The following is a 144,179-nucleotide window of genomic DNA, read 5'->3' on the forward strand; positions in this document are numbered from 1 at the left end:
ACCATCGACCAAGCCCATCAGTTTTAGATTTCAAAACATATTACAAAGTAATCAAGATGATGTGGTACTGGCATAAGCGCAGATACATAAGCCAATGGAACAGATTCGAAAACTCAAACAATCCCTGGAATATATGGAAAATGTATAGAAAAGGGTGCCAACACTAAACAAATGGGAAAGGACAGTCTCAATAACAAATGGTGCTGAGAAACTAGATATCTACAAGCAAAAAAATAAAGCTGGTCCTTAACCTGCATCAAAGGTAAATACTATGTGTCAAAAGATACAATCCACAGAGTAAAAAGACAACCTCTCAGGAATGGAGGTGATGAAAGTGATATAAAGAATTTCCAACGGTCAGAGGTTTAGGTTGACTTCATGGTTCAAATTCCAGGCTGGAATAAAACACCCTCTATCACTGATGTCTAGTTCTGAACTTTCCATTCCATTCCCAGTCATTAAGGTTCAGTCAGTGACTTGCCCACTTAGCTTCAATTGCCTTTGAATAAGTCAGAACAAATTACCCTTAGTTGGCCTGACTTCCAGATCTTACCAGGTGTTGTGCACATTAATACCCGACTTTCACGTGCACCATCTAGATCCTGGTTTACAGAGAGCAGACAGTGCATCCACATGGGGCCCCTAAGCAGTGGCTGCTGGCCAATGGCATTGACACCCCGACTAAACGCATGGGGGTGAAGCCCCGCCCAGGACTACACCCAGTGGAGCCTCTTCACAAGTTCCAGGTCACTGGGTCACGGGGAGATGGGATCTAAGTGGAGCTATCAGGCCCTGAGGGAAGGACCTGGGTGACGGTGCGTGTACAGGTGTCAGGCAGGATACTTCAGAGTCAGAGAAGTTTACCGAGTCCAAAGAAGGGCATTTGAGGAAGGACAGACAGAAAAACCAACCGAGAATATGACATTACCTGAGAAAGAGCCATTGCAGACTCCAGTTCTTTCCTCTTTCGCCTCTTAAGGGCTTCTTCCTTAGACAAGATGAATGTTTAGAGGTCTATCCTGAAAGTGGAAAAGATGCTGTTTAATGCTCAGAATCAACACACCCCCTTCCTGAGTCACCACCACACACACAGGGAAGCCCTCAGCATGTGGAACAGATGGTCCTCTGCTGCCCACTGTCCCAGGAGGGACTCAGGACAGTAACTCCCACACACAGACCAACACAGGAGTTTCCCACCCTTTCTTCAGACCTCGCTCCCCTCCTGGTGAGGCCCTCACGTACCCAGCAGCAGCGGGCACCTCAGCTGGACCCGACGATCCCCTTCAGGTCACAGACGAGCCCTGATCCATCCCCACGCAGAGCAGAGCCCTCACCCTCAGCCCAGATCTCAGCCCTCAGGAATGGGGGGATTCAGAGTCACGATGCTCAATGATGGACCCAGATTGGAATCGCCTGGGGCACCTTAAATATGATTGAGGGCTTCCCTGGTGGCGCAGTGGTTGAGAGTCCGCCTGCCGATGCAGGGGACACGGGTTCGAACCCTGGTCTGGGAAGATCCCACATGCAGCGGAGCAACTGGGCCCGTTTGCCACGGCTGCTGAGCCTGCGCATCTGGAGCCTGTGCTCCTCAACAGGAGAGGCCGCGATAGTGAGAGGCCCGCGCCCCGCGATGACGAGTGGCCCCCGCTTGCCACAACTAGAGAAAGCCCTCGCACAGAAACGAAGACCCAACACAGCAAAAACGAATAAATAAATTAATAAACTCCTACCCCCAACATCTTCTAAAAAATATATATATATATGATTGAGGTTGGGTCCTACACTGACTAGGGGGATCCCTGGTCAGAGGGTACAAAACATGTTTATGCAAAATGCCTCATCCATCTAATGTGAAGACTGGGTTGAGCACCATGGAAGGACGAATGAATAGTGAAAACGTGGTGTATATATATAGAATGGAACATTACTCAGCCAGAAAATAAATCTTGCCATTTGCAACCACATGGATGGATGAAGAAGGTACTATGCTAAGAGAAAAAAACTCAAAGACAAATACCACATGGTTTCACTTATATATGGAATCTAAAAAATTAAAAAACAAAAAACGCAAAATACAGTGAAAGGAGACTCATAGAACTAACATGTGATTTCCAGAAGGGGGTAGGGGGTCGTGAGAGAATTGAAAAAGATCAATGTTCATGACTTTTCTCTAAGAATGAACGTACACAATGGGAGTTTTTGATAGATACACTAGAAATTTCACCTATTAACTCTCCCAATTATTAACTCTGTTAGTTTCTACTTAGGCTTTCTCCATTGGAAAAGGATGGATCCCCACTCAAAGTTTAGATTCGATGGCAGGACTGATGACTCCATACATTAAAGTGTTAGGAGTGAATTCCCTGATGGTCCAGTGGTTAGGACTCCGAGCTCAGCTTCAACTGCAGGGAGCCTGGGTTCGATCCCTTGTTGGGGAACTAAGATCCTGAAGGCCACATGGCGATATGGCGCGGCAAAAAAATAAATAAATAACGTGTTAGGAAAATGTTTGTTACGTAATGAGGCCTTCTGGGGAGAGCAGGGTAGACTTCCCAAGTTTTTAAAAATGGCTAGAGAGAGCAGAGAACGCTGATGGGCTTGTGTTATTCTGGATACAGGACCGGGCTGAGGTGATGGTACTTGCTCGTTGCGTGAACCTACAACTACTGCCAAGGGAAGGCGCACTCAGCTTTATTATCAGCCTGCCCTGCTCACATGAGCAGAAGAGGAACAGTTTGTAGTGAGACTTAAAGGTGTCTATAGTCAGACCTCAAATATGGAATCAGACTCTTTCATACAAAACTGCATGTTTATTCAAGAGTAAACTCCTGATGTCTTGCTTAGGAAAGACGACAATTTTCCACCTGCTAATAATATACACACTACATTCCTCTTCCCGATTCACAGAGATCTCATTGCACGTTTGTTGGAATCCTAACCACTAGGCCAACAGGGGACTCCCCCACATCCATTCATCTGTTGATGGACATTTAGGTTGCATCCATATCTTGGCTACTGTAAATTGTGATACTATGAACGTTCAGGTGCCTGTATCTTTTCAAATTAGCGTTTTCTTTTTTCCTAGTCATGTGCCCAGGAGTGGAGTGGCTGAGTCATATGGCAGTTCGACTTTCAGGTTTTGAGGAATCTCATCTTGTCGATCATATACATTTTTCAAAGATACTGTTTTGTCCAAGTTATATATTTAATTTGTATTTCTCCCTTTACGTCAGTGAAATGCTTGGAGGTTGCATAAATCAAGGGGTTGTTTTCAAATTTGCGTCACATGAAAATGTACAAAGAGGAATGACACATGCAATTACACATATACATATTCTTTTTCACATTCTTTTCCATTATGGATTATTACAGGATATTGAATATAGTTTTCTGTGCTATATAGTAGGACCTTGTTGTTTATCCATTTTATATATTACTTTGCATCTGCTAATCCCAAACTCCTAATCCAACCCTCTGCTACCTGTCCCCCTCCACCTGGGCAAACCACAAGTCTGTTCTCTATACCTGTGACTCTGTTTTTTAGGTATGTTCATTTGTGTCGTATTTTAGATTCCACACATCATCAATGCTATACAAGATGTTTTCATGAAAAAAATCTTTTCAAATCTCTTGGGTATATTTTCAAAAGTAGAATTGCTGGGTGTGATATCCTGATGTTTAAGAAATAATGATTTCCTCATTCAAATGAGAAACACACAACTTCCATGCACAAACAACTGGGCAAAATTGGTCTCAAGACCTGGCCTTGATGCAAGAGGGCTGAGAAATTAGGGGAACACATGGCTATGTGTAAAAAGGTATTAAAAGAGTGCAGAAAGTCATTATACTGAAACGATCTCTATTATACATAAAAAAACAAAGTGTAAAATCTTATATATAGCATCTATTGATATTTTGTTGTAAAAAAAAAAATACACCTGAAAATCAGATGAAAGTTACCTTACTGAATATACTTCAGAATGAAGATTGTAATGGGTATACTTGCAGTGTATGTATTTGTAATATATATATTTCATGTGATTTTATGAATTAAAACAGGAGACCTATGATACATTTAGAATAGAACAATAGCAAAATGTAATGGCAGCATTTAAACGGCGAATCACATACACACACATACTATTTTGGTTAAATTTCCTCTCAACATAACTGTTCTCTCTTCAATTTCAAAGAATAAAACTAATTTCCTTTAAACATAGATGTACATGACTGCTATCACCATCCAATGGAGAAAGTGACCAACTTTTCCTGTGCATTATATCTACCTGATAATCAGTCCCTAGTAACCTGTCACTCTCCTGCCATGAAAAGCCCAGTCCCTTAATGTCCTGCCTGCTTTACTCATGGTCAATTGGTAGACGATTCTGTCCTATAACCCACACTGGCCTATCCACAGAAGGGCTCCCTGAACGTAATAAGCACGATGAGTCATGTCATAATTGTACATTATTCCCTGCCCCGCCCTGCCACTAATTCACACACTATTGAATTTGATCATTCAGGGTCTTCGTTTTTCCAGGGAACATGGATGTGAAGGAACCATGCCTAACAAAGTTGGCCCCTTTATGTTACTGCTTCCTTCCCAGAAACAATCATTGAAGGCCTGTAATGAAGGCATAAGATCAACAGACTTTAACCTTCAGATTGAAAGACATAAATAGTAATTAAGCCTTTTGAAGAAAACTCAAATAATTATTCATACACTGAAGATAATGGGCCATTTCCACATATCTCCTTCCTCTTCTCATACACAAGTTTTAACATGCTGTGATTTGTAATTATTCTGAAGTATGTCATAACTCAGGTTAATCTCAGACAACTAAAGGATTTAGTCCTAGTATGCATTCTCTGAGGTGTGGTCTATTGAAGAATTGCTCAAAATATTCACCAAATTCATTATATTTGTGAGGATTCTCACAAATATAAGTTCTTTGGGGACCCCTGAGGACGGACTGTTTCTTAAAAGGGTTTTCATGTTTAGTATACCTGTATACTTTGACCTGTAAGAATTCTCTTATTATACCAAACATGTGGATGTCTGATGAAACACTTTACAATATTCATTACACTTAAATGCTTCTTCTCCAACGTTAACGCTACGTTCCAGTTTTTTTTGTTTTAATAAATTTATTTACTTTTGGCTGCGTTGGGTTTTCGTTGCTGTGCGTGGGCTCTCTAGTTGTGGCGAGCAGGGGCTACTCTTTGCTGCGGTGTGCAGGCTTCTCACTGTGGTGGCTTCCCTTGTTGTGGAGCACGGGGCTCTAGGCGCGCAGGCTTCAGTAGTTGTGGCACGTGGGCTCTAGAGCACAGGTTCAGTAGTTGTGGCGCACGGGCTTAGTTGCTCCACAGCATGTGGGATCTCCCCGGACCAGGGCTCGAACCCGTATCTCCTGCATTGGCAGGCAGATTCTTAACCACTGCGCCACCAGGGAAGACCTGTTCCACAGTTTTGATCTTCAGGTTCAAGCATTAGCAAACATATTGCTCTGTGTGGATTCTCACAAAGATGTATATTCTGAAGTCTACTGCACGTTGAGTCTTGGATAAGATGCTTATGTGGATACGTGGTTTCAAACATCTTGGGTGCCTTTCTAAAAGCGGCATCTCTGGGTCTGATATTGTGATTTATAAGAAATATGGGGCTTCCGTGATGGCACAGTGGTTAAAAATCCCCCTGCCAATGCAGGGGACACGGGTTCGAGCCCTGGTCCGGGAAGATACCACATGCCGTGGAGCAACGAAGCTCATGCGCCACAACTACTGAGCCTGCGCTCTAGAGCCTGTGAACCACAACTACTGAGTCTGCGAGACACAACTACTGGGCCAGCATGCCACAACTACTGAAGCCTGCGCACCCAGAGCCCATGCTCTGCAACGAGAAGCCACAAGAAGCCGCGCACCGCAACAAAGAGTAGCCCCCAGTCGCCGCAACTAGAGATAGCCCACACGCAGCAACAAAGATCCACCAACTCAGCCAAAAAATAATAATAATATTTCTGAACTACAAGCCTTTGGTATATCTCTCACTTTCAGGTAGGATGACGAACTGAAAACATCTCAAAATGGATTCTTCTGGGGTAATTCCCTGTTGCTCCAGTGGTTAAGACTCGGCGCTTTCACTGCCATGGGCCCAGGGTTCGATCCCTGGTCTGGGAACTAAAATCCCACAAGCCACACAGCATGGCCAGAAAAAATAAAGGATTCTTCTATTTCTTATCATGATACCAGAATCAGAATTATATTAAAACTGAAGGATTATTTCACTGTGTTTAGAATCAGAGCAGCAAGGAAATATATCTGTGAGTCAGAAAACACTACGGGCCTAATACTTTTTGCCCAACACTTGGAACACTGGGCAGACCGGCCAGGTGTTACGCGGAATATTACACTATCAGGAAAATGAACAAAGTCCATAGATACAATCTGGCCCTAACACCTTTTCCCTTTACCTATCTCTGTTCTTGAGATAGAAATACGAAACTTGAAAATTCACATTTCATGTTAAAATCATGGTGGATATTGAACGCAAATTAAAATATTGGGAAAAGATGTCTCAAATTAATATTTCTATGAAAAGGAGACAAAATCTAAAATTGCAAAGGATTTTACGTCACAGTGGTCATTCTCCTTAGTCATCCAGCAGCCAAGTTGCTAGGAAAACACTGAAGACTACGTGGTCATGGAGGAAGAAGGGAGAGGACCCATCACATCCAACACAGCACCCTCTGGACTTCCTGTTAGGTGAGAATGATAAACCTGTTTCTTTCAGTTCCTGTTTTCCAGGCAATCTATCACAAATAGAAACTGTCCGACCTGAGAAATAGGATTGTTATTTAGTGATGGGGACAGAATGGAGCATTTGAGAAAGAATCTTGAATTTAAAATGTTGTGGCTTAAGAAAACTTCATGAAGACATCCCTTCACTCATGAGCTACAACTGTTTAGCACGTGTTGCGGAAAATTCATGTGTGAACAAATTATGGTGTGAGAATTTATGACAAATATTCAGAACATTATTAGGCTGTAAAGTACAGGACAATTAAATTTCAGTCCACAAATATAATCACATTTATTTGACCATCTGACCTACTGATCTATGATCCTATCCATCACACTAACCGTCTTTGCACTCATAAAGTACATTCACTCATTCTGTCAATGGGGAATGAGTCCAATCACTGAATATGTAGGAAGAAATACAATAACCTGCCTTCAGGAGCTTACACTGTATAAGGGAATATCAGCAATTATTAAATAAGATATGACTGTGTTAGGTAAGATGAAGAGGTATATATATTAATACAATGGTAGACTGAGATGGTGGCCTAATTTAAACGATGTGTTCAGGAAATGCTCAAATGAAAAGAAGATAACTAAAGCATTGATTAATTAAGAGTGTGTTGTGCAAACCCACATGAAGACCATGAGGATAAGGATGAAAGTGATATTTGGAACTCAGGAAAGGAAAGAAAACGAATTGTGACCTGAAGCCCCCGAAAGAGCCCAGTGCTCTGGGTCCATTTACAACTCTGGACAGAAAAAGAAGAGAATAAATCTGTTTACTTAAGGCACTCTGTGGTAATTTCGTACAGCATAAATAGGAAATTTAATTACATGGTGTATGTAGAAAAACAAAAGAACCTACAAACATTTCTGGAAAAAGAATAATTTACAAGGTATCAGGACACAAGTAGAACATGCAAAAATCGATCACAATTCTATATACTAGAAAATTACAAATGAAATTGAAATTTAAAATGTAATATCATATTGGTGAAAGCTCAAGAAAGTAAAAGAAAAATGTGTAAACTAAGAAAATAAGGGGTCAAGGAAAAGGAAGAGTCTCTGCTACACTGCAGTGATGTTCATTAGCAACTTGTAGTTGTTTGAGGGAATTGGCAACTGGAAACAAAGTTTTGCAGAAACGTTCTCACCACACAAAGTGTGCACTATCCTTGCACTTCCGCTGAAGTTATGTTGCAGTTCTAGAAAACGGTTACGTCCGAATCACAAACACATCACAGAGACTGGCTGTCACCTTCTCCCCCAAACACTGTTACAAAATGCTAAGCAGGTAGTCCTGGCACCAGGAAACAATAAGAGGGGTATTTTGCTGCTTGAGACTAAGAGGCAGAGTCTATGAGAAGTGCGGAAAGTGCTCCCACCTCAAACAGGGATTTCTCTGGGACAGACAATAGTACAGTGGCAAAGATGCAAACGTACGAGGAATAATTTCATAACAATCCAGCACAAATTATCTGATGCCTGGTGAGCTGTTAGCCCCAAGGAAAGGTTTTCCCATTCATAACATCTGTGAGGTAATCTCCAGAATGAATTACTTGGTGAATAAATTCCTTTTCTAAAGACCTGGCCACAATAATTACATTTATCTGGTTTCTTTCCAGAATAAGTATTCTAATAAAGCCGAAAATGTGGACACCTACTAAATGCCTTGACACTTCACTACACTGTTAAACTCTCTCAAGATCATGGATTACCTGATGTTCAGTTAGGCTTAAAAGCACACTGAAGAATTTGCCACACTCATTACATTTGCAAGGTTTCTCTCCAGTATGAATTCTTGGGCAGGTTATAAGGTATGAATTTTGATTAAACACATGTAGACAGTCATTATACTTGCAAGGTTTCTTTCCATTATAGATTATCTGGCGGTAAGAGAGGCTGCACACACAAAAACTTTACAACACTCATGATACTTGTAGTTTCTCCCCATTGTGATTTCGCCAAAGAATTGTAAGGTGTGAATTTTCACATTTTAATATTTTTTTCAAGTTTGAATTTTGAAGACCTTTCCACATACATTTATATGGTTTTTCTTAAGTATGGATTTTCTGATGTGTAGCAAAGGTTGAGACCTGAGTAAAGGCTTTTCCACACTCGATACATTTGCAAGGTTTCTATCCATTATGTAGTCTGTGATGAATTCGAAGACGTTGTTTGTAACGAAAGACTTTGCCACACTCATTACATTTGTAAGGTTTCTCCCCAGTATGAATTCTCTGATGACACACAAGGTTTGAATTTTTACTAAACACTTTGCCACACTCACTACATTTGTAAGGCTTCTCTCCAGTATGAATTCTCTGATGAACTGCAAGGTTTCCTTTTCGATTAAAGAGCTTGCCACACTGATTACATCTGTAAGGTTTCTCACCATTATGAATTCTCTGATGACGTGCAAGGTTTGAATTTTGACTAAAGACTCTGCCACACTCATTACATTTGTAAGGTTTTTCTCCAGTGTGAACTTGCTGATGCCTTGTAAGGGTTGGCTTCTCACGAAAGAACTTCCCACACTCATTACATCTGTAAGGTTTCACTGCAGTATGAATCTGTTGATGCCTTGTAAAGGTTCTCTTATCCCGAAAAAACTTGCCACACTCATTACATTTGTGAGGTTTCTCTCCAGTATGAGTTACCAGATGACTTGTAAGGTGTGTTTTTTGACTAAAGACACTGCCACATTCACCACATTTGTAAGGTTTCTCTCCAGTATGAATTCTGTGATGAACTGCAAGGACTGCATTCTGATTAAAGACTTTGCCACATACATCACATTTATATTGTTTAGCTTCTCTATGGATTATCATATGTCTCCTGAGGCCTGAGGCAGAATAAATGGTCTTCCCACACACATTACATTTATAAGGCATCTCTCCAGTATGAATTCTCTGATGACTTGTAAGATGTGAATTTTGACTAAACCTCTTGCCACACTCATTACATTTATAAGGTTTCTCTCCAGTATGAACCCTCTTATGACTTACAAGGTGTGAATTTCGACTAAAGACTTTGTCACACACATCACATTTACGCAATTTCTCTCCTGTGTGGATTCTCTGATATCTACTGAGGTTTGAGCCTTTAGGAGAGGTTTTCCCATACTTATTACATTTGTAAGGACTTGCCCTGTGTGCTTTCTGGTCTTCTGTCAGTATTGAAAGATGCATAAAATCACTCCCATGTATATTAGAAATTGTGGATTGGCCAGTAGGAGAAATTTCTTGAGATGGTGAAAATGAGGTACTATTGCTGATGCTCTTATCAGCTTGATGAAATTCATAGATTTTCTGTTTACTTTTAAACATACGCAGTTCCTCCGAAAAGCATAATGCCAGCCTATTTGCAATCGGCTTCTTTCCTGAATCCCTTCCACCATGTCGAACTCTTCTATAAGTGATATCTTCATTAGGGGATGTAGGGATATTTTTGTAATTTCTTTCATCATCTCTCCACTGACCCCCAAGGTCATGCATATTCTCCTGTATTTCCTGTAGGTAAAAATGCTTGATTTCACAGCTTCCATGGCTTCCCAACATCACTGTTGGGAATATTTCTCCTACATCAGTGTTTGATTTTAGTTGTAATTTCTTGATCACGTGTATATGAGAGAGATCTACAAGATAAAAAGGACCATAGGTATACTACTCATTACACTGCATGAATAAATGTTTCATGGTGAATATATGATGTTACACCAAAAGTAATACTTTTACCAAACACAGTTATGAAACTTCTCAACCATGATGTTAAAGATTTTTAGGAACACTAATGAATAGGATTCTTTACTAAAGAAACAGTGATTACACATAATTCAACTTAAGTTTAGGGCAGCCTACCTGCAAACACACTGTGACAAAACATTCAATTGGAAAAACTTGTATTAGCTCTCAAAGAAAAGTTTTTCCACCATAACCACAAAGCATATACAAATTAAGACTCAACATACAAATACCAGTAGTTTTGAAAGGAAAACTCAAAGGAGATGCAACAAGAAGTGAGCTGTGTAACTAATACTGTTATTCAGCAATCCCTCCTTCAAATGGTTTCTGAGTCATCACGGTTGCACATGTTAATTTAAGTCGTATCCTGAGAAAGTTGTTCAGTGGATGAAAGGGGATCATTTTTACAGTGTGAGTAATGAGAAAGGTGGAGTGATGGCTGAAGAAATGCTGTGGAAACTGGGGAGATCAGGAGAACAACTTAAATATGGGAGCAAATGACAGTGTTTCTGTCAGCATCAAGGGACCATGTAAAGAAAGACCAGGACTGATAAGGGCCTCAGTGAAGCACAGGGAATAATAAACATGGGGTATCACTCCTTGTGACTGCATATATGTGTGAATAAAACTGTATGAGACAACTAAAAATGAGGTTAAAAGAAAAGAAAAATTGGCTTAGCAAGTAACACAGTACTGTTCAATTTTTAACTGTGGAAGTTATCCTATGGGTATGCGGCCAAAATGAAAGAGATTTAAAAAGAGAGCGAATAGAATATTTTAGATATAAAGCAGTTGTACATCTATTACATTATTTGCTATGTAGGGTATCAAATTCAATATTCCCTGAGTCCCATTTCCATGCATATTTTCACAAAGAACAGATATAATATTCCATGAGATGTGCAAGACTGTCCTTAGCTGAAACCTGAAGGAAAAACTAGAATAAGGCCATCAAAAGGAAATGGGGGACTTCTCAGCTAGGGCACTGGTTAAGAATCCGCCTGCCAATACAGAGGACATGGGTTCAATCCCTGGTCTGGGAAGATCCCACACGCCGCGGAGCAACTAAGCCCATGCACCACAACTATTGAGCCTGTGCTCTAGAGCCTGTGAGCCACAACTACTTAGCCCACATGCCACAACTACTGAAGCCCACTCACCTAGAGCCTGTGCTCCATAACAAGAGAAGCCACCGCGATGAGAAGCCCGCACACCACAACAAAGAGTAGCCCCTGTTCACTACAACTAGAGAAAGCCCACGCGCAACAACGAAGACCCAACAGAGTCATAAATCAATTGATTAATTACTTAATTAAAAAAAGTAAACTAAAATTAACACCACACTAAAAGGATTATATAAAATAAGGTGATATATTCTTGAAAAGTAAGATGGTTCAAGATACGTAAACTTTTGCTGTAAAACAGTACATTAACAGAATGAAACAAAATGACCATCTCAACTGATGCAGTAAAAACCATATAACACAAGTCAACAGGCTTTCATGATAAAAACACTCAATAAACAAGGAATTTAAAAAGCTACCGCAGCACACTGAAGGACATATATTAACTGCCAACAGCTAACATCAGGCTCACTGGTCAAAGACTGAAAGCATTCTTTCTAAATCAGAAACTGGAAGAGGATACCTGCTCTATTTCTAAAAGCTTATTCCTGGAAATCCTAGCAGGAACAAATAGGCATAAAAAGACATAGAAGTATTAAAATAGAAAACGAAACAAAATCATGTGTTTAAAAGCAACATGATGTAATATGTAGAAAACCATGAAGATCCTGCTAAAAATCTGCTTAGAAATAATGAATGAACTCAGAAAAATTACAAGATATTAAATGAACACACAAAAATCAATTGTGTTTCTATATATTAACAATGAAAAATCAAGAAAGAAATTGAGAAAACAATTCCATTTACAATAACATCAAAAAATAAAACAAGGGGACTTCCCTGGTGGCGCAGTGGTTAAGACTCCACGCTCCCAATGCAGGTGGCCCAGGTTCAATTCCTCGTCAGGGAACTAGATCCCACATGCATGCCACAACTAAGGAGCCTGCCTGCCACAACTAAGGAGCCGGCGAGCAGCAACTAAGACCTGGTGCAACCAAATAAAAACAAATAAAATTTTAAAATAAGTAAATAAATAAAATAAAACTAAACACTTGGGCATAACCTTATAAAAGGACAGAAAGATGTGTACACCATAAACTAAAAACATGACTAAAAATATTAGAAAAGACACAAATTGATGCAAGGATATCCTAAATTCATGTATTTGAAGTCAATAGTGTCAAGATGTCAATATTACCCACAGTGATCAACAGATTCAACCCACTCCCTAGTAAAATCCCAATAGCATTTCTTGAAGAAATAGATAAATACACCCTACAGATTCATTTGGAATCTCAAAAGATGCTGAACAGCAAAATAAGCTTGAAAAGAACAAAGTCATAGGTCTCACATGTCTTTACTTCAAAACTTACTCCATACCTACACTAATCACAACAGTGTGGTACAGAGATAAAGACAGAGAGACTGGTGGAATAGTACAGAGACGTCAAAAAAAAATTCTCTTGTACATGGTCAAATGATGTTGTACAAGGCGGTCAAGACAACTCAAGAGGGGAAGGGCAGTCTATTAAAAAAAAGATGTGGAGAAAACCAGTTATCCAAATACAGAACAGTTAAGTTGGACCATTAACTTATATGATATACAAAACTAATGAAAGACCTAAACCAAAGACCAAAATGTATAAAACTGCTAGAAGTAAACATACAGGAAAAGCTTTCTGACATTGCATTCACCAATGATTTATCAGACATAACACAAAAATCACAGGTGACAAAGTAAAAGCAGCAATTTGAACTACCTCAAAGTTATAAACTACTGTGCATTAGAGCACACTCAGTAGAGTCAAAAGTAATCTACTGTATGGGAGAAAATATTTACAAATGATCTACGCCGTAGTAGAATATCAAGACTATATAAAGAACTAATCACCAATTCTACCATAAGGGGGCTGGCTCTTCCCCAATCAACCAACCACACATGGAAAACAGGAAACAAAACCACTAAGAGCAACATCAAATACACAGACCTGATGATTAAAGAAATAAAATCAAGACCATTTATTATGCATAGAAAAGTACCAAATGAAAGTAGCAGTGCCGTAAACAAAACAAATGATGGTTCATCACTGAAGGTATCACTCCACTTCATAAGCTGTCTCAATTTTTTTTTTTTTTTTTGACCACGGCGTGGCTTGTGGAATCTTAGTTCCCTCACCAGGGATTGAACCCGCGCCTTCGGCAGTGAAAGTCCTAACCACTGGACTGCCAGGGAATTCCCAAGCTCTCTCATTAAGATGCTGCAAAATTAAGGGTGGATGTGGAATGAACAGTGGGCACACAGGTGACAAAAAATATGGCATCAACAACAGTTTAGTCAATAGCCTAACTTGAGGATGTGAACTTGGACAACGTTATCTCTAGGAGAAATTCCTATACCATTTCTTGAGGATCAAAGGGGATGATCAGTAGTATATGTAAACAACATTGTCACAGTGCTATTGAGACATGCTTTGATAACATTCCTCATAACCAGAAAAAGAACTGGAAAGACTTATCAATCAGGGTCTTTATTTTGCATCCTAGAACATGCTCACCCCGCTACTAACTAGCTTATAGTGGTGATTCTCTACGTAGCAGGAAATATTGCAAAAATGAGGGAAAGTATTTGCCATCAAGAATTTAATGTTGGGACTTCCCTGGTGGTGCCATGCTTAAGAATCCGTCTGCCAGTGCAGGGGACACAAGTTCGAGCCCTGGTCCGGGAAGATCCCACATGCTGCAGAGCAACTAAGCCCGTGTGCCACAACTACTGAGGCTGCGCTCTAGAGCCTGTGAGCCACAGCTGCTGAAGCCTGCACACCTAGAGCCCATGCTCCACAACAAGAGAAGCCACCGCAATGAGAAGCCCGTGCACTGCAACAAAGAGTAGCCCCCGCTCGCCGCAACTAGAGAAAGCCCGTGCACAGCAACGAAGGCCCAACGCAGCCAAAATTAAATAAATAAAATAAATAAATTTAGTTTTAAAAAAGAATTTAATGTAACACAGTAAACCCATTCCACAGTGTCCAGCAGAAGTTGTCCATTAACTGCAGGTACATTATCACAGCAAAGAAATGGGATAAAATTTCAGACCCTGGGAGTATGTATTTCAAAATAAGTTTCACAGGCAAAATCATGCAAATGTGGGAGAATATGAAATCAGAAAGAATATATATTTCCCTACAAGGCAGAGCACTAACAGAGGAAAAAAACACGAGATATGGGGTTCAGATATTATGAGTCCTTGACATGGAACCATGAGCTTGACCCACAGATTCCAAGCTAGTCAGAAAGATTCATATGTTCTCCCCAGGAGGGACTAGGGATTAAAAAGAGGATCTCTCTGTCCACTGTCTTTACAGTTTTCCTAAGTAACAGTTAGAGAAGGCCTAACGCACCTCTCTATTACACACATCCGTGATATGTGTGGCCAAGTCAGAACAGAAAAAATGGCTGAGGGATCTAAACAAGCAGACAGGGCTTGAGACAGCTCCATGCAGGTTCTGAGGTGCCAGAACTGAGAACTGAGCATTGAAGGGAATCAAGTCCAAAAGGAGAGCTGAGGGAGCAATAGACCCTTCTTTAAAACAACCCTCTTTGTGACTCTCAAAATCAAAGAATAACAAGTCCACAGAAGCCAAATGGCCAAGTGATGTAGACCATGATAAAGACTTTGCCTTTGTTGCTGATGGAGCTCCTGCACCAGTGGAGGGTGACATGATACATTTTACATGTTGAGAGACAGTGATAACTCAGGGAGAAGAAAAATTTCCTCTCAGACTTGACAACAAATAAACTTCTGTTTTCCCAAAGTACTCTCCATCTGGGTAGACTTTCCCAAACACTACTAATGCTGTGGCTTCCTCTCTGCCCTTCTGAGATCTGATCTGTGCTCAAATTTCGATTCATTCCCACCCATTTGGTTTTTTGCTATTTTCATGTCACTCTTCACAGTCCAGAGCGCTTCCTCTTCCTCAAATACGCAAATAACACTCACATCAAAAATAGAAATTCCTGCCTATTGAAAGAAATGTCAACTGCTGTGGCTTTTCCAGAATTCCAGCTCTCCGTTCACATGAGAGTGAGGACATTACAGATGGGTCTGGAAAAACGTTTCACAAATTCAGCCACTGCCTGCCTCCTTCTCAGTGCAGAGGGGACAATGCAACATACAGATATCCAGCTCTCTGCCAAGAAGTACTGAATCAAAAGCACAGGGGTAGAGCACAGGGAATGAAATATTTTAAAAGTTTCCACTTGGGCATTAGACGTACTCAAGCACTGGAAAAACTCCTGGCATATCATGAAGTGGCCAGATCATCTGAAGAAAGGGCATGTTTAAACTCCTGATGCTAGGATTTCCCTGGGACTTCCCTGGTGGCGCAGTGGTTAAAAATCCGCTTGTCAATGCAGGGGACACGGGTTCGAGCCCTGGTCTTGGAAGATCCCACATGCTGCGGAGCAACTAAGCCCGTGCGCCCCAACTACTGAGCCTGCGCTCTAGAGCCTGTGAGCCACAACTACTGAAGCCCACGCACCTAGAGCCCAAGCTCTGCAACAAGAGAAGCCACCACAACAAGAAGCCCGCGCACCACAACGAAGAGAAGCCCCTGCTCACTGCAACTAGAGAAAGCCCGCGGACAGCAACCAAGACCCAACGAAACCATAAATAAATAAATAAATAAATAAAACTGAAAAAAAAAATTAAAAAAAACAACCCCAAAACTCCTGATGCTACCTCACAAAACTTTTCTTGCCCGGTCAACATGACTCTGAGTTCAGTTAAGGAAGGCAGGCGATCCCCAAAGGCAAACAATGGTAAATGCAAAACTACCTTCCCAACTTTTGGAGGGAAGTTATCCTCACCTACAGAGATCAGGTTCCTGTAGGTCTCCACCATCACGTCCCTATACAAGGCCCTCTGAGCAGGGTCCAGGCATTCCCACTCTTCTGGAGAGAATTCGATGACCACATCCTTGAAGGTCAACCGTGCCTTAAATAAAAAAAAACATTTCGCCAAGGGGCCATGAGCAGAGTTCTTATTTGCATATAAAATGAGTAGAGGTGAAAAGATCAATTAGGTTGAAGTATGTATTCTTCTTTTTAAAACATCTTTATTGGAGTATAATTGCTTTACAATGGTGTGTTAGTTTCTGCTTTATAACAAAGTGAACCAGCTATACATACACATATATCCCCATATCTCTTCCCTCTTGCATCTCCCACCCTCCCTATCCCACCCCTCTAGGTGGTCACAAAGCACCAAGCTGATCTCCCTGTGCTATGCAAAAGTATGTATTCTGAAAGTCATTTAAAGGTATTTGGAGCTACTCGTGTGTCTAATTTTAATTTCTTATGCTTTGTCATAGAGATTACGATATCCTTCAAATAGATATAGATTTATCATTTTTGTAGGAAATACATGAAATAGATACAAATAAAAATTCAATGCCGGGTTGTCTATATGGAAGTGTTAGATATTATGTTCTACACACTGAGGGTAATTAAACCTGGAGGAGCCTGAGTGGTGTCTTCAGAGATGACAGAGTCCACAGTGGGTTTAAGGAAAGCTCAAAACCTCCTATCATGATGATAACAGCAGCAAAGACGAACACTGTTTGAACACTTGCTACGTGGTATGCATTACTCTAAATGTTTTACTTGTATTAACTTATCAACAACACAGCTCATTAAAGACCTGTTCCGATACTGCAGAGGAGAAAACTGTGTCAGACACTGAGAAACTCGACTCAGGTCAAGAAACTAAGGAATCACACAGCAAGCAGCCGAAGTCCGAAGGTTGGACTTTGGAAATGAAGTTTAAAATCAAAGAGTTAAGTAACACATACAGCATTAAAAGTACATTGCCAGAATCTCAGGGCTTTCCCAACACCCCTCAAATGCCACCCCACCCTCCTCTGCCCTTGGGATCCTTTAGAAGGAAGAGGAAAAAGAGGAGATGGAAGGAGAGCCCGTTTTCCTGGAGGGAGCCTTGCCCTAAGCCTCCTCATCTGACTGTGGCTTCCCACAGGTCACTGCCCTTCCACGGAAGGGGTGTGTGAACGGGATGGAAAATGCCAGTCTGTCTGGCAAAGGGAGGGAGAAACGGGCGGGCAGACAGGAGCTACCTAAGAAACACGCAGTGGCTCACATGGGACCACAGCGTCCCCTGGTGGAGCTGCTGGTGGCCAACGGTCTGGAGGGCCCTATGTTGGACCAAAGGGGCTTGGGGACCCCGTCAGTGAGGCAGGGGCATGCTGGGAAAGGCAGTGCCAGCCCCACCAGGCTGTGTGAGGGGCAGTGAGGATGACTCCACACCAAGCACCAGGGCCCACTGCTGCCCAGTGCTCACATCGGCATGAATCTGTCTGTGGGAAGAGCTCAGGGTGGTGTGTTCAAGATTCTGGGCTAGGCTGCCTGGGTTCGAGTCTCAGCCACACCACATCCCAGCTGTGTGGCCCTGGGCAAGTCTCTTAACCTCTCTCTGAACCTCAGGCTCCTCCACTGTAAAATGAGGGTAATAACTAGGATCCACTTCGTGCATGGGAATTAAACACATTAATATTCTTAAAGCCCTCAGAACAATGCTGTGTTCATACTAAGTGCTACTGAGAGGAGAAGGAGGAAGTTAAATAAACAAAATGCTCTTGGAAGCTTAAAAAAAAAAAAAGTACATTGCCAGACAGTTCCCTGAGAAAACGTGAATGAAGTTCAAGGTGAACAACGTGGAACGGCCTAAAAGGCCATTACACATGTGTGCACGCACATATGCACACAAAATATTAGTAACTGTATTACTATTTAAACCATTAACATAATAGTATAGAAAATATTCAAGGCCATGGAATATATTAAAAATATAATTTCTACTGCAAACAGGTAAAATACATAGTTTCAGAATCATGATGACTTTTATCTAAAGCATGGAATTGTACATCCATGAATGTATGCACACACATGTCAACACTATATCAAGTGAAATGAAAGGAGTATTATCTGGACTAATTTTCAGACAATTTTTTCATCATCATTTTTATTCATGTGCATTTCAGGATCTTCCAGACAACGAAAATGTTATCGATCGTACTCAACTGCATTTGTCCACATAATTCCATAATGGGCTACTAAAAAATAACAGTAGAGACATGAAAAAATAGAAGAATACTTTAATTCCAACCTCAATATGATAACTATATTAAAAACTATGATTTTGTCCATTTAGCCTTAGATAGGTATTAACAAAGGCAAAAGAGTTTCTTTTTTTTCCACTAATAACTCTGACTCAAAATTGGAAAAGTTATTACTATTATACATTATTTGCACAGATTAATAATAAAATTATCATGATAGTAAAATTTAAAACTTACTGGACAACTAAAAATCATGACAGGGCTTCCCTGGTGGCGCAGTGGTTGAGAGTCCGTCTGCTGGTTCGTGTCCCGGTCTGAGAAGATCCCACATACTGTGGAGCGGCTGGGCCTGTGAGCCGCTGCCGCTGAACCTGCGTGTCCGGAGCCTGTGCTCTGCAACGGGAGAGGCCACAACAGTGAGAGGCCCGCATACCGCAAAAAAAAAAAAAAGGAAAAAAAATATTGTTATTAAGCAAGAATATTCCATCAAACATCATGATCAGAAGGAAACACTTGATTAATTCCTGCTGAAGTTACAGTGGAGTGAAGCGGGCTGGCCAGGGCTCCTGCCTTTCACCACTGTACAGTGTGCCTGAGCAGGGACGACTAGCAGAAGTAACAGGAGGAAAACAGAGAGCAAGAGACACACAGAGAGTGTGTCAGAGCTGCAACTGTGAACATTCACAAATCTAAGGACATGGAAAGGCGAAAAGTGAAAGGATGGAAAAAGATATTCAATCCTAAAGGGAGCAGGGGTGACTGCACAGTATCAGACAAAATAAACTAAGGAAAAAACTAACACAAGAGACAAAATACATTATGAAATGAGAAAAGGGTAAATCTACCAAGAAGCTATAACGATTACAAGTATGTATACACCTAACATCAGAGCTCCCCCCAAAATGAAGAAGCTCTTAACAGAAATAAAATTGGAAATAGATAACAGCACAATATTAGTATCAGATTTCAATACCTGAGTTTTACCAATGCATGGAAACCAAAAGATCAATGAGGAAACAGAGCACTTGAACAACACTGTAGAACAACTGTACCTAACAAACATGTTCAGAACACTCCACCCAACAGCAGCAAACACATCCTTCTCAAGCACATGTGAAACGTTCTCCATGACAGACCACATGCTAGACAATAAAACAAATCTTAACAAATTTATGAAGATTCAGATCATAAAAAGTATCTTCTTTAACCACAGTGAAATGATACCAGAAATAAAGATCAGAATGAAAACAGGAAAATGCTCCAAAAGTGGAAATTAAACAGCTCATTCTTAAAGAAGCAATGGGTCAAAGAAGAAATGACAAGGAAATTTTTTAAATATCTGAATGAAAATAAAAACAACATGCCAAAATCTATAACAGGTAGTCAAAGATGTATTAAACGGGAAGTCCACACTGCTAAATCAAACAACAGCAAAGGAGAAAGATGCATACTCTGCACTACTGTTCAAGAAACTATTGAACAAGTTAGCTAGAGTTATTGAAAAACGAAAAAAAATTCAAAGTTATCCAAACTGAAAAAGAAGTAAAATTATCTTTTTTTTGTAGGTGACAAGGTTTTCTATATCGAAAGCAAAAAGATTCCAAGAGAAAACTACTACCTCAAAAAACAACTTTAAAAAAGTTGCAGCATAAATAGTCAGCACATGAAAATCAGCTGCATATACAATGAACAATGTCAACAGAAAATCAGAGAACAATCCTACAGAATCCTTAGGAAAAGATCAGCCAACTAGGTGCAAGACTTGTACACTGAAAAGTACTAAACGTTCTAAAAAAAAGTGCATAGAGATACATGGAAACACCCTGTACTCATGGATTGAGAACTTCATATATATATATATATATATTTTTTTTTTTTGTGGCACGCGGGCCTCCCACCGCTGCGGCCTCTCCCGCCACGGAGCACAGGCTCCGGACGCACAGGCCCAGCGGCCATGGCCCACGGGCCCAGCCGCGCCGCGGCACGCGGGACCCTCCCGGACCGGGGCACGAACCCGCGCCCCCTGCACCAGCAGGCGGACCCTCAATCACTGCGCCACCAGGGAAGCCCTGGGAACTTCGTATTTTTAAAATGACCAAATTAGGGAATTCCCTGGCAGTCCAGTGGTTAGGACTCCGAGCTTCCACTGCAGGGGTCACAGGTTCAATCACTGGTTGGGGAACTAAGATCCTGCAAGCCCTGTGAAGCAGCCAAAAGAAAAAGAAAAAAAAAGAACAAAATGAACAAATTACCCAAAGTGTTCTACAGATTCAACGGAATCCCTATATAAAATTTCAAAGGCAATTTTTGCAGTAATAGAAAAAAATGCTAAAATTCATAGGGAATGTCAAGAGGCAGCGAACAGCCAAAATACTCTTGAAAAAGAAGAGGAAGGCAGTCATTTTTAGATTTTAAAACCTATTACAAAGTAATCAACATGATGTGGTACTGGCATAAACACAGATACATAAACCAATGGAACAGATTAGAAAACTCAAATAATCCTTGGAATATATGTAAAATGCATAGACAAGGGTGCCAAGACTACACAAAAGGTAGGATAGTCTCAATAAGAAATGGTGCTGAGAAAATACATACCTACTAGCAAAAGAATGAAGCTGGAACCTTACCTACATTAAAGGTAAAAACTTCTGTCTCAAAGGATACAATCCACAGGTAAAGTCAGCCTCTGAGGAATGGAGGTGATGAAGGTGATTTAAAGAATGTCCAACTGTCAGAGATTTAGGTTGATTTCATGGTTTAAATTCAAGGATGGAAGAAAACACCCTCTGTCACTGATGTAAGGTTCTGAACTTTCCATTCCATTCCCATTCATTAAGATTAAGTCAGTGACTTGCTCCTTTAGCTTCAACTGAGTCTCTGAGTAAGTCAGAACAAATTTCCCCTTAATGCGTCTTCGCTAGAATCCACCTTGGCTGAGAGACTCGTGCACACACAGGAGAGGACCCTGGGATAAACCAAATACAGACTCGGAGCCAGACAAAGCAAGATGACTGTCCAGAGGAAACCCAGAAGAAATGCCCTATGTAAGTGATTCAAACTACCACAAAGGTATGACTCTTTCTCTGAGCCTGCCCGTGTATGTCTATTCAGACGTACTCTTTTGCCTCCTAATAAACACTTTACTTGTTTCACTACTTTCCGTCTGTCGCAATTCGTTTCTATGAACGAATTCGGGCCAGGGGCCTTGTCAATGGCCACTGGCCCTCGTGGTCTAGGGGCTAGGATTCAGCACTCTCACTGCCACGACCTGACTTCAACCTCCACCTGGGAGCTGAGATTCTGCTTCAAGCCTCTGTAGGCCGAGGCCACCAGAGATCAGCTTTTCAACATATCCCTATCTAAATGATGTCTATTGTCTCTTTCAGGCAATTAGATAAGTGAAATCAGGTAACTCTGCTGCCAATATAATGTCCTAAAACGCAAATCTGATCAGACCACTGTTTTTTTTCTTTTTGGAGCAACAGGGTTTATTTTGTGCTCAGGTTAAATTTTGGCTGCAATATTCACATTTTCTTCATTCTGGAACCCAAAAGGGTAGAGCAGTCCTTATCTAGGACACCCTACTCATATCACAGAAGGATCCATGGTAGAACCACAGGATGGCTCCTAAAGCTTCGGCTTGAAAAGGGCGTGGGTCACTTTTGCTCACATTTTATTGGCTTAAGCAAGTCCTCTGACCGTGCCTGATGCCCATAGAGAATTAGAAGTATAATTCTCCCATAGGATGGGGAGACAAATAATTGAGACCCATGACATAGTGTGCTAATGCTATGTTTAAGATTTTTGCATTTATATTTAGGGGTGAGATCGGCCAGCCTATAATCTTCCTTCCTCAAAGTGTCCTTGTTGTGCTCGCTTCGGCAGCACGTATACTAAAACTGGAAAGTGTCCTTGTGATCAGACCACTCTTGACTTTGATCCCTTTATTGGTTTTTCATTGTTTGGTTAAATAAATTTCTTAGCCATGGAAAAAAAAATTCCCCCTTATCGTTCTGTTTTCCAGATTTTACCAGGTATTGTGCATATTAATACCTGACTTGCATGTGCAGCTTCTTTATCCTGGTTGACAGAGAGCAGACAGTGCATCCAGATGGGGTCTCTCAACAATCCCTGCTGCCCAGGAGCACTGACACCCCATCTCCAATCCATGGGTGTGAAATCTGAGTGGAGACGACAGGGACTGAGGGAAGCACCCAGGTGACTGTGATGTACAACTGTCAGGCAGGATACTTCAGAGTCAGGGAAGATTAACGAGTCCAAAGAAGGGCATTTTACGAGGACAGACTGTGAATCAATTGAAAATATGATTTTACCTGAGAAAGAGTCATTCCTGACTCCTCTGCTTTCCCCTTCCTCCTCTTCCTCTTAGCAGAACACAAGAAAAGGAGAAAACAAAATATTAGACTAACTGGTAAAACTAGGATTTGACTGTTAATATAAAAGATCATTGACAACTTTACCAAGTGTCCACCAAAACAGTCTAAAATTATTTGTAACCTACCAAAGAGCTTTTCCAGTACAAAAGATAAAGAGGAGAAAGCAGGCAGGCCTCCAAGAAATCTGAAACACATTTTAAAAAGAAACAATTTGTGAGTTTTTTCATCTAATAATTGTGGTGTCAAAGTTTTAAAAATTTGACAATATATCATGTTTAGAAAAGAATGACTTGACATGATTATAGAAGACCACCAAAGCTTGTTACAGAAATTAATGATTATTTATAGGGAAGTAGAAACTGAATGAAAATTTATTCCACGCTACAAAAAGAATTATATGTAAAGAGATGAAAAAGAAAAGAAAACCCATCACAAAAAATGAACACTTTTAATGTTCCTTTTAAAAGGTACCATGTAGGGGCTTCCCTGGTGGCGCAGGGCTTAAGAATCCGCCTGCCAATGCAGGGGACACAGGTTCAAGCCCTGTTCCTGGAAGATGCCACATGCTGTGGAGCAACTAAGCTCGTGCGCCACAACTACTGAGCCTGCGCTCTAGAACCTGCGAGCCACAACTACTGAAGCCCACGCGCCTAGAGCCTGTGCTCCACAACGAGAGAAGCCAACGCAATGAGAAGCCCACGCGCCGCAATGAAGCGTAGCCCCTGCTCCCTGCAACTAGAGAAAGCCTGCGCACAGCAACGAAGACCCAACACAGCCAAAAATAAATTAGATACAACATTAAAGAAATAAAAAATGTTTTAAAAATATACAAAAAAATAAAAGGTAGCATGTAGTGACAGATTCAATCATTTCTTGCCCCAGGTGTCCTCTCCCTACTCCTCTGCCCCATGTCAGGAAAAGGGAAGGGAGTAACTCACAACTTAGTAAGCAAATCACTGCCCCCTGGCTAAACAGGGTTTGCAAATGGAAGTTATCTTCTGATACAAATAATTACAAAATGCACATGACAGGAGTTCTGCAATTCTCATCCTCATCTGTATAATTAAAGAAAAATTAATTACATTTTAAAATAACAAATCATGTATCACAACTTAATCATCCATATCCAAACAACTCACCATCCATCTGCAGCCAGCTCCCACCACCTACCTGCACTACAATGTGTTTCCATTTCATGAGGTTTATGTCTCCCTATTTTTTTATTTGTCTCTGTCTCTCTTCTTGTTCCCCTCTGCTCTGCTGCTGTTCCTGCCCTACTATTTCCTCCCTCACACCTGTCCTGCCCAACTCTGCAACCTGTTCCCCCTCCTGATGCTCTTTCTCCCCAACCCTTCTGATTACCCTAAATCTCTATGTATTTCTGCCTCTTTCTTCCCCCACCTGCTCCCTCTCTGCCCTTCGGGTGACACCCCTTCTGTCCCTGTTACACGCCCTTCCTCCTCCCTATCTGGCATCTCAGATGGCTGCGCTTCCTTCCTGCTCTCTCTCTCTCTCTTCCTCTTCTCTTCTAGTCACACTTTGTCCTCTTTCTCTCCCAGCACCACGTTGCTCTGCAGCCCAAGTTTCCAACTCTTTCATCCTCTCGCCCACTCTGTGTGAAGTGCCTCTCCTTTGTTACCCCCATCCCGCCGCTGACCCAGGGCCCTGTGTTGCTCTCCCATCCCTGGAGATCCGACTTTTTAAAAATTTACTTCTTTATTTTTTTCACCTATTTCAGTGCTTAATCGCTTTCATTTCCCTGTCTTTTACAAGTCCTCAGCCACCCCCTGTATTCCCATCGAATCTCCCTCATTCTTTTCTCGTTCTGTTTTTTATTCCTGTCCGTCTGTCTCTGCTCCTCCTGATCCCCCTCGCCCACGTATTTACAGAGATGGTGACTGAATAAGATGCCCGCGTATCAAAAGAGGAAATTTTCCAGCGAGATGGGCTTGGGACGGAAGAACACTGGGTGTCACACGCCTGTCCCAGGTCACTCCCCGCCCCCCACGCCGGGGGAGAGGAAGGGCTGACTACGAAGGGGAAGCCGGGAGAGCAAAAGGACCGGCCTGAGGAGACGCGAGGACAGAGGGGCGGGGAAGAAGGGGGTTCCGGAGAGGGGCCGGTTCTGAAGAATCCCAGGACCGGGGAGAGGACGCGGCCTGTCCGGGAGCGGGGCGGCAGGCGCTGCCCTCCAGGGGCCGAGAGGGCGAGGCTGCGGGGCGCGAGTCCACCTCGCGGAAGGGGACGTTACATGGGTGTGTGTGGGGGGCTACTAAAGCGTTTTAAGCAGGAAAATGTAGTGAAAGGCGGTGTGTACGTGGACCGAAGGCAGAAAAGCCAAGGGCAGGGACCAGCCGCGTAGCGAATTCAAACCCAAATGAAAGATACCCGACCCGTAACGGCGACGTCTGGATTTACAGGGGTAGGAGGGCCGAGCGCTGGGATTTTAGGTCCACAGTCACTCGCAACACCCTGAGGTTTGAGTAAAGGGAGCCGGGCAGCACAAATTTACACTTCAAAGGAGACACTTACCCCCAACAGCTCGACCTTCACTCCGAGCTCCCCACTTCCGGTTCCGTAAGAAACTGAGCGGAGTTAGAGGCAGGGCTTCCGGGGGCGGGACCTGAGCGGAGCGCTAGGGGCGAGGGGCGGGGCGAGGAGGGAGCCAGTTCTGTGAATGGAGTACGAGGTGTCGGGGAAGAGTTGGTGCTTCTCCGTAACTTGGAGTAAAAGCTTACAGTTCTGTGGGCTACTTAGGTGGGAAGCTAATATGTTTCCTCCTAACAAGCTGAAACGGTTTCAATAAAAACCTTTTTTTGCCAGCAGGTTGCTCGCATGTCGTGGTCGTGAGGCTCAAGCAATTCAGTGGTTGAAAACGTGGGTCTCCAATGGGTTGCTGCGGGGCAGTGGTTGGATCCCGGAAAATTTCCTGCAATTAGAACTAATTTAAGCAGTTTAAGGAAACAAGAGTTAGACTGGCCTCTGTATTACACACTAGAATGAGAAATGAAAAAACACTCCCAGTGTAGAATGGGCCATTTCACAGTGACACCTTACAGAATAGATTTTCCTTTCTATTCTTCATTCAGCCAGGACTACAAACTTAACAGTCTCTTGGTTCCAGACACTCAGAGACGAAACCTAGCACCTGAGGATGGAGGATTAAGGCATATGATAATTTCTGTCACTAATCATTGCTTTTAAAAATGCAATACAGGGCTTCCCTGGTGGCGCAGTGGTTGGGAGTCCGCCTGCCGATGCAGGGGACACGGGTTCGTGCCCCGGTCCGGAAAGATCCCACATGCCGCGGAGCGGCTGGGCCCGTGAGCCATGGCCACTGAGCCTGCGCGTCTGGAGCCTGTGCTCCGCAACGGGAGAGGCCACAACAGTGAGAGGCCCGCGTACCGCGAAAAAACAAACAAACAAAAAACAAAAAAACAAAAAAAAATGCAATACATTTTTTAAAATTGTTATAAATTGCCTTGTTCTTTTTGCTAAAGTGTTTTGCCTTTATTTAAAATCACATTCCGCTCCCACCTCCCCCAGTTTTGATACGTATTTGACTTACATCACTGTGTGGGTTTAAGTTGTACAGCATGATGTTCTGACTTACATAGATTGAAATAATTACCGAAATAAGTTTAGTAAGCATCTATCATCTCATTCTCAGGATAAAGAACAAACTCCATTCACATACTCTGTCCCTAACATCTTTTCCCTTTACTTTTCTCTGTTCTTTAGGTGGAAATATGAAATTCAAAAATTCACATTTCTTACTAAAACTATGATGGCCACTTAAAAAGTAGGTAATATTTAGAAAAACATGTGAGACTAACGTTTCGCTGAAAACGAGACAAAATCTGAAAATGAAAAGGGTTTTGTTCTCAATCGTCACCCTTCTTGGTCATCCAGCAGCCATGTTGCTACAAGCAAAGTAAAGACTAAGTGCTCATGGAGATAGAAGGGGCAAAGGACCCATCACATCACAAACTTCGCCCCCTGGACTTCCTCTTATGTGAGAATGATAAACCTCCAACTTCTTTCAGTCACCATTCTCCAGGTGTTCCTGATAAACAGGATTATTATTTTCTGATGGGTACAGAATGAAGCCTTTCAGAAAGAATCTTGAATTCAAAATTTTGTGGTTTAGGACTTCTCTGGTGTTGCAGTGGTTAAGAATCCGCCTGCCAATGCATGGGACATGGGTTCGAGTCCAGGAAGATCCCACATGCGGCAGAGCAACTAAGCTCGTGGGCCACAACTACTGAGCCTGGGCTCTAGAGCCTGCGAACCACAACTACTAAGCCCCTGTGCTGCAACTACTGAGCCCGCGTGCCTAGAGCCCGTGCTCTGCAACAAGAGAAGCCACCGCAATGAGGAGCCCATGTACCACAACGAAGAGCAGCCCACGCTCACCGCAACTAGAGAAAGCCCGTGCACAGCAACGAAGACCCAACGCAGCCAAAAATTTAAAATAAATAAATTTAAAAAAACATTTCGTGGCTTAAAAAGACTTTATGAAAACATCACTTAAGTGATGAGTTAACAGCTGTTGAGCACATGTTGCCTAGAATTCACACCGCATTAACAAAATATAGCATGAGAATTTATGTCAAATGTTCAGAATGTTAGGTTGTAATGTCACAGGAGTAAGGAATCCAGTACCACAAATACTTCCATGACCATTAAAGCTACTGGTCAATGAGCCTGTGCATTCCAGCACCCTTGTTTACACTGGCAACATGGATTCACTCATCGTGTCAGCCGTGAATGATTCCCTCACTGATGATCCAGCAGATAAAATCAATACCCTGGTTTCAGATAGCTTCTGTTCTATAAGGGACGGTCAAAAATAATACATTAAATAATTCAATAATACATGAAATTTAATGGAATGATGTGTGTAGAAAGTCAAAGGAGTCTACAGAAACTGAGAGAAAAACTGCAACTTGCAAGGTGTCATGATATAAGAACGCCCAAAAATCTACTATAATTGTATATACTAGCAATTTACAAATGGAAACTGAAATTAAAAATATAATATCATGTTTGAATGTTCAAAAAAGAAAAAGAAGAAAAATGAGTAAATCTAACAAAACACTGACTTTCATGAAACAGTAATGAAAGAAGTCAATGATGAACTTTTACTTACATTTACTTATGACATTCCATATTGAATATGACATATCATATTCATTGATTGGAAAACAACATCTAAATGTTGTTAAATTACCCCATATTGTCATACAGGTATAATGCATTTCCAATCTAGATTTTTATAGAACAATCAATATTATTCTAAAATTAATATGGAAAGGCAAAAGAACGAGAAGAGCTACAGCATCACAAAAATACTGAAGTGGCTGGAATCATTCCACATGATCTCAAGATTTCTAATATAGTAACAGTAATCAAGATTGTGTGGGATTTGTTGAGGGACAGACACACAGACCAAAGGAACAGAATGAGGAAAACAGAACCCCACACAGCTACAAGTAACCTTTAACAACATGGGTGTGAGCTGTGCGGATTTATTTTTTTACACAGATGCCACAACAAATTTAATAATAATGAAAACATTTGAAACTTTCAGAGAATTGCCAAAATATGACACAGAGACACAAAGAGGCTGTTGGAAAAATGGCCCAAAGACTTTCTCCATGCAAAGTTGCCAGAAAACTGTAATTTGTAAAAAAAAAAAAAATGCAGTATCTTGAAGCACAATAAAGCAAATTGCAATGAAAGAGGTATAACTGGATTGACATAATAGGAAGTTACCATAACCACAATTATATATGACGATAGTCGATTTAAAAATGGCAAGTTATACTCGTAAAATTGACGATAGATGTTGTGTGGTTGAAGGATTTAAATAACTTGGCTTATTAGAGTAGCAAAATGGTTAAGATACCTCTCTTTGAAGCCAGTCAACATGGATTCAATTCCTGATTTACCCACTTGCTGGGATGGGACTAAATAAGTCTTTAAACCTGTAATTGTGCCAAGCTGCTTCATTCATGAAATATTAAACAACAGTACTTTTCTTCAGAGATGAAAATCCAATATCTTATTATGCATAAAGCAATAATAACAGTGACTCTCACTAATCAAAATCAAGAACTTATCAAAGAAAAATATATCATTTGGGGATGGGAAGAAACTCTAAGTGGAGGATATCAGGTGTCAGTTGTCATGCTAAACAGAACAAATCTTTTCTCTGTAAGATCCTCTGGCAATGAATGTGAATACATCACTGGGAAAGGACAGAATGATTTCCAGGAATTTGGCAATGGGGATTATCTCCTTGTCACAGACTATACTTGGATTCTTTCGATCTTTCTTTCTTACGTATCATGATATTTTCATTCTCTTCACTGCATGCTTCTTTAGCTCCACACACTTGCTTTTCAAGCACCTAACCACAGCCAACTCTTAGAAAAAAAGTTTTCATGGCACCATTTTGCCATTTCAGTTCTTTCATTGAACTAAAGCCCCGAAATAACTCTTTCATCATGTTTACAGTACACCTACTTTGTGTCATTGCTTATATGCATTATCACATCACAAAAGTCCCAAAACAACCCACTGATTTATACACCCCTTGTTGCAAATCAAGGGAAATATGCAAGGGAGGAAATAATAATGCAAAAACAAAAAGTGTATAAAAAACCTTTTACTATACTAGAAAATTAATGATGGAACATACTGCTTAATACTGTAATTTGAAATACAAATTTTAATAGTCTTTGGATAATTCTCTAGTAAATTGTTTAGTTACATCATCAACTAAGCATTTCTAGACATTAATTTTTAGTAAACTAGTATAAAGATATCTTAGACAACTTATCTAAATAAAATCTTTACAGCATTTCCAAAAACCAAGTTGATTTTTTTATTTTTTTTTTGGTGATGCTGCTTAGCTTGTTGGATCTCAGTTCCCTGACCAGGGATTGAACCTGGGCCACAGTAGTAAAAGCCCTGAATCCTAACCCCTAGATCACCAGGGAACTCCCTACATTCTTTTTTATATTCTTTTCCATTACAGTTTAACCCAGAACATTGAACATAGTTCCCTGTGATCTACAGTAGGACCTTGTTGTCCATCCATTCTATATATAATAGTTTGCATCTACTAACCCCAAACTTCCGGTCCATCCCTCCCCTACCTCTCCTCCCCCTTGGCAACCACAAGTCTATTCTCTATGCCTGTAAGTCTGTTTCTGCTTCATAGATAGGTTCGTTTCGGTCGCATTTTATTTTTTTATTTTTTATATTTTTTGCTCCACTGCTTGGCTTGCGGGATCTTAGTTCCCGGACGAGGGATCAAACCTGGGCCGCCGCAGTGAAAGCGCCAAGTCCAAACCAATGGACTGAGGAGGAATTCCCTGTGTCATATTTCAGATTCCATAGATAAGTGATATCATATGGTATCTGTCTTTCTCTTCCTGACTTTCTTCACTCAGTGTGATAATGTCTAGCTCCACCCATGTTCCCCAAAATGGCATTATTTCATTCTTTTATGGCTGAGTAGCATTCCAGTGTATACGTGTACCACATATATCCATTCATCTGTCCACATCCATTTTTTAGCAGCCGGACCAAAAATAAAATAAAATAATCCAACTTGAACAATGGAATGTACATGTGGTGCAGGAAAAGAAATGAAATAAATTAGTAGCATAAAGAAAAGTGTGGTCTTTCCTAACCAAGAAAACAGGATTTTCAAGAGTAAACGTGCAGTGTTTTATTTTTTATTTATTTATTTTTACATCTTTATTGGAGTATAATTGCTTTACAATGTTGTGTTAGTTTCTGCTTTATAACAAAGTGAATCAGTTATACATATACATATGTTCCCATATCTCTTCCCTCTTGCGTCTCCCTCCCTCCCACCCTCCCTATCCCACCCCTCCAGTGTTTTATTAAAGAGTCTCACATCATTTTTTGATGTTTGCCTACTTACAACTATATATTAAGATTCACCATAACCTCTCCTTATTTGGCCTATGTGGTGAAGAAGATCAAGTCTGAGGGCTTCCTTCTTTGATACCAACTGGAAGTTCAAACCATAACTAGTTAGCCTTCCCTAAGCCCGATCCAGGAATCACCTTAATACATCAAGTCATTAATCATTCCCTGTTATGTCAAACCATTTTTTGAACACCTTGGTATTCTTCCCTGTCCCCCTAGAAAGCGGAATTACATAACAAACATTCTCATAACACTTCAACATTAATATCAATCTAAATGACCAAACTAGCCTTTGCGTGGAGTTCCACCCTATCCCAGTAAATAGCCACAAGTGCAAACTAGCAACAACAAAAAACTGTTTTGGTGGTGATATGTGAAATTTCTAGTTTATCTATCAAGCAAAAATCTTCCCATTGTATATTGTTTAGTGTTAATACTCAGGAACATTGTTATTTTCAAATTATTTTACTGAGCGGTTCAAGGACAAAAGTGAAACTGGATGATTTTAAATTTTTCTAATATTTTTTATGTGCTTCTATGTTCCTATTTTTCCTTCATGTAAATCAAGGTGCACAATGTTAGATTTACTGGGCACAAAAAAGATCATGAAGAAATACATTCATACACCGCATATTCATGAATAGGGATGAGGTTGCACACACATTCACAAGGTGGACTCACTTGCCCCCAAGACAGAAAACCAAGAAGTAATTGCAGTTTCACCCCTCGCAGGAATGTCACCTTAAACCAATCACTCTGGAGTTTCCTGAACACTAGTGAGGTAATCTGCAGGATAAGACTAAGACTTTGGTGCTACTTTCCCCCAAAAAAGGTAACCTTGCCTGAAAGAACCTTTTCTTTTACTAATGACATTCTTATCCCACCAAGTTACTGCCTATAAAAGCCTTCCAATTTGTACAGCAACGTTTAGGACCTCTTTAATTTCTAGGTGGGATACAGCCCAATTCATGAATCATTCAATACAACCAATCAGATCTTTAAATTTACCCTGTTCAATTTTTGCACGTCAATAAAATACAGAGTCTGAAATAAACTGCTATGCTACTTGCATTATAGCCATCTGAATATTCTGGAATAGAGTGGAGGGAATAATCAAGTACAAATTATGAGTATATAATCCCCAAATTATATGTTGTTTGATTCCATATTCGAAAGAAATTGCTATAGATTCTTTCCACCCTGACAGCCTAATGGTGCATTCTTAGCGTTTATTGTAAAGCACCAAGACAGGATAAAACTGTGTTGGTAAAAGAAACAGGATTCAACCAGGGTGATGAGGAGTGATTAAATTTTATCTGTGTGGTTTCTCTTCAGGATAAATATTCTGATATCTAGCGACAAGTAAGTAATAATTTGAAACATTGCCATATTTATTGCATTTTATTTACTTTACTTTTTTTTTTTTTTTGCTGCATTGGGTCTTCATTGCTGTGCGCGGGCTTTCTCTAGCTGCTCTAGATGCAGCGAGCGGGGGCTATTCTTCACTGTGGTGTGCGGGCTTCTCATTGTGGTGACTTCTCTTGTTGCAGAGCACGGGACTCTAGGCACACGGGCTTCAGTAGTTGTGGTTCACAGGCTCAGTAGTTGTCGCTCGCGGGCTCTAGAGCACAGGCTCAGTAGTTGTGGCGCACTGGCTTAGTTGCTCCGTGGCATGTGTAATCTTCCTGGACCAGGGCTCAAACCTGTGTCCCCTGCACTGGCAGGTGTATTCTTAACCACTGCCCTACCAGGGAAGTCCCTATTGCATTTTAAAGTATGAAGTATTTGGCGAACCCTCAGTTTAAGGCACAAGCAAAAAGCTTTGCCATATTCAGTACATCTGTAATGTCCTGTTGCGTACAGATTATCTGATGATTGATGAAATGTGAGCCCCGAGTAAAGGTTTTTCCCATTCATTGCATTTGTGAGGTAATAATCTCCAGAATGAATTATTTGGTGAATGAATTTGTTGCCTAAAGTCCTGGTCAAAGTAAATACATTTACCTGATATTTCTCCAGTATGACTTTTCCAATGAAGCTAAGATGTGTACACTTGCTAAAACCCTGGCTTAAAGTCCCTCACCAATATGGATTACCTGATACTAAGTTAGACTTCAAAGGACAATAAATGATTTGCCATACTCATTATATTTGTAAGGTTTCTCTCCAGTATGAATTTTTTGGTGCACCTTTACAAATTTTGACTAAAAACTATGAGACATTTATGACATTTCTACGATTACTGTCCAGTATGGCTTATCTGATGGTAAGCGAGGTTTTGCCACAGTCATGAATGTGCATGTTTCCTCTCACTATGAATCTCCCATGAATTTAAACTGTCAGTTTTGAATGAGGACCTTCCCATATATATCACATTAATATGGTTTCCCCTCTGTATTTATTATCTGATGTGTAGTGAAGGTTCAGATGTGAGTAAGGTCTTTTCAACACTCATTATTTTTGAAAGGTTTCCCTCCATTATGAATTCTCTGATGCTTTGCAAGGGTGCCTTTTTGATGAAAGACCTTGCTGCACTCATTACAGTTGTAAGGTTTCTCTCCAGTATGAATTCTCTTATGAACTGCAAGGTTTGACTTCCGACTAAAGATCTTGCCACACTCATTACATTTGTGAAGTTTCTCTCCAGAATGAATTCTCTGATGAACTGCAAGGTCTGAATTTCTACTAAAGGCCTTGCAACATATATGACATTTATGTAACTTCTCTGCTGTATGGATTATCTGATGACGCCTGAGTTTTGAGCCCTGACTAAACGTTTTCCCACACTCATTGCATTTGTAAGGTTTCTCTCCAGTATGAATTCTCTGATGAGTTGCAAGGATTTGTTTTTGATTAAAGACCTTGCCACACTCGCTACATTTGTAAGGTTTCTCTCCAGTGTGAATTCTCTCATGAACTACAAGGTTTGATTTCTGACTAAACACCTTTACACATTCATTACATTTGTAAGGTTTCTCTCCAGTATGAATTCTCTGATGAACTATAAGGTTTGAATTTAGACTAAAGACTTTTCCACATATATCACATTCATGTAATTTCTCTCTGGTATGGATGATCTGATGTCTACTGAGGTGTGATCCCTGAAAAAAGGTTTTGCCACACAGATTACATTTGTAAGGTCTTTCCCTGGGTGCTTTCTGGTATTTTGTCAGTAATGATGGATGCATAAAATCACTCTCATGTATATTAGAAATGTTGGTTTGGACACCAGAAGAAATTCCTTGAAGTGGTGAACATAAGGCATTACTGCTAATAGTCTTGTCAGCTTGATTAAACTCATTAATTTTCTCCTCACTTTTAAAAATATGCAGGTCATCCAGAAAGCTTAAGGCAAGGCTGTTTTCAATAAGCTCAACTCCTGCAGTACTTCTACCATGTCCATCTCTCTTACCAGTGAGATTTTGGTTATGGGTTATAGTCATGCCTTTGTAATTTCTTACCTCAGCTCTCTGCTGAGACTCAAGGTCATAAATATTTTCCTGGACAACCTTGAGGTAAAAATGTTTGGTTTCATTCCTTTCATGTCTTCACAGCATTATGGTTTGGAATACTTCTTCTCTATCAGCGTTTGCTTTTAGATGTAATTTCTTGATCACGTGTATACAAGAAATATCTACAAGATACAAAGAATCATACGTATCCAACACATTGTAATTCATAAATAAATATTTCAAGTTACATACATGATACTACTCTAAAAATAGTACTTATTTCAAAGAGAGTTAAGAAACTACCTACAATGATCTTAAAAACTGTAGTAAAGCAAAAAAAACAGGATTCTTGGGGCTTCCCTGGTGGCTCAGTGGTAAGAATCCGCCTGCCAATGCAGGGGACACGGGTTCGAGCCCAGGTCCAGGAAGATCCCACATGCCACGGAGCAACTAAGCCCGTGTGCCACAACTACTGAGCCTGCACCCTAGAGCCTGAGAGCCACAACTACTGAGCCCACGTGCTGCAACTAGTGAGCCCGCATGCCTAGAGCCCACGCTCCGCAACAAGAGAAGCCACCACAATGAGGAGCCTGCACACCACAATGAAGAGCGGCCCCCACTCACCGCAACTAGAGAAAGCCCGTGCACAGCAACGAAGACCCAACGCAGCCAAAAATAAAAATAAATAAATTTTTAAAAAAAAGAATAGGATTATTTACTAAAGAAAAAGTGATCAGAGGTAATTCTAATTATTTTAGAGCACCCTATTTTCAAACAACCTATGACAAAAACTCTCACATTAAACAAACTGGTATTAGCTATCAAATAAAGTGTATTTTTCCACCATGACCCCAAAGCACATGTCAGTTTTGAATTGGAAAACTAATCTAGCACAAAGAAAGTGAAGAATTTGACAAAACAATTTAATCAACCAAATATTTTTCTAAATACCTCTTATAAAACTATGTACCTATGAAGAAGCATAAAACATTCTAAAAGTACAGAACAGTGGAAAACATAGGCAGAACACTTTAACATTAACCGGAGCAGTATCTTTTTGGATCCACCTACTAGAGTAATGGAAAGTAAAACAAAAATAACGAAATTGGATCTAATTAAACTCAAAAGCCTCTGCACAGAAAAGGAAGCATAAACAAGATGAAAAGACAACCCACAGAATGGGAGAAAATATTTGCAAATGATGCAACTGAAAAAGGGTTAATCTCCTAAATAAACAAACAGCTCATACAACTTAATATCAAAACAACAAGGACTTCCCTGGTGGTGAGTGGCTAGGAATCCACCTGCCAACGCAGGGGACACAGGTTCAAGCCCTGGTCTGGGAAGATCCCACATGCCGAGGAGCAACTAAGCCTGTGCACAACTACTGAGCCTGCACTCTAGAGCCCGTGAGCCACAACTACTGAGCCCACATGCCACAACTACTGAAGCCCATGTGCCTAGGGCCCAGGCTCCGCAATGAGAGAAGCCACTGCAGTGAAAATCCCGTGCACCACAACAAAGAGTAGCCCCCGCTCTCCGCAACTAGAGAAAGCCCATGGGCAGCAACAAAGACCCAATGCAGCCAAAATAAATAAATAAAATAAATTTATTAAAAAAAAAAAACCCACCCAAAAACACTAATTGAAAAAGATACATACACTGCAGTGTTAATAGCAGCACTATTTACAATAGGCAAGACATGGAAGCAACCTAACTGTCCATCAACAGGTGAATGTATAAAGAAGATGTTGTATATATATGCCATGGAATATTACTAAGCCATAAAAAAGAATGAAATAATGCTGTTTGAAGCAACATGGATGGACCTAGAGATTATCATACTAAGTGAAGTAAGCCAGACAGAGAAAGCCAAATATCATGTGATATGGCTTATATGTGGAATCTTTAAAAAAAAAAAAAAAAGGTACAAATGAACTTATTTACAAAATAAAAAGAGACTCACAGACATAGAAAACAAACTTATGATTACCAAAGGGGAAGACATGTATTTCTTTTTTTAAATGAATTTATTTATTTATTTATTTTTGTGCCACCAGGGAAGTCCAGGACTATGTATTTCAAAAGCAAGTTTCAGGGCTTCCCTGGTGGCACAGTGGTTGGGAGTCCGCCTGCCGATGCAGGGGACGCAGGTTCGTGCCCCGATCCGGGAGGATCCCGCATGCCGTGGGGCAGCTGGGCCCGTGGGCCATGGCCACTGGGCCTGCGCGTCCGGAGCCTGTGCTCCACGACGGGAGAGGCCACAGCAGTGGGAGGCCCGCGTATCACCAAAAAAAAATAAAAATAAAAATATAAAAATATTTTAAAAAAGCAAGTTTCAGAGGCAAAATCACGCAAACATAGGAGAATACAAAATCAGGAAGGTAGACTAGGTAGAGCAGTATACGAGTGAAAAAATACAAGATATGTTTGTCAGATATTATAGGACCTTCAGATGGAACCATGCACTCTACCCACAGATGCCAAACAAAAAGCCTGAAAGATGCACATATTCCCCCCATGAGGGACTGGGGATTAAAAAGAGGATCTCGGGACTTCCCTGGTGGCACAGTGGTTAAAACTCTGCGTTCCCAATGCAAGGAGCAAGAGCCCACATGCACGCCACAACTAAAAATTCGCATGCCACAACTAAGGAACCCTCCTGCTGCAACTAAGACCTGGCACAACCAAATTAATATAAAAAATAAAAACAAAATAAAAAAATTAAAAGAGGATCTCTCTGTACACTGTCCTTACAGTTTTCCTAAGTAACAATAACAGAAGATCCAACCAACAGGGCTAGGACACACATCCCTGAACTGTGTGGCAAGAGGAGAACAAAAGAAGTAGACAGGACTTGAGACAGCTCTATGCAGGTTGTCAGGTGCCAGATGGAATCAAAGAGCAGCCAGTGTTTTCCCATCTTCTGTCTGGGTCTTCTAAAAACATCCAATGGCAATGGAACCAAGAAAGGTTCAGGGATTTGTCTGGAGGCATCAGCTCTTATCCATGTGGACTGAGAACTAAGCATCCAGTGGAATAACGCCCTGAAGGAGAGATGAGGGGGCAGGAGACCCCTTTAAAAAAATCCCACCTCATGCTACTCCAGGTCAAGCAACAACTAGTTCACAGGTACAAGATGGCAGAGTGTGGTAGATCACGATAAAGACTTTGCCTTTGTCTCTGGTAGAGCTGCAGTACCACTGGAGGGTAAAAGAACACATTTTACATGCTGAAGGACAACGTGGTAAGTTGGGGAGAAGAAAAATTTCCTCTGAGGGTTCACAATAATAAATTATCTTCTGTATTCCCACAGAACTCTCCGATGAGGGGAGAGTTAACCAAACACTATTAATAACAAGGTTTCCTCTCGGCCTTTCTGAGATCTGACCTATGTTCACACTTTGATACGTGCTCAAAGGCATTCACATCACTCTCAACAGCCCAGCACTCTTTCTCTTGCTACAAAGTGAGTAAAATATTCAGCTGAGAAACAGAAATCCCTCTACACAAGAAGAAAGAAAGGTGATTTCCTGTGACTTTTCCAGAACTCTAATTCTTTGTTCAACTGGAGATTACAAATGAATCTGGAAAAATATTTCAAAAATTCACCCACTTTTCCCCTCCTTCTAAACGCACACGGAACAGTATAAAATGCAGAAATGTAGCTCACTTCCTAGAACTCCTAACTCAAAAGCACAGGAGTAGAAAAATAGGAACGTGGGTATATTAAAAGTTTACCATTCAGCTTTATGAATACACAAGCTCTGAAACAACCCCCGATAAATCATGAAGTGGGGAGATCATCTAAGGAAAGGTAGGATTAAACTCCTGATGCCACATCATGAAGCTTTTCAATGTCTGAGATAATAGGGATTTTGGATCAGTCAAGCAAACAGGGCCTCCCAAGAGGCCCAAAAGAGAAAATGGAAAGATACCCAAGGGCAGAGCCCAACTTCTAGAGGGAAGTTATTCTCACCTAGGGAGACCAGGTTCCTGTAGGTCTCCAACATCACGTCCCTGTACAAGACCCTCTGAGCAGGGTCCAGGCATTCCCATTCCTCCTGAGAGAATTCTATGGCCACATCCTTGAAGGTCAACTGTGTCTGAAATGACAACACATTTAACCAAAGAGCCCTGAGGAGATTCTTATTTTCCAACAAAATGAGAAGAGGACAGAGGAGTAAGGATCAATTCAGTTGAAGTAAATATTCTGACAGATCCATGTAAAGCTATTTGAAGGAAATTGTCATTCTCTAATCTAATTTCTTAGGCTTTTTCTTAACATTATGATATCCCCCATCAATCAATGGATTTTTCCTTTTGTAGTCAATACATAAAATACATACAAATAAAATTCAACAACGGATTGTCTATGCAGAAGTGTTACATATTATATTTTACACACTGAGTGATATTTAATATCTAGGTAAGCTACGCTATGAGTGATATCTTCAAGGATGACAGAGTCAACAGTGGCTTTTTTTTTTTTTGGCTGCATTGGGTCTTTGTTGCATCACTCGGGATCTTCATTGCAGCATGCGGGAGTTTTCGTTGCAGTGTGCAGGATCTTTTGTTGCAGCATGCGGGCAATCTGCTGTGGTGCGCAGGCTCCAGAGCACTTGGATTTCAGTAGTTGTGACTCACGGGCTCAGTAGTTGCGGCGCATGGCCTTAGTTGCCCTGCGGCACGTGGGATCTCACTTCCCCAACCAGGGATTGAACTCGAGTGCCCTGCATTGAAAGGCACATTCTTTTTCTTTTTAATAAATTTATTTACGTATTTATGCATTTATTTATTTATTTTATTTTTGGCTGCATTGGGTCTTCACTGCTGCGCGTGCGCTTTCTCTAGTTGTGGCGAGCAGGGGCTACTCTTCGTTGCGGTGCACAGGCTTCTCATTGAGGTGGCTTCTCTTATTGTAGAGCACAGGCTCTAGGAGCACGGGCTTCAGTAGTTGTGGCATGCAGGCTCAGTAGTCGTGGCTTGCGGGCTCTAGAGCACAGGCTCAGTAGTTGTGGTGCACGGGCCTAGTTGCTCTGCGGCATGTGGGACCCTCCTGGACGAGGGCTCAAACCCACGTCTCCTTCATTGGCAGGCGGATTCTCCGTCACTGCGCCACCAGGGAAGCCCGGAAGGCCCATTAACCACTGGACCACCAGGGAAGTCCCCAACAATGGCTTTAAAGAAAAGTCAAAATCTTAAATTATGATAAGCATAGCAACAGCAATGACTAAAGGTGTTTGCATATTTAACATATACTAAGCCTTACTGCAAATGTTTTACAGGTGTAAGCTTTTAGTCATCATCAGAGCTCATTAGAGAAAGATCTGTCCCCACATTACAGAGGAGAAAACTGTCAGAAACACACTGAGAAACTCAATTCAGGTCAAGAAACAAAGAAACAATACACAAGCACATAAACTAAGGAAGTTTGGCTCTTGATTTGAAGATCAAGAAGAAAAACTTAGGGCTTCCCTGGTGACGCAGTGGTTGAGAGTCCGCCTGCCAATGCAGGGGATGTGGGTTCGTGCCCCGGTCCGGGAAGATCCCACATGCCGCGGAGCGGCTAGGCCCGTGAGCCATGGCCGCTGAGCCTGTGCGTCCGGAGCCTGTGCTCCGCAATGGGAGAGGCCACAACAGTGAGAGGCCCGCGAACCACAAAAAAAAAAAAAAAAAAAAGAAGAAAAACTTAAGTAACAGAAAGAGAATTAAAGGTACACAGATAGAGGGTCACCTGAGAAAACTTAACTTCAAGGAGAACACCACGGAAGGGCATAAAATGTCATTATAGATGTGGACACACACACAAATGCACATAAAATGTTAGTAATCTTACTACTATTTGAACCATTAACATGATAGTGTAAAAAAATAAGGCCAAAGAATATATTTAAGATACAATTGGGGGAGTTCCCTGGTGGCACAGTGGTTAAGAATCCACCTACCAATGCAGGAGACATGGGTTCGAGCCCTGGTCTGGGAAGATCTCACACGCCTCGGATCAACTAAGCCCGTGAGCCACAAGTACTGCGCCTGCACTCTAGAGCCTGGGTGCCACAACTACTCAGCCCATGTGCCACAACTACTGAAGCCCACGCACCTAGGGCCCGTGCTCCACAACAAGAGAAGCCACTGCAATGAGAAGCCTGCACACTACAACGAAGAGTAGCCCCTGCTCGCCGCAACTAGAGAAAGCCCGTGCGCAGCAACGAAGACCCAACGCAGCTGAAAATAAATAAATTAAATAATTTTTTTAAAAAAGATACAATTGGAACTACAATTAGGTATAACACAGACTGACTGAACTACAATTAGGTATAACACAGACTTATGAAATCATGTTGTCTTTTATCAAAACCACAGACTTGGGACTTCCCTGGTGGCGCAGTGGTTAAGACTCCACACTCTCAATGCAAGGGGCCCGGGTTCGATTCCTAGTCAAGGAACTAGATCCCACATGCATGTGGCAACTAAGAGTTCGCATGCCAAAACTAAGGAGCCCATGTGCCACAACTAAAGAGCCTGTGAGCTGCAACTAAGGAGCCCACCTGTGGGAACTAAGACCCGGCACAACCAAGTAAATAAATAAATAAATATTAAAAACAAAACAAAACATAGACTTGCAAATCCATGAACTCATGGACACATATGTAAACACACAATCAACTGGAATGAGAGGAGTTCTCGTGAACATATTTTTCCATCATCAATGGTACTCATGTGAATTTTAGCACCTTTGGGACCATGAAAAAGTATCAACGTCACTAAATGGTACTAACGTGAACAGTGTAGGACACTTAAATTCCAATCTCTATAAAATACCTAGAGTCAAAAATATAAATAAAATTTTATTCACTAAAATGTACACAAGTAGGTATTAACAAATGCAAAACAGTTTGTGTACTCCACCCATAAAACACTGATTCAAAATTAGAAAAGTTATTACTGTTATATACTAATTAAATAGATTAAGAAAAAAATTATCACAATATTAAAGTTTACAATTATGTGTAGAATTAAAAATTTTCACAAAAAACAATATTGAAAAAACATATCATTATTAAGCAAGAAGATTTCAACAAACATCATGATCAGAAGGAAACACCCAATGCATACCCTCAAAAGTTACAGTAGAGTAAAGGGGGATGGCCAGGACGCCTGCCTTTTACCACTGTACAGTGTGCCTGAGCAAGGACCACTAGAGGAAGTAACAGGAGGAAAAACAGAGACCCAGAGTGAGAAACAGAGAGAAAGTAGGTCAAAGAGTAAAAACGGTGAACATTTACAAATCTAAGGACATCGAAAGGCGAAAAGTGAATGAATGAGAAAGATATTCCAGGACTTCCGGTGGCTCAGTGGTTAATAATCGCCTGCCAACGCAGGGGTCATGGGTTTGATCCCTGGTCCGGGAAGATCCCACATGCCGCAGAGCAACTAAGCCCGTGCACCACAACTACTGAGCCTGTGCTCTAGGGCCCGCATGCCGCAACTACTGAGCCTGCGTGCTGCAACTACTGAAGCCTGCGCACCTACAGCCCATACTCCACAACAAGAGAAGCCACCGCAATGAGAAGCCCGAGCACTGCAACGAAGAGTAGCCCCTGCTCGCCACAACTAGAGAAAGCCCACACACAGCAACAAAGACCCAACGCAGCCAAAACAAATAAATACATAAATAAATAACCTTAAAAAAAAAGATATTCCATGCTAAAAAGAGCAGAGGTGACAATCTTATATCAGACAAATTTAATTAAAGAGAAAAACTGACACAAGACACAAAGGGTATTATATAATAATAAAACATACAAATCACCAAGAAGATATAACAATTATAAATATATATATATATATATATGTACATACATCTAACATTAGACCTCCCCGCGAAATGGAGCAAACATTAACAGAAATAGAGAAAGAAATAGACTAGAGCAAAACGTTGAGTAAGAGACTTCAATACTCTAGTTTTACTTACGCATGAAAACAAAAAGAAGGTCAATAAAGAAACAGAAGACTTGGACAACACCATAGAACAACTGTACCTAACAGACATGTAAAGAACACTCCACCCAACAATAGCAGAAAACACATCCTTCGGGAGCACTTGTGAAACATTCTCCAAGACGGAACATACCTTATACCACAAAACAAATCTTAACAAATTTAAGATGATTGAGGTGATAAAAAAATATCTTCTCCAAACACAATGAAATTTGGAATTCCCTGTCGTCCAGTCATTGGGGCTCCGTGCTTTCACCACCAAGGGCCCGGGTTCAATCCCTGGTCAGAGAACTAAGAGCCCACCAGCCGAAGTGGCCAAATAAATAAATAAATAAGCACAATGAAATGATACTAGAAATAAAGAGCAGATGGAAAACAGGAAAATCCCCCCAATGTAGAAATTAAGCACCTCATTCTTAGAGAAGCAGTGGGTCAAAGAGGAAATTATAAGGAAACGGGAAAAATATCTGAATAAAAATTAAAACACAGCATACCAAATTTATCACAGGTAACCAAAGCTGTACTAAAATGGAAGTCTACACTGATAAATACTTACAACAAAAAAAGGGAAAGATGCACACTCTGCACTACTGTTCAAGAAAGTAATAAACTTCCTAGCTAGAGCCATTAGACAAGAAAGAGAATTCTAAGCTACTCAAATTGAAAAAGAAGTAAAATTATCTTTTCTTTTAGGTGACAAGGTTATAGATGTACAAACTAAAAAGGTTCCACAGTAAAACAACTATTTCAAAGAACAACTTTACAAAAGCTGGAGCATAAAACACCAGCACGCAAAAATCAGCTGCATTTCTGTATACAATGAACAATGTCCAAGAAAATTAGAAAACGATTCAATTTACTATAGCGTCAAAAGGAACAGAATATTTAGGAAAGCATTAGCGAAGGAGGTGCTAGACTTGTACACTGAAAACTACTAAATCCTGTAAAAAGAAGTCCAAGGAGATACAAATAAATAGAAACATACCCTGTACTCATGGATTGGAAGACATAATATTCTTAAAATGACCATATTACCCAAAGTGCTCTATAGATGCAATGGACTCCCTATCAAAATTTCAATGGCAATGTTTGCAGTAATAGAAAAAATCATACTAAAATTCATATGGAATCTCAAGGGATCCCAAAGAGCCAAAATACTTCTGAAAAAGAAGATGGAGGCCGTCGTATTTGGATGTCAAAACATATTACAGAGTAATCAAGATGATGCTGTACTGGCAGAAACACAGACACATAAACCAATGGAACAGACGAGAATATCAAAAATAAGCCTTTGAATATATATAAAATGTATAGACAAGGGTGCCAAGATTACGAAGGGGAAACTGCAGTCTCAATAACAAATGGTGCAGAGAAACTAGATCTATTAGCAAAAAGATGAAGCTGTAAATCTACCTACAGCAAAGGTAAAAACTTCTGTGTCATAGGATACAACCCAGAGTAAAAAGACAACCTCTGAGGGACTTCCCTGGTGGCACAGTGCTTAATAATCCACCTGCCAAAGCAGGGCACACGGGTTGAAGCCCTGGTCCAGGAAGGTCCCACATGCCGCGGAGCAAATAAGTAGCTACGCGTGCGCCACAACTACTCAGCCTGCGCTCTAGAGCCTGTGAGCCACAACTACTGAAGCCCACACACTGCGAGCCCGTGCTCTGCAACAAGAGAAGCCACCGCCATGAGAAGCCCACGCAGTGCAACGAAGAGGAGCCCCCGCTCGCCGCAACTAGAGAAAAGCCCACGCACAGCAACAAAGACCCAATGCAGCCAAAAATAAATAAATAAATAAATTTATTAAAAAAAAAAAAAAAAAAGAAAGACAACCTCTGAGGAATGGAGGTAATGAAAGTGATATGAAGAATTTCCAACTGTCAGAGATTTAGGTTGATTTCAAGACTAAATTTGCTAATGGACTAAAACACCCTCTATCACTGATGTCTGTTTCTGAACTTTCCATTCCATTCGCAATCATTAAGAGTTGAAGTCAGTGATTCACTCGTTTAGCTTAATTGCCTTAAAAAAGTCTGAACAAATTGCCCATAATTGGTATGATTTCCAGATTTTACCAGGTATTGTGCATATTAGTATCTGACTTCCAGGTGCAGCATCTTTATCCTTGTTTACAGAAAGCAGACAGTGCATCCAGATGGGGCCCTAAAAAATCCCGGCTGCCCAATAGCACTGACACCACGTCTCTAATCCATGGGTGTGAAGCCCTGCCCAGTGGGGACTCCTCACAAGTTCCAGGTCACTGAGTCATGGGGAGACAGGATCTAAGTGGAGATGACAGGCCCTGAGGGAAGGACCCGGGTGACAGTGAATGTACAGGTGGCAGGCGGGATACTTCAGAGTCAGAGATTAGTGAGTCCAAAGAAGGGCATCTCAGGAAGGACAGACAGAAGAATCAGCTGAGAATACGACTTTACCTGAGAAAGAGCCATTTCTGACTCCTTTTCTTTCCTCTTCCTCCTCTTCCGGGCTTCTTACCCAGGTAGCAATTCTCTTTAGATGTTGACCCTGAAAGTTGGAAACATGCCATTTAATGCTTGGAATCAACACACCTCCTTCCTGAGTCACCACCACACACACAGGGAAGCCCTCAGCATGTGGAACAGACGGTCCTCTGCTGCCCACTGTCCCAGGAGGGACTCCGGACAGTAACTCCCACACACAGACCAACAGGTGAGTTTTCCCACCCTTTCCTTCAGTTCAGGCTCCCCTCCTGGTGAGGCCCTCACGTACCCAGCAGCAGCGGGCACCTCAGCTGGACCCGACGATCCCCTGCAGGTCACAGACCAGCCCTGATCCATCCCCACGCAGAGCAGAGCCCTCACCCTCAGCCCAGATCTCAGCCCTCAGGAATGGGGGGACTCAGAGTCCTGATGTTCAATGATGCATCCGGATTGGAATCACCTGGGGCACCTCAAATATTATTGAGGTTGGGCCCCACACCGACAATATTAAGTGAAATCTCTGGTCAAAGGGTACAAAACATGTATATGAAAAATGCCTCAATGATCTAATGGGAAGCCTGTGTTGAACAACACCCCCAGGAGCCTAGTCCAGCACAGCCCCCACTTTTTTTTTTTCTAGCTTTACTGAGGTATAATTGATGAGTAAGAATGGTGTACGTGAGTCATCGAATGTCGTTATTTTACACATGTAAACACTGTGCAATAATAATCACAATAAAGTAACTTTCAATTCCATCAACTCACAGTAATCTTTGTATCTGTGTGCTGAGAACACTTAAGTATTACTCTCTGGAAATTCCAAGTATATAATAACACAGTGGATTCACTATAGTCAGCATGCTGTACATGAGATGTGTATGTTGTACACATTTACAACTGAATGTTGTATCCTTCGACCAACATCTCCCCAGTTACCACACTACCCAAACCCTCATAAGAACCTTTATACTCTACGGCTCTATAAGTCTGATATTTCTACTTTCCACAAAAAATGTCTGTCTTTTTCTGTCATAATAATGTCATAATTTATGGATGACATAAATTTTCTAAATCCATTCACTTGTCAACAAACATTTGGTTCTTTCAACATCTTGCCTGCTGTGAATAATGCAGTAATGGTCAATGGAGGGCAAGTATTTCCCTCACTATAATGATTTTGTTTCCTTTGGATAACTAGCCAGAGGAAGATGTCATACACTGTTTGCCTGTTCTATGTTTTTTTTTTTTGCGGTACGCGGGCCTCTCACTGTTGTGGCCTCTCCCGTTGCGGAGCACAAGCTCCGGACGCACAGGCTCAGCGGCTATGGCTCACGGGCCCAGCCGCTCTGCGGCATGTGGGATCTTCCCGGACCGGGGCACGAACCCGTGTCCCCTGCATCGGCAGGCGGACTCTCAACCACTGCGCCACCAGGGAAGCCCCTGGTGTTAAAGTTTTGAAAAATTGAGACTATAATTTTAGAAAAGAATGATATGAGTTGATTGTAGAAGACCAAAAATTATTCCAGAACGAAATACTTATTTATAGGAAAGGAGAAATAGAATGAACTAAGATTTATTCCAACTTACAAAACAAATGATACAGAATAGAGAAAGAAAAACTAAATGCATTACACACAAAAAAAATACTTTAAATAAATGTTCCTCTAAAAAGGCACCATGTAGTGACAGAGTCAGTCATTTCTTGCCCCAGGTGTCCTCTCCCCGACCTCTACTCCATGCCAGGAAAAGGGAAGGGCGTGACCCACAACTAAGTGAATCAAGTCACTGTCCCCCTGGCTGAACAGGGATTGCAAATGGAAGTTATCTTCTCATATAAATAATTACGAAATGCATAAGCCTGTAGTCAGCAGGTTTGCAATTCTCATCCTCATTTGTATAATTTAAACAAATTTTAAATGTACTATATTCTAAAACCACAAATCATATATCACGACTTAGTCATCCATATCCAAACAACTCACCATCCAACTGCATCCAGCTCCCACCACCTACCTGCACTACTATGTGTTACCATTTCATTCCGTTTATCTGTCTCCCTAGTTTTCTCCGTCTACGTCTCTCCTCCGCTCTCCTGCTGTTCCTGCACTCTTCTCTATTTCCTCCCTCACACCTGGCCTGCCCCACTCTGCAACCTGTTCCCCCTTGTTCCTCTTTCTCCCCCACCTCCGCTCCCTGTCTACCCTCTCTGGGTTACACCTCTTCTGGTCCCCTTACATTCCGTTCCTCCCCACTCGCCGGCACTTCAGTTGGCGACGCTTCCTTCCTGCTCTGTCTTCCTCTGCTCTTCGTGTCCCCCTTTGTCCTCTTTCTCTCCCAGCACCTGTTGCTCTGAAAGCCTTCGTTCCACCTTTTATCCTCTCCCGGACTCACTGTGTGCAGGGCCTCACCACTGCTGCCCTCGCTCCTACCGCTGATCCAGGCCTCTCGCCATGCTGCTCACCCGGAGATCCGGCTTTTTAAATTTACTTCTCTATTTTATTCGCCCGCTAGTTTCAAGGCTAAATCTATTTCATTTCACTATCTCTTTGCAAGTCCCTCAGCCACCGTCTAAGTTCCCATTGGTTCTCCCTCATTCTTTTCTGCTTCTCAGTTTTTCTATCCCTCTCTCGGTCGCTCTGTCTCTGCTTCTCCTGATCCCCCTTCGCCCCCATATTTAGAAAGATGGCGAGTGAATAAGATGCCCGCCTACCGCAAGAGGCCATTTTCCACCTGAGTTGAACTTGGGACGGAAGAACCATGGGTGTCCACAAGGCTGGCGCAGGTCACGTCCCCCTACGCGGGATGAGGGGAAGGGCTGACCAGGAAAGAAGCCTGTGGAGCACAAGGACCGGCCTGAGGAAACGCGAGGACTGAGGCGCTGGGAGGGAGGGAGGGGGTCTCAGGAGAGGGGCAGGCTCTGCAGAACCCCAGGACCGGGGAGAGGACGGCCTGTCCGGGAGCGGGGCGGCCGGCGCTGCCCTCCAGGGGCCGAGAGGGCGAGGCTGGGGGTGGGGTGAAGGGCGAATCCACCTCGCGGTCAAGAACTTTACAAGGGGAGGCCGAGACAGTTAACAGGTTTTAAGCAGCGAAGTGTTGCGAAAGGTGGTGTGTACCTGGACGGAAGGTATTAAAAACCAAGGGCAAGGGCCATCCTCAGAGAAATCTCTAACCCGAAGAGAAAAGATCCCCGAAAAGATTCAGACCGGCTAAATGTGAATTTACCTGGGGTAAATTCAGGGGCGGGTGTGGGGATTTTAGGTCCGTAGTCACTCACAAGACCCTGAGGAGGTAGTAGGAGAGGCCCGCAGCGAAACTTTTCAGCAGAAAGGAGAAGCTCACTCTGTCGAAAGACCTTCACGCCCCAGTCTCCACTTCCAGGTCCTATGGAAACTACTAGCGCCCGATTAGAAGCAGGGCTTCCGGGGGGCGGGGCCTGGGCAGAGCGCTTCCGGCGAGAGGCGGGGCGAGGAGAGTGCCCAGGTCGGCCGCAGGGAGAGGGAGAAGGAGGGGCAGGGGGCGGGCACTGTAAGGTGCTTCCCAGTCAGCTCGTGTGCTTCCCAGTCAGCTCATGTGCTTCCTTTAAGTTGCTGTCTGTAACAGTTTTTTTTGTTTTATTTTGCTTTGATAGGTAAGAAGTGGATTTATTTAGAGAGAAACATATTCCACAGACAGAAGGTGGGCCATCTCAAAATGGGAGAGGACTTGCAGTGGTTGAGAGTCCGCCTGCCGATGCAGGGGACGCGGGTTCGTGCCCCGGTCCGGGAAGATCCCACATGCCGCGGAGCGGCTGGGCCCGTGAGCCATGACCGCTGAGCCTGTGCGTCCGGAGCTTGTGCTCCGCAACGGGAGAGGCCACAACAGTGAGAGGCCCGTGTACCGCAAAAAAAAAAATTGGATTCGTGACTTAGCCTTATAATCAGATTCTCCTCTATTGTTCTGTGTTTAATGAAATGTTCCACCACTGACTCATTTCCCTGATTGGAATCATGGAAGTCCACACTGAAACGTCTTTTTTGCCAACATGGCTAGTTTGAAATTTTCCATAATACAGACTAATCTTTCTAAGAAACATCCCAAAATTTATTCCGGTCACTGAAACTTTAAAAAAATGTTATGTCTTCATATGTATGCTACACCAGGACATTCTGCTCATTTTGACTGAAAATATTTTAAATGCTAATATCCCTATGTAAACATCATGTTTCAATTGATTGCCATTTCTCTATGGATGAAATCTTCTACCTGTAGGGATGTAGGAAAACATACTTTGTAGTAAATGTTTAATGACAGATATTGCCATAAAACTATTGAGGTAGAAATGAAGTTATTGCATAGTTGATAATCTAGTTTTACTTTCTTTAGGGTACATATTAAAGAGAATATACCTCCCCACTAAATGCCCTTAGAAATATGGCAAAGTTAATTATTCCTCAGATGAAAATAAATCCCAATGTCATCTGAATACTATATATTTTACAGGCTCATAAGAGAACTTTCAGCAATAGAACACAAACAGCTAAAATACATTACAGTTTAAAAATCAAAGGTAAATTTCTAATTACTCTCATAATGAACATATAGTGAATTTGAAACTGCATTATATTTAGTTATTATTGACTTAAGTATATTCTGATGTAAACAAGTTTTTCTCCAAGCTATTTGAAGGTAATTCAGCACAAGTGTGGAATAGGATAAGCGTTTTGCAAAATAAGGCAGTTCTCATCAAAAGAGAAAAATTTTTTCTTATTGCCCTTCCTCCTTTTATTTTATCTATATGAAATGATGGATGCTAACTAAACATATTGTGGTAATCATTTCACAATACAGGGAAGTCAGACTATTTTGCTTTACACCTTAAACATATAGTGATGTATGTAGTTGTATAAAAAGTTGTTTATACAACTCACTGTGTAAAGACTTGGTTTTAAAACGGCAAATAGTTAAAACACGTTAGCAAAAAAAAACAATACAATTTATAACAATTTTAAAAATAATTTTATTTATTTATTATTTGGCTGTGTTGCTGTGCGTGGGCTTTCTCTAGTTGCGGCGAGCGGGGGCTACTCTTTGTTGCGGTGCGCAGGCTTCTCATTGCGGTGGCTTCTCTTATTGTGGAGCACGGGCTCTAGGCGTGTGGGCTTCAGTAGTTGTAGCACGTGGGCTCAGTAGTTGTGGCTCATAGGCTCTAGAGCGCAGGCTCAGTAGCTGGGGCACACGGGCTCAGTTGCTCCGCGGCATGTGGGATCTTCTCGGACCAGGGCTTGAACCTGTGTCCCCTGCATTAGCAGGTAGATTCCCAACCATTAGCGCCACCAGGGAAGTCCAATTTATAACAATTTTGGAAACGTTTTGCTCTTTTTGAAGCAACGGTTACTGACCTAAATTATCACTTGCCTTAGTCCTCCGGTCTCAGACCCTACGTCTGGTCCCTGAGTCTCTGGAACTGAGCAGTTTGTTGAATTTGGCCTTTGGAGTGAAAGGGGAATAGAAACGGAGAAGCTATTCTGCAGGGTGTCAGTATGAAATAGCCCATTCGACCCGGGGAGAGTTTTGTATTTCTCATTTTAGTGTGTAATACAGAGACAAGTTCAGTTCTTATTTCCTACTGCTAAAATTAATTCTAATTGCACAAAATGTTCCTGGAGCCAACCACTGCCCCATGCCCACCAGTCTAGGAGACCCACATTTCCAGAAACCTGAATAACTTTGGCCTTACTAGCAGGACATGAGAGCAACCTACTGTTAGAAACAGATTTTATTTAAACCGTGTTCAACTTCTTTATAGGAAACATCTTAGTTTCCGACATAACTGGCCCCCACAATCGTAAGCTTTAACTTAAAATTTTTACAGGCTGCAATTTGAAACAAGCCAGTCAAGTACAGGGAAACACCTTCCGGGCCCTCCCCCTTCCCAGCCTTCCCGCGTTCCCTTCCCGGACGGGGTTCCCCTCACCGACCCCCAAACACGGCCGTAGCGGTCCGTCCAGGCCCCGCCCCGGCCGGTCGGCCTCTTCACGAGGCGCATGCGCAGTTCTCTACGGCCCCGGAAATGGAATTCTTGGAACGAAGTAGCAACGCAGAGCGTTTCTCTTTGCTAGTTGAAATCTGTGCTTCGCGGTCCCTTTACTCCATCCTCAGGGTTTTGGAGTCATTGCGGTCTTTTAATTCCCACTTCCGCCCCTCCTCCGCATGTAAATCACTGTTACAGATCGCGGACCGTTTCCCTTTGGGTTTCAAATTTCTGTGACGCCAGTACCGAAGCCCTTGCCTTTTCTGCTTTCGGTCCACATAGAAACCGCCTTTCAGGACATTTTCCTGCTTGAAACCCTTTAGTACCTCCGCATTTGGCAAAACTGCTTCTATGACCTTGCCTTTATGTGAAGGGAGTGAGAAATTAGGGGAATACATGGCTATGCGTGAGAAGCTAGTAGAGTGAGTAACGTCAGTAGACTGGAATGGTCTCCATCATACATAACGAGCAAAGTATAAATATCATATATATATGTAGCACTTTTTGTTGTAAAAAATACACCTAAAAATAATATGAAAGGTATCTTATTTATTTTTGGCTGCATTGGGTCTTTGTTGCTGCTCGTGGGCTTTCTCTAGTTGCGGTGCGCGGGCTTCTCATTGCAGTGGCTTCTCTTGTTGTGGAGCACGGGCTCTAGGCACGCGGGCCCAGTAGTTGTGGCTCGCGGGCTCTAGAGCGCAGGCTCATCAGTTGTGGTGCATGGGCTTAGTTGCTCCGCAGCATGTGGGATCTTCTCAGACCAGGGCTCGAACCCATGTCCTCTGCATTGGCAGGCAGATTCTTAACCACTGCACCACCTGGGAAGTCCAAGGTATCTTTTAAAAAAAATATTTGGCTGCGTTGGTTCTAGATCTTTAGTTGTGGCATGCACATGGGATCTAGTTCCCTGACCAAGGATGCAACCCGGACCCACTGTATTGGGAGTGTGGCGTCTTAGCCACTGGACCGTTAGGGAAGTCCCAGGAATCTTTATTATTTTTTTTAAAATAAATTTATTTTTGGCTGCATTGGGTCTTTGTTGCTGCGCCCAGGCTTTCTCTGGTTGCTGCAAGCAGGGGCTACTCTTAGTTGCGGTGTGCGGGCTTCTCATTGCGGTGGCTTCTCTTGTTGCGGAGCATGGGCTCTAGGTGTGCAGGCTTCAGTTGTGGCACATGGGCTCAGTAGTTGTGGCTCGCGGCTCTAGAGCACAGGCCAGGCTCTAGTTGTGGCGCATGGGCTCAGTAGTTGTGGCTTGCGGGCTCTAGAGCGCAGGTTCAGTAGCTGTGGCACATGGGCTTAGTTGCTCTGCAGCATGTGGGATCTTCCCAGGCCAGGGCTCCAACCCGTGTCCCCTGCATTGGCAGGCAGATTCTTAACCACTGAGCCACCAGGGAAGAGGGAAGTCCCAGGTATCTTATTAAAAAAAGGAAATATGGGACTTCCCTGGCGGTCCAGTGGTTAAGACTCTGCGCTTCCACTGCAGGGCAGCGGGTTGGATCCCTGGTCGGCGAACTAAGATCCTAAATGCAGTGTGGCTCGGTCAACAACAACAACAAAAAATATATATGCTTGGGAATTCCCTGGCGGGCCCTGAGGTTTCACTGCAGAGGGCCAGGGTTCAATCCCTGGTTGGGGAAATATGATTCTGCAAGCTGCACGGTGTGGTCAAAAATATATATATAGATGCTTGAGAACGGATTGTAATGTGGATACTTGTAGTACATATATTTAATATAATTTTGATGTTTGGGAGTCAATATTTTGTATGTGGACAATGAAAAAGTAAAATTAAAAATGATAATATAAGAATCACTTCATGTCCAGAAACATATAGCTTTCTGGAATTCCTTGGCAGTCCAATGGTTAGGATTCCAAGACTTCACTGGCGAGGGCCCGGGTTCAACCCCTGGTCGGGGAATTAAGATCCTGCAAGCCCTGCTACCAGGCCAAAGAAAGAAACATAACTTTAAAATAACATTTTACGGGGGAGTTCCCTGGCGGTTCAGTGGCTGGGACTCCGCGCTTCCACTGCAGGAGGCACGGGTTTGATCCCTGGTCGGGGAACTGGGACCCCACAAGCTGTGCAGTGGGGCCAAGAGAATTGTTTTTAAATGAATGATTAAACAAATAAATAATAAAATAAAAATTAAAGTAGCATTTTAAGTGCCTACCCTCAATTGAATATACTCTGTAGTTTCAAGGAAATCTTATTTAATTCTCTATTCCTCTATAGGAAGTACTTAAGGTAGTTTCTCCAATTCTGATCATCCCTCAGATATAACAGGTATGTTAATATCACTTGGTAGTTTAATAGTAAATTAAATGTGGAGTTAATAAGAGCACTCATCGGAAAGGAACAGCAATTTACCAATACACTAAAAGTCTAAGGGCTCACTTGATTTCTTTGCTTGGCTTTTTAGCCCTCAGTGTGAACTTCCTGTTTGTGGTGGGACTGAAGTATTAACTGAGCTCATGTAGTTCTGAGGCTCCCTTCCTCAGGTGAAGGCAGCACCATGAAACTGGGCAATTTTAGTAAGGTTATTTTACAAATATTCAATGATAAAGCAGTTGGAAGTGTTAAAACTGAAAACCTGTAGTCAACCCAGTGTAGTTAGACAAAGAAGGTAATATATCTGTAGTTGAATCAAAATTAAACGGACGTTCTAATGGAAAGAGGCAATATATGAGAGAAGGAATGAGAGACAATGAGTTCTCACCTATAACCTTGACTTTGGGAGGTTAACGTGGGCAGGAAAAAAGAAAAGGTCATTGAAAATGTACCAGTCACCTTTTTACACGTTTTGTTATGTAACAAGTATTCCTGAATTTTCAATGTCTTACAACAACAAACATTTATTTCTTCCTCATATCATATGTACCATTATTCACCCCTTGCTTGTTTGTATAATTTGATTCTGTCATTCAGCATAAAATTTCAGTCTATCCAAGACCCTTCTTGCAGTAGAGAGAAGACAGGGTTATACGAAACAAACAGAAGATTTGAAAGCTTCCATTTAAACTTGAAACATGCCTTTCTACTCACACCAAATTGGCCCACACAAAATTGGCTTTTTTTATGCAAAAAGCCAAGCTTGCATAAAATGGGCAAGGAAGTGCAATCTTCTCAAGTGAAAGGAAGGGTTGCCTAAGTGGCCAAGACTGATACCAAAGGGCAGACATGTATGATCTCACAGAAAGGTGATAAATGATTGTAAATAATATTAGTATATATGATAACTGCAGCTTTTCTCAGAAACGATTTTTCCCTCCTTTGTTCACACTAAACAAAACTACTGATTATTAGATAAAATAGGGAATATCACTATAGAACATGCAGACAAGGATAGAAATGAACTATTAGAAAAACTCTACAAAATAATACTTAAAAACTAAGATGAAATGGACTGATTCCATGAAATGAGTAACCTAAATCACCAATGTGAAACAGATTACTTGAATAACTACCTTGAATTACAAAGAAAATTTTAAATTTCAAAATCCCCACTACCCAAGAAAGAAATCTGCAAGCTGAGATGGTGACTGTGAGATCCTAAATAAACTACTCCATAATATGGCTGTTTCAGTATCTATCTGGTATAGTCTAGTGGCCTGCTGGGGCCGTGAACTGACATTAGCCTTTCCTTTGACAGCACATCCTAGGTTAACAGCCCAGGGTCACAGGGATATGACTCCCTGGACTGCCCTCGTGACAACCACGCTTCCCCATCACCCCCGGCCTTCCCCTGGTTCTTCTTTAAATCTGGCTCCCCTTCCCCCACTGAAGCTTAGTAATTCCTTTTCTTTCTGGTTTGAATTCACCAATTCCATTTAAACAGCCTATCCATGGACCCTAAAGAAGGTTTACGCCCCAGGTCCGGCCCCATGCTCTCTGCCTAGACCCTACCTGGACTTCTTACATGTTCCCTCCAGCTATACCTTCCTTGTAGCTCCTCCAGAATCTGTTAGTAATAAACGTCTCCATTTCACTTTCTCTTGCAGTCTTGCGGAGTTGTTGCCTAACTTTCAACACTCAGGGGCTCAACTTTACAAAAGGTAATTTAACAAAGTCACAATGATGGCATTCAACAATTCTATCAAGTTTATAAAGAAGAATTACCAGTAATTCCATACGATTTCTTTTTTAATTTTTAAACTTTTATTGGAGTATAGTTGATTTGCAATGTTGTTTCAGGTGTACAGCAAAGTGAATCAGTTATACATATATCCACTTTTTTTGTCTTGTTTTTTTCAGATTCTTTTCCCATAGAGGCCATCAAAGTATGGAGTAGAGTTCCCTGTGCTATACAGCAGGCTATAACATTTCTTTTTAAGACAAGAAAAGGAGGGAGTACTTGTCAACTCAATTTATAAGGCCAGTATTACTAGGATAAAAAACTAGACAAAGTTAATAGAAAAAAAGAGAAAGTAAACAAAATGACCAATTAAATCCCACATGAAGATTCAAAAATTCATCATAGGGCTTCCCTGGTGGCGCAGTGGTGGCGCAGTCCGCCTGCCGATGCAGGGGACACGGGTCCAGGAAGATCCCACATGCCGCGGAGCCGCTAGGCCCGTGAGTCATGGCCGCTGAGCCTGCACATCCGGAACCTGTGCTCCGCAACAGGAGAGGCCACAACTGTGAGAGGCCCGCGTACCGCAAAAAAAAATAATAATAAAAAATCATCATAAAATATTACTAACAGAAATGAATCACAGACAGAAAGAATTCACATTAAAGATAATATAAATCAGGGAATTCCTTGGCAGTCCAGTGGTTAGGACTCATCACTTTTGCTGCCGGGGCCCGGGTTCAATCCCTGATTGGGGAACTAAGATCCCGCAAGCCACATGGTACAGCCTAAATAAATAAATAAATAAATAAATAATAATCAAGATCACTTATCAAAGAAAAATACATTATTCTTGGTTGGGAACAAATTCTATGTGGAGGATACTGGGTGTCAGTTGACATACTAAAAGTAGCACAAATGTTATTTTCTCTGCAAGATCTTCTGGTTCTGAATGTGAACATATCAACAGGAAAGGGCAGCACAGCTTCCAGACACTTGGGAATGGAGATTCTCTCCCTGTCACACACTATAATTGGAATTCTGCAGTCTATCTCATTCATCCTTATAATTTCTTTCACTTCACTGCATGTTTGTTCAATTCCACACACACTTGATTTTCAAGCACCTGACCATAGCCAAGTCCCACAAGAGAGATTTCATGTCACCATTTTGCCATTCCAGTTTTTTCACTGAACTAAAGCCCTAAAGTAACAGTTTTTCTTCATATTTATAATGCACCTACTTTGTACCTGTCATTGCCTTATGGGCATTATCATGTCACAGAAGTCCCAAAACAACCCACTGATTTACATATCCCATGCTATAAAACAGGAGAAATATATGTGACAGAAAAAATTATCACTAAGGAAACAATTCAAAACATTTTTTATTACAGTAGAAAACAATGTAACACATTGTGTACCAGCATAATTTGAAACTCAAATTTTAATAGCATTTAGAAAATTGCTCTGAGTAAACTGCTTAGTTATATTATCTAATAAACATTTCCAAACATTAATTTTATTAAACTAAGGTAAAAATATCTCTGACAAGTTATCCAAATAGGATTTTACAAGCATTTTCAAGAACCATATTGAACAATGGAATGTATGTGTGCTGCAGAAAAAGAAATGTAAGAAATTATTAGCATGAAGAAAAGTATGGTTTGCCAAGTCAAGAACTCAGGAATTTCAAGAGTAAGCATTCAGTGTTTGTTTTCTTTTCTTTTTGGGTGAAGTAGAGAAGAACAGCTTTATTGCTCTGCCAGGCAAAGGGGCCACAGCAGGCTAATGCCCTCAAAACTGTGTTTCCCAACCTGGAGTGGGTAGTGAGTTTTATAGTAATGGTTCAGAGAGGGCGTGATAAGCTCGTGGGCATTCTTTTGGTTGGCTGGTGATGAGGTAAGTGGGAGTCAACATCCTCAACCTTCTCCTTCCCACCAGTCTGGGGTGTCCATGCTTGTGGGTAGCACAGGGTTAATTTCTCCCACCTGGTGGGGGTTTCAGTATCTGGTCTCTGGACTCACTGAGCCTCAGGTTCTTTGTGTCTCAGCGCAGAAGGAATTCAGCAAGAGGTAAAGTGACAGGCAAGAAGTAGACTTATTAATATAGGACACCTGTGAGGGATACAAGTGGGTAGGCGAGGGGGCTCTGCCTCAGTGTTTTATTAAAGAGTCTGACTCCATTTTTTCTTTTCTTTTCTTTTGGCTGCACCATGCGGCTTGTGGGATCTTAGTTCTCCGACCACGGACTGAACCCAGGCCCACGGCAGTGAGAGCTCGGAGTTCTAACCAGCGGACTGCCAGGGAATTCCCCTGACTCCATTTTTTGATGTTTGACTGTTGACACCTCAGGAAAACCTCTTCTTATTCAGCCTATCTGGACAAACTGATAAAAAAGCCTAAGGGCTCCTTCCTTTGAGAGAAACTGGACATTGAAACCGTAAGCTTATCCTCCAACAAGCCTCACCCAGTAATTAAATTTTCCTCTAATGTTAACTGCTCTCCCTTCAATTCCCAAGAATGAGTCTAATTTCTCATTAAATATAGATGCAAACATCACCAATTCACATGCAGTGGAGGAAGTGACCAACCTTTCTGACACATTGTTCCTACCACATAATCAGCCCCTAGAAACCTGTCACTCTCCTCTCTTGGCAAGTCCAGTCCCTTAATGTCCTTACTGTTCTGCTCTGTTCATGGTCATCTGGTAGAGCATTCTGTCCTATAACGCACAGTGGCCTATCCATGGACCCTGAACATAACAAGCATGATGAGTCAAGGCAGTTTTATATTATTCTCTGCTCCTCCCTGTTGCTAATTCACAACAATTGAATTTGGTAATTCAGGGTCGTTTTTCCAGGGAACACGGATGTGAATGAACCACACCTAGTGAAGTTGGCCCCCTTGTGTTACTGATTCCTTCCCAGAGACAATCATCAAAGGCCTGTAATGAAGGCACAAGATCAACAGATTCAAACTTCAGGTTGAAAGGCATAAATAGTAATGTGGCTTTTTCAATAAAATTCAATTAATAGAATATTTACAGTGAAGATAATTGGCCATTCGCACGTTATTCTTCCTGTCACATACATACCATTTCATAATTTTTCTGTGACTTGTAATGATTCTAAGGTACATAACAATCTCACGTTAATCCTGGAGAAACACTTATTCCTAGTATAGACTCTCTGATATGCAGGCCGATTTAAGAATGGCGCAAAAAATTTACCTAACTCGTTACATTTGTAAGGATTATCCCTCATATGAGATCTGTGGTGAAACCCCAGGACGCATCGTTTCATCAAATTCTTTCCATGTTCAGTAAATCGCTATAGTTTCCGACCTGTATGAATTTTATCATTACACTGAAGGTGTAGATACCTGATGAAAACTTTTACAACATTCATTACATTTGAAACGTTGCTCTCCAAACTAAATCCTCTATGTTTCAGAAACTCCATCTTTAGGTACAAGCCTTAACACACATATTAGTGCGTGTGGTTCCTCTCAAAGATACGTGCTGAGAAGTCTGGTGAATTGTGCAGCCAGGATAAAGCCTCCGCTCATACATTTGTAGTGTTTCTCTTCAGTGGACTCTGCACTGTTGCCAAATACTTGAACTCAAGGTAAAGGTTTTGCCACACTAGTTGCATTAGTAAGGGATAGTTCCAGTACCTTCCCATCTTGTGATTTTTGCGTAAAATCCTTACCACACACATAATTATCTGAGTGGTTTCTCTCCAGGATGAATATTCCAATATCTAGTGACAAGTGAGCACTAACTTGCAACTTTGCCACATTCGGTACATCTGTAATGTTCCGTCCACTATGGATTATCTGATGATTGGCGGGATGTGAGCCCTGAGTAAAGGTTTTGCCCATTCATGGCATTTGTGAGGTAATCTCCAGAATGAATTCTTTGGTGAATGACTTCCTTGTCTAAGGACTGGTCATACTGAACACACCTACCCGATGAAGGCTAAGATGTGAACAGTGAAGCCTAAGACGTGGACAGCTGCTACAACCCCTGCTTAAAGTTCGTCATCAGTGTGGCTTACCTGACAGTTAGATAAGCTTCTAAGTACACTGACGGATTTTTCACTCTCATCACATTTGTCGGGCAGCTTTCCAATAGGAAACTTCGGTGCACCTTAAGGTATGAATTTTGACTGAAGACTTTGAGAAATTCAATACATTTCTAGAGTTTCTGTCCAGTATAGATTATGTGATGGTGAGGCTTTGCCACACTCATGACATGTGCATAGCTTCTCTCCACTATGAATCTCCCGTGAATTTAAAGTGTCAATTTTGTTTTGTTTTGTTTTTTAAGGATTTTTAAAATATTTATTTATTTATGGCTGCATTGGGTCTTCACTGCCACACGCAGGCTTTTCTCTAGTTGCAGCGAGCGCGGGCTACTGTTCGTTGTGGTGAGCAGGCTTCTCACTGCGGTGGCTTCTCTTGTTGCACAGCATGGGCTCTAGGTACACAGGCTTTAGTAGTTGTGGCATGCAGGCTCAGTAGTTGTGGCTCACGGGCTCTAGAGCACAGGCTCAGTAGTCGTGGCGCACGGGCTTAGTTGCTCTGCAGCATGTAGGATCTTCCCAGACCAGGGATCGAACCTGTGTCTCCTGCATTGGCAGGCGGATTCTTAACCACTGTGCCACCAGGGAAGCCCAAAGTGTCAATTTTGAGTGAAGACCTTCCCACATATATCACGTTAATATGATTCCCCCTTTGTATTTATTACCTGATATGTAGTGAGAGTTGAGATCTAAGTAAAGGTTTTTCAACAGTTTTTATCTTTGTAAGGTTTCGCTTTTGTATGAACACTCTGATGCTTTGCAAGGTATGCTTTTCGACTAAAGCACCTGCCACACTCGTTACATTTGTAAGGTTTCTCTCCAGTGTGAATTCTCTGATGAATTACGAGATTTGAATTCCGATTGAAGACCTTGCCACACTCACTACATTTGTAAGGTTTCTCTCCAGTATGAACTCTCCGGTGAATTGCAAGGTATGAATTATAACTAAAGACTCTGCCACATATATCACATTTACATAATTTCTGCCCTGTATGGATTATCTGATGTCTCCTGAGGTTTGAGCTGTGATTAAAGATTTTGCCACAGTCTTTACATTGGTAAGGTTTCTCCCCAGTATGAATTCTCCGATGAACTGCAAGGTATGAATTTTGACCGAAGACTTTGCCACATACATCACATTTATATGGCTTATCTCCTGAATGGATGATTTGATGTTGTATGAGGTGTGAGCCAAAATAAAAGGTTCTGCCACACTCATTACATTTGTAGTGTTTCTCTCCAGTATGAATTATCTGATGACTGACAAGGGTTGATCTAATACTAAATACCTTACCACACTCATCACATTTGTAAGGTTTCTCTCCAGTATGAATTCTCTGATGACTTGCAAGGTTTCCTTTTTGACTAAAAGCCTTGCCGCACTCATTACATTTGTAAGGTTTCTCTCCAGTATGAATTCTGCGATGTTTTGCAAGGTATGAATTCTGACTAAAGACCTTGCCACATTCATTACATTTGTATGGTTTCTCTCCAGTATGAATTCTCTGATGAACTGCAAGGTATGAACTTTGACTAAACACTTTTTCACATACATCACATTTATATAAGTTCTCTTTTGTATGGATTATCTGATGTCCAGTGAGGTGCAAGCCATGATTAAGGGTTTTGCCACACTCGTTATATTTGTATGATTTCTCTTCAGTATGAATTGTTCGATGAATTGCAAGGTCTGAATTTCGACTAAAGACTTTGCAACATACATCACAATTAAGCATTTTCTCTTTTGTATGGATCAACTGATGCTGAGTGAGATTTAAGCCCTGATGAAAGGTTTTGCCACACTGATTACATTTGTAAGGGCTTTCCATGCATGCACTCTGGTCTTGTGTCAGTATTGATGGATGTATAAAATCATTCTCATATGAATTAGAAATGGTGGTTTGGACAGTAGGAGAAGTTCCTTGAAGTGGTGAAAATGAGGCACTAATGCTGATACTCTTGTCAGCTTGATTAAATTCATCAATTTTCTCTTCACTTTTGAAAATATGCAGTTCATCCTGAAAGCTTAATGCCAGCCTGTTTTCAATAGGCTTGATTCCTGCAACACTTCTACCATGTCGATCTCTCTTATCAGCCAGCTTTTTGTTATGGTTTATAGGCATTCCTTTATAATTTCTTTCCTCATCTCTTGGCTGAGACTCAAAGTCATGTACATTTTCCTGGATTTCCCTGAGGTAAAAATGCTTGATTTTTTCATGTCTTCCCAATATCAGTGTTTGGAATACTTCTGCTCTATCAGTGTTTGCATTTAGTTGTAATTTCTTGATCACATGTACGTGAGAGATATCTACAAGATATAAAGGACCATAAGTATCCTATTCATCCCAATTCATAAGTAAATAGTTCATGTTAAACACATATTACACCAAAATTAGTACTTACACAAAACAGAGTTATGAAAATTCCCAACCATGATATTAAAACCTTTACAAACACAAAAGGAATGATTCTTTACTAAAGATAAAGTGATCGAGATAATTCCACTTAAATTTTGGGCACCCAGTTTTCAAATAACCTATGATAAAAACACTCAGATTGAGAAAACTTCTGTTAGCTATCAAAGAAAGTGTATTTTTCAACCATGACACCAAAGCATATACCAATTAGCAGTAAACATACTGGTGCCTCGTAACTGAGGAGAAAAGAATATTATACTATACATATATTGTGCATACTTGTTAAATAGAAATGAATGCTAAAAAAACAGACAGTAAATAATTGTAACAGTAAATAATGCAAAACTAACTTATTCAATGAATGATCTCAAGGAGTGGCGGTTTCCAATTGGGAAACAAATATAGCATACAGAAAATGGTGAATATGATAAAACAGTATTTTAAAAAACAAAATGTTCTTCTAAAAACGTGCTGTAAATCTATGTACCCAGGAAGAAGCATAAAACATTCTGAAAGACCACCTTCTGTATATCACAATTAAATATCAATAAATGAAATATTCTCCAGTTATATTAACAGCCATTAAATAGAACAACTCCCTATCTGTTCAGTGCCCTAAAATATCCAGTTCATTGGCTCCAAGATATATGTAATGAAGAGAGAGCAATTTTTGAATTTATTTAACTAGGTTCATCAACAAATTGCAAAAGAAAGGCATACAATATATAAGGCAAAAAAAGGGACATCATAATAAACATGCCAGAATATTAATATATCTTTTTTATACAAAAGCCACTTTTGATTCATTAATATAAAAACAATGCACTATTTCTGGGAATTCCCTGGCAGTACAGTGGTTAGAATTCAGCACTTTCACTGCCATGGGCCCGGTTCCATTCCTGGTTGAGAAAGTAAGGTCCCGCAAGCAGCGTGGTATGGCCAAAAGCACAAACAAACAAAAAATCCCCACTATTTCAAGCCATCTAACATTACTAGTTTCTTTCGAAAGGCTTGAGGAAAGTTATCAGAAGTTTTTAAGTAAGGAAAGTGGAATCAGGTTTCTGTGCATGACCCCAAATGATGCAGAAAGCAGTGAGAACCATGATGTGGACCTTGACCAACAGACTGAGACAACATACTCTTAAGCATGACCACCCGCCCAAAAGCAGCAGAGGACAGATTACAAAATACGACAACAAACATCAGGAGTTGAGAAAGAAAACTTCAAGGGAGATGCAAGAAGTGAGCTGGATAACTACGAAGGGTATTCAGCCACCCCTCCTGGAAATGGTTTCTGAGTCATCACAACTACACAGAAAATGATTTAGATTGTGTCATGAGACAGTTGTTCGATATATAAAGAGGCATTATTTTTACAGTGTGAGCGATGTGGAAGGTGGAGGGATGGGTGAAGGAGTGCTGTAGAAATTGGGAAGTTCAGGAGAATAACTTAAATGTGCTAGGAAATAACAATCTTTCCATCCACATCAAGGTACCATGTAAGGAAAGGCCAGGACTGAGAAAGGGCCTGAGTGGAGCACAGAGTTTTTTAACTATGGGAGTTATACTATGAGTATGGGAAGAACTGAAAGAGATTTAAACACTGTAGAAGTAAACTAACTTTAAATCTATTACACTATTTGCTATGCAAGGTATCAAATTCCAACAGCTGTATTTCTATGCACATATTCAATAAAAACATACACAATATTCAAGGAGATGGTGCAATAATGTTCTTAGCAGAAAGCAGAAGAAAAAACCAGGAGAAGACCAGCAGAAGGAGACGGATCAGTCTATTCTGTACACACACGTGCAGAACAAAGTAATCAGATCAACACTACTGTAAAGTAGGGAGATCCTGATTTCAGAATGAAGATCTCCTGGCTGGGTGAGCAGGGTTTGTATGGGGAAACAAAGATAGCAGAAAGCGTTTGAGAAAGCCTGAGCAATTTCAGGATAGGATCACAATTAAGTTAAGTTAAGTAAGCAAAGAAAGAGAAAAGTGTTACTAACTAAAATATAGATTACATAACATAATTTGGTATATAAAATGTTTATGTTAACACTCCTTGTTATTAAACATGACAGTGTTCTTTTAGCTGGCCTCTCTAAATACTGAAAATCATATCATTAAATTTCTTAACACAAACTCTGCAAAGAAAAACAAAACCATGAGGAGTGATGTCAACAGAACAGTAAACCACAGGCACTCATTACAGCCATGAGGAAGCCAAGTTAAAAACAATAGACAAAAAAGAATTTGGGAAAACTCTACAAACCAGTAAAAAAACAGTGGGAGCACCCAGGCAATTGCCTATCCTGAAAACACTAAACCAAAAAATGTAGGAAAGTTCATGACAATTCCCTGGCCTGTGACTCCCCACCTCCTTCTTACATTGCATTGAGATTGAACTGGAAGGAGCCTCCCAATTACCAGAGGTGTCCTCATGGGGAAATGCTAAAAACATGATAAAAACACTCAGTAAACCAGAAATAGAAAAAAATGACCTCAACATAGTAAAGGACATGTATTAAAAGTCCACAGCTAACATCATACTCAAGGGGGAATGACTTAAAGCTTTTCCTCTAAGATCAAGAAAAAGACAAGGATACTTGCACTCAGTATTTCTAAAAAAAAATTACTGGAATTCCTAGCAAGTACACGTAGGTAGCAGGAAAAGACATAAAAACAATTCCAAGAGCAAAAAGAAGCAAAACTATCTCTTTTGACAAATGAAATGATCTAATTAAAAAACCCTGGGGAATTCCCTGGTGGTCCGGTGGTTAGGACTCCATGCTTCCTCTGCTGGGGGCCTGGGTTTGATCCCTTGTGTGGGAACTAATATCCCACAAGCCATGCAGCATGGCAAAAAAATAAAAAAAATAAAAAAACCCCGTGAAGATACTTAAACAAAAATTTGATAGAAATAATGAACTCAGAAAGATGACAATATATAAAATTGACAAACAAAAATCAATACTGTTTCTATACAGCGACAATAAAAAATCAAGAAGGAAATTCAGAAAACAATTCCATTTTACAATACCATCAGAAAAATAAAGTACTTGGCAAAACTTTACAGAAGGGAAAGATATATGCACTATAAACTAAAAACACAGCTGAAAAATATTTGAAAAGACACAAATTAATGCAAAGATATCCCAAGTTCATGGATTAGAAGTAAATATTGTCAGTATGTAAATACTACCCTAAGTGATCAACAGATTCAACACAATCTCTAATAAAATCCCAATAGTGTGTCTCGAAGAAACAGATAAATCCATCCTAAGATTCAAATGCAATCTCAAAAGACACTCAATAGCAAAACCAAGGTTGAAAAGAATGAAGTTGGAGGTTTCACCATCATTTCAAAATTCTTAGAAACCTAAACTAACCAAAGCAGTATGGTCCTAGCATAAAGACAGAGAGAGACCAGTGGCATACGACAGAGACATGAGAGATAAACTCTTGTGTATGTGGTCAAGTGATGTTCCGCAGGAGTATCAGGACCACTCAGTGGGGGAAGGGCAGTCTACTAAACAAAACGAATTATGGTTCAGATGGAAGGTATCACTGCACTTCATAAATTCTCTAATTTAGATGTTTCAAAATTAGCTGTTGATGTAGAAAGAACAATAGCACACAGGTGACCCCAAAATGGTGTCAACAACAGTTTACACAACAGCCTCACAAATATGAGGATGTGAACTTGGGCAATGTTACCCTGAGGAGAAATTCCTATTCACCGTTTACTGAGGGTGAAAGGGGATGGGCATAGTACATGTGAACACCACTATCACAGTGCCCTTGAGACTGGCTTTTGTGACACTGCTCAAAACCAGAAAAAAACCTGGAAAGATTTATCAGCCAGGCTCTGGTGATACTTTCTATCTCATATCATAGAATATGCAGACCACTCCACTATAGCTTTAAGTGGTGATTTTCTATATAGCAGGAAAATATTACAATATATGAGGGATAGTATTCTCATTCAAAATTATCTGTCACCCAGTAAACCCACCCTATAGAGAGTCCACCAGAAGCTGTTGATTAACAAAGGGTGGATTATCACACCAAAGGTTCTGGATAAAATTTCAGAGCCTAGTTCTCTGTACTTCATAAACAAGTTTCAGAGGCAAAATCACACAAACTTAGGAGAGTATGAAATCAGGAAGAGAATACATTCCCAGACTAGGTAGAGCAGTACAGGAGTGAAAAAAATATGAGCTATGTGTGTCAGATATCACAGAACCTTCAGATGGAACAATGTGCTCTAGCCACAGATACCAAACTAAGAGCCTGAAAGATACATATATGCTCCTCAGTAGGACTGGGGATCAAAGAGATGATCTCCCTGTCCACTGTCCTTAGTTTTCCTAAGTAATAATTACAGAAGATAGAATGCACCTCCCTGTTACACACAAGCCTGGAGAATGTGGCCAAAGCAGAACAGAAGAAATGCAGGAGGGATCTAAACAGGGAGACAGGGCTTGAGACAGCTACATGCAGGTTCTGAGATGCCACATGGAATCAAAGAGCAGCCAGTGTCTCCCATCTTCTGATGAGGTCTCCTAAAAACATCAAATGGGGATGGAACCGGGAAAGGTTCAGGGATTGGAGTCTGCAGGCATCAGCTCTTATCTATGTAGACTGAGAACTGAGCATCCAATGGAATGAAGTCGAGAAGGAGAGATGAGGGGGCAAGAGGCCCCTCTGAAAAAGTCCACCTCATGCTCTGCTAATTCAAGCAACAAGAGCTCACAGAAACCAGATGGCAGAGTGTTGCAGACCATGATAAAGACCTTGCCTTTGTCTCTGGTGGAGCTGCAGCACCACTGGAGGGTGAAAGAATACATTTTACATGTGGAAGCACAAGAGGGATAAGTTATGGAGAAGAAAAATTTCCTCTGAGAGCTCAAATAATAAGTAAATTTTTGTATTCCCATAGAACTCTCTGATGAGGGGAAAGACTCCAAACACTATTAATAATGAGGCTTCCCATCGGCGCTTCTGAGATCTGACCTGTGTTCACACTTTGATACATCCCCAAAGGTATTCAGATCAGTCTTCACAGCCCAGGGCTCTTTCTCTTGTTACAAAGTGGGTAAAATATTCAGATAAGAAACAGAAATTCCTCCACATAAGAGGAAGGAAACATGATTTGCTGTGGCTTTTCCAGAATCCTGGTCTCTTGCTCAGCTGAGAACTGAGGTGACTACAGATGGAAACAGAAAAGTATTTCAAAAAACTGACCTGCTCTTTACCTCCTGAATACACAGGGAACAGTATAATGTGCAGAAACGTAGCTTTTTTCCTAAAACTCCTAAATCAAAAGCACAGGGGTAGGAAACAGGAAAATGGGTATATTAAAAGTTTCCCATTGAGCTTTATATACATGTAAGCTCTGGAACAACTCCTGATGTATCATGAACTGGGCAGGCCATCAGAGGAAAAGGTAGATTTAAACTCCTGAGGCTGCATCCTGAAGCTTTCCATGTCTGAATCAACAAGGATTTCAGATCAGTCAAGCAAAACAGGGGCTCCCAGGAGGCACACAATGGAAAATGCAAAGATACATAAGGGCAGATCCCAATTTCTGGAGGGAAGTTATCCTCACCCAGGGAGACCAGGTTCCTGTAGGTCTCCAACATCACGTCCCTGTACAAGGCCCTCTGAGCAGGGTCCAGGCATTCCCATTCCTCCTGAGAGAATTCTATGGCCACATCCTTGAAGGTCAACTGTGCCTGAAATGAAAACACATTTCACCAAGGGGCCATGAGGAGAAATCTTATTTTCACACAAAATGAGAAGAGGTGAAAAGATCAAGTTGAAGTATGTATTCTGACAGATCCATATAAAGATATCTGAGGAAATTATGGGTCTCTAATTTTAATTTCTTATGCTTTTTCATAGAGATTATGATAACCTGTAATCAATGTGTATTTTTCATTTTTGTGGACAATACATGAAATACATATAAATAAAATTCAACAATGAGTTCTCTATCCAGAAGTGTTAGATTATGTCTTACACACTGAGTGCTATTCAAAATCTAGATGAACTACACTATGAGTGGTGGCTTTAGAGATGACTAAGTCCACAGTGCTTTAAAAAAGAAAATCAAAATCTTAAATTACAATGACGATAATAACAGCAATGACTAAAGGTGCTTGAATACTTCACAGATGCTAAGCATTACTCTAAATGCTTTATAGATATGAACTTTTTTATCAACATTGTAGCTCAGTAGAGAAAGATCTGTTCCCATCGTGCAGAGGAGAAAACTGTCAGAGACATTTGGAGAAACTCAACTTAGTTCAAGCTAAGAAATGATACAGCAAGCACCTGAATTAAGGTGGATGCAGTCTTGAACTGAAGATAAAGAAGCAAAAACTGAAGTAACAGAAGAGCTTTGGAAGCACATGGCCAGAGGATTCTCCCAGAAAACTTGAAAGAAGTTGAACAACATGAAAGGCATTAAAAGGTCATTATAGATGTAGGCACGTGTGCGCGCGCATGCACGCGCACACACACACACACACACACACACATGTTAGTAATCTTACTAGTATCTGAACCATTAACAGGATAGTGTAGGAAAAATTCAAGGCCATGTAATATATTTATGATATAATTTCAACTGCAATAAAATACAGTACATAGTTATAAAATTCTGATGCCTTTTATCAAAACCATGGACTTGCACATCCATGAACTCATGGACACACAGGTAAATGCACAAATAACTGAAACGAGAGAAGTTGTCTCTGGATATATTACTGCATGATTTTTTTTATCATCATTTTTATTTATGTGAATTTCAGCATCTTTGGAACAATGAAAAAGTATCAACTGTATTAAATGGTACTACCATGAAAAAAATAGGATCCTTTAACTGCAATCTCTATTGAATACCCATATATAAATACAATTTAAACCACAATATTGACATAGGTAGGTATTAACAAATACAAAGCAGAGTTTATTTCTGTATTCCACACATAAAACACTGACTCAAAATCAGAAAAGTTATTACTATTATACATTAATTTAAGAGACTAAGAAAAAATTATCACAATAGTAAAGTTAAAAACTACTCGGAGAGGGCTTCCCTGCTGGCGCAGTGGTTGGGAGTCTGCCTGCCGATGCGGGGGACACGGGTTCATGCCCCGGCCCGGGAGGATCCCGCATGCTGCGGACCGGCTGGGCCCATGGGCCATGGCCGCTGGGCCTGCGCGTCCAGAGCCTGTGCTCCGCGATGGGAGAGGCCACAACAGTGAGAGGCCCACATACCAAAAAAAAAAAAAAAAAAAAAAACTACTCGGAGAATTAAATATCATGACTAAAAAGAATATGGAAAAAAGTATATTGTGGGCTTCCCTGGTGGCGCAGTGGTTGAGAATCCGCCTGCCAATGCAGGGGACACAGGTTCGTGCCCCAGTCCGGGAAGATCCCACGTGCCGCGGAGCGGCTGGGCCCGTGAGTCATGGCCGCTGAGCCTGTGTGTCCAGAGCCTGTGCTCCGCAGCGGGAGAGGCCACAACAGTGAGAGGCCCACATACTGCAAAAAAAAAAAAAAAAAGTATATTGTAATTAAGGAAGAATATTTCACCAAACAGCATGATTAGAAGGAAACTTGACGCATTCCCTCTGAAGTTACAGTGGAGTGAAGGGGGCTGGCCAGGGCACCTGCCTTTCACCAATGTACAGTGTGCCTGAGCAAGAGCCATTAGAGGCAGTAAGAGGAGGAAAACAGAGGGCAAGAGACAGAAAGAGAGTGTGTCAGAGAGTTGGAACTGTGAACATTCACAAATCTAAGGACATAGAAATCTAAGAACAGAGGAAGGATGTGAAAAGATAGTCCATCCTAAAGAGAACAGGGGTGACTATATTACATCAGAAAAAATAAAGACAAAAACTGACACAAGAGACAAAGGATATTATATAATAAAACAGTCCATTCACCAGGAGGATATAACAATTATAAATATATATACATCTAACATTAGAGCTTGCCCAAATATGAAGGAAACAACAGAAATAGACAACAGCAAAATGTCAGTATGAGACTTCAATACTCTAGTTTTATCTACACATGGGAACAACTTAAAAGGAAACAGAGAACTTGAACTACACTAAATAACAATTGTACCTAAAAGACATGTACAGAACACTCCACCCAACACCAAAAAACATCCTTCTCAAGCAAACATGAAACATTCTCCATAACAGACCACAAAACACATCTTAGGCCACAAAACAAATCTTAACAAATTTAAGGAGACTGAGATCTAAAAAGTATCTTCTCTAACCACAATGAAATGAAACTTGAAATAACAAACAGAGGGAAAACAGGAAAACCCCCAAAATGTACAAATTAAACAGCTGATTCTTAAAGAAGCAATGGGCCGGGCTTCCCTTGTGGCTCAGTGGTTAAGAATCCGCCTGCCAATACAGGGGACACAGGTTCGAGCCCTGGTCCGCGAAGATCCCACATGCTGTGGAGCAAATAAGCCTGTGCACCACAACTACAGAGCCCCAGCGCCACAACTACTGAAGCCCGCGTGCCTAGAGCCCATGCTCCACAACAAGAGAAGTCACCGCGATGAGAAGCCCGCGCACCGCAACAAAGAGTAGCCCCTGCTCACCACAACTAGAGAAAGCCCACACGCAGCAATGAAGACCCAACACAGCCAAAAGTAAAATAAATAAATTCATTTTTTAAAAAAAGAAGCAATGGGTTAAAGAAGAAATCACAAGGAAATTGTAAAAATATCTGAATGAAAATAAAAACACAACATACCAAAATTTATAACAGGCAGTCAAAACCATAGTAAAAGGGAAGTCTACAATGCTAAATGCTTACAACAAAAAAGGGGAAAGATGCAAACCCTGTACTGCTGTTCATGAATGTATGGAGAGCCATTAAACAAGAAAAAGAAATCAAAGTTATACAAATTGAAAAAGAAGTAAAATTACCTTTTTCTCTAGGTGACAAGGTTTTACATGTGCAAACCAAAAAGGCTCCATGAGAAAACTACCACTTCAAAACACAACTTCAAGGACTTCCCGGTTGGTCCAGTGGTAAAGAATCCACCTTCCAAGGCAAGGGACTTGGGTTCAATCCCTGGTCAGGGAACTAAGATCCCATATACCACAGAGCAACTAAGTCCACATGCCTCAACGAGAGAGCCCGCGTGCCGCAAACTACAGAGCCCACGCACTCTGGAACCCGTGTGCCACAACTAGAGAGAGAGAAAAAAAACCCCGCACGCCACAACTAGAGAGAGAAGCCCATGCGCCTCAACGAAAGACACTGCACGCCACAACAAAAGATGCCGCACGCCTCAATGAAGATCCCGAGTGCCACAACACCTGATGCAGCCAAAAAAAAAAAAAGAAAAAACAACTTTGGAAAAATTGCAGCAGGGAATTCCCCAGCAGTCCAGTGGTTAAGACTCTGTGCTTTCACTGCCATGGCCCTGGGTTCAAAACCTGGTGGGAGAACTAAGATCCCACAAACCGCAAGGCATGGCCAGAAAGGAAAAAAATATCAGCACACAAAAATCAGTTGCCTTGGTATACACAATATACACAATGAACAAATTCAAAAGAAAGTTAGAAAACAATACTGTTTACTATAGCATCAAGAGACAGACTAGGAAAAAATTACCCAAGGAGGTGAAAGACTTGCACACTGAAAACTACTAAATGTTGCTAAAAGAAATCCAAGGATATACAAATAAATAAAAAGACACCCTGTACTCATGAATTGGAAGAATTAATATTCTTAAAATGACTTTATTACTGAAAGTGTTCTACAGATTCAATGGAATCCCTGTCAAAATTTCAAAGGCAATTTTTGCAGTTAAAAAAAAAAATCATACTAAAATTCATAGGGAATCTCAAAGGACCTCCAACAGCCAAAATACTCTTGAAAAAGAAGATGGACATCATTTTCAGATTTCAAAACATATTACAAAGTAATCAGGATGATGTGGTACTGGTATAAGCACAGATACAAAACCCAGTGGATACCAGAAATAATCCAGTGAATATATATAAAATGTACAGCCAAGGGTGCAAAGACTACACAAAGGGGAAAGGACAGTCTCAATAACAAATGATGCTGAGCAACTACATACATACCAGCAAAAGAATGAAGATGGAACCTTACTTGCATCAAAGGTAAAAACTTCCATATCACAGGATACAATCCACAGAGTGAAAAGACAACCTCTGAGGAATGCAGGTGATGAAAGTGATTTAAAGAATTTCCCACTGTCAGAGATTTAGGTTGATTTCATAGTTCAAACTCAAGAATGGACTAAAACATTCCCTGGTGATCCAATGGTTAGCGCTTGGTGCATTCACTGCAGTAAGCCCGGGTTCAATCCCTGGTCGGGGAACTAAGTTCCCACAAGCCTTGATGGGGCATGGCCAAAAAAAAAAAAAAAGTTAAAAAGACAGAACAAATTACCTCTTACTGGTCTGTTTTCCAGATTTTACCAGATACTGTGCACATTAACGTCCAGCTTCTTTATCCTGCTTGACAGAGAGCAGACAGTGCATCCTGATGGGGCCCTAAGCAATCCCTGCTGTCCAGTAGCACTGACACCATGTCTCCAATCCATGGGTGTGAAGCCATGCCCAGGACTACACCCAGCGTGAGCCTCTTCACAAGTTCCAGGTCACTGGGTTATGGGGAAATGGGATCTAAGTGGAGATGACAGGCCCTGAGGGAAGGACCCGAGTCAGTGTGAATGTACAGGTGTCAGGCAGGATACTTCAGAGTCAGAGATTAGCGAGTCCAAAGAAGGGCATTTCAGGAAGGACAGACAGAGGAAACAACTGAGAATATGACTTTACCTGAGAAAGAGCCATTCCAGACTCCTTTTCTTTCCTCTCCCTCCTCTTCTGGGCTTCTTTCTCAGACAAGAGTCTTTAGAGGTCGATTCTGAAAGTGGAAAACAAGCTGTTTAATGCTTAGAATCAACACACCCCCTTCCTGAGTCACCACCACACGCACAGGGAAGCCCTCAGCATGGGGAACAGGCGGTCCTCTGTTGCCCACTGTCCCAGGAGGGACTCAGGACAGTAACTCCCACACACAGACCAACAGGTGAGTTTTCCCACCCTTTCCTTCAGTTCAGGCTCCCCTCCTGGTGAGGCCCTCACGTACCCAGCAGCAGCGGGCACCTCAGCTGGACCCGACGATCCCCTGCAGGTCACAGACCAGCCCTGATCCATCCCCACGCAGAGCAGAGCCCTCACCCTCAGCCCAGATCTCAGCCATCAGGAATGGGGGCGCTCAGAGTCACGATGCTCAGTGAGGGATCCGGATTGGAACATCCTGGGGCACCTCAAATATTGTTGAGGTTGGACCCCCCACACTGACAGTATGAAGAGGAATCCCTGGTCAGAGGGTACAAAACATGTCTGTACAAAATTCTTCATCGATCTAAGGAAACGCCTGGGTTGAGCAGCACTCACAGGAGGCAAGCCCAGCACAGCCCCCACTTGCTTTTCATTTTCCAGCTTTACTGAGGCCTAACAGACGTATAACAATGGTGTACATATGAGGCATCCAATGTGCTTATTAGACAGATGTATACACTGTGTAGTATTCACAACAGAGTGCTTTACACGTCCATCAACTCACAACGACCATTTTATTTCTGTGTGCTAAGAACACTCAAGTGTTACTCTCTCAGCAAATACCAGGTATATAGAAACACAGTATGATTAACGATAGCATGATGAACATTAGATGAACATGTTGCAAATATTTACCTAAATATAATGATTTCATTTCCTTTGGCTATCTAGACAGAGGAACCTCTAAATTGTTTTCCGTAATAGCCATACCATTTACATTCCCACCAATGAAGCACAAGCGTTCCTGTGTGTGTGTGTGTGTGTGTGTGTGTGTGTGTGTTTTGAGACAGGTAGGGAGAGGACCGTAGAGGAACCAGCACTGGCCTGGCAGCAAGAAAGTAGCGGCTACACCTTCCCAAGAACGTGCCTCTGTATTACTGATCACTGTGGTGTTGCTGGCCCTCTGATTCTTGGAACAATCTCTCCCTACATTAAAGAACTTAATGGCCCCTCTCAGGTTCTGTCCACAGAAACATACCTAGCAAAATCTCCCTAATGAAAACTTTCTGCCATTTGAAGCTTACTACTCATAACTTCCCTTCTGGACTCAAATGAACTTACAAACTTTCATGGGGTCCAACATAGTTTCGATAAAACCCATAATGATCAACTCATCGTGCTAGAAAATACCAGAAAACATGCCAAGCTCTAATAAATCATGCCAGAGGGAAAAATACATATAAGACACCCAAGGAACCAACAGATGCAAAATACCATATTTTCATTCACAGTAACCACAGCCCAAACACTGTCATCTTCAAAAACTACACATAAAAGAAAGATGTTTCCAACGATGCACATCCCCCAGTGAGACCCAAACATCCCCCAAGGCAACACTCCAATTCGCCTTTCGTTATGTTTCACAGTGCAACTGAAAATTTCTTTATCTGCGACACAACATACTAAAAAGTACCAAAGGTAAACAACAAAATGACCTCCATATTAGTCTAAAAACTGCAGAATGATTCCTCTCTTTCTCTCTCCCTTTTTTTCTTCTGGAGCAGGAAGGATTTGTTACTTGCAGCAAGTAAGGAGAACACGAGAGATCTTTCCCAAAGCAGTATCCCTGCACAATGATTCTTGACCTCCCAGAATACCCAAAACAAGTCATTTGCGGAGTGGATGCTGTAGGGCACCCTCTAGCTCCATTGCCTGAGGACAAGGCACCCATCCTCCTGCACCCAAAACTCCCTGTGGGCTCAGCTCAGGCCATACTTCTAACATCAGAGGAAAATGATTTTCTGTGCTTAAAACCACTGCCTTCATTCCTCCTCATGTATGGCCATGAAATACCAGATTAAACCAATGCATGGAAACCTCAGTCTCAGCAGCTAGGTCCCAGGGAACCTGAGCTAAGACACTATGGCACCTCAAACCATGCAATGCACCCACAACTACCCATAAACCCAATTCCAGGTGCTCCAGCCAGAACTGAGACATTACTTGCCAGGAGTTCCACACACCCCTTGAGCCCAAAAGGGACAAATGCATACACCATTCATTGGGCTCATCTTGAAGCCCACACTTGCTGCCATATCCCTCCTGCAGGCTCTCCTCCAATTTTCCCATTGTTCTCCCTCTCCTCCTTGCACTCATGGGCAAACAGGGCTAAAGGACAAAAGTACCTCTCAGGAAAGCCATCGCAACAGGAATACACACAAGCTGCCACCGAAAGGACACTGGGCATTCAATATGCAGGTCAACAAAGTTGGCCCTCCTGGAAAAACTTACGAGAAAGTAAGAATGTTACGGAGTCCAGTTACAAAGGACATTTGAATGCAGTGTGGGAGACTCAAAGACAGGCGGTCCCCAGATTTCTTGTCCCCAAGACAGATGGTCCCCAAGTTTCTTCTCTCCTGTTCTCCCAGCTCACAGGTAATTAAAAGATACCCTAACTCTTTGAGGGAAGTCTCCTTCATTCCTCCTTAGGTTCTGGACTTTGGCCCACAGTTACCACAGTGAAATCACTACCCCTGACTCGGAGCAGATGAACTGCTGGAAGGCAAAGCTCCTGTCCAAGGAGGCAACTGGTCCCTGGATGTGCACAGCCTGGAACACCTGGGGGCTATAGTGGAGCAGTGACACAGCACACTAAACATGGGGACACCTCAACATTCTACATGAGGACATCAGTTCTGTAGGGATTTTTAGCACTCCCTGCATCTTTTTGCTCTTATTTTGAGTAATTAAGCAGCCATATGGGGTAATAATCAATTAGAGTTGAAATGTCCAGAACAAATGTAGGAACCATCCTCATCACCTACCGTGTTCCCCTGGTCTCCCCTGAGGATTATTCAGCCCAACCCACAGTCCCAGCCACCTAACACATCCCCAGAGGGAGATGCCGCAGCTATCCAGGGAAGAAGAGGAACACTGTGCATCCTTCAATGAACGGAAAAGGAGGAAGACTCCAAATAATCAATGGAGAGCGGCATTTCTGTTGAAGGTGATTGATACAGAGGCAATAAAATGTGACACAGTCAGGAGGAGATGGCGAGCCCTCTCTGAGCCTAGACCTGAAGGGAGACAAAGGGCCTGTGCTATGGTGACTTCAAGGCAAAAGGTAAGAACAGGAACTATGATGTCAGACAGAAATAGTTTTGTTTGGAAACAGACAAAAGGTGAATGTGCCCAGGGTAGAGTGAACCATGAGAACAGGGTCAGCTCCCAGGATGAGGCTGGAGACACTGGCAGGGCCCTGATGACACAGGCCTGAGCAGCCACAGGGAGGAGTTGGGATTTGTCCTGAGGGCAAATAAGAGCTGGTGCAGGTCTGAGTGCCAGAACTGGCATAAAGCCTCCTCGGATTTATACTTAATGCAGAGAAATATTTCTGACTACGGTCACTTCTACTCTGAGCCTGTGGGAAGACAGGAACCCATATACAATTCTAAATAAAACTAGACACTCTCTCCAAAAAGAAGACAAACACAATTTGGCCAACCACTTCAGGGTCAGTGTTACTTTGACTGAGAGTTTCTGGTCTAGTCTCTCATCTCCATGTTATAAGTGGGCGCCCTGAGGCCCAGAAGGGAGACTTTTCTGAGAAAGTCCTGGTTCAGTGAACAGAATCAGGTGTAACTGAATTCTGAAATGAGATCCTGAGGGGTCGGTGGGCAGAGTCTGTCCTTATCGCCTGTCCCATTTAAAACACCATCTTTCAGGTGCCTGATCAAAGGAAACTTCTCTTTCAATGTCTGATCACACTGTCACCAAACAGGTAATTTTTCTTTCCAGAAAAATCACAGTAAAAGAATTTAAAAATAAACAATTGGAAAAGCATAGTTGCTGGTGCATAAGACATTGCAAGCGTTCAGCTTAGAAACAAGATCTGAGCAAACTTCTTCATCATGAGTAGAGGAATAAAAGGTGAAAAAGAATATTAGACTAACTGGTTAAACTAGGTTTTGACTGTTAATATAAAAGATCAATGACATATCTACCAAGTACTCATCAAAAGAGTCTAAAATTATTTACTAGTTACCAAAGAACTTTACCAGTATACAAAGATAAAGCAGGGGAAGAACTCAGGTGTCAATTATATCTGAATAAATAAAATGAATTTGTGAATTTTTTTAATCTAAAGATCCTGCTGTCAATGTTTTAAAAAAATTGAGGATTGCGGCTTCCCGGGTGGCGCAGTGGTTAAGAATCCGCCTGCCAATGCAGGGGACACGGGTTCGAGCCCTGGTCTGGGAGGATCCCACATGCCGCGGAGCAACTAAGCCCGTGAGCCACAACTACTGAGCCCACGTGCCACAACTAATGAAGCCCGCGTGCCTTGAGCCTGTGCTCCGCAACGAGGGAAGCCACCGCAATGAGAAGCCCACGCACCGCAACGAAGAGTAGCCCCTGCTTGCCACAACTAGAGAGGGCCCACGCGCAGCAGCGAAGACCCAACGCAGTGAAAAACAAACAAATAAATAAATAACCCCAAAAAATCGAGGATTTATCATATTTAGAAAAGAATCACATGAGTAGAATACATAAGGCCACCAAACTTATTTCACAAGTTAGTAATTATTTGCAGGAAATTAGATATCTAATGCACTAGGATATATGCAAAGTTAAAGGAAAGACATAAATGTAAAGAAACCAGAGAGAAAAAAGTAAGTCCATTACAGAAAAACAAAATTTTTAATGTTTCTTTAAAGAAGCACCATGTAGTGAAAGTCAGTCATTTCCTGCCCCACTAGTCTCTCCCCTGTCCTCTACCCCACACCAGGAAATGGAAGGGGGTGACCCACAACTGCCTGAGTCAACTCACCGCCCCTTGGCTGAACAGGGATTGCAAAGGGAAGTTTTCTTGTCATACAAACAATTACAAAATGCACAAACCTTACAGTTTTGCAATACAAATCCTCACCTGTATAATTTAACCAAGCAACATTTCAATTTATTAGAGTCTAAAGCCAGAAGTCAGTATATCATAACTTAATCGTACAAATCCAATCAACTCACCCCCAACCTGGACCCAGTCTGCCCTCTACCTGCACTACTATGTGTTTCCATTTTATTGTCTATTTCTTTCCCTGTTTCTGTCTCCTTCTTTTTGATCTTATCTACTCCCCTGGTGCTCCTGCTGGCCTATCCATACATTTCTGCCTCTTTCTTCCCCCAACTCTATTCCCTCTCTGCCCGGCCCGTGACACCCCTTCTGTCCCCGTTACTCTCCCTTCCTCCCCACTCTCCGGCACCCCAGGTGGCTGTGCTTCCTTTCTGCTCTCTCTCTTCCTCTGCTCTGCTAGCCACAGAAGTCCTCTGCTTCTCTCCCAGGACCAGGATGCCCTGAAGGCCATGGTTCCACCGTTTATCCTCTCCCAGATTTTCTGTGCAGTGCCTCACCACTGCTGCCCTCCCTACTACCACTGATCCAGGGCCTCTCTCTATGTTGCTCTGCAATCCCTGGAGATCCGGCGTTTTCATTTACTTCTCGATTTTATTCACCTGCTATTTTCAAGGCTTACTTAGTCTCTTTCATTTCACTGTCTCTTTATAAGCTCCTCAGCCATCCTCTACGTCTCCATCCGCTCTCCCTCATTCTTTCCACCCTGTCAGCTTTTCTATTTCTCTCTCAGTCGCTCTGTCTCTGCTCCTCCAGTTCCCCCATCGCCCACATATTTACAGAGACCGAGACGGAATAACATGCCGCCTACCGGAAGAGTCCATTCTCCAGCGGGGTGGAATTTCAGACGGAAGAACACTGGGTGTCACACGGCTGGCCCAGGTCACTCCCCGCCCCCCACGCCGGGTGAGGGGAAGGGCTGACTACGAAGGGGAGGCCGGGGGAGCAAAAGGACCGGCCTGAGGAGACGCGAGGACAGAGGCGCTGGGAGGGAGGGAGGGGGTCTCAGGAGAGGGGCGGGCTCTGCAGAATGCCAGGACCGGGGAGAGAACGTGGGCTGTCCGGGAGCGGGGCGGCCGGCGCTGCCCTCCAGGGGCCGAGAGAGCGAGGCTGGGGGGCGCGAATCCACCTCGCGGAAGAGGACGTTACAGGCGGCGGGAAGGGACGGAGGCAGTAATGGATTTTAAGCAGGAAAATGTCGCGAATGGAGGTGTCTACCTGGACCGAAGGCAGAAAAGCCAACGGCACCGGGACCGGCCTCAGAGCGAATTCAAACCCAAAGGTAAACATGCCTGACCTGTAACGGCGACGTCTGGATTTACTGGGAGCGTAGGGGCGGGTGCTGGGATTTACGGTCCTTGGTGACCCCCCACACTCTGAAGATGGAGAAAGGGGGGCCGCGCGGCACAGATTAACACCAGAAAAGAAAACTTACTCTCAGCAGGGCCACCTTCTCTCCGCGCTGTCCGCTTCCGCTTCCGTTATTAACGGCGCGAGCGCGGAGTTAGAAGCAGGGCTTCTGGGGGCGGGGCTTGGGCGGAGCGCTAGCGGCGAGGGGCGGGGCGAGGAGGGAGCCCCTGTCAGTCCAGGGAGCGCAGTTAGGCGGGGCAGGAGGCGGGCAGGGGTAGGTTGGCCCCTAAAGCTTGAAACTGCTTGTTTTAATTTACTGTTTGCTACAGTTTTAAGGCAAAAGCTTACCGTTGCTTGGGCCAGTTATCTCGGAAACTAAGATGTTTCCTCCTAACGAGTCGAGAATGGTGTCAATAAAAAGCTGTTTTTGCCAGCAGTTAGCTGGCGTGTCTAAGTGAATTGATAAATGTATATGAGATAAAAGGTTCCAGGTAGGGCTTCCCTGGTAGCTCGGTGGTGAATAATCCGCCTTACAATGCAGGGGACTTGGGTTCAAGCCCTGGTCTGGGTAGGTCCCACAGGCCGCAGAGCAACTAAGTCTATGTGCCACAGCTGCTGAGCTTATGCTCTAGAGCTCGCGAGCCACCACTACTGAGCCCATGTGCCACAACTACTGAAGCCCACGTGCCTAGAGCCCGTGCTCCACAACAAGAGAAGCCACAGCAACGAGAAGCCACGCACCTCAATGAAGAGTAGCCGCCGCTCCCCGCAACTAGAGAAAGCCCTTGAGCAGTAACAAAGACCAAACGCAGGGCTTCCCTGGTGGCGCAGTGGTTGAGAGTCCGCCTGCCGATGCAGGGGACACGGGTTCGTGCCCCGGTCCGGGAAGATCCCACATGCCGCGGAGCGGCTGGGCCCGTGAGCCATGGCTGCTGAGCCTGCGCGTCCAGAGTCTGTGCTCCGCAATGGGAGAGACCACAACAGTGAGAGGCCCGCATACCGGAAAAAAAAAAAAAAAAAAAAGACCCAACGCAGCCATAAATTAATTAATAAAAAAACACACTTGCTACATTCCGCTTCCGGATCACAGAACTCATGGTGCAATATGAATGTTAGAAATACCTGTGAAATACTGTTCAGATGAATTGCCAAGGATATTTTCCACTTGTTTCATGAAAATTAATGTGTGCAGGTATTTATCAGATTATAAATATGAATAATTTTTCAAGAGGCTTTTTGAAAGGCTATTAAAAAAGTTAAGTTATAGTAATAAGCATTATATCTCAACTGTTATAAAATTCCATTTTGTGAAGCCTATATGATACATATGCATGATATATATTTATTTATTGAACTATGGTTGATTTACAATATGACATTCACTGCACGTGCACAGCATAGTGATTCAGAATTTTCATAGATTATAAAACTTATTACAAAATAATCGCTATGATTCCCTGTGCTGTGCAATATATTGTTTAAGATATTGCTTATCTATTTTATACAAAGTATTGATAGCTTGGCTCTCTCAATCCCATACTCTTATCTTGCCCTTCCCCTCCTCCCTCGCTTCACAGGTAACCTAGTTTGTTTCCTCTGTGAGTGTGTCCTGTTTCACTATATACATTCATTTCTTTTCTAGATTCCACATTTAAGTGATATCAAGTAGTATTTGTCTTTCTCTGTCAGACATATTTCACTTAGCGTAATATGCTCTAGGTCCACCTATGGTGCTGCAAATGGCAGAATTTCATTCTTCTTTGTGGCTGAGTAATATTTCATTGTAGATACATGTACCACTTCTTCTTTAATCCATCTTTTTCCTTTTTTTATGACTTAAAAATTTTTTTTATTTATTTTGGGCTGCGTTCGGTCTTCATTGCTGCTCACGGGCTATCTCTAGTTGCCGCGACCGGGGGCTACTCTTCGTTGCGGTGCATGGGCTTCTCATTGCAGTGGCTTCTCTTGCTGTGGAGCACACGCTCTAGGTGCACGGGCCTCAGTAATTGTGGCACGTGGGCTCAGTAGTTGTGGCACACGGGCTTAGCTGCTCTGCGGCATGTGGGATCTTCCCGGACCAGGGATCGAACCCGTGTCCCCTGCATTGGCAGGCGGCTTCTCAACCATTGCACCACCAGGGAAGCCCTAATCCGTCTTTTTCTTGATGGACATTTGGGTTGCTCCCATATACTGGCTACTGTAAATAATGCTGCTATGAACATTGGGATGCACGTATCTTTTCAAATTAGTGCTTCCATCATTTTCAGATATATACCGAGGAGTGGAATTCCTGGATCAAATGGTAGTTCTATTTTTAGTTTCCTGAGGAAGCTCATTTTGTGAGTCATATATTTCATTATTATTTTTAAAAACACACTTTGCCCAATTTATTTCATTTGCATTTCTTCCGTTTTACTTCACTGAAATGCCTGGAGGATGCATAAATCAAGGGGTTGTTTTAAGATTTGTGTGGCATGTACACAGAGAAATGACAGATGCAATGTATGAATTCTATAACCATGAAGACAGAATCTCCTCACATTTCAAGTTTATTGAGAGAACTGGAATAGTACCAGGTAATGAACTAGTCTCACAGTGCATAGCAAGAGACTTATTGCTAATGTGCAGGTGCATCACTGGTATTTTATTTTTATGATTATGAAGATTATTATTTTTTTTTTTAGCCAGGCTGTATGGTATGTCGGATCTTAGTTCCCAAACCAGGAATTGAACCCACGTCCCTTGCATTGGAAGCATGGAGTCTTAACCACTGGACTGCCAGGGAAGTCCCTAACACTGGCATTTTGGAAACATGGTCTGTTAATTTTACCTTAAAAATGTCTCTCTCACAGAAACAGACTCATAGAGATAGAAAATAGACTTGTGGTTGCCAAGGGGGGATCGAGAGGGAGAGGGATGGACTGGGAGTTTGGGGTTAGCAGATGCAAACTATTACATGTAGAATGGGTAAACAAGGTCCTACTGTATAGCCCAGGGAACTAAATTCAATATCCTGTGAGAAACCATAATGGGAAAGAATACTTAAAAAAAGACGGTCTATATGTGTATAACTGAGTCACTTTGCTGTACAGCAGAGATTGACACAACTTTGTAAATCAACTATACTTCAATTAAAAAAATAAGGTATCTCGGGGCTTCCCTGGTGGCGCAGTGGTTGAGAGTCCGCCTGCCGATGCAGGGGACACGGGTTCGTGCCCCGGTCCGCGAAGATCCCACATGCCGTGGAGCGGCTGGGCCCATGAGCCATGGCCGCTGATCCTGCGCGTCCAGAGCCTGTGCTCCGCAACGGGAGAGGCCACAGCAGTGAGAGGGCCGCGTACCGCAAAAGACAAACAAACAAATTATTTATTTATTTTGGCTGCGCCAGATTCTAGTTGCAACAAGCGGGATCTTTAGTTGCAGCACGGGGGCTTCTTAGTTGCGGCATGAGAACTCTTAGTTGAGGCATGCGTGTGGGATCTAGTTCCCTTACCAGGGACTGAACCCAGGCCCCTCCATTGGGAGCGCAGAGTCTTACCCACTGGACCACCAGGGAAGTTCCATTTCTTTTTTTGATCGAAGGATAGCTGATTTACAATATTGTATGAGTTTCAGGTGTTCCACAAAGTGCTTCAGTTATATAAATTTTTTTCAGATTAATCTCCATTGTAGGTTATTCCAAGTTAGTGAATGTAATTTTATATGCCATATGGTAAATCCTTGTTGCTTATCTATTTTATGTATAGTAGCAAGTCAATCCTATTTGAGCCTCTAGTACTTCACGGAAAATATTTAATGTTCCTTCCCCAATATTTAACATCTCAGAGTTATGATATAGCAGTTATATTACTATATAGAGTCTAATATTAAAATATATTTGGAGGTGATATTAGAGTATTTCCCAACTAGAAGCCTTTTGTATATTTCTCACATTCAGGTACGATGGCATGGATAAAAAACATCTCAAAATGGATTCCTTTACCTCTTACCCTGATACTGGAATCAGAATAACTACATCACAATTGGAGAGGGAATTCTCTGGCAGTCCAGAGGTTAGGACTTGGCACTTTCACTGTGAGGGCACCGGTTCAATCCCTGGTCAGGAAACTAAGATCCCACAAGCTGCGGGGCACAGCTAAAAAAAAAAAAAAACTGGAGAATGATTTAAGTGTGTTTAGAATCAGACACAGCAGAAAGGAAAGAAATCTGTGAGTTAGAAAACACAAGGGCTCTAAAAACTTTCCTTGACATTCTGAACATCAGAGTAGCCCAGTGTTACATGGAATATTACCCTATCACGATAAAGAAGAAAGTCTTTTGATATAATCTGTCCCCGACACCTTTTCCCTTTACTTTTTTTCTCTATTCAAGAGGGAAATATGAAATTTGAAATTTCATATTATTAAAATTACGGTGGCCATTTAATGCAACTGGCTAATAATCTTCCATGAAAATGAGACAAAACCTAACATTGAAGAGGGTTTTGCCTCTCAGCCGCCTTCGTCATCCCGCAGCCAGGTTGCTATGAAGACACTGAAGACTTTAAGTGCTCACGGCGGTAGAAGGGGCAGAGGACCTATCACACCGCCCACGGCACCCTCTGGACTTCCTGTTTGGTGAGAATGATAAATTTCCTTCTTTCAGTTACTACCTGAGAAACAGAATTATTATTTTGTCACGGGTGTGGAATGGAGCACGAATGAAAGAATCCTAAACTTAAAATGTGGATGAAAAATACTTCATAAAGACATCTCTTCACTGATGAGTTAGATCTGTTGAGCCCATGTGGGAGAAAATTTCACGGCGTGTGAATAAATCATACTGTGAGAATTTATGACAAATGTTCAGAACGTTCAGGTGTAATGTTAATGGAGTAAAGAATGTGAGGCCACAAATGCAATACAATTACACGTTTATCTGACCATCTGACTTACTGACCTATGAGCCGATGCATTACACAAACCTTCTTTGCACTGATAAATGCATTCACTCACCTGTCAGTTGGGAATGCTTCCAGTCACTGGATATCTAGCAGGAAACAAAATCAATACACTGCCTTCAAGGAGCATACATTTTCTACAAGGGAAAGTCAGCAATAATTAAATCAGATATGATGGTGTTAAGTACGATGAAGGTGTACACGTACAGTGAGAGAGTGACAGGGTGTCCTAATGTAAACAACGTGTTCAGGAAATGCCCACGTGATATAAGAAGATATCTGAATAAAATCATGAATTAATTGAAAGAGTGTCATGCAAGTACACATGGGGACCATGAGACAAAGAAGGTAAGTGGCTTCTGGCATCCAAGAAAGGCAAGAAAACAAATTCTGCCCTGGAATATCCAGAAGGAGCACAGTGCTTTGGATCATTTTACACATCTCGCCTCCAGAACCACAGGAGAATAAATCTGTGGTCCTTCAAGGCCCTCAGTTTGTGGTAATTTGTTACAATAGAAACAGAAAATTTAATAAATTAATGTATGTAGAGAATCAAAACAATCTATACAAATTTCTAGAAAAAGTATAATTTGCAAGGTGTCAGGGTACAATGTGCAAAAATCCACTGTAATTTTATACCCATGCAATTTACAAATGGAAATTAAAATTAAATATATAATACAATGTTTGCTCAAAAAAGTAAAAGTAGAAGGAAAATGTGTAAATCTAACAAAGTAAGGACTTTTATGCTGAAACCTACAACTGTAATGAAACAAAATGACCTTCTATTTAGGTCATCTGAGTGAAACATACCATATTCATTGAATTGTTAACAAAATATACCAGATTAATTGACTGGAAGATACAACATAAAAATTATATTAAAACGCCCCAAATTGACATATATGTTTAATGTGTTTTCAATCAAGATTTCTGTAGATTCAAACAAGATTTTTCTAAAAATAATAGGGAAAGGCAAAAGAACTAGAAGAGCTAAAATACCTGAAAAATACTGAAGTGGCTGGAATCACTCCACATGACTTCAAGATTTCTAATATAGTGACAGTTATCAAGACTGTGTGGGATTTGTGCAGTGACAGACAAATAGACTAATGGAACAGAATGTGGAAACCAGAAAGAGCCCTACATCAGTGCCGTTAACCCTTGAACAGCACAGGTGTGAGCTGTGTGGATTCAATTATATGGGCATTTTTTCCAATAAATACTACTACAGTACTACAGGATCTGTGGCCGGTTGAATCTGAGGATGCGGAACCACGGATAGAGAGGGACAACATTAAGTTATACGTGAATTTACAACTGGTCATGAGTCTAAAATCCTAACTCCATGCCTTGTTCAAAGGTCAAGTGTACTTCCAACCACTTTTTGACAAAGGTACTCAGCCAATTCAATGAAGGAAGGACTTTCCAACACTGGTGCTAATCAATGAAATATTCAAAGAAGAAAAAAAAAAAGAGATCTCCATTTAAACTTTACATCTGTACAAATATTAGCTCAAAGTTAAAGCTTTAAAATAAAGTTTAAAACTTTATTCTATAAGAGATTTAGGAAAAACGGTATAGAATAAAATCTTCAGAATCCAGAACTTGATGCAGAGTTCTCAGACAGGTCACAAGAGCATGACCCAAAGAGAATGTATCTGGGATGAATGTTTCCATGAAAACAAGACAGAATCTTAAAATGAAAAGGCTTTTTGCCCTCCACCTTCACCCTTCTCAGTCATACAGCAGTCACGTTACTATAGGAAGGTGAGGACCAAGTGCTCATGGATGAAGAAGGAGCAGAGGACCCATCACACCCCACACTACACCCTCTGGACTTCTGTTAGGTGAAAAGGATGATGCTCCCACTTCTTTTTGGTCACTGTTCTCCCGGTGGTCTGTCACTCAACTATAAATTGTCTTACCTGAGGAATAAGATTATTATTTCACATTCGTGGCATTTGTGAGGTAATCTCCAGAATGAGTTCTTTAATTAATAAATTTCTCCTCTTAAGGCCTGGCCACAATAAATGCATTTATCTGGTTGCTATTCAGAATGAATTTTCTAATGAAGCGTAAGATGTGGGTGCCTGATAGAAGCCTCGTCATATCACTATATTATTAAAGTCTCTCACCAGTATGGATTACCTGATGGTAAGTTAGGCTTGACACAACACTGAAGGATTTGCCACACTCATTACATTTGAAAAGATTTTCTCCAGTATAAAATATTTGGCAGATCTTAAGGTATGAATTTGGACTGAAGACGTTGAGATACTCATTACATTTGTAAGGTTTCTCTCCACTACGGATTATCTGATAGAAAGTGAGGCTTGCAGGCACAAAATCTTTGCCATATTCATGACGTTTGCTCAGCTTCTCCCCACTATGAATTCTCCAATGAATTGTAAGGTGTAAATTTTGAATGAAGACCTTCCCACATAGGTCACATTTACACGGTTTCTCTCACGTATAAATTATCAGATATTTAGTGAGGGTTGAGATCTGAGTAAAGGCATTTCAACTCCATTAAAGTTGAAAGGTTTCTCTACATTATGTATTCTCTGATGAATTGCAAAAAGTGAATTTCGACTGAAGACCTTCCCACACTCATTACATGTGTAAGGTTTCTCTCCAGTATGAACTCTCTGATGCTTTCCAAGGTTTGGCTTTTGAGAAAAGAACCTGCCACACTCATTACATTTGTAAGGTTTCTCTCCAGTATGAATTCTCTGATGACTTTCAAGATTTGAATTTCGATTGAAGACCTTGCCACACACATTACATTTGTAAGACTTCTCTTCATTATGAACTCTCTGATGCTTTGTAAGGTATGCCTTTTGATTAAAGAATTTGCCACACTCGTTACATTTATAGGGTTTCTCTCCCGTATGAATTCTCTGATGACTTACAAGATTTGAATTTTGACTGAAGACCTTGCCACACACATTACAGTTGTAAGGTTTCTCTCCAGTATGAATTCTCTGATGACTTGCAAGATTTGAATATTGATTAAAGACCTTGCCACACTCTTTACATTTGTAAGGTTTTTCCCCGGTATGAATTCTCTGATGTCTTCCAAGATGTGAATTTTGACGAAAGACCTTACCACACTCATTACATTTGTAAGGTTTCTCTCCGTTATGAATTCTCCGATGGATTCTAAGGCATGAATTTTGACTAAAGACTTTGCCACACACATCACATTTACATAATTTCACTCCTGTATGGATTACCTCGTGTGTGGAGAGGTGAGAGCCACGATTAAAGGTTTTGCCACACTCATTACATTGGTAAGGTCTCTCTCCGGTATGAATCCTCTGATGACGTTTAAGGGAGGAATTCTGACTACACACTTTGCTACATACATCACACTTATACAGTTTCTCTCCGGTATGGCTCATCTGATGTCTACGGAGGGATGAGCCATGATTAAAGCTTTTGCCACAGTCATTACATCTGTAAGTTTTCTCACGAGTATGAGTTGTCCAATGACTTACAAGGTGTGACTTTAGACGAAAAACATTGCCACATACCCCACATTTATATAACTTCTCTCCCGTATGGATTATCTGGTGTCTGCGGAGGGATGAGCCATGATTAAAGGCTTTGCCACACTCATTACATTTGTAAATATCGTTCTTAAATACATGCAATTCATCCTGAAAGCTTAATGTAAGCCTATTTTCAATGGGCTTCTTTCCTGAATTCCACCTACTATGTCGATCTCTTCTGTGAGTTACATTTTCCTTACAGGCTACAGACATTCCTTTGTAATTTCTTTCATCATCCTTCCACTGACACCCAAAGTCATCTTCCTGGATTTCCGTGAAGTAAAAATGTTTCATTTCATGGCTTTTCTGTCTTTCCAACATCACTGTTTGGAATACTTCTCCTCTATCACTGTTTGCGCTTGGTTGTAATTTCTTGATCACATGTATGTGAGAGATATCTACAAGATACAAAGAACCATAAGGTGTATTATTCATTACAATTCATGAGTAAATGTTTAATGTTGAATATATGATATTAAACCAAAAGTATGTAATTCCCCAGTGGTCCAGTGGTTAGGGCTCTGCACTCCCACTGCAGGGGGCACGGGTTTGATCCCTAGTCCAGAAACTAAGATGCCTCAAGCCACACAGCATGGCCAAAATAAAGTAAAATAAACACAAAGTAATACTTATGTCCAAAAAGGTTATGAAACTTCCCAATCATGACCTTAAAAATTTTAGGAACACTAAAAGAATAGGACTCTTTTTTTTTTTTTTTTTTTTTTTTGCGGTACGCGGGCCTCTCACTGCTGTGGCCTCTCCCGTTGCGGAGCACAGGCTCCGGATGCGCAGGCTCAGCAGCCATGGCTCACGGGCCCAGCCGCTCCGCAGCATGTGGGATCATCCCGGACCGGGGCACAAACCCGTGTCCCCTACATCGGCAGGCGGACTCTCAACCACTGCGCCACCAGGGAAGCCCCAAGAATAGGACTCTTTACTAAAGAAAGAGTGACTACATGTAATTCAAATTAATATTATGGTAGCCTAGTTCTAACATCCTATAACAAAAACATTCACACTAGATAAACTTATGTTAGCTCTTGAAGAAACAACATTTTTCCACCAAAACATATACCAATTAACAATAAACATACTGTGGTCTCATAAATGAGGATGCAAAAAATATTATACTATACATATATTCTGCATACTGTGGTACATAAATAAATGCTAAAGAACATACAATGTACTGTAATGGTACATAATCCAAAACAGACTTACCTAATGAATAATTTAAATAACTAGCAGTATAGAATTACAAAATACAGCATATAGAAGATGAAGAATTTGATAACACAATTTTTCAAAAAATATTTTTCTAAATATCTGCCCCATGAAGAATACACATTTCACTACATTAACAAGTGGCACATGTCAGCTGTATTCTATAATAAATGCTGAAAAACCATCATATATAAATTACAATTAAAAATTAATAAATGGGGCTTCCCTGGTGGTGCAGTGGTTAAGAATCCACCTGTCAATGCAGGGGACACAGGTTCGAGCCCTGGTCCGGGAAGATCCCACATGCCGCGGAGCAACTAAGCCCCGTGCGCCACAACTACTGAGCCCGTGTGCCTAGAGCCCATGCTCTGCAACAAGAGAAGCCACCGCAATGAGAAGCCCGCACACTGCAACGAAGAGTAGCCCCCGCTCACCGCAACTACAGAAAAGCCTGCTCACAGCAACAAAGACCCAGTGCAGCCAAGAATAAAATAAATAAAATTTTTAAAACACCAAAAAAATTAATAAATGAACTATTCTAGAGTTACCTAACCTAATAGCCAATAAACAGAGCAATTCCCTACCTTCACAGAGCACTTAAATTCTCCAGTTCATTGCCTCTAAAATATATGTAATAAAGAGTGAGCAATTTGTATATTTATTAACTAGGGTCAGACACAGCGTTGTTTAGAACTGGAGATGAAAAGCATACAAGATATGATACAAAGTGATATGACAATAAACATGACAGAATATTAATATAACTATTTATAAAACGTAACTTTTCAATCTTTACTATAAAACATACAAGATTCTAAGCCATCTAATGGCACTAATTTGTTTAAAAGGCTTGAGGGAAATCAACACAATTTTTAAAATCAGGGAAGTAGACTCGCACGTTTATGTACATGACTGCAATTGATATAGAAAGGACTGAGAGAAACAGGATTTGAACCTGAACTTCCAAACTAAGACAACATATTCTCAAGCATGACTGCCCACCCAGGCAGTACAGATTACAAAATATTAAAACAAATACCAGGAGTTTAAAAAGAAAACTCCAAGACAGACGCAAAAGAAGGGAGCCGTGTAACTGACAATGTTATTCAGCCACCACTCCTGAAAATGGTTTCTGAATCATCACAGCTGCACATAGTGATTTCGGTCATGTCACGAGAAAGTTATTCGACAGAAAAAGAGGCGTCATTTTTACAGCCTGAGTAATGTGGAAGGTGGAGGGATGGGTGAAGGAGTGCTGCGGAAATTGAGACAATCAGGGGAACAACATAAATACGTGAGCAAATAACAGTGGTTCCGTCTACGTCAAAGTACCATGTCAGGAAAGGTCAGGTCTGAGAAAGGGCATGAGTGGAGCACAGGGTATATGCATATTGGGAGCACAGCTTGTGACTGTCTATCTGTGTGAATATAACTGTACAAGAGGAGAGCGGCCAAGATAGCGGAGTGGAAGGACCCTAAGCTCACCTCATCTCAGGAGCACACCCAAATGACAACAACCATGGCTGAAAAAGACTGAAACCTACTAGAAACCTACCAGAACATAAAGAAACCTACCAGACATAAAGAAAAAACCACAAGGAGATACGTAGGAGGGGGAGGACCCATGATACCACCAAATCCCATACTTTGTGTGGGTGACAGACAAACTGGAGAATAATTGTATTACCGAGGTCTTCCCACAGGAGTGCGAGTTCTGAGCCCCACGTCAGACCCTCCAGCCCTGGGGTCTGGCATCAGGAAGAGGGGAACTTGGACAAAGTTTTCCTGGGATAAATTCCTACATCATTTCCTGAGGCTCATAGGGGATGGTCCTTAGTATTTGGAAACAAGATTGTCACAGTGCCCCTAAGAGAGGCTTTTGTGACAGTCCTCAAAGCCAGAAAAAAAACGGGAAAGGCTTCTCAGTCAGGCTCTCGTGATACTTTCTATCTCGTGTCCTACAACACGCAGACCACTCTACTGAGAAGCTTCAAGTGGTGACTTACTGTGGAGCAGGAAAATATTACAGCATATGAGGGAAAGCATTCTCCAACAAAAATTTCCTGTCACCCAGTAAACCCACTCCACAGAGAGTCCATTCGTAGCTGTCTGCTACAGGTGTATTATCACAGCAAAGAAACTGGATGAAATTTCAGACTCTAGGAATATGTATTTCAAAAGCAAGTTTCAAAAGGCAAAATCATGCAAGCTTAGAAGAATATGAAATCAGGAGAGTCTACATTACGGACTTGGTAGAGCAGTACAAGAGCGAAAACAATACAAGATATGGGGGTCAGATATTACAGCCCTCGAGAAGAAACCATGCGTTCTATCCAAGATGCCAAACTGAGAGCCTGAAGGATTCACATATTCCCCCCGTGAGGGACTGGGAAATAAAAAGAGGATCTCTCTGTCCACTGTCTTTATAGTTTTGCTCTGTAAAAATTACACAAGATCCAATCTACCTCTCTGTTTCACACACCCCTGAAGTGTGCGGCAAAATCAGAACAGAAGAAATGGATGTGAAATCTAAACAAGCAGATGGGGTTTGAGACAGCTCCATGCCGGTTCTGAGGTGCCAGATGGAATGAAAGAGCAGCCAGTGTTTTCCCATCTTCTGATTAGGTCATATAAGAACACAAATAGGGATAAAACTGAGAAAGGCCCAGAGACTGGAGTCTGGAGGCATCAACTCTTATGATATGGACTGAGAACTGAGCATCCAATGAAATCAAGTACAGAAAGAGAAATGAAGGGGGCAAAAGATGCCTTTAAAACAACCCTCTTCACGCTCCTCAAAGTCAAGTAAAATCTAGTTCACAGGGGCCAGATGGCAGAGCATAGATCATGATAAAGACTTTACCCTTTGGGCTTCCCTGGTGGCGCAGTGGCTAAGAATCTGCCTGCCAATGCAGGGGACACGGGTTCGAGCCCTGGTCCGGGAAGATCCCACATGCCGTGGAGCAACTAAGCCTGTGCACCACAACTACTGAGCCTGTGCTCTAGAGCCTGTGAGCCACAACTACTGAGCCCACGTGCCACAACTACTGAAGCCTGCGAGCCTAGAGCCCGTGCTCCGCAACAAGAGAAGCCACCGTCATGAGAAGCCCGTGCACCACAACGAAGAGCAGCCCCCGCTCGCCGCAACTAGAGAAAGCCCATGCGCAGCAACGAAGACCCAATGCAGCCAAAAATAAATCAATAAAAATAAATAAATTAAAAAAAAAAAAAAGACTTTGCCTTTGTCTCTGATGGGGCTGCAGCCCCACCAGAGGGTGAAAACATTTTACATGTTGAATGACAGAATGATAACCCAGGAATAAGAAAAATGTCCTCTCAGAGTCCACAATAAATAAACTTCTATTTTCGGAAAGAACTCTCCCACTTGGGTAGAGTTACCCAAAGACTACTAATGCTGCCGCTTCTTGTCTGACCTTCTGAGACCTAACCTGTGTTCACACTTTTGATAAATTCCCACCCCCTTGGTGTTTTGCTATTTTCACATCACTCTTCAGAAGCTAGGGCTCTTCCTCTTGTTCCAAAATGCAAATAATATTCAGATCAGAAATAGAAATTTCTGCTTCTCAAAAGAAATAAATAAGATCTGTGGCTCTTCCAGAATCCCAGCTCTTTGTTCAGCTGAGGAGTGAGGACATGACGGGTGGGTCTGGAAAAATATTTCACCGATTGCTCCACCACTTGCCTCCTTCTGAATGCAGAGGGAACAGTGTGATATGCAGATAATTAGCTCTCTTCCAAGAAGTAGTGAATCGAAAGCAGAGGGGTAGAAAAAAGAGAATTCGTTATTTGAAAAGTTTGCCCTGAGCTTTATAAATACTTAAGCTCTGGAACAACGCCTGACGTATCATGAAATGGATAGATCATTTGCAGAAAAGTGAAGCTTAAACTCATGATACCACATCATGAAGCTTTTCATATCTGAGTCAACAGGGATTTCAGATCAGTCAAACAAAACAAGGGCTCCCAAGGGGCACAGAGGGAAAATGCAAAGATACCCAAAAGGCATATCCCAACTTCTGAAGGGAAGTTATCCTCACCCAGGGAGATCAGGTTGCTGTAGGTCTCCAACATCACATCCACATAAAAGGCCTTCTGATCAGGGTCCAGGCATTCCCACTCCTCCCGAGAGAATTCTATGGCCACATCCTTGAATGTCAACGGTGCCTGAAATGAAAACATATCTCATCAAGGGGCCATGAAGAGAGTTCTTATTATCACACAAAATGAGAAGAGGAGAGAGTGGTAAGGATCAATTCAGTGGAAGTATGTAGTCTGACGGATCCATGTAAAGGTATTTAGGGAAATTATGGGTCTCTAATTTTAATTTCTTATGCCTTTTCATAGCAATTATGATATCCTCCAATCAATGTAGATTTTTCATTTTTCCAGACAACACACGAAAAACTTAGAAATAAAATTCAATAACAGGTTGTCTATGCAGAAGTGTTACATATTACGTTTTACACACTGCGTGATATTCAAAATCTAAATGAGCTACAGTATCAGTGGTGCCTTGAGAGATGACAAAGTCCACAGTGGCTTTACAGAAAGGTCAAAATCTGCAATTATGATAATGATAACAAGAGCAATGACTAGAAGTGTTGGAACAATTCCTGTATGCTAAATATCATTCTAAATAAATTCTTTACATGTATGAAATTGTTATAAACATAAAAGCTCATTAGAGATGACCTGTTCCAATCTTACAAAGGATAGTACTGTGTCAGCTCACACACAGATGCACATAAAATATTAGTAATCGTATTGTTATTTAAACCATTAACACAATACTGTAGAAAAAATTCGAGGCCAAGGAATACATTTAAGATATAATTTCAAATGCAAAAAGATAGGTTTGAAATAATGATGTCTTTATCAAAACCATGGACTTGCACTTCCATGCACTCATGCACACACATGTAAACACACAATTAATTGAAAAGGCAGGAGTTCCCTGGTGGTCCAGTGGTTAGGTCTCGGCAATTTCACTGCTGTGGCCCTGGGTTCAATCCCTAGTTGGGGAACTAAGATCCCTCAAGCTGCTTGGCTTGGACAAAAAAAAAAAAAAAAAAAAAAAGATAGGAGTTGTCTATTGACATATTTTTGGATAACATTTTCTGTTATCATTTTCATCCACATTTATTTCAGCATTTTCGAAGAACAAGAAAGTATTACCTATACTTAATTTACTTCATCAACATTATTCTATAGTAGTCTAGTAAAAGAAAAATGGTACAAACATAAAGAGAAGAACACAAAACTTTTAACTCCTATCTCTATACAACACCTAAATTGAAGAATATAAGTACAATTTTATCCACTAAAATTAAAATAGGTAGGTATTAACAAATGCAGAACAGAGTTTGTGTATTCCACTTATAAAACATTGACTCAAAATTAGAAGTTATTACTGTTATACATTAATTTAACATATTAAGAAAAAGACTTATCACAATAATAAAGTTAAAAACTTCCTGGAGAATTAAAAATCATGACAAAAAGGAATATAGAAAAAAGATATTGTTATGAAGCAAGAACATTTCACCAAACATTAAAATCAGAAGGAAACCCTCAATGCTTTCCCTCTGGAGTTACAGTGGAGTGAAGGGAGCTGGCCAGGGCTCCTGCCTTTCACCACTGTACAGTGTGCCTGAGCAGGGACCACCAGAGGAAGTAACAGGAGGAAAACAGGGAACAAGAGCGAGAGACACACAGAGAGTGCGTCAGAGCTGCAACTGTGAACATTCACAAATCTAAGGACATGGGAAGGTGAAAAGTGAAAGGATGGAAAAAGATATTCCATCCTAATGAGAGCAGGGGCGACTACACAATGTCAGACAAAATAAACTAAAGACAAAATCTGATACAAGAGACAAAGGACAATATATACTATTAAAAGAATCAATTCCCCAATAAGCTATAATAATTTTAAGTACTTATATATCTAACATTAGAGCTCCCTCCAAAAATGAAGGAAACATGAACAGAAACAAAGAGAGAAATAGCAGCACAATAAACCTATGAGACTTTAACATCCCAGTTTTTTCGATGGGTGGAACCAAAGAGAACATCAATAAGGGAACAGAGGACTTGAACAACACTATAGACCGACTGGACCTAACAGACATGTACAAATCACTCTACCCAACAACAGCAGAAAACACACACTTCTCAAGAACAAATAAAACATTCTCCATGAGAGACCACGTGTTAGGACATAAAAGAAATCTTAACAATTTTAAGAAGACTGAGAGCATAATGAATTTTCTCAAACCACAAAGCAATAAAATTAGAAATAAACAGCAGAATGAAAAGAGGAAAATCCCCAAAATGTGGAAATAAAACAACATATTCATAAATAACCAATGGGTCAAAGAAGAAATCACAAAGGAATTTTTAATATATCTGGATGAAAATGAAAACATACAAAAATTTATAAAATGTAGTGAAAGCTGTACTAACAGGGAAGTCAAATCAGAAATCTATTTTTACTACTCAAGGAAGTAGAGAAGAATAAACTAAAATCAAATTTAGCAAAAGGAGGAGCTTCCCTGGTGGCGCAGTGGTTAAGAATCCGCCTGACAATGCAGGGGACACGGGTTCGAGCCCTGGTCCGGGAAGATCCCACATGCTGCAGAGCAACTAAGCCCGTGCACCACAACTACCGAACCTGTGCTCTAGAGCCCGCGAGCCACAACTTCTGAGCCCACGTGCCACAACTACTGAAGCCCATGCACCTAGAGCCCATGCTCCCTAACAAGAGAAGCTTCTCACCTCAGTGAGAAGCCCGTACACCGCAATGAAGAGTAGCCCCAGCTCACCGCAACTACAGAAAGCTCATACGCAGCAACAAAGACCCAACGCAGCCAACAATAAATATATAAAATAAATTAAAAAAACAAACTGTAAGGGGTTCTATGAACAATAATGCTTACAAATTGCATAATCTAGAAGATACAGGTAAATTCATTGAAACATACAACCTATTAAGCTCTAATCTTTAAGTAATAAAAAAGTTGAAAAGAATTATAACTAGAGAGTTCAAGCAGTAATCTGAAATCTCGAACAAGGAAAAAGCCAAGACCAGATCGGTTCGCTGCATAATTCTACCAAACATTTACAGAAGAATTACCTCTAATCCTGATAAAAAGCTTCCAAGCTTCCGAAGAGCTGTAGAGGGAACACTGGCAAACTCATTCTATGGAGCCTGCATGATTCTATACCAAGCCCAGAGAAAGACACACGAAACACAGAAAACTACAAACCAATATCCCTCATGAATACTGAAAAATCCTCAACAAAATAGTACCAAACCAAATTCAGCAACACATTAAAATGACTTTACATCATGACCACGTGGATTTTATTACTATAAGCAAGGATGACTCAACATACAAAAATCAATTAATGTCATATACCACATTAACAGAATAAAGGAAAAAAACATATGATCGTCTCAATTGATGCAGAAAAATGCATTTCACAAAATTCAACTATGTTTCAAGATATAAAAACTCTGGGAATTCCCTGGCGGTCCAGTGGTTAGGACTTGGCACTTTCACTGCCGTGGCCCAGGTTCAATCACTGGTCAGGGAACTAAGGCCCCACCACAAGGCCAAAAAGAAAAAAAGAGAGATATAAACACTCAGCTAGAAAGCTTTCCTTCTCAGATCAGGAAGAAGGCAAGGATACACGCTCTCTGCACCACTGTCCAGCAAAGTACAGAAAGCCCTCACCAGAGAAATTAGACAAGAAAAAGAAAGTTACCCGAGTTGAAAAAAGTAAAATTATCTTTCTTCGTAGATGATAACTTTTATATGTAAAAACAGTAAAGATTCCACGAGGAAACTGCTACATCAGAAAACAAGTCTAGAAAAGTTGCAGGATACCAAAAGTCAATGCCCAAAAATCATGTGCATTCCTATACACAGTGAACAATGTCAATAGAAAATTAGAAAACAATCGTATTTCTAGAGCATCAAAGGGATAGAATACTTAGTAAGAAATTCACCAGGGAGGCAAAAGACTTGTACACTGAAAACTATTAAATGTTGCTAAAAGACGCACAAGGAGATACAAATAAATAAACATCCTATACACATGGATTGAAAGACTAAATATTCTTAAAATGACCCTATTACCAAAAGTGTTGTATAGATTCAATGTAATCCCTATCAAAAGTCCCATGGCAATTTTTGCAGAAATAGAAGTAACTATGCTAAGATTCATAGGGAATCTCCCAAATCTCCAAAATACCCTTGACAAAGAAGAAAAATAGAGGGCACCCTTTATGGATTTCAAGACATATCACGAAATAATCAAGATGGTGTGGTACTGGCATAAACAGATACGTAAAGTAATGCAACAGAATAGAACACGCAAAATTAATTTTGCATATACATAGAACGCACTTTCAAGGGTGCCAAGACCACGCAATAGAAAAAGGACAGTCTCAGTAACAAACGGTGCTGGGAAACCGGGTATCTACCAGCAAAAGTATAAAGCTGGAACCTTACCTGCATCAGAATGAGAAACTTCTATGTGTCAGAGGAGGCAACCAACAGCGAAAAGTAACCTCCAAGGACCGGAGGTGATGAAAATGGGTTAAGAATCTCCACGTATCAGAGATTTAGGTTGATTTCAAAGTTTAAAATCAATAATAGAATGAAACACCCTCTATCACTGATGTTATCTCTGAACTTTCCATTCCATTCCCCATCATTACGATTTTTAAATCAGTGACACATCCATTTCGGTTCTAATGCAGCATGAAAAGTCAGAAGGTATTTGCTGTAATTAGTCTGTTTGCTAAAATTTACCAGGCATAAGTGCATATTATTACCTGACTTACATGTACAGCTTCTTTATCCTGGTTTACAGAGAACAGTGCACTGAGATGGGGCCCCTCAACAATCCCTGCTGCCCAGTAGCACTGACACCGCGACACTTCACATGGGTGTGAAGCCCTGCCCAGGACTAGGCCCAGTGGAGCCTCTTCACAAGTCCCAGGTCACTGGGTCATGGGGAGACGGGATCTAAGTGGAGATGGCAGGCCTTGAGGGAAGGCCCTGGATGACTGTGAATGTACAGGTGGCAGACAAGATAAGCGAGTCCAAAGAAAGGCATCTCAGGAAGGACAGACTGAAGAATCAACAGAGAAAATGACTTTACCTGAGAAAGAGCCATTTCTGACTCCTTTTCTTTCCTCTTCCGGGCTTCTTCCTCAGGCAATAGGAGTCTTTAGAGGTCGATCTTGAAAGTTGGAAAGATGCTGTTTAATGCTTAGAATCGACACACCCCCTTCCTGACTCACAACCACACACAGAGGGAAGACCTCAGCATGAGGAACAGACGGTCCTCTGCTGCCCACTGTCCCAGGAGGGACTCAGGACAGTAACTCCCACACAGAGAACAACAAGTAAGTTCCTACACTTATTTTTTTTCAGTGCATGATAGATCTTTGAAGATCAAATAGTGTAGGTTATCCTTTTTTTATTGAATATATTTTTCAGATTATTTTCCATTATAGGCTATTATAAAATATTGAATACAGTTCCCTGTGCTATACAATAGGTCACTGTTGCTTTAATTATTCTATATATAGTAGTGTGTATCTGTTTATCCCAAACTCGCTATTTATCCCTCCCCCTCCTTCCACCTTTGGGAACCATAAGTTTGTTTTCAATGTCTGTTGAGTCTAGTTCTGTTTTGTAAATACATTCATTTGTACCATTTTTTTTAGCTTTCCCCATATAAGTGATATCATGTGTCTATTTGTCTGAGTTAATTCACTTAGTATGATAATCTCTAGGACTCTACCTGCACTACTATGTGTTTCCGTTTCATTGTTTATCTGTCTCCCTACTTCTTTCTACGTCTCTGCCTCTTTGCTCCCCTCTACTCTCCTGCTGTTTCTGCCCTCCTCTCTATTTATTTTCTCACTCCTGTCCTGCCCCACTCTGCAACCTGTTCCCCCTATTGATGATCTTTCTCCCTAACCTTTCGCATGACCTACATTTTTATGTATTTCTGCCTTTCTTCCCCCCATTTCTGTTCCCTCTCTGCCCTGTGTTTACACCCCTTCTCTCCCTGTTACACTCTCTTCCTCCCCACTCTCTGGCACCCCAGGTGGCTATGCTTCCTTCCTGCTCTCTCTGCTCTAGTAGTCCATATTTTTCCTCTCCTTCTCTCCCAGCACCATGATGCTCTGAAGGCCATGGTTCCACCTTTTATCCTCTCCCGGACCCTCTGTCTGAAACGCCTCACTATTGTCACCACCCTCCCACCACTGATCCAGAGCCCCTCACCCCTTGCTGCTCTCCAATCCCTGGAGATCCGGCTTTTTTAGTTACTTCTTTATTTAATTCACCTGCTACCTTCCAGGCTTAATCACTTTCACTTTACTGTCTATTTCCAAGTCCCTCTATGTTCCCATTGGTTCTCCCTCATTCTCTATCCTCCTCAGTTTTTCTGTTTCTCTCAGTCGCTCTCTGTCTCTGCTTCTCCTGATCCCCCTCGCCCCTGTATTTACGAGGATGGCGACTGAATAAGACGCCCGCATACTGTTAGAGACAGTTTGGAACTCGGGACCGAAGAACACTATGTGTCACAAGGCTGGCCCAGGTCACCTCCCCCTACACGGGGTCTGAGGAAGGGCTGACCAGGAAGGGGAGGCCTGCGGAGCAGAAAGACCAGTCTGAGTAAGAGGCGAGGACAGAGGGTCTAAGAGGGAGGGGGTCTCAGGAGAGGGGAGGACTCTCCAGAACCCCAGGACCGGGGAGAGGACGCGGCCTCTCCGGCAGCACTGCGGCCGGAGCTGCCCTACGGAGGCGGAGGGCGAGGCTGGGGAGCTCGAATCCACCTCACGGAAGAGGGCTTTACAAGCAAGGCGAAGGTACTAAAGGGTTTTAAGCAGGAAAATGTAGCGAAAGGCGGTGTCTACGTGGACTGAAGGCAGAAAAGGCAAGGGCTTCGGTACTGGAAGCAGAGAAATTTAAAACCCAAAGGGAAAAGGTCCACGATCTGTAACAGTGATGGGAGGAGGGGCGGGAGTGGGAATTTAAACACCGCAGTGACTCCAGCACCCTAAGGATGGAGTAAAGGGACCGCGAAGCACAGATTTAAACTAGAAAAGAGAAACTTACGTTCTGCAGTGTGACCTTCGTTGTAAGCATTCCGTTTCCGGGTCCGTAGAGAAGTGCGCATGCGCGTGGTGAAGAGGTGGGGCGGGGCCTGGGTGGAGCGCTAAGGACCGGGTTGCGGGGGGGAGGTGAGGGGAACCCAGGTGCAAGCAGGGACCAAGGGAGGGTGGGAAGGGGGCGGGCCCGGAAGGTGTTTGGAAGGTGCTTGTACTTGATGGGCTTAAGTTGCAGTCTGTAACAATTTTAACCTAAAGGTTATATTTGTGGGGACCAGTTATGTCGAAAACGAAGATGTTTCCTCTAAACAAGTAGAATATGGTTTAAATAAAAGCTATTTTCCCCAGTAGGTTGCTCTCGTGTCCTGCTAATGAGCCCAAAGGTATTTGTATTTCTGGAAATGTGGGTCTTCCAGAGTAGTTGACATGAGTCAGTGGTTGGATCCAGGAAGATTTTGTGCAATTAGAATTAATTTAAGAACTGAACTTGTGGGCTTCCCTCGTGGCGCAGTGGTTGAGAGTCCGCCTGCGGATGCAGGGGACATGGGTTCGTGCCCCGGTCCGGGAGGATCCCACATGCCGCGGAGCGGCTAGGCCCGTGAGCCATGGCTGCTGGGCCTGCGCGTCCGGAACCTGTGTTCCGCGGCGGGAGAGGCCATAACGGTGAGAGGCCCGCATACCGCAAAAAAAAAAAAAACAAAAACAAATGAACTTGTCTCTGTATTACACACTAGAATGAGAAATACAAAACTCTCCCTAGGTTGAATGGGCTATTTCATACTGACACCCTGCAGAACAGCTTCTCCGTTTCTACTCCCCTTTCACTGCAGAGGCCAAATTCAACAATTTGCTTAGTTCCAGAGACTCAGGGACAAGTCGTAGGGTCTGAGACTGGAGGACTAAGGCAAGTGATAATTTAGGTCAGTAACCGTTGCTTTAAAAAGAGCAAAACATTTTCAAAAATTGTTGTAAATTGGGACTTCCCTGGTGGTCCAGTGGTTAAGATTCTGTACTCCCACTGCAGGGGGCACGGGTTGCATCCCTGGTCAGGGAACTAAGATTCCGCATGCCTCACAGCGCGGCCTGAATAAAAAAATAAATATGTTTAAAAATTGTTATAAATTGTATTGTTCTTTCTTTTTGCTAACGGGTTTTAATTATTTGCTGTTTTAGCCTAAGTTACGCGGGCCTCCCGCTGCCGCGGCCTCTCCCGTGGCGGAGCACAGGCCCTGAACGCGCAGACCCAGCGGCCATGGCTCACGGGCCCAGACACTCCGCGGCATGTGGGATCCTCCCGGACCGGGGCACGAACCCACGTGCTCTGCATTGGCAGGCGGACTCTCAACCGCTGCGCCACCAGGGAAGCCGTCTCCTAAGTATTTTTATTTATTTTTGGGCCGCAGCACGGGACATGTGGGATCTTAGCTCCGCACCACCTACAGTGGGAGTGTAGGGTCTTAACCACTGGACTGCCAGGAAGTCCCATTTACCGTTTTGTATGTGTGTTTGTCACTGTGTGTTTTGGGGTGTCTATGGCCTTATTATGATTTTAGGCAGCCTCTCTGCTAATGGATGGGGCTGTGTTCCTGTCTTGCTAGTTGTTTGGCATAGGGTGTCCAGCACTGTAGCTTGCTGGTTGTTGAGTGGAGCTGGGTCTTGGCATTGAGATGGAGATCTCTGGGAGATTTTCACTGTTTGATATTACGTGGAGCTGGGAGGTCTCTTGTGGACCAGTGTCCTGAAGTTGGCTCTCCCACCTCAGAGGCATAGCACTGACTTCTGGCTGGAGCACCAAAAGCCTTCCATCCACACTTTTGGGACGTCTGAGGTCTTCTGCCAGCATTCAGTAGGTGTTCTATAGGAGCAGTTCCACCTGTAGATGTATTTCTGATGTATCTGTGGGGAGGAAGGTGATCTCCGCATCTTACCCTTCCGCCATCTTGAAGCTGCTCTCTCTGTGTGTTTTAATATTTACTTTTTATTTGGCTGCGTGGGGTCTTCGTTGAGGCATGCGGGATCTAGATCCCTGACCAGTGAATGGAACCCGGGCCCCCTGCATTGGGATTGCTGAGTGTTAACCACTGGACCACCAGGGAAGTCCCCTATTTGCCGTTTTGAAGCTAACTGTTTACACAGCGACATATAAGAATTGTATAAACAACTCTTTATACAATTACATACATCAGTATATAAGTTTAAGATGTACAGCAATAGTCTGACTTCCCTATATTGTGAAATGATTACCACAATATGTTTAATTAGCATTAGTATCCATCATTCACATAGATAAAATAAAAAGAGAAAGGAAAATAAAAGAAAAAAATTTTTCTTTTGATGAGAATTGCCTTTTTTTTGGATTCTTCTACACATATAATCATATATTTCTCATTTGTTATTGTCTTTGGCTTTCAGCCATAAGAATTGCCTTATTTTGTAAAATACTTATCGTATTCCATGTTTGTGCTGAATTACCTTAAAATATCTTTGGGAAAAACTTGTTTACATCCTAATATACTTAAGTCAACAATAACTAGATATAATGCAATTTCAAATTCACAATATGTTCATTATGAGAATAAGTAGAAATTTACCTTTTATTTTTAAACTGTAATGTATTTTAGCTGTTTGTGTTCTATTGCTGAAAGTTCTGTCAGGTGTGGATAATAGAGCCTGTAAAATATATAGTATTCAGAAGACATTGGGATTTATTCTCATCTAAGGAATAATTAACTTTGCCATGTTTCTAAGGACATTTACTGGGGAGGTATATTCTCTTTAATATGAACCCTAAAGAAGGTAAATCTAGATTATCGACTATGCAATAACTTCATTTCTGCCTTCAATATTTCTATGGCAATATCTGTCATTAAACATTTATTGCAGTATGTTTTCCCACATCCCTACAGGTGGAAGATTTCATCCATAGAGAAACAGTAATCAAGTGTAATGTGATGTTTACATAGGGCTATTAGCATATTTAAAATATTTTCAGACAAAATGAGCAGAATGTCCTGGTGTAACACATCATGCAAACAACATCACATTTTTATTTTATTTATTTTTGGCTGGGCCGCGTCTTAGTTGCAGTATGTGGGATCCATTTCCCTGACCAGGTATCGAACCCAGGCCCCCTACATTGGGAGTGCCGAGTCTTAGCCACTGGACCACCAGGGAAGTCCCCAACATCCCATTTTTAAAAGTTGCAGCGACTGGAATAAATTTTGGGATGTGCATTAGATAATTACGCAACGTTTGAAACTAGCCGTGTTGGTGGGTGGCAGCACCGGGGACGCCCTTGGGAAGACACTGGTCTCGATCTCTCAAGCAATAACTTCTCATCCAGCCCCCCCAGCCTCCCCCGGGCTCCCCACAGGGCCCGGCAGGGTCGTCACAGTGGCCTCGAGCAGGAGCCCCCCGTGCCTTATCGCCCAGCTACGATGGGGGTCTCCACGGCGCGCAGAGCAAGATGGAGGACCACCGGGACGAGGCCATCCATGTCCTCTGCGGTCTCACCGTGGGCAGAGCGGGAGATGTGCACGGGCTGTTGCCGGGTCACTGGGCGCTGGCCTCGGGCTTAGCTGGCCCCATCAAGCCAATGGGCCGGCGGCACACCAGCCTGGTGGGAGGCGGCCACTCCACCTGAAACTGCGTCTCTCAGTCCTGCTGGCCAGGCCTGGGCCGAAAGGAGCCTTTTTTGTTTGTTTGTTTTCGGTAACAAAACTGTAAAGAAAGCATGCAGGAAATATATACACTTTGTCAGACAAGAGAAAAAGATGCCTTAAGTATAAAACGTGAAGAGTCAAACATACCGCTCATGGGAGGGAGATGCTGTGCAGAGCTAGCTTGGTTGGCAGCCACCAGCAACTTGTGCCTAAGCCTGATAGGTTTTTTTTTTAAGGAAAATAAAAGGAACGGTAGTTATGAGGTTTTTTTTTTTAATAATGTGGAAGAAAATTATTAAGAATGGTGCTTTTGTTCTTTTTTTTAGCTTTTTTTGCATATTTTTAAATATATTTTTTAAAATATTTATTTATTTATAGCTGCATTGTGTCTTTTTTTTTTTTTTTTTTGCGGTACGCGAGCCTCTCACTGTTGTGGCCTCTCCCGTTGCGGAGCACAGGCTCCAGACGCGCAGGCTCAGCGGCCATGACTCACAGGCCCAGCCGCTCCGCGGCATGTGGTATCTTCCCGGACCGGGGCACGAACCCGTGTCCCCTGCATCGGCAGGCAGACTCTCAACCACTGCACCACCAGGGAAGACCCTGCATATGTCTTGCAAGCAACACATTTTTTTAATATAAAAGTCTCCTGTCTCTTGCTTAAAAAAAAAAAAGAAACTAGCTGTGTTGGCAAAAAAGACGTTTCAGTGTGGACTTCCATGTTTCCAAGCAAGGAGATGACTCAATGGTGGAACCTTTCATTAAACACAGAACAGTAGAGGAGAAGCTGATTATAAGGCAAAGTCATGAATCCATTTTTTTAATGGGGAATTTCCTTCCTTACAGAATTATCAAGGCAGCCAAATTAACATAGTCACAAGAAAAAAAGGGAACTTCCTAAATCACAGGAAGATTTTGACACAGGTCTCCCTGTGATATCATTATGAAACTGATACAAATTATTAACAATTCAAAAATGTGAAAAACAGAACGATATAGTATGACGTGACCTTAAAAATTAAAGAATATACATTTTTGAGTCCAGGTGGAAGGACTGAAATATTTACCAGTGTCAAACTTAGATAAGGATAGATCTTATTATAAAGGATTATTACCAGGAATTCCCTGGTGGTCCAGTGGTTAGGATTCTGTGCTTCCACTGTTGGGGGACGGCTCAATCCCTGGTCGGGGAACTAAGATCTAGCAAGCTGCCCTGGCACAAAATTTGTAAAGCCTCAAAAGTCAGACAAAAAAGAGCTTTTCTTTTATACCCAGGGGTAAACAAGGTAGGAAAACTCCCATATGGAGGAGTGGATGAGCATGTGGCAGGACCCTCAGTTTCTCAGATGATGTTGTTTTTTTTTTGCGGTAAGCGGGCCTCTCACTGCTATGGCCTCTCCCATTGCGGAGCACAGGCTCCAGACGCGCAGGCTCAGCGGCCACGGCTCACGGGGCCAGCCGCTCCGCGGCACGCGGGATCCTCGCGGACCAGGGCACGAACCCGTGTCCCCTGCATCGGCAGGCGGACTCCCAACCACTGCGCCACCAGGCAAGCCCCTCAGATGATGTTTTATGCTGAAGTCAGTTACTCTTGGGTGCAGATATTCTGGCAGGAAAGTTGCTCTGAATTACAAACCTCAAAAGTGGTCCAAAAAGTAAGGCATTTGGGAGAGGAGAAAAACTTAATTTTGATTAAATCATGTTAACAGGCATTGTGTCCACTGATACAAGGACCAACAAATCAGTAATCGTTGATAAAGCAATGGATGGTAATTTGTCGGATTCCTTTCTTGCTGTTTCCAAAGTAAACAAGGGGGCTATCATAAGTCTTACTGAAATTAAAGAGGAAGCATAGTGCGTAGTAAGTAAGCTGTTACCATCTGCAGAAAAGAAGAAAAGGAGTTCTTTTACCTTTGTTATTTTCCAGAGCTCCAGGATTGGAGTAAAGTCTAACATTGTCACTACATAATGTGACATCAAGCAAAATTCAAAAAATAACAAATACACATGTTACATTTGGATAATGGGATATTACAAAATTTAAACTAATAATGATAATAACAAACATGCCCAAGAACCTCAGCGTTTATGCCTTTGAATGGCATTGAAGGACCCTGCATGCTCCTTGTGCCTGTGTTGTGTCTATTCCTGTCACATACAAGAGGAATTAAGTCTCTTAGATTAAATTCGTATTTGTCTTTACAACACACACATAGAAAAGACAGCAAATATGACCTTAAATTTGGTCAAAAGACAATTTCAGTTGATTGAAAAAAGTAGATGCCATTTGGCTTAATTTCAATCATATTTATGAAATAACAATTTACCTCCTGACTGTAAACAGATCAACAAATTAAATATAAAGAACCAAAGACTTAACATGTGTTTTTAAAGTTGTTGTTGTTTTTTTTTTTTTTACATTGATGATATAAAGCAATGCTTTTGACTTAAACTGTCAGATTCCTCTTGACCTACACTCCCTGGATCAGAGTTGGTCACTGCCTCCGGGATTTTAGGGGAATAGAAATGGAAATAATGTTCTTATACCATTAGTATGAAAATAGTCAGCACAAGCAGAGTTTTGCATTTCACCTTTCAACTGCAGTTCCCTACAAAGATAACTCTGTTATCTCTTGCTTAAGTAAATGAGCCTGTTCTGGGTGAGAACCCACCCTACATCCCATGGCTCAGTTGCAGTCATCTCACTCCCAGTGTACCTGTCTCCACCCACTCATGCCCGGCTGTCTTCCTTAGTTTATCATGTCTGCAGTGAAACATAAATCTTTCCTTCTTGCCCTCTGTTCTCTCTTCCTCTTTCTTTCTGTCTTTCTTTCTTTCTTTCTTTCTTTCTTTCTTTCTTTTTCTTCCTTTCCTTTCCTTTCCTTTCCTTTCCTTTCCTTCCTTCCTTCCTTCCTTCTTTCTTTCCTTTCCTTCCTTCCTTCCTTCCTTCTTTCTTTCTTTCTTCTTTCTTTTCTTTCCTTTCTTTCCTTTCTTTCTTTCTTTCTTTCTTTCTTTCTTTCTTCCTTTCTTTCTTTCTTTCTTTCTTTCTTACTTTCTCTCTCTCTCTCTCTCTTTCCTTCCTTCCTTCTTTCTTTCTTTCTTTCTTTTTTTGGAACCCGTGCCCCATGCAGTGGAAGCCTGGAGTCTTAGACCACCAGGGAAGTCCCCCTAATTTTTCATGTAATTAGTTCTTTTTTCAATTTAAGAAGGAAAAAAACCCAACAAAACAAAACAAAACCGTGTGCAATATAAGTGGCCGAAAATGACAGCTCTAAGAATTTTCCTTGATTGTTTCAAACATTACTCTGAAATAAGCAGGTAGGAGCTGTACTCCTCAGAGACTCCAGAGATTCAGAAGGTAATGATCCAGTTCAGTTAGGCAGAAGGAAACACCCAGGTGCAGAACAGAGGGAAGCCCGGTGCTGCCCCCAGAACCTTCCTTTTTCCTGACCAAACCTCCATATAAGCCCAGAATTCACCCCTACTCATTCCCTGCTCCCCTGACACTTTCCTGTCCTCCCTCCTCACTGTATGTCGCTTCAGGGTCAGAAACACTCCCAGGTTTCCGCAGACCCTAAAACGATCTATTTATATTTTTTAATCACAGAGCCTAGTCAGCAACTGCCTACATGCTTACCCCTCTGCCCCAGCTAGTGACTGTTTTACTCTTTAGATCAGAACAGCTCCCCTATGATAGTTTCCTTGGTAACCCATGAGCCAACCTCAGGTCAATTCCCCTACCAACTGATAACCTACCTCTTCCCCTCCAATAGCGAAGACTGCTGCCCTGTCCTGCCTGCCTGCCTTCTGCTATACAAGGCGGGGTGTCATTTCATGACCTTGTTTCGGACCTGTAAGATCCCCTATCCAATAGAATCACTGATGTGTCTGTGACTGTTTCCGGGCTCTTTCTTAGGTTTTGAGGCTGCGAATTTACAAGGTTTGCAGGCCTTCTGGGTGCAGCCCAGCAGGCCTCCTGTGTGAATGGGGAATAGAAACAGAAATGCTGTTACTATTTCTGAATAGAAACAGAAATGCATGTCGGTATGAAACTGTCCATTGTACTCAGGGAGAGTTTTGCATTTCACATTCTTGTCTGTAATCCCTATACAAACAACTGCAATTTTTGATTCGTTAAACCACCTAAATTAATTTTCTTTTTTAAAAAATTAAAGTATAGTTGATTTACAATGTTATGTTAGTTTCAGGTATACAACACAGTGATTCAGTTATATGTATATATGCAGTTATATATAATATATATTCAAAATGAATACATATATATATTTTTTGAGATTCTTTTCCCTTATAGTTTATTACAAAATATTGAGTATAGTTCCCCATGCTATACAGTAGGTCCTTGTTGGTTATTTTATACTTGCAGGAAATGTTCCTGGGTCCAATCACGGCCACATCAGGCTCTCACCAAGATCCCAGTTTCCAGACCAGTTAATTGCTTCAGTCTCACTAGCAGGACTTGCCTGCAACCAGCTAGCAAAAATAGGTTTTAACTTAAACCATGTTCAACTTGTCCTGAGGAAAACATCTGTTTCTAGGACTGCTCTGGTGGTCTAGTGGTTAAGACTCCATGCTTTCACTGCCATGGGTTGGGGTTTGATCCCTGGTTGGGGAACTAAGAGCCCACAAGCCGTGCGGCAAGGCAAAAACAAAACAAAACAAAAAAATTTTTGACAGAAGTGTCCCACACGATGTAACCTTCTACCTTAAAACTGTTAAAGGGACTTCCCTGGTGGCACGGTGGTTAAGAACCCGCCTGCCAGTGCAGGGGACACGGGTTTGAGCCTTGGTCCGGGAAGATCCCACATGCCGTGGAGCAACTAAGCCCGTGTGCCACAACTACAGAGCCTGCGCTCTAGAGCCCAGGAGCCACAACTACTGAGCCCGTGTACCACAACTACTGAAGCCTGTGTGCCTAGAGCCTGTGCTCTGCTACAAGAGAAGCCACCACAATGAGAAGGCTGCAAACAAAACTGTTAGAGACAGTGTTACTGTCCTCCAGTGGGTGTGGAGCCAACAGATGCAAAGCAGGAAAGAAGGAAGGGTTTGTTTAGTTATTTATTTTTGGCCCTGCCACGTGGCTTGCAGGATCTTAGTTCCCTGACCAGGGATCCAACTCCGGGCCCCCAGCAGTGAAAGCCTGGAATTGTAACCACTGGACCACCAGGGAATTCCCAGGAAGGACTTATTACCTGCAACAAGTTGAGAAGAACACTGGGGATCTTTCCCAATGCTGTGTCTCACCAACAGCAAAATTGGCAGTTTTTTGTTGGGGGGTGTGCCTCGAGTCATGTGGGGATCTTATTACCCCTGACAAGGGATCGAACCCGTACTCCCTGCAGTGGAAGCGCAGAGCAGAGTCTTAACTACTGGACCACCAGGGAAGTCCAAGGGGATGTTTTAAGCTAAAAGTACATGCCTATTCATGAAGGGGCTTGGGCTGTCAATGGAGTCCAAGCTTTAGTTGATTGAAGTAAGGAGGGTCAGAAAGGTCATCATCAACATCCCTTAGGTTCCAGTTGACCTGGTGGTTGAGTGCTTCAGGCTAATCTTTATTATTGAAACAGAACTGGGAGTCATTACAACTGATATATTGTCTTTGCTATTGTTAGTTCTCTTGCCTGATAGCAGGCTACATTTCTGCATTCCTTTATTCCCTTAAGATCTTTAATTCCTGAGACCTGTTCAAGGGCAAGCATTGTGGCCAGGCTTAGATCACGAAATGGCTAAGGCAAAAATGGTTTCTCATATATCAAGAAAGCCATTCCTGGTTCTCTTTTTCTGGGGATCCTCTAACCTATCTTGTTACCTTACCGAACCAGGTTCCTTGACCCAATGTTCAGCAAGACATGAAGGTTTGCAGCAGGGAAAGTTTTATTCATGAGGCAGCCAAGCTAAGTGATAGGAGAACAAATATCAAACCCACCTCCCTCATGGCAAGACCTGGGACATAGGAAAAGTGATTGGAGATAAGAAAAACATGAGGTAATCCTTGTTCTGCACCAGCACAACTAAGTTAAAGGCTTCTTCAGGGAACTCATGTTCAGAAAATGGCTCTTAGCATGTTCAGAAGGTGGAGTTTTTGGCCCTCTGATGTCAAAATGTCACAGAGCCGACACTCACAGATGCGCAGGTGGAGGGTCAGTGGTTCTAACTAGTTGTAACCAGCTCGGCATCAAACTGGATACGGCTGACTCCAAGTTTCTAAAAAACAACTTGGACAAACATCTTTAGCTAAATGACACTTGCAGGATGTGCAAGCTTTCCTAAAAATAATTACAGTGGGCTTGATCCTCAAAATCAGGTTACAGTTTATTATTTATTTAGTAAGTTAAATAGATCTAACTGGTGACTACCTTTGGTTTCAACAGTAAATCAGAATAAGCAGGAGGCAAAGCGGCTACACAGAGTTCAAAAGACACAAGTTTCTAAATCCCTAAAGAGACGCTTTACAGTCAAGGCTGGGGGTGGGGCAGGGGATGCAGAGGCCCCCGTCTCCTGCCCCCGCCCTTTGGGGGGGCTCCCCCGCAGGCTGGGTCGCTCTCCTCGCCCCGCCTCCTCGCGTAAGCGACTTTCGCAGTCCCCGCCCCCAGGCTGCTCCTTCTGCGCCTGCGCAGTGTTCCACGGACGCGGAAGCGGAGAGACCAACCTGGGTCACCACGGAGAGCTGAAGTCGCTCTTCGGTGCGTGAGTTTCTTCTTTCTACTGTGTCTGCGCTTCGGGGCCCCCCCATACATCCTCAGAGTGTGGGACTTACTAAGGAATTTTTTTGTTTTGTTTTGTTTTTGTTTTGCGGTACGCGGGCCTCTCACTGTTGTGGCCTCTCCCGTTGCGGAGCACAGGCTCCGGACGCGCAGGCTCAGCGGCCATGGCTCACGGGCCCAGCCGCTCCGCGGCATGTGGGATCTTCCCGGACCGGGGCACGAACCCGTGTCCCCTGCATCGGCAGGCGGACTGTCAACCACTGCGCCACCAGGGAAGCCCCTTACTGCGGAATTTTAAGTACTCGCCCCCGCCCTTACATCCTAAAGAAATTCACAGTGGGGGTCGTTTCCCTTTGGGGTTGAAATCGCTCTGAGGCCCGTCCCGGTCCTTGGGTTTTCGGCCTTCGGTCCACGTAGACACCGCCTTTCGCGCCGTTTTGCTGTTTGAAACCTTTTACTGTCTCCGCCTTCGGCCTGTAAAGCCCTCTTCCGCGAGGTGGATGCGCGTCCCCCAAGCCTCGCCCTCTGGAGGGCAGCGCTGGCCGCCCCGCTCCCAGAGAGGCCGCGTCCTCTTCCCGGTCCTGGGATTCTGGAGAGCCCGCCCCTCTCCGGAGACCCCCTCACTCCCTCTCCGCCCCTCTGTCCTCGCTTCTCCTCGGGCCGGTCTTTCTGCGTGGACACCCAGTGTTCTTCGGTCCCTAGTTCAACTTATTTGGAGAATGGCCAACAGAGCAACATGGTGCTGGGAGAGAAAGAGGACAACTGGAGGCGAGAGCAGAGGAAGAGAGAGCAGGAAGGAGACGTAGCCGTGTGGGGTGCCAGAGAGTGGAAGTCAAAGGGAAGGTGACAGGGATAGAAGGGGTGTAACCCGAGGACAGAGAGGGAGCAGAGATGGAGAAAGAGGAAGGAATATATGGAGGTTTTGGGCAATCAGAAAGGTTGAGGAGGAAGAACAAGAGGAATAACAAGTTGCAGAGTGCGGCAGGACGGGAGTGAGGGAGGAAATAGGCGGGGAGAAAGAGCAGTAGAGCAGAGGGGAATAAAAAGAGAATGAAATACAGAGATATATAAACGGAATGACATGGAAACACATAGTAGTGCAGGTAGAGGGGGGAAACTGGATCCAGATGGATGGTGAGTTGTTTGAATATGGATGATTAAGGTGTAATATATTGATTTGCGGCTTTAGAATCTAATACAAATAAAACTTGTTTGTTTACATTATACAGATAAAGATGAGAAGTGCAGAACTCCTGTGCACAGGGCTTGTGCATTTTGTAATTATTTGTAACAGAAGATAACTTACATTTGCAAGCCCTGTTCAGCCAGCGGGCAGTGACGTCACTCCATTGTGGGTCACCCCCTTCCCTTTTCCTAACATGGGGTAGAGGACTATGGACAGGAATCGTACAGCGAGAAATGACTGACTCTGTCACTACGTGGTGCCTTTTTTTTTTTTTTAATAAATTTACTTATTTATTTATTTTTGGCTGTGTTGGGTCTTCGTTGCTGTGCACGGGCTTTCTCGTTACAATTTTAGTGTATGTGCTGCCGAAGCGAGCACATGCACGGGCTTTCTCTAGTTGCGGTGAGCAGGGGCTACTCTTCGTTGCAGTGCGGGCTTCTCATTGCCGTGGCTTCTCTTGTTGCGGAGCACGGGCTCTAGGCGCACAGGCTTCAGTAGGTGTGGCACGTGGGCTCAGTAGTTGTGGCTCGCGGGCTCTAGAGCTCAGGCTCAGTAGTTGTGGCACACGGGCTTAGTTGCTCCACAACATGTGGAATCTTCCCGGACCAGGGCTCGAACCCGTGTCCCCTGCATTGGCAGGCAGATTCTTAACCACCGCGCCACCAGGGAAGTCCTGAGAGTAAATCTTAAGTGTTCTCACCGTACAGACATGAAAAATGGTAATTGTGAGTTGATAGATATGTTAATTCCTTGATTGTGATAAATATTTCACACTGCATATGCCTGTCAAATGATCACATGTACACCATATATATAATATATACCATTTTCATTAGTGAGTTATACCTCAGTAAAGCTGGAAAAGACAGAGTGAGAGGTGTGCTGGGCTTGATTCCTCTGAGTGGTGCTTAACCCAGGCTTCCCATTAGATTGCTGATGCATTTTGCACATATGTTTTGTGTCCCCTGACCAGATATTCCCCTTCAAATAGTTGAGGTTTGGCCCAGCCTCAGTAATATTTAAAATTCCCTGGGTGATTCTAATTTGTATCCATTTGAGCATCGTGGCTCCAGGTCCTCCCGTTCCTGAGGGCTGAGATCTGGGCTGAGGGTGAGGGCTCTGCTCTGCGTGGGGATGGATCAGGGCTGGTCTGTGACCTGAAGGGGATCGTCGGGTCCAGCTGAGGTGCCCGCTGCTGCTGTGTACGTGAGGGCCTCACCAGGAGGGGAGCCTGAACTGAAGGAAAGGGTGGGAAAACTCACCTGTTGGTCTCTGTGTGGGAGTTACTGTCCTGAACCCCTCCTGGGACAGTGGGCAGCAGAGGACCGTCTGTTCCACATGCTGAGGGCTTCCCTGTGTGTGTGGTGGTGACTCAGGAAGGAGGTGTGTTGATTCCAAGCATTAAACGGCATGTTTCCAACTTTCAGGGTCAACATCTAAAGAGTATTGCTACCTGGGTAAGAAGCCCGGAAGAGGAGGAAGAGGAAAGAAAAGGAGTCAGAAATGGCTCTTTCTCAGGTAAAGTCATATTCTCAGTTGTTTCTTCTGTCTGTCCTTCCTGAAATGCCCTTCTTTGGACTCGCTAATCTCTCACTCTGAGCCTGACACCTATACATTCACACTCACCAGGGGGCTTCCCTCAGGGCCTGTCATCTCCACTTAGAGTCTCCACTAGGCATAGTCCTGGGCAGGGCTTCACACCCATGAGTTGGAGACACCGTGTCAGTGCTATTGGGCAGCAGGGATTGCTTAGGGGCCCCATCTGGTTGTAACGTCCACTCTCTGTAAACCCTGATAAAGAAGCTGCACGTGGAAGTCACACAGTAATATGTACAAATACCTGGTAAAATCTAGAACATAGACCAATAAGGGGAAATCAGTTCTGACTGTTTTAGTACACTTGAAGCTAAATGAGTGTACTTCATTCAAAATCTTAATCATTGGGAATGGAATGGAAAGTTCAGAGACATCAGTGATAGAGGGTGTTTTATTCCATCACTGATTTTGAACTATGAAATCAACCTAAGTCTCTGACACTTAGAGATTCTTTAAATCATCTTCATCACCTTCATTCCTTTGGGGTTGTCTTTTCACACTACTCACTGTGTCCTTTGACACACAGAAGGTTTTTTAAGTTTGATGCAGGTAATGTTTCAGCTTCATTCTTTTACTGGTAGATACTCCGTTTCCCAGCAGCATTTGTTGAAGAGACTGTCCTTTCCTCATTGTGTAGTCTTAGCATCCTTGTCAAAAATTAGTTGGCGTATGTGCAGGGGTTTACTTTTGAATGTTCTGTTTTATTCATTTTTTTTTTTTAATTTATGTATTTATTTTGGGGCTGCACTGGGTCTTCGTTGTGGCACGCGGGATCTTCATTGCGACATGTTTAGTTGTGACATGTGGAATCTTTAGTTGTGGCATGCGTACTTCTTAGTTGCGGCATGCAGACTTCTTTGTTGTGGCATGCAAACTCTTAGTGTGGCACGCATGTGGGAACTAGTTCCTGGACCAGGGATCAAACCCTGCATTGGGAGCATGGAGTCTTACCTGCTGGACCACCAGAGAAATCCCTGGTTTATTCGTTTAAATATCTGTTTATGCCAATGCCATGCTATTTTGCTTTTTAATATGTTTTTTTTTTTTTTCGGTACGCGGGCCTCTCACCACTGTGGCCTCTCCCGTTGCGGAGCACAGGCTCCAGAGGCGCAGGCTCAGCGGCCATGGCTACGGGCCCAGCCACTCCACGGCATGTGGGATCCTTCCGGACCGGGGCACAAACCCGTGTCCCCTGCTCGGCAGGCGGACTCTCAACCACTACGCCACCAGGGAAGCCCTTTAATATGTTTTGAAATCTAAAACAGCACGGCATCCATCTTTCTTCTTTTTCAAGAGTGTTTTGTCGACTTGGAATCCCTTAAAATCCCATATGAATTCTAGCATTAAGTCTTCCAATTCATGAGTAGGGGATGTGTTTCTGTTTATTTTTTAGCAGAGTTTAGTAGTTTTCAGTGTACAAGTCTTTCACCTCTTTGGCTAAATTTACTACTAAGTGTTTTTTTTTGTTGATGCTATAGTAAAAATGATTGTCTGTTTCCTTTCAGATTATTCATTTTGAGTGTATAGAAAAGCAGTGATTTTTTTGTGTGTTGATTTTGTATCTTGCAACTTTTCTAATATCTTTTTTATTTATAACATTTTTCTTGTGGTATCTTTATGGTTTTGTACATATAAGATCTTGTCATCTGCAAAAAAAAGATAATTTTACTTCTGTATTTTTCTTGCCTAATTGCTCTGGCTGGGTATTGCAGTACGTTGCTGAAAAGTAGTGCAGAGAGTGTACATCTTTGCCTTCTTTCTGACCTTAGAGGAAAAGCTTTCATCTTTTACCATTGATTTTGATGTTAGCTATGTGCTTTTTTCTTTTTTTTTAATAGACCCAAAATGTTAAGATTTTATTTACAAAGCTTCTTCGTCGTACAGAAGATACCTGAGTTTTATCTTCCACCTGAGTTTTCATGCTTGCAGTGCCATTTCCTAGCTGTTTGTTCTGAGGCAAGTTTCTTAGAGTGTCTTGGACACAGTTTACTCCTCTGAAAAATAAAAATGGGACTTTCTCTAATGAGCTATTATGTTGATAACAAGTTCATACATGTAAAACATTTAGAGTAATACTTAGCATATAGGAAGCATTCAGACACCTTTAGTCATTGCTCTTGGTATCATCATCATAATTTAAGATTTTGACTTTTCTGTAAAGCCACTGTGGACTTGTCATCTCTGAAGACACCAGTCATACTGTAGCTCCTCTAAATATTGAATATCACTCAGCGTGTGAAACATCATATCTAACACTTCTGCCTGGACATCCTGTTGTTGAATTTTATTTGTATGCATTTCATGTATTGTCCAAAAAAATGAAAAATCCATATTGAATGGAAGATATTATAATCTCTATGAAAAAGCATAAGAAATTAAAATTTGAGACCCATCATTTGCTCTAAATACATTAACATGGATCTGTCAGAATACATACTTCAACTGAATTGATCCTTACCCCTCTCTCCTCTTCTCATTTTGTGTGAAAATAAGGACTCTCCTCATGGCCCCTTGTTGAAATGTGTTTTCATTTCAGGAACAGTTGACCTTCAAGGATGTGGCCATTGAATTCTCTCAGGAGGAGTGGGAATGCCTGGACCCTGCTCAGAGGGCCTTGTACAGGGACGTGATGTTGGAGACCTACAAGAACCTGGTCTCCCTGGGTGAGGATAACTTCCCTCTAGACATTGGGATCTGCCCTTATGTATCTTTGCATTTTCCCTTCTGTACCTTTTGGGAGTCCCTGCATTGCTTCACTGAGCTCGAAGCCCTGTTGACTCAGACATGAAAAGCTTCATGGTGTAGTGTCAGGAGTTTAACGTTGTCCTTTCTTCTGGTGATCTGCCCACTTCATGATACACCAGGAGTTGTTCCAGAGCTTAAGTATTGACAAAGCCCAATTGGAAACTTAAAATATCTGATTCCCTATTTCATACCGCTGTTCTTTGAGTCACTATCTTTTAAAAAAATAAATTTATTTATTTATTTTAATTTTTATTTTTGGCTGCGTTGGGTCTTCATTGCTGCACGTGGGCCTTCTCCAATTGTGGCAAGCGGGGGCTACTCTTCATTGCAGGGCGCAGGCTTCTCATTGTGGCGGCTTCTCTTGTTGTGGAGCACAAGCTCTAGGTGTGCAGGCTTCAGTAGTTGTGGCTCACGGGTTCAGTAGTTGTGGCTCGCGGGCTCTAGAGCACAGGCTCAGTAGTTGTGGCACAGGAGCTTAGTTGCTCGACGGCATGTGGGATCTTCCTGGACCAGGGTTCGAACCCATGTCCCCTGCATTAGCAGGCAGATTCTTAACCACTGCACCACCAGGGAAGCCCTGAGTCACTACTTCTTGGAAGAAAGCCAGTTATCTGCATATTATACTATTCTCTCTGCATTCAGAAGGAGGCAAGCAGTGAATGAATGAATTTGTGAAATATTGTTTGAGATTCATTTGTTGTGTGCTCACTCCTGTGCTGATCAAAGAGCTGGGATTCTGGAAAACCTACAACATATTATTTATTTTCTCTTTTCGGTAGTTATTTCTGTTCCTGACCTCAATATTATTTGCATTTTGGAGCAAGAGGAAGAGCCCTTGACTGTGCAGAGTGACATGAAAATAGCAAAAAAACAATGGCTGGGGATGTATCAAAAGTATGAACACAGGTCAGAACTCAGATGGGCAGAGAGGAAGCCACACCATTAATGGTGTTTGGAGAGCTCTTTAGGAAATTCTAAGTTTATTACTTATGAACTTTTCTCAGGGGAAATTTTTCTTCTCCCCAACATAGCACACTATCCTTCAATGTGTAAAATTCATCCTTTCACCTCCCTGTGGTGCTGCAGCTCCAGTAGAATCAAAGGCAAGGTCTTTATCGTGATCTACACTCTGCCGTCTGGGTCTTGTTGCTTGATTTGAGTAGCACGTGGTGAGCTGTTTCAAAGGAATCTGTTTCCCTCTTGGTCTCTTCTTCTATACTTGATTGCATGGGATTTTCAGTTTTTAGTCCATAGAGATAAGAGCTGAGGCCTCCATAGTCCAAACCCCTGGACCTGTCTCAGTTTGGTGTACTTGGAAGAACTAATTAAATGATGGGAAAACAGTGGCTGCTCTTTGATTCCATCTGGCATCTCAGAACCTGCATGGATCTGTTTCAGGTCATGTCTGCCATTCAGATCCCTCAGCCATTTCTTCGTTTTTTGTTTTCGTTTTTCCTTTTTCTTTTTGGCTGTGCCGTGTGGCTTGCAGGATCCTAGTTCCCCAGTCAAGGATTGAACTTGGGCCCGTGGCAGTGAAAACCCGGAATCCTAACCAGTGAATCTGCCAGGGAATTCCCCCTCAGCCATTTCTTCTGTTCTGCTTTTGCCACATACCTCTGGGTGTGTGTAATGGGGAAATGGGTTGGATCTTCTGTAACTGTTACTTAGGAAAACTATAAACAGTATGGACGAAGAGATGCTCTTTGATCCCCAATCCCACATGGGGAGCATATATGAATCTCTGAGCTTGGCGACTATGGGTAGAGCCCATGGTCCCGTGTTAAAGTTTTATAATATCTGACCCCAATATATTGTATTTTTCTTGTTCTTTTACCTCTCTACTTAGTCTGGGAATGTAGACTCTTGTTGATGTCATATTTTCTTTAGTTTGCATGATTTTGCCTCTGAAACTGCTTTTAAAATACCCATTCTTAGGTATTTGATATTTCATCCTTTTGTTTGTTTGTTGTTGTGGTAAGCCGTCTTTAGGTGTTGAATAACTTCACTCTCCTGTGGAGTGGGTTTACTTGGAAACATAGCATTCTTTTTCCTTAAATTAATTAATTAATTTATTTATTTATTTTTGGCTGTGTTCGGTCTTCGTTGCTGCATGTGGGCTCTCTCTAGTTGCGGCAAGCGGGGGCTACTCTTCGTTGTGGTACGCGGACTTCTGATTGCAGTGGATTTTCTTGTTGCGGAGCACAGGCTCTAGGCGTGTGGGCTTCAGTAGTTGTGGCACGTGGGCTCAGTAGTTGTGGCGCACGGGCTTAGATGCTCTGTGGCATGTGGCATCTTCCTGGACCAGGGCTCGAACCCGTGTCCCCTGCATTGGCAGGCGGATTCTTAACCACTACGCCATCAGTGAAGTCTGGAAACATAGCATTCTTGATGGAGATATGTTTACTAATTCGTCGCAATATTATTCTGCTACATACAGAAGCACCACTTGAAGCTATTCACTAGAGTAGTCAGCATGTCCTAGGATACTGAAATAGAAAGCATCACAGGAGCTTGTGGGGGGACTTCCCTGGTGGTCCAGTGGTTAAGACTTTGTGCTTCCAATGAAGGGAGCGCAGTTTCAATCCCCTGTCAGGGAACTAAGATCCCACATGCTGCATGGCTAGAAAAAAAAACCCACAAAGAAACACTTGACTGATAAGTGTTTCCAGTTTTTTTTTTTCTGGTTTTGAGGAGTATCACAAAAGCGTGTCTCAAGAGCAACTGTGACAATGTTTTTCACATATACTAGTCATCATCCCCTTGGAGCCTCAATAAATGGTATAGGAATTTCTCCTTGGGTCAGCATTGTCCAAGTTCACATCCTCATATCTCTGGTTCTCTTGACTAAACTGTTCATTCCACAGTTTTCATACCGTGTACGTGTCATTGTTTATCCAACCTCAACAAATACTATTTTTTTTTTTTTTTTTGCAGTATGTGGTCCTCTCACTGTTGCGGCCTCTCCCATTGTGGAGCACAGGCTCTGGACGCGCAGGCTCAGCGGCCATGGCTCACGGGCCCAGCCACTCCGTGGCATGTGGGATCTTCCCAGACCGGGGCACGAACCCATGTCCCCTGCATCGGCAGGCGGACTCTCAACCACTGCACCACCAGGGAAGCCCAACAAATACTATTTTGAAGCATCTTTGTGTGTGTGTGTGTGTGTGTGTGTGTGTTTTTAAAATAATTTATTTTATTTTATTTTTGGCTGCGTTGGGTCTTCGTTGCTGCACACGGGCTTTCTCTAGTTGAGGCAAGCGGGGGCTACTCTTCATTGTGGTGCGCAGGCTTCTCATTGCAGTGGCTTCTCTTTTTGCAGAGCACTGGCTCTAGGTGCACGGGCTTCAGTAGTTGTGGCTCACGGACTTAGTTGCTCCTCGGCATGTGGGCTCTTCCTGGACCAGGTCTCGAACCCGTGTCCCCTTCATTGGCAGGTGGGTTCTTAACCACTGCGCCAACAGGGAAGCCCATTTTGAAGTGTCTTAATGAGAGAGCTTATGAAGTTGAATGATGCCTTCAATGAAGTACTGTTTTTTCTTTTTTTTAAGTAAATTTTTACTTATTTATTTATTTTTGTCTGCATTTGTTCTTCGTTGCTGCTTGTGGGCTTTCTCTAGTTGCGGCAAGGGGGGCTACTTTCGTTGCGGTGCATGGGCTTCTCATTGTGGTGGCTTCTCGTTGCAGAGCACGGGCTCTAGGCACACGGGCTTCAGTAGTTGTGGCACATGGGCTCAGTAGTTGTGGCTTGTGGGCTTAGTTGCTCTGCAGCATGTGGGATCTTCCCGGACCAGAGAGCAAACCCGTGTTCCCTGCATTGGCAAGCAGATTCTTAACCACTGTGCCACCAGGGAAGTCCCTCTATGCGTTATAAATGAACTTGACTTTTATTTATTTAGTCAGCAGGTTCATATTTTTATGGTATTCTTAGTGTTCTTGTTTTTTTTTGTAATGCGTGGGTGGTTGAATTGGGGAATGGCCCTTCATTGTGAAATTGGTGACCAGACTGTTACAGTTCTTCATATATTTTCACTATTAACCCATTATCACATACATGATTTGCAAATATTTTCTACCCGTTCTGCAGATTGTCTTTTCACTCTACTGAATGTGATTTGATGCACAATAGTTTGTAATTTTGATGTAGTCCAATTTATCTGTTTTTACTTCCGTTTGCTGTGCTTTTGCAGTCGTATGTTCTCAATCATTGCTGTATCCAGTGCCATTAAGATTTTTTCCTATGTTTTCTTCTAGGAGTTTTATGCTTTTAGGTTGTATGTTTAGATCTTTGTTCTATTTTTTAAAAATTATTTATTTATTTATTTATTTGGCTGTGTTGGGTCTTAGTTGCAGCATGTGGTATCTTCGTTGTGTCACGTGGGATCTTTCGTTGTGGCGCACAGGCTTCTCTCTAGTTGTGGCACGCGGGCTCAATAGTTGTAGTGTGTGGAGTTAGTTGCCCCACGACATGTGGGATCTTAGTTCCCCGACCAGGGATCGAACCCACTTTCCCTGCTTTGGAAGGTGGATTCTTAACCACTGGACCACCAGGGAAGTCCCTAGATCTTTGTTCTCTTTTGAGTTAATTTTTTACATGGGTTCATGCAGCAGTCCAACTACATTCTTTTGCATGTGGGTATCTGATTTTCTCAACATCTTTTTTTCAAGAGGCTGCTTTTCCCTCATTGAGGAATCTTGACTGTATGTGCAAGAGTTTATTGTTAATGCACATCATTTGACTGTATATGCAAGAGTTTATTGCTGACGTCTTTTCCACTGGTGTTTCTGTCTGTCTTTATATTGGTACCATACTCTTACTATTAGTTTTGCTTTTTAGTAAGTTTTTAAATAAGGAAGTATGAGACCTTCAACTTTAGATTGTTTTTCCATTCAGGGTCTCTTGAGATTCAGTGTATGTCCTAGGATGTAAGTGTTTATTTTTTCCAAAATTGATATTGTGGTTTTGTTAGGTATTGCTTTGAATCTCTTGATCATTTTGTTGGTATTGACGTAATGACAATATTGTGTTTCAGTCCATGAACTGGGGATATCTGCATTTACTTGTGTATTTTCTAATAATTTTCAGCAACGATTTTAGTTACAGTGTACAAGTTTTTTTTATGTGGCTAAGGTTTTGCCTAAGTATTTTATTCTTTTTGATGCTATTTGAAATGGAAATGTTTTCTCAATTTTCTTTCTAATTGTTCATCATTAACATATAGAATACAATTTTTACATGTTGACTTTATATCTTCCAATTTTTCTGAATTCATTAGTTACTTATATCAGGATTTTTTTGGTGGAATCTCATGTTTTTTCTACATATTAGGTTATGTCATCTCTAAACAGACATAATTTTCTTCTCCTTTCTCTAATTGGATACCTTTTATTTTGTTTTCTTGCCCATTTGTCTGGCTGGAACTCCAGCTATGTGTTTAATAGAAATAGTGAGAGCAGGTATCTTGTCTTGTTCCTGATCTGAGAGAAAAAGCTTTCAGTCTTTCCCCATTGTGTATGATGTTAGCTGTGGGCTTTTTATATTAGTCTTTTATTGTGTTACTGTATTTATTTCTATTCCTATTGTATTGAGTGTGTTTATTTTGAAAGGCTGTTAACTAGTCAAATGCTTTTCTGCATCAGTTGAGATAATCATGTAGTGTATTTTCTTATATTTAATGTGCAGTTTTACATTGAAAGATTTCATTTGTTGGAGCATCCTTGCATTCCAAGAATATATCCTCTTTGGTTGTAGTGTATAATCCTTTTGTAGTACTGTTAAATATCACTTACTCTTGTTTGATTGATGAGTTTTGCATCAATATTAAGATTTATTTATTTATTTTATATTTTAGTTTTGGCTGCGTTGGGTCTTCATTGCTGTGTGCGGGCTTTCTCTAGTTGCGGCGGTGGAGGCTGCTCTTCGATGTGGTGCTCGGGCTTCTCATTGCGGTGGCTTCTCTTGTTGCAGAGCACGGGCTCTAGGTGCACGGGCTTCAGCAGTTGTGGCATGCGGGCTCAGTAGTTGTGGCTCGCAGGCTCTAGAGTACAGGCTCAGTAGTTGTGGTGCATGGGCTTAGTTGCTCTGCAGCATGTGGGATCTTCCCGGACCAGGGCTCGAACCTGTGTCCCCTGCATTGGCAGGAGGATTCTTAAACAGTGCACCACCAGGGAAGTCCGGTTTTGGACTGACTTTGATTTTAGAGTAATTCTAGTCTCATAATGAGTTTTGAAGTGTTTCCTTTTCAAATTTTGGGGAAGAGTTTGAAGAAGCTTGATCTTAATTCTTTTAAGATGTTGGGTAGAATTCAGTAGTGACGCTATCTAGCTTTCCTTTGGATTCTCTTTCTTTCTTTCTTTCTTTCTTTTTTTTTTTCTGGCTGCACCATGCGGCATGTGGAATCTTAATTCCATAATCAGGGATCAAACCTTGACCTGCAGTGGAAGCACGGAGTCTTAACCACTGGAGCACCAGGGAAGTCCTCCTTTGATTTTTTTTTTTTTTTTTTGCGGTATGCGGGCCTCTCACTGCTGTGGTCTCTCCCACCGTGGAGCACAGGCTCCGGACACGCAGGCTCAGTGGCCATGGCTCACGGGCCCAGCCGCTCCGCGGCATGCGGGATCCTTCCGGACCGGGTCACGAACCCGCGTCCCCTGCACCGGCAGGCGGACTACCAACCACTGCGCCACCAGGGAAGCCCTCTCCTTTGATTTTGATCAGTGATTTTTGGTTAGTGACTCAGTCTCCTTACAAGGAATGGGTTTGTTCAGATTTTTTATTTCTTCATGACTCTATTGATAGGTGTGTGTCTCTGGGAATTCATTCAGATTTTGCAATATTTAGGCATAGAATTGTTCTTGGTATTCTATTTTTTTTTTTATTTCTGTGGAATCAATTGTAATGCCCCCACTTTCATTTTTTATTTTAGTTATTCGGCCTTCTCTCTTTTTGGTTAGTTAATCTACTTAAGGGTTTATTATGTCTATCTGATCAAAGAACCAACTTTTAATTTTGTGATTTTCTATAGTTTTTTATTCTTTTTGTATATCTCTTAATTTAATTTTTTTTCTTTCTAGCTTTGACTCTGTTTCCTATGGTCTTTTTTTCTTTTTATTTTCAGTTTTTAAATTATTTTTATTCACATGATAAACCAGTATCTTTTATGTGCATTCCTTTGTATTTTTTTTCAAGCTTTAAGATATAATCAACATATAATATTGTGTAAGTTAAGTGTAATGATTTGCTACACGTTTATATTTTGAAAAGATTACCAGGTATGTTTGTTAAAACATCCATTAACTTACATAATTACAATTTTGTTTGTGTGGTGAGAACATTTGAAGGTTACTGTCTTAACAACTTTCAAGTATATAATACAGTATTAATAATCATAGTCAGCATGCTGTATGTTAGATCCCCAGAACTAATTCATCTTGACTAACATCTCCCCATTTCTGCTATGCCCCAGCCTTTGGTAATCACTATTTTACTTTCTGTTTGTGTTTGGCTTTTTTTCCCCCCAACTATAAGTGAGATTATTCTTTATTTGTTTTTCTCTCAGACTTATTTTACTTAGCATAATCCCTTCAAATGCTCTCCATGTTGGTACAGATAGCAGGATTTCATTCTTTCTTATGGCTGAATAATATCTCATTTTCTATAGAAATGAGATTTTTTTTTTTTGTCCATTCATTAGTTGGACACTTAGGTAGTTTCCATATCCTGGCTCTGGCTTATACTGCTCTAATGAACATAGGAATGCAGGTACCTCTGTGTGATAGTGATGACTTCATTTCTTTTCGGTATATACCCACATGTGGAATAACTACGTTATGTGGTACTTTAAAAAAATATATTTTGACTGTAATTAGTTTTTTCCAGTGACTAAAACGAATTATAATCTTCTGATAGTACGGTAGGGTTCTCTTTAATCCACAACCTTACTAACACTCATACCTCTTGGTTTTTTTGTTTTTGTTTCTTTTTTGGCTGCTGGACCACCAGGGAATTCCCCCTCTCTTGTCTTTTTGATAATAGCCATTCTAAAGGTGTGAAGTGATATCTCCTTGAGGGTTTGATTTGCATTTTCTCCTAAAGGAGGAGCTGGGAACTGGGAAACTTTCTCCTGTTTATTCTCACCTTATTGTGCCTTGGAGGGATTGAGTCAAAAATCATGATTACACTTTTTGGTTCTGTGTTTTGAGTGTAGGCATTTCTTTGGGTGTTTCAGCTTCTCACCTGGTTCTTAGAGTTATTCCAAAGGATTTTGTTGGGAATTCCCTGGTGGTCCAGTCTTTAAGACTTGTGCTTTCACTGCTGAGGGCAATGTTCAGTCCCTGGTCAGGGAACTAAGATCCTGCCAGCCATGTGGTGCAGCCAAAAAAAACGAAAACCAAAACAAAACAAAACCCACAAAGATTTTTGTTCTTGTTGTATATTGTTGTTAATTCAGTGTCTCCATGGGCTAAGTGCCTGGAGTTTACTGGTCTGCTATCTTGCCAACATCATTTTTCATGTCTTTTTTTTTTTTCATGTCTTTTTTATGGCAGAGATTGTGTTAAAAGATCCAGTGCTATGATTTCCAGTAATTAGAGCAGGACAGCAAAAGGGACACTGTTGTTTTTAATACCAAATAAGGAGTCTTAGTCTAAAAAGTTGATATGACAAATTGTTAAAATTTTTACAATGTTAGGTAGTTAATAATTTAGTTAATAAGATTCTTTTTAAATGTATTTATTTTTGGCTGAGTTGGGTCTTTGTTACTGGGAGCGGGCTTTCTCTAGTGGCAAGTGGGGGCTAACTCTTCGTTGTGGTGCGCGGGCTTCTCATTGCAGTGGCTTCTCTTGTTGTGGAGCACGGGCTTCAGTAGTTGTGGCACGCGGGCTTCAGTAGTTGGGGCACGCAGGCTTCAGTAGTTGTGGCTCATGGGCTCTAGAGCACCGGCTCAGTAGTTGTGGCTCACAGGCTTAGTTACTCCATGGCATGTGGGATCTGCCCAGACCAGGGCTTAAACCCATGTCCCCTGCATTGGCAGGCAGATTCTTGACCACTGTGCCACCAGGGAAGTCCTCTTTTTCTTTTTTTAACTAATATGATCACATCTTAAAATGCTCATACCTTGGGAAACACCTCCTGTTATCTTTGTTTCTTGAAACAAACTGCCCACCCAGCTAGGAGATTATCATTGTGAACTCTTGTCTCCCTGCTTTGCTATACTGTAAGGTTTCATTGTATCTGCAAGAAAATGTGCAGAATAAACTTATCTATCTCCTTTTGATGGCCCTTTCCTATGTTTTCCTTCCAAATCCTGCTTCTTACATTCTTGGATGTATCTCCGGTAATGTCTGTGTATTTTTCTCTCTCTTTTTTGGGGGGGTTTTTGTTGCCAAGCACGGGCTTTCTCTAGTTGCAGTGATCAGGGCTACTCTTCATTGCAGTGCACAGGCTTCTCATTGCAGTGGCTTCTCTTGTTGCGAAGCACAGGCTCTAGGTGCGCGGGCTTCAGTAATTGTGGCACGTGGGCTCAGTAGTTGCAGTTCGTGGGCTCTAGAGCGCAGGCTCAGTAGTTGTGGCGCACAGGCTTAGTTGCTCCATGACATGTGGGATCTTCCCGGACCAGGGCTGAACCCATGTCCCCTGCATTGGCAGGCGGTTTCTTAACTACTGAGCCAGCAGAGAAACCCGTGTTTTTCTCTTGAATATATATTCCTGGAAATGGAACTCATGGATATTAAAATTGGTACATTTCATACTAGATATTGCTAGAGATAAAAACCTGCTTTCTCTTTACAATATCACACTCTCTCCCTTTTTAAATTTCTTTTGCTTTTGTTGCATGCCCATGGTATAAGTCCCGTGGTTAAAAATGAGATGGTACAATACTACTTGCTAAACCAGTTCTTCTTTTCTTCCCCATTCAGTATTCTCATTGCCCTGGTACAGTTACATTCCCACAGTTTAGAAAGCACAAGCTGTGTTCCCACACGTCCATTACTCCTTGTCCTCCATTCTTGGCCTTCCCAGTTCTGACCTTTCCTCACATGGTCCCTTGATGTGGATGGAATACACTGTTATTTGTTAGCGTATTTGGTTTTTTACTTCTGAACTCCCTAATTCCCAGAGCCTTTTTTCACCCATCCCACTGTCTTCCCACACTTTTCACATTGTAAAAAATCATGTGTATTCCTACAGTGAATTAATTTCACTAGGCAGGACCTTAATTTATATGTGCAGAGGTGGTGCCTCCGAAACCGTTTCCAGGAAGGATGGCTGAATAATGCTATATACAGCTCACCCTTGAAATTTTCTTTGTGAACTCTTGGTATTCATATCCTGTATCTCTCACTTACTTTCTGTGTAAATTGGTTTCATGTACATGAACCCTGTGAGTCTGATGCCCTTATTTGAAAATTGGGCTTAGAATATTTCATGTTTCACAGTAAAGATTTGAAGGTTACTTTTAAAAAATACTAACTTTCATGTTTATTGTGAGCTATCCGTTTGTCCACATTATAACTTGGATGTTTTTATTTGTAATTGATCCCAACAACATTGTCTCTGATCCTAGTTAATAAATTTTCAGGGCTTCCCTGGCAGCTCAGTGGTTAAGAATCCACCTGCCAACGCAGGGGGACATGGGTTAGAGCCCTGATCCGGGAAGATCCCACATGCTGCAGAGCAACTAAGCCCATGTGCCACGACTACTGAGCCTGTGCTTTAGAGCTCACGAGCCCAACTACTGAAGCCTGTGCACCTAGAGCCCATGCTCTGCAACGAGAGAAGCCATCGCAATGAGAAACCTGTGCATGCACCACAATGAAGAGTAGCCCCTGCTCACCACAACTAGAGAAAGCCCGCGCGCAGCAACAAAGACACAATGCAGCCAAAAATAAATCAAAAAAGTAAATAAATATTAAAAATAAATACATAAATAAATTTTCAATGCACACTGTATTACATACACTTTGGGGCCAATAATTTAAGGTAACTGCCTAGATAGGCCATAGCTCAATGCTATCTGGTTTTCAATACTAAACTGCCATTTGTTTACATTATCCATCAGGTAAGCTTATTTTGGATTATTTACCATTATAACGCATTGTCGGTTCTTTAGCATTTACTTACGTACAAATATGCAGAAATTTTGTACAATATAATACTTTTTTCTCCTCAGTTACAAGACAGCAGTGGGATTCCCTGGCAGTCCAGTGGTTAGGACTCAGCGCTTTCACTGCCATGGGCCCAGGTTTGACCCGTGGTTGGGGAACTAAGACCCTACAAGCCACTTGGTGTGGCCAAAAAAAAAAAAAAAAAAAAAAGACAGCAGTATGCTTACTGCCAATTACTGTGCTTTGGGGTCATGGTGGGAAAATGCCCTTTTTTTGAGAGCTAATACAAGTTTGTACAGCGTTAGGGTTTTTGTCATAGGGTGTTTTGGAACTAGGCTATCCTAAAATTATTATTTTTTAATTTTTTAATTTTTCTCAGTTATATATCCTTATTTTGTTATTAACATGTAGTTGATTTACAATATTATATAAGTTTCGAGTGTACAGCATAGTGATTCACAATTTTTAAACGTTATACCCCACCTAAGATTACTTTGAAGTACATGTGATCACTTTCTTTCGTAAGGGATCATATTTCTTTACTGTTCCTTAAATTTTGAACATTTTGTTTGGGAAGCTTTATTACTCTGTTCAGGATAAGTATTATTTTTGGTTTAATATCATGTTATCAACAAGAAATGACTTTGTTCTGAACTATAATTAATAGGATTCCTATGGTTCTTTATATCTTGTAGATATCTGTCATATATATGTAATGAAGAAATTACAACCTAAAGTGAACAGTGATGGAGGAGAAGTATTCCAAACAGTGATGTTGGAAACACGTGAAAGCCGTGAAATAAGAGATTTTTACTTCAAGGAAATCCAGGAAAATATGCATGACTTTGAGTATCAGTGGAGAGATGATGAAAGAAATTGCAAAGGAATGCCTTTAACCTGTAAAGAAAATCTCACTTATAAAAGAAATCAACATTGGAAAAGGGATGCAGGAAACAAGCCTGTTGAAAATAGGCTTGGATCAAGCTTTCGAGATAAACTGCTGATATATCAAACTGAAGGGAAAATTTATGAATGTAATCAAGCTGTGAAGTCTACCAACAGTAGAGGCTCATTTTCAATACTTGAAAGAATTACTCCTAGTGTCCAGGCCAACATTTCTAATATATATGGGAATGATCTTATCCATCTTTCAGGACCAGCACAGGAACAGAAAGCATACAAGGGAAAACCTTACAGATGTCGTCAGTTTGGCAAAATGTTTCGTCGGTGCTCATACCTCACTAGACATCAGATAATCCACACAGGAAAGAAATCGTACAAATGTGATGTATGTGGCAAAGTCTTTCGTCGAAGTTCACACCTTGCAAGTCATCGGACAATTCATACTGGAGAGAAACCTTACAAATGTAATGAGTGTGGCAAGCTCTTTAGTCAAAAAGCACACCTTGGAAGTCATCAGAGAATTCATAGTGGAGAGAAACCTTACACATGTAATGAGTGTGGCAGAGCCTTTACTCTTCGCTCAAATCTCATCAGACATCAGAAAATTCATACAGGAAAGAAATTATATAGGTGTGATATATGTGACAAAGTCTTTAGTCGAAATTCACACTTTGCAAATCATCAGAGACGTCATACTGAAGAGAAACCTTACAAATGCAGTGAGTGTGGCAAGGTCTTTACTCAAAATTCACATCTTACAAGACATCAGAGAATTCATAGTGGAGAGAAACCTTACACATGTAATGAGTGTGGCAAAACCTTTAATTTTCACTCAAACCTCATTAAACATCAGAAAATTCATATAGGAAAGAAATTATATAAATGTGATGTATGTGGCAAAGTCTTTATTAGAAATTCACACTTTGCACGTCATCAGACAATTCATACTGGAGAGAAACCTTACAAATGCAATGAGTGTGGCAAGGTCTTTAGTCAAAATTCACATCTTACAAGACATCAGAGAATTCATAGGGGAGAGAAACCTTACACATGTAATGAGTGTGGTAGAGCTTTTAGCCAAAGTTCAAGCCTGGTTGACCATCAGAAAAGTCATTCTGGAGAGAAACCATATAAGTGTTTTGAATGTGGCAAGGCCTTTAAGCAATGGTATTACATCAAGATTCACCGAAGAATTCACACTGGAGAGAAACCGTACAAGTGTGATGTGTGTGGCAAAGCCTATATCGCTCTTTCAAGCCTAACTAATCATCAGGTCGTCCACACCGGAGAGAGGCCTTACCAACGTAGTGAGTGTGGGAAGTCATTTAGGCAACAGTCTGAAACCAGGATTCACCAAAGAATTCATGACGCAGAGAACCCTTTTAAGTGTAGTGAATGTGGCAAAGCCTTTGCTCGGCGTTCAAGTCTCACTACACATCAGATAATCCATAAAAGAGAGAAACCATACAAGTGTGACGTATGTGGAAAGGTCTTCAGTCAAAAATCACACTTTAAAATCCATCAGAGAATTCATTCTGGGGAGAAGCCATACAAGTGTCATGAGTGTGACAAAGCCTTTATTGTGCGTTCGAGCCTCACTTCCCATCGGGTAATCCATACAGGAGAGACAGAACATAAATGTGACGTTTGTGGCAAGGGCTTCAGTCAAAATTCACACCTCGTGACTCACTGTAGAGTTCATACTGGAGAGAAGCCTTACAAATGTAATGTGTGCAGCAAAGCATTTAGTGTGCGATCAGGCTTAACTTCCCATCAGGTAATCCATACAGGAGAGAAACCACATAAATGTAATGTATGTGGCAGGGGCTTCAGACAGACTTATCACCTAGTGAATCACCAGAGGATTCATACAGGAGAAAAGCCTTTCAAATGCAATGAATGTGGGAAAACATTTAGCGTGCAGTCAACCTTAACTTCCCATCAGGTAATCCATACGGGAGAGAAACCACATAAATGCGATGTGTGTGGCAAGAGCTTCAGACAAAGTTCACAACTCGTGACTCACCGTAGAATTCATACTGGAGAGAAACCTTACAAATGTAATGAGTGTAACAAAGCATTTAGTATGCGATCAACCTTAACTTCCCATCAGGTAATCCATACAGGAGAGAAACCATTTAAATGTGAAGTATGTGCAAAATTCTTCAGTTATAGGTCTCACCTTGTGTATCATCGGAGAATTCATACTGGAGAGAAAACTTACAGATGACTTGATTGTGGCAAAGTCTTTATTTTGCGTTCAAGCCTATGTTACCAGGTAATCCACACTGGTGAGAGACGTTACAAATGTAATCAGTGTTGCAAGGCTTTTAGAAGGTGTTCACCCCTTAGGCTTCATGAGAAAATTCATACTCAGTAGAAGCTGTGTAAATGTATTGCGTGTGTCAAGGCTTTTAGAGAATGGTTTGACCTTAGTATTCTATAAAGAATTCATTCTGGAGAGAAACCTTACAAATGATATGAGTGTGTAAAACCTTTACTCGGGTCACATTTCACCAGTCATCAGGTAATCCGTACTGGACAAAACCTTACACATTTACTGAATGTGGCAAGGCTTTTTAGGTATTGCCTACACTCGGGGTTCACCACATACTTTGTACTTACAAATGCAAGGAGGGTGGCAAAGTTTTGAATTATTGCTTACTTTCAGGATACATAAGAATATATGTCTTGGAGACAAACCACACAAATCTAATGTGCATAGCAAGGATTTTACCCAGACATAAAAGGGGGAACATACTGGAGCAATAGTTTACAAATGCAGTGGGAGTGGCAACAGTTTTACCTTGAGTTCAAGTATTATACAACAACTGAGAGTCCATATTGAGGAGAAGCCGTACAAATGTATGGACAGAGGTTTATCCAGGCCTCACACTGCACTAGACTTGAAAATATACATCTTTCAGAAAAACCATACAAAAGTAATGTGCAGGCTAAGGCTTTACCCAAAGACCAAAACTGTGGAACATAAGAGGAGTTATAAGGCTTCCCTGGTGGCACAGTGGTTAAGAAGCCGTCTGCCAATGCAGGGGACATGGGTTCAAGCCCTGGTCTGGGAAGATCCCACATGCTGCGGAGCAGCTAAGCCTGTGCACCACAACTACTCAGCCTGTGCTCTGGAGCCCATGAGTCACAACTACTGAGTCCGTGTGCCACAACTACTGAAGGCCACGTGCCTAGAGCCCATGCTCTGCAATAAGAGAAGCCACCACAAGGAGAAGCCCGGGCAGTGTAACCAAGGGTGAACCGCACTCGCCACAACTAGAGAAAGCCCCCGTGCAGCAATGAAGACCCAATGCAGCCAAATAAGTAAATAAATAAACCTTTATTAAAAAAAAAGGATCCGCCTGCCAGTGCAGGAGATATGGGTTCGAGCCCCGGTCCAGGAATATCCCACATGCCGCGGAGCAACTGAGCCCATGCGTCACAACTACTGAGCCCTTGTGCCATAACTGCTGAAGCCCGTGGACCTAGAGGATGTGCTCTGCAACAAGAGAAGCCACTGCAATGAGAAGCCTGTGCACCGCAACAAAGACCCAAAGCAGCCAAAAAGGAAAAAGTTATATTGAAGAGCAACCTTACAAATGTAATGAATGTTGTAAAGTTTTTTTCTTTATCAAGTATTCACATCTTTGGTGTAATGAGTGAATTCATGCAGGACAGAAACTATACAGATATATTAAACATGGAAATACCTTTAAGAAACAGTGTGTTCTTAAGATTCACCAAAGAATTCATGTTGGTGAGAATCCTTACAAATGTAATGTGTAAATTTTTTGGCCAATTCTTACAACACACCATACATACAATAATCCATACTAGGAATAACTGAGTCTTCTCTGAGATTAACCTGAGATGTTACATACTACAGAATAATTACAAGTCACAAAATATTAAAACTTATGACGTGTATCACTGCAGCAAGGATATGTGGAAATGGCCCTTCTGTTCTAATAAATTATAGAGTATTTCATTTGAGTATTCTTGAAAAGGCTGCATTGCTACTTTATGAATTTCAAGCTAAGGTTTGAAGTCTTGATTTTATACCTTTCTTACAGAATTTCCTGATGGTCTCTGGGATGGAGTCAAGACGAAGGGGCCAAATTCACTAGGTGTGGTTCATTCATATCCACCTTTCCTGGAAAAACAATACTAAAGGACTTCCCTGGTGGTCCAGTGGTAAAGAATCCGCCTTCCGGGCTTCCTTGGTGGCGCAGTGGTTGAGAGTCCGCCTGCTGATGCAGGGGACACGGGTTCATGCCCCGGTCCAGGAGGATACTACATGCCACGGAGCGGCTGGACCCGTGAGCCATGGCTGCTGAGCCTGTGCATCCGGAGCCTGTGCTCCGCAACGGGAGAGGCCACAACAGTGAGAGGCCCGCATACCGCAAAAAAAAAAGAAACCACCTTCCAATGCAGGGGATGTGGGTTAATCCTTTGTCAGGGAACTATGATCCCACATGCCGTGGGGAAACTGGCCCACGCGCTGCAACTACTGAGCTTGCGCTTCTCAACTAGAGAGCCTGCATGCCACAAACTACAGATCCCATGTGCCCTGGAGCATGCGTACCACAACTAGAGAAGAGAAAACCCTCATGCCACAAGTAGAGAGAAGCCCACCTGCCACAACAAAGACCCAGTCTGCTGCAATGAAAGATCCTGCATGCCTCAATAAAGATCCCATGTGCCACAACTAAGACCCGACCTAGCCAAAAAGAAAAAAAAAATACTGAGTTACGTAACAATATTGAATGAATTAGAATCAGGGAAGGGCAGAGAATAATGTAAAACTATGATATCAGTTATCATGCTTATGTTCAAGGTGCCCATCCATAGATGGTGGGTTATAGTACAGAATGTTCTACCAACTGACCATGAACAGATCAAGCATTTAGGACTGGACTTTTCATGGGAGGAGAGTCACAGGTTACTAGGACTCGTTATTTGTTAGAAATAATGCACTGGAAATGGTGGTTACGTTCTCCACTGAATGGCAATCGTTAATGAAAAATTAGTCTTTTTTTCAGTAAATTTATTTTTGGCTGCGTTGGGTCTTCATTTCTGCACATGGGCTTTCTCTAGTTGTGGCAAGCAGGGGCTACTCTTTGTTGTGGTGTGCAGGCTTCTCTGCGGAGCATGGGCTCTGGAGCACAGGCTCAGTAGTTGTGGCACACAGGCTTAGTTGCTGTGCGGCACGTGGGATATTCCAGAACCAGGGCTCGAACCCCTGTCCCCTGCATTGGCAGGTGGATTCTTAACCACTGTGCCACCAGGGAAGTCTGAAAAATTAGTCTTATTCTTGGAAATTGAATAGAGAGCGGTTAACCAAGAGTGGAATTTAATCAGAAGAAACCAAATAGTATTTGTAGTTATATGATTCACATTTAATTGCTGCTGCTGTTTTATTCAGAATGTATGATAGGCCTCATTTAATAAATCACTTTTTTTTAAACCACGGATTAATCATGTTCCTTCTACCAACACAGTTTTATCCCACCTCAGTAATATATTACAGAAACTGAGAATGCGCTATTAGGCTCTCAGGGCTGAAAATGTATCTGTAACAATTTCTTTCAATGAAGGAATCAAGCAGCATACTTGGGGAGATTACATACTCATAATTTGTACTTGAGTTATTCTCTCCACACTCTATTCCAGAATATTTGGATGGCTATAGTGAAAATAACATAGCAGTGCATTTTAGAGGCTGACTTCCATTAATGTGCAAAAATGGAACTGAGTAAATTTAAAGATCTAATTGGCTAGGACTTCCCTACTAGTCCAGTGGTTAAGAATCTGCCTTCCAACGCAGAGGACGTGGGTTCAATCCCTGGTCGGGGAACCAAGATCCCAGATGCTGCAGGACAACTGAGCCTGTGTGCTACAGCTAGATAGCCCAGGTGCCACAACTACTGAGCCCCCAGGCTGTAGAGCACACGCGCCACAATGAAGGGTCCTGCACGCCACAACGAAGATCATGCGTGCCGCAACTAAGACGCAACACAAATTAATTTAAAAAAACATCTAATTGGCTTTGTTGAATGATTCATGAATAGGGCAGCATGCCACCTAGTAAATAGGGTGGTGCTCAAGGAGCTGTACAGTTATGAACGCTTTTGTAGGGAGAAAGTGGGTTAAGACAGACTTACTGGCACAAAAAAAAAGGAATGTTTGAGGCTAGGTCTCCTATTTTGGGTAGTCGTGCAGCTGAGGTCTTACTCTAGATAACCTCACTAGTGTTGATCTGGAAATTGCAGAGTTACTGGTTTCAGGCCACATTCTAGGGAGGGATGAAACTACAATTAAGACTTGGTTTGCTGTCCTGGGGTGAAGGGACTCTGCCTTGGCCTTGTTATTTCTTTTTCACACCACCTAAAACCTGACGTACTTTCACGAATATGCACTATATGAATATATTTTATGTGGTTTTTTTTGTGTGTGTGCTAGAATAAAAGCCATGGCATAAACCTTGATTTACATGAAGTGAATATAGGAAGTAAACCAAAAATATTAGAATATAGAAGATTTTCAGAAATCATTAAAAGAACAAACATTTTTGTGCTTGGAATGCTTAGTGAAATAGTTCGAAAAGGTCAATGTTCTTCAGTTTCCTTTTAAGAATAAGCAATATACAGGGGGCTTCCCTGGTGGCGCAGTGGATAAAACTCCGTGCTCCCAATGTATGGGGCCCGGGTTCAATCTCTGATCAGGGAACTGGATCCCACATGCGTGCCGCAACTAAGTTCACATGTCACAACTTGCTTCAGTCTCACTAGCAGGACTTGAAAGCAAACTCTTGCCAAAAAGACACTGACGGGTTTTTGTTTTGTGTGTGTGTGTGTGTGTGTGTGTGTGTGGTGTTTTCCTGTTGTTTTTGATTTGTTTTTTGGTTTTTGTTCAGCTGTGCAGCTTGCAGGATCTTAGTTCCCTAACCAAGGTCCTAACCACTGGACCAACAGGATATTCCCTTACTTAAACCATTTTCATCTTAAGAGGAAACATCTTAGTTTCCGACGTAACTGGCCCACACAACTGTAAGCTTTTTACCTTAAAACTGTTACAGTCACTTAAACTAAGCACGTGAAGTTACTGGGAAGCACCTTCGGTGCCCGCCTCCTCCCAGGGCTTCTCCCTCTCCCTTCTCAGACCTGGGCTTCGTCCTCCTCCGGCTCCTCGCTGGAAGCTCTCCGCCCAGGCCACGCCCCCCGGAGGCCCTGCTTCTAATCGCGCGCGCAATTTCCAGAGGACCTGGAAGCGGATACGGCGGAGACAGGGTCATAAGACACAGGGTGAGTTTCTACTTTCTAGTGAAAATCCGCGTGCCGGGGCCTCTCTTACTCCCTCCTCAGGGTCTTGTGAATGACTACGGACCTAAAATCCCCACACCCGACCCTGAATTTACCCCAGGTAAATTCAGATCTAGCCGGTCTGAATCTTTTCGGGGATCTTTTCTCTTCGGGTTGTAAATTTCTCTGAGGATGGTCCTTGCCCTGTATTTTCTACCTTCGGTCCACGTAGACACCGCCTTTCGCAACACTTCACTGCTTAAAACCTGTTAACTGTCTCGGCCTCCCCCTGTAAAGTCCTTGACCGCGAGGTGGATTCGCCCTCCACCCCACCCCCAGCCTCGCCCTCTCGGCCCCTGGAGGGCAGCGCCGGCCGCCCCGCTCCCGGACCGGCCGCGTCCTCTCCCCGGTCCTGGGGTTCTGCAGAGCCCGCCCCTCTCCTGAGACCCCCCCCTCCCTCCCTCCCAGCGCCTCTGTCGTCGCGTCTCCTCAGGCCGGTCCTTCTGCTCCACAGGCTTCTTTCTTGGTCAGCCCTTCCCCTCACCCCTAGTAGGGGGACGTGACCTGGGCCAGCCTTGTGGACACCCATGGTTCTTCCGTCCCAAGTTCAACTCAGGTGGAAAATGGCCTCTTGCGGTAGGCGGGCATCTTATTCACTCGCCATCTTTCTAAATATGGGGGCGAAGGGGGATCAGGAGAAGCAGAGACAGAGCGACCGAGAGAGGGATAGAAAAACTGAGAAGCAGAAAAGAATGAGGGAGAACCAATGGGAACTTAGACGGTGGCTGAGGGACTTGCAAAGAGATAGTGAAATGAAATAGATTTAGCCTTGAAACTAGCGGGCGAATAAAATAGAGAAGTAAATTTAAAAAGCCGGATCTCCGGGTGAGCAGCATGGCGAGAGGCCTGGATCAGCGGTAGGAGCGAGGGCAGCAGTGGTGAGGCCCTGCACACAGTGAGTCCGGGAGAGGATAAAAGGTGGAACGAAGGCTTTCAGAGCAACAGGTGCTGGGAGAGAAAGAGGACAAAGGGGGACACGAAGAGCAGAGGAAGACAGAGCAGGAAGGAAGCGTCGCCAACTGAAGTGCCGGCGAGTGGGGAGGAACGGAATGTAAGGGGACCAGAAGAGGTGTAACCCAGAGAGGGTAGACAGGGAGCGGAGGTGGGGGAGAAAGAGGAACAAGGGGGAACAGGTTGCAGAGTGGGGCAGGCCAGGTGTGAGGGAGGAAATAGAGAAGAGTGCAGGAACAGCAGGAGAGCGGAGGAGAGACGTAGACGGAGAAAACTAGGGAGACAGATAAACGGAATGAAATGGTAACACATAGTAGTGCAGGTAGGTGGTGGGAGCTGGATGCAGTTGGATGGTGAGTCGTTTGGATATGGATGATTAAGTCGTGATATATGATTTGTGGTTTTAGAATATAGTACATTTAAAATTTGTTTAAATTATACAAATGAGGATGAGAATTGCAAACCTGCTGACTACAGGCTTATGCATTTCGTAATTATTTATATGAGAAGATAACTTCCATTTGCAATCCCTGTTCAGCCAGGGGGACAGTGACTTGATTCACTTAGTTGTGGGTCACGCCCTTCCCTTTTCCTGGCATGGAGTAGAGGTCAGGGGAGAGGACACCTGGGGCAAGAAATGACTGACTCTGTCACTACATGGTGCCTTTTTAGAGGAACATTTAAAGTATTTTTTGTGTGAATGCATTTACTTTTTCTTTCTTGATTCTGTATATATAATTTTTTTTGTAGGTTGGAGTAAATCTTAGTTCATTCAGTTTCTCCTTTCCTGTAAATAAGTATTTATTTCTGGAATAATTTTTGGTGGTCTATAATTAACTCATATCATTCTTTTCTAAACATTATAGTCTCAATTTTTAAAAACTTTAACAGCAGAGTTTTTAGATGAAAAAAATTCACAAATTATTTCTTTTAAAAATGTGTTTAAAAAAAAATAGTATGTTTCAGGTTCCTTTGAGGCCTGCCTGCTTTCTCCTCTTTATCTTCTATATTGGAAAAGTTCCTTGGTAACTAATAAATAATTTTAGGCTATTTTGATGAGTACTTGGTAAAGATATCAATGATGGTTTATATTAACAGCCAAAACCTAGTTTAACCAGTTAGTCTCTTATTCCGTTTTCTTCCTTTTTGTGTGATCTATTAAAATTGTGAGCTGTGAGGTGTTATAAAGATATTTCCCTCAGGGCCCTCTTGACTGTTTTGTGCAAGTGAGGAAGGATGGGCTGGATTGATGTGAAACCTTCCAACAAAGCCCCTCTATTTATGATGAAGAAGTTTGCTCACAGCTTATTTCTAAGCTGACCCCTTTCAGTGTTTTCCGCACCAGCAGCAATGGTTTTGCAATTCTGTGTTTTTTTAACATTTTTCTTTGATTTTCTGAGAAAGAATAATTAATTGCTTGGTGTCAGTGTGATCAGACCTTGCAAGAGAAGTTTCCTTTACTCAGGAACATGCAAGATCGTCCCTGTGTTTTTTATTTTTTGTTTTTTAAAATATTTATTTACTTATTTGGCTGCATTGGGTCTTAGTTGCGGCACGCGGGGGTGTTCGTTGTGGAGCATGGGCTCCAGAACGTGCAGGCTCAGTAGTTGAGGCGCGCAGGCTTAGTTGCCCCTTGGCATGTGGGATCCTAGTTTCCCGACGAAGGATGAAACCCACACGTCACCTGCATTGGAAGGTAGACTCTCACCCACTGGACCACCAGGGAAGTCCCCGTCCCTGTGTTTTAAGTGGGATGGACAATAAGGACAAACTTTGCCCACTGGTCCTTCAGGAAGCTTTTCAGAATTCAGTTCCACATGGCTCTCTTCACTGAATTCAGACCTTCTCAGAGATATCTCCCCTCTGGCCCATGGGGAGCCCACTTGTAAAATGGAGATGAGAGAATAGACCAAAAATTCTGAGTGCGAGCAACAGTTACCCATGAAATGATTGGTCAAATTGGGTGTGTGTCTGTGTGTGGCAGTTCTTTTTGGAGAGAGTGTCCCGTTGTCTTTATTTTTTTTTACATAAATTTCTTTATTTTTATTTCTTTATTTTTGGCTGTGTTGGGTCTTCGTTGCTGTGCGCGGGCTTTCTCTAGTTGTGGTGAGTGGGGGCTACTATTGGTTGTGGTGCACGGGCTTCTCATTGCGGTGGCTTCTCTTGTTGCATAGCGTGGGCTCTAGGCGCCTGGGCTTCAGTAGTTGTGGCTCGCGGGCTCGGTAGTTGTGGCACGCAGGCTCTAGAGTGCAGGCTCAGTAGTTGTGGCGCACGGGCTTAGTTGCTTCGCAGCATGTGGGATCTTCCTGGACCATGGATTGAACCCACGCCGCCTGCATTAGCAGGTGGATTCTTAACCACTGTGCCACCAGGGAAGTCCTTTGAACTTCTTTTTTTTTTTTTTTTGTGGTACGCAGGCCTCTCACCGTCGCGGCTCCTCCCACTGCAGAGCGCAGGCTCCGGACGCGCAGGCCCAGCGGCCATGGCTCACGGGCCCAGCCGCTCCGTGGCACGTGGGACCCCCCCAGACCGGGGCACGAACCCGGGTCCCCCGCACCAGCAGGCGGACTCCCAGCCACTGCACCACCAGGGAAGCCCTGAACTTCTTTTAAGTTTTCTCAGGGAACCCTCTGTCAATGTACTTTTTGTTTTTAACAACTTTTAAAATATTTATTTATTTAGTTAGTTGTGCCTGGTCTTAGTTGCCGCACACGGGATCTTCGATCTTCATTTCTTTGTTGTGGCCTGTGGGATCTTTAGTTGTGGCATGCAAACTTTTAGTTATGGCATATGGGATCTAGTTCCCTGACCAGGGATCCAACCCAGGCCCTCTGATTTGGGAGCGTGGAGTCTTAGCCACTGGACCACCAGGGTAGTCCCTGTCAATGTACTTTCAATGGTCTCTTACTAAACTCTTCTATTTTTTAGCTTCAGTTCCAAGCCCAACCCTCTGAGTTGAGGTCGTTGCAGTATCATTTCTTAGCTTCTTGACCTGAGACCTCAGAGTGTCTCTGACGCAGTTTTCTCCTCTGTAAGACGGGAACAGGTCTTTTCCCAATGACCTATTATGTTGATAACAAGTTCATACCTGTAAAGTACTTATTTAGAGTAATGTTTACGTATTGGAAGTGTTCAAACACTTTTAGTCATTGCTGTTGTTATCATTGTCATAACTGAAGATTTTGACCTTTCTCTAAAGCCACGGTGGACTTCGTCGTGTCTGAAGACAGCACACATACTGGAGCTCATCTGGCTATCGAATAGCAGTCAGTGTTTAGAACATAATATCCAACACTTCTGCATAGACAACCCATTCTTGAGTTTTGTTTCTATGTGTTTTATAACTGTCCACAAAGATGAAAAATCTGTATTAATTGGAGGATATCATAGTCTGCTATGAAAAAGCATAAGAAATTAAAATTAAAGATACATAATTTGGTCCAAATACCACAACGTGTATCTTTCAGAATATATATGTCAACAGACAGAATCAGTCCTTACACCTTTCTCCTCATTTTTTATAAAGATAAAAACTATCCTCATGGCCACTTGGTTAAATTTTTTTTTAATTGAGGTATAGTTAATTTACAATGTTGTCTTAGTTTCAAGAGTACAGCAAAGTGATTCAGCTATATATATATTCTTTTTTCAGATTCTTTTCCATTATAGGTTATTTCAAGATATTGAGTATAGCTCCCTGTGTGATTCAGTAGATCCTTCCTGTTTATCTGTTTTATTTATCGTAGTGTGTATATGTTAATCCCAAACTCCTAATTTATCCAACATTCCCCCCCCACCCCAGAAATGTTTTTGTTTCAGGAACAGCTAACTTTTGAAGATGTGGCCATTGATTTCTCTCAGGAGGGTTGGGAATGCCTGGACCCTGCTCAGAGGGCCTTGTACAGTGACATGATGTTGGAGATGTAAAGGAACCCGATCTCCATGGGTGAGGATAACTTCTTTCTAGATGTTGGGATCTGCCCTTTTGTGTTATGCATTTTCCCCTGTGTGCCTCTTGGGGAGGCCCCTTGGAGACTCAGACATGCAGCATCATGAGTTTAAACTGACCCTTTCTTCAGATGATCTGTGCCTTTCGTGTTACATCAGAGGTTGTTCTAGAGCTTAATTATATATAAAGCGCAATGGCAGGGCTTCCCTCGTAGTGCAGTCGTTAAGAATCCGCCTGCCAATGCAGGGGACACAGGTTCGAGTCTTGGTCCGGGAAGATCCCACATGCCGCAGAGCAGCTAATCCTGTGCACCACAACTACTGAGCCTGCGCCCTAGAGCCCATGAGCCACAACTCCTGAGCCCACGCGCTGCAACTACTGAAGCCCACGCACTCCAGAGCCCGTGCTCCGCAACAAGAGAAACCACCGCAATGAGAAGCCCATGCACTGCAACGAAGAGTAGACCCTACTCACCGCAACTAGAGAAAGCCTGCACGCAGCAACGAAGACCCAACATAGCCAAAAAATAATAAATAAATAAAAATAAAATAAATTGAAAAAAAAAAGCTCAATGGCAGACCATTTTTAAAAAAAATCATGTTAAAAGGTAGACATAAAATAGAATTATTAAGCACTGACTTTAGGCCCTTCTTAGGAGTCATTAATAAATACATCTCTTAAACTTGCTCAAGGCCCATTTTATCTTTGACATCTCTGCCATGTTGTATTTCTGTTTTTTAGTTTTTTAATTTAATTTTATTTATTTTTTTATACAGCAGGTTCTTATATTAGTCATCCATTTTATACACATCAGTGTATACATGTCAATCCCAATCACCCAATTCATCACACCACCACCCCCACCACACCGCTGCTTTCCCCTCTTGGTGTCCATACGTTTGTTCTCTACATCTGTGCCTCAATTTCACAATGGCAGACTTTTTAAAAATGTCTGATTTCCTGTTTTGTACCCTTTGCTTTTTACTCAGTATTTCTTGGAAGAGTGTTAGATATATGTATTACACTGTTCCCTATGCATTTAGAAGGAGGCAGGCAGTGGGTGAATTTTTGAAATATTTTTCCAGAAACACCTGTCTTTTCTTCACTACTCAGCTGAACAAAGCACTGTGATTTTGGAAAAACCACAGCGCTTTACATTTCTTTTTCTTTTTTTCTAATTAAGTAATTAATTTTTTATTTTTGGCTGCTTGGGATCTCAGTTGCCGCACGCGGGATCTTTCATCGCCGAGCGCAGGCTCTTCATTGTGGCGAGCGGGCTTCTCTCTGGTTGTGGTGCACGGTTTCCAGAGCGCATGGGCTCTGTAGTTTGCAGCACGCGGGCCCTACTTGAGACGCACTTGCTCAGTAGTTGTGGCGTGTGGGCTTAGTTGCCCCGTGGCATGTGGGATCTTAGTTCTCTGACCAGGGATCAAACCCATATCCCCTGCATTGGAAGGCAGATTCTTTACCACTGGACCACCAGGGAAGTCCCACTATACATTTCTTTGTTCAGATAAGCAGGAATTTCTATTTCTGATCTGAACATTATCTCCATTTTAGAGCAAGAGAAATAGCCCAGGACTCTGGTGAGTGGTGTGAAAATAGCAAAAAAACAAATGGGTGGGAATGTATCAAAAGTGTGAACACAGGTGGGATCTCAGGGCAGAGAGGAAGCCACAACATTAATAGTGTTTGGGAAACGCTTCTCAGGGTAGAGAGTTCTTTGGGAAAACCAAAGTTTATTTATTGAAAACTCTCAGAGGAAATTTTTCTTCTCCGTAACTTATCCCTCTTGTCCTTCCACATGTGAAATGTATTCTTTCACCCTCCAGTGGTGCTGCAGCTCCACCAGAAACAAAGGCAAGGTCTTTATCAAGATCCACAGCACTCATCATCTGGCTGCTGTGAACTTGTTGCTTGACTTTGAGGAGCATGAGGCGGGCTGTTTTAAAGGGGTCTCTTGCCCCTTCATCTCTCCTTCGGGCCTTGATTCCACTGGATGCTCAGTTCTTAGTCCCTGTAGATCAGAGCTGATGCTTCTGGAGTCCCACCACTTAGCCTCTGAGTTTGATCAGAGTTGCAGTACTTGGAAGACGTAATCAGAAGATGGGAAAACACTGGCTGCTCTTTGACTCATCTGGTACCTCAGAACCTGCATGGAGCTGTCTCAAACCCTGCCTGCTTATTTAGATCCCTCAGCCATTTCTTGTGTTCTGCTTTTGCCATGCACTTCAAGGTTGTGTGTGACAGGGAGATGGAGTGGTTCGTCTGCATTGTTAGGAAAACTAAGGTCAGCGGACAGAGAGATTCTCTCTCTCTCTCTTTTTAAATTTACTTATTTATTTATTTTTGGCTGCATTGGGTCTTCGTTGCTGCTCGCAGGCTTTCTCTAGTTGCGGTGAGCAGGGGCTACTCTTTGTTGCGGTGCGCGGGCTTCTCATTGCAGTGGCTTCTCTTGTTGCGGAGCACTGGCTCTAGGCGCACGGGCTTCAGTAGTTGTGGCACGTGGGCTCAGTAGTTGTGGCTCACGGACTCTAGAGCGCAGGCTCAGTAGTTGTGGCACACAGTCTTAGTTGCTCCGCGGCAAGTGGGCTCTTCCTGGACCAGGGCTCGAACCTGTGTCCCCTGCATTGGCAGGTGGATTCTTAACCACTGTGCCACCAGGGAAGTCCCGAGGGATCCTCTTTTTGATCCCCAGTCCTACATGGGGAGCATATATGAATCTTTCAGGCTCTTAGGTTGGCATCTGTGGGTCGAGCCCATGGTTCCATCTCAAGGTCCTCGAGCATCTGACCCCCATATCTTGTAATATTTTGGCTCTTGTACTACTCTGCCTAGTCTGGGAATGTGTACTCTTCCTGATTTCTTATTTTCATAAGTTTGTACGATTTGCCTCTTAAATGTGCTTTTGAATTACGTAGTCCTAAGGACTGAAGATTTTTCCAGTTTCTTTGCTGTGATAATCCACCTGTAGTTTGTGGACAACTTTTGGTGGACTCCCTGTGGAATGGGTTTACTGGGTAACAGAAAATTACTGATGGAGAACACTTTCCCTCATGTGTTGCAATATCATCCTACTGCATTCAGAGTCACCACTTGAACCTACTCCGTAGGGTGGTCAGCAGGTTGTAGGATACAAGATAGAAAGTATCACAAGTACCTCACCTATATGTCTTTCCAGTTTTTTGTTCTGGTTTTGAGGACTGTCACAAAAGCCTGTCTCCAGAGCACTGTGACAATGTTTACAACTGGTTGAAGCTGCAGTTAGGGGTCATAAAGCAAGGTATCGGTTTAAACTACCTTAAAGATTATGCTGGACTTGCTTTTCCTTTTTTTCTGCGTTCCCTCACTCTCCTAATAGTAACGGCTTGAATCTGCTCTTTGGATCTCTGGTAAAGTCTAGGAGACTAAGCCTTTTTCTATGAACAAGAAACGAGGACACGGAAAGGCTGGCAGGGCCCCACAGGGTCTTCCTCAGTTTCAATCCCCCCACACTTTTGATACCCTCAGTCTTAAGGGGAGCAGGTGTGGGACAAGAAAGGGAATAAAATATTCTATAAAGAGATTAATCAAACTCAGCAGGGGAACTGAAATGTAGGGGGACTCGGTTTCAAAATCATGATCTCCTTCCTACTCTATTGTACCGTTGATTCGATTTCTTTGTATCAGCATGTGTGTGTACAGAAGAAATGCATGAATCTCCTTTTGAGTTGCCTTTTCCTGGTTTTTCCTGCTGGTTTCTGCTAGCAAAATTCTTGCACAATCTCCTAGAATATTATGTATGTGTTTCTCAAATATAAGCATGACAGTGGAACTTATGGAATATGCAGTTGGACACATTACATAGGAAATAGTGTAATAGATGCAATCCTACCTTCTCCCTACAATCACTTTTTTTTTTTTAATTTTTAAATTTATTTATTTTTGGCTGCGTTGGGTCTTTGTTGCTGTGCACAGACTTTCTCTAGGTGCGGCAAGCAGCGGCTACTCTTTCATTGCAGTGCATGGGCTTCTCATTGCAGTGGCTTCTCTTGTGGAGCATGGGCTCTAGTGCATGGGCTCAGTAGCTGTGGCGCACGGGCTTAGTTGCT

General features: G+C 42.2%; 6 protein-coding genes across 6 annotated transcripts in view; 2 read left to right on the top strand and 4 right to left on the bottom strand.

Moving 5' to 3' along the window:
• Positions 1-7,563: 7,563 nt before the first annotated feature.
• LOC111180988 (uncharacterized) lies at positions 7,564-25,718 on the bottom strand. The gene is made up of 5 exons (XM_022585949.2): positions 23,324-25,718; positions 22,855-23,186; positions 19,036-19,191; positions 16,535-16,661; positions 7,564-10,438 (listed from the first exon to the last, which is right to left on the bottom strand). Exons 1-5 carry the CDS (start codon positions 23,493-23,495, stop codon positions 8,940-8,942), a joined length of 2,286 nt encoding a protein of 761 aa, XP_022441657.2. The 5' UTR covers positions 23,496-25,718; the 3' UTR covers positions 7,564-8,939.
• Positions 25,719-25,936: 218 nt separating this feature from the next.
• On the bottom strand, positions 25,937-46,383 carry LOC115801480 (zinc finger protein 836-like). Its single transcript, XM_089902535.1, is given in 5 exon segments — positions 25,937-26,108; positions 26,110-26,127; positions 33,671-34,803; positions 38,601-38,727; positions 45,067-46,383. Coding segments are annotated over 5 exon segments (1,341 nt in total). The 5' UTR covers positions 45,082-46,383; the 3' UTR covers positions 25,937-26,060.
• Positions 46,384-56,543: 10,160 nt separating this feature from the next.
• Positions 56,544-79,174, bottom strand: LOC111180986 (uncharacterized). The gene is made up of 4 exons (XM_022585947.3): positions 79,115-79,174; positions 72,546-72,633; positions 67,295-67,421; positions 56,544-61,567 (listed from the first exon to the last, which is right to left on the bottom strand). The coding sequence occupies exons 2-4, from the start codon at positions 72,558-72,560 to the stop codon at positions 59,964-59,966; spliced, it is 1,746 nt and encodes a 581-aa protein (XP_022441655.3). The 5' UTR covers positions 72,561-72,633; positions 79,115-79,174; the 3' UTR covers positions 56,544-59,963.
• Positions 79,175-81,016: 1,842 nt separating this feature from the next.
• Positions 81,017-99,990, bottom strand: LOC111180992 (uncharacterized). The gene is made up of 4 exons (XM_022585952.2): positions 99,915-99,990; positions 97,942-98,022; positions 92,808-92,934; positions 81,017-87,923 (listed from the first exon to the last, which is right to left on the bottom strand). The coding sequence occupies exons 2-4, from the start codon at positions 97,954-97,956 to the stop codon at positions 86,452-86,454; spliced, it is 1,614 nt and encodes a 537-aa protein (XP_022441660.2). The 5' UTR covers positions 97,957-98,022; positions 99,915-99,990; the 3' UTR covers positions 81,017-86,451.
• Positions 99,991-110,198: 10,208 nt separating this feature from the next.
• Positions 110,199-135,072, top strand: LOC111180973 (uncharacterized). Its single transcript, XM_022585911.2, has 4 exons — positions 110,199-110,267; positions 112,902-112,992; positions 115,607-115,733; positions 127,614-135,072. The coding sequence occupies exons 2-4, from the start codon at positions 112,978-112,980 to the stop codon at positions 130,049-130,051; spliced, it is 2,580 nt and encodes an 859-aa protein (XP_022441619.2). The 5' UTR covers positions 110,199-110,267; positions 112,902-112,977; the 3' UTR covers positions 130,052-135,072.
• An 8,968-nt stretch (positions 135,073-144,040) lies between these two features.
• LOC111181010 (uncharacterized) overlaps positions 144,041-144,179 on the top strand; it is a 5,110-nt gene continuing 4,971 nt past the window's right edge. Inside the window, exon 1 of the mRNA XM_089902196.1 lies at positions 144,041-144,179. This exon is cut by the window's right edge and continues 4,971 nt beyond it. The gene's annotated coding sequence lies outside the window, so the exon portion shown is untranslated.

Source organism: Delphinapterus leucas, chromosome 20 (genome assembly GCF_059928025.1).
Source record: "Delphinapterus leucas isolate spDelLeu-1000000601 "Yukka" chromosome 20, BTC_Dleu_Yukka2, whole genome shotgun sequence".
In the NCBI taxonomy this organism is placed as follows: Eukaryota; Metazoa; Chordata; class Mammalia; order Artiodactyla; family Monodontidae; genus Delphinapterus; species Delphinapterus leucas.

What these genes read in the sequence shown, in the direction of transcription:
- LOC111180988 (XM_022585949.2), bottom strand. Translation starts at nt 23,495, where the DNA reads ATGTCAAGTCATTCTTTTCTAAACATGATATATTGTCAAATTTTTAAA. An exon ending in TGTACTGGAAAAGCTCTTTG is followed by an intron (nt 23,187 to 23,323) that starts GTAGGTTACAAA and finishes TGTTCTGCTAAG; the next exon opens with AGGAAGAGGAGGAAGGGGAA. An exon ending in AAGCTGCACATGCAAGTCAG is followed by an intron (nt 19,192 to 22,854) that starts GTATTAATATGC and finishes CTCCCGTTGCAG; the next exon opens with AGCACAGGCTCCGGACACGC.
- LOC111180986 (XM_022585947.3), bottom strand. An exon ending in CAGGAACCTGGTCTCCCTGG is followed by an intron (nt 61,568 to 67,294) that starts GTGAGGATAACT and finishes TATATCTTGTAG; the next exon opens with ATATCTCTCACGTACATGTG.
- LOC111180992 (XM_022585952.2), bottom strand. An exon ending in CAGCAACCTGATCTCCCTGG is followed by an intron (nt 87,924 to 92,807) that starts GTGAGGATAACT and finishes TGTATCTTGTAG; the next exon opens with ATATCTCTCACATACATGTG.
- LOC111180973 (XM_022585911.2), top strand. An exon ending in CAAGAACCTGGTCTCCCTGG is followed by an intron (nt 115,734 to 127,613) that starts GTGAGGATAACT and finishes TATATCTTGTAG; the next exon opens with ATATCTGTCATATATATGTA.